This window comes from Rhamphochromis longiceps, linkage group LG17, assembly GCF_057381845.1.
Source record: "Rhamphochromis longiceps isolate RC_006_pf linkage group LG17, R_longiceps_female_GT1.1, whole genome shotgun sequence".
Classification (NCBI taxonomy): domain Eukaryota; kingdom Metazoa; phylum Chordata; class Actinopteri; order Cichliformes; family Cichlidae; genus Rhamphochromis; species Rhamphochromis longiceps.
This window is the reverse complement of record NC_140573.1, coordinates 9,277,132-9,413,209: the sequence shown is the minus strand read 5'-3', so window position 1 is coordinate 9,413,209 and position 136,078 is coordinate 9,277,132. Positions and strand designations below refer to the sequence as shown.

The following is a 136,078-nucleotide window of genomic DNA, read 5'->3' as shown; positions in this document are numbered from 1 at the left end:
TTTGCTAATTTCCCCTTCAATGTCATCATCTCATTCATTTCAGGATCACCTTCAGCTGCTATTTTTATATCGCTCCCTAGAAATAATGTTAGGACCACTTGGATCTTTTAAAAAATGACAAAGCTTTTATGTGAGAATATGGTCATTGGATATGACCAAGAGTTTCCAACAGATTTCAGTCCAAGAGTCCACAGTTGGACCCTCAAAGTCAAAGATGACAGTGGCCAGATGAAGGTGGCCACATTTAAACCAGGACGCCTCATAGTACCAAATTATCAAGCCTGCACCAGTGTGCGCTGTAGAGAGAATGAATCAAGCAGGGATGGACATGTGTACCACAACACAATGTTTTAAATTAATGATAAAAAATTGCAGATTTATCGCCTACATTCTTAGAAGTTTTTGAAAAAGTATTTAAAAAATGTCAGACCTAGGCAGACAGAAGCAGCTGAAGCCATTATCTTGGATTTAATTAGCAAAAATGACAAAAATAATAACTGTTGTTAGCTTATTTTATCAGTATTTAAAAGTATATGCACTATCTTTACATGACACATCATTTATATACTGTGTTCTTATGTTTTAAATAACAATTTGTTTGTATAACAAGCTGCTAATATTTGCCTATGTAGTATTATCTCATTTGTCATACTCAAGTCCTGAAAGTGGATTAAAAACAAAAAATGAAGAAAAACCCAACAATGATAAAGTAAAACTGTTTCTTTACCACATTGCAACCTTTGTATTACATAGAGAAAAGATTTTCTTCTATATGTGTATGAAAAATGCCACAATTACAATAAAAAACACAAATAATGTATTATATTCAATAAAATAATATACTGAATTTTAATATCATATATTATTTAAAACCCCCTGAATGACACGGATCTATGGTACACTTTGTGTTTGCTCTAACTCAAAATGCTATTTCAGTTGTCACTTAAAAAACATAGTGGATCTTTTATCTACATTAACACAATCATTTAGGCTGCGCATAAAATCTCAATGTGACAATGCTGGGATGGTGTTTTGTCAGATCTCTGGTATAACAAAGTGAGTGTTGTGGCACTGATGGAAGACAACAGCAGTCTTAAGTAAAGACTGAAATGAAGGGTTATAAATACTGATGTTTTTTTTCTGCTCCTGTAGCTTTTGATTTCTTTCATGAGCCTTCTGTTTGCATACTTCTTAGGATATAATATTCTTTCTGCTATTGAGCATACAGACCCCAATTACCCAGCCACAATAGATGTAAACATAGTTTATCTAAATGCTATGAATGTCATTGTGGTCCAAGTTGCCGTATCATCTGTTTTTCAGGCTTTATATTATGCTATTAGACCATGAGCTTTCAAAGGGTCTCTTCTTTCCATCGCCAGCTTTACATAAAAATCGCAAATGTCAGTTAAATTCAACTTTGAGCCAAATTGTACAACATGCCTCTGATTTTCTGTGCTGCTGTTACCGAAATTTATATATTTAAATCGTTCATGAGTTCATGGACTCTACTGCTCCACACAAACAAACATATTTTGAACACTCTTTCTTGCTATATTTTAAAAACGTGTCACATGAAAGATACATTAAATCCATAATGCAAAACTAATGAAGATTACAGTGGGGGAAATAATTATTTGATCGTTTGCTGAATTTGTAGGTTGGCTAACTCACAAAGAAATGAACAGTCTCTTAATTTTATGGAGAGAGAGCAAAAATCAACAAAAGTCATAACTGGTTGGCGTGTCATTGAGTGAAATAAGTATTTTATCCCCAAGCAAAACATGACTTAGAACTTGGTGGATAAACCCTTGTTGGTAAGCACATGGTAAAGCTGTTTGTTGTTGGTGGTCACTAGGTTTGCACATGTCTCAGGAGCCATTTTTGGCCCAAATCCTTTGGGTTTCTTGGCTGCTGCTTGGCAACTTTAAGCTTTAGCTTGGGGCGATCGTGGCTCAAGAGTTGGGAGTTCGCCTTGTAATCGTGAAGGTTGCCGGTTCGAGCCCCGGCTCGGACAGTCTCGGTCGTTGTGTCCTTGGGTAAGACACCTCACCCATTGCCTACTGGTGGTGGTCAGAGGGCCCGGTGGCGCCAGTGTCCGGCAGCCTCGCCTCTGTCAGTGCGCCCCAGGGTGGCTGTGGCTACAATGTAGCTTGCCATCACCAGTGTGTGAATGGGTGGATGACTGGATATGTAAAGCGCTTTGGGGTCCTTAGGGTAAAAGCGCTATATAAATACAGGCCATTTACCATTTAGCTTCCTCTGCAGACTTTCTATAGTACTGATGTCTGAAGACTAGCTAGGCCACTCCATGACCTTAATGTGCTTCTTCTCTAGCCACTCATTTGGTGGCTTGATGGTATGTCTTGGGTCACTGTCATGGTGGACGATCTATCCCCGACTCATGTTTAGGCTGAGGGAAAGAGGTGCTCTACCAAGATTTTACGGTACATGGCCCCAGCCACTGCCCCCTCAATATGGTACAAACTCACTTCATTATCACAAGTGAACTGTTATTATTGCTAAGCAAAGTAAAATTAAAATTTCCATTGGTAGTGAAGTACATTTAACCAATGAGAGAGCAGCAACAGAGGCAGTCTGTCTGTGGGTCAATTTGTCTGTCCAAGTAATGCAAATGACATCCAATAATGGGGATGCTTGTTACCATGGGAATAAAGAATGAGTGATTGTGAGGTCTGTTCTGGAGACAAAGGCTGTGTCAAACGTATGATTATAATTAGAGACAGAGTAGGTTAGCTCAGATACCAGCACACACAAACACAGCTGTACTGTATATTGACAGAAATGTAGCGTCCCATCTAGAGACAATGCAGTCTCACTGTAGAACTGTCCTCTCTTTTTCAATCATCTTAAATAAAATCTCCAAATACAAACAGTTCTGCAGGGTTATATTGCATTTGGCGTACTCCCCTTTCTGTATTGTGACTACTGTGGCTGTACTGTCTAAAGCATGCTGATGTTTGAGAGCTTCAATTATCAACTAAATATTTTTAAATTACTGGTGAAACTTTTCACTTTATTCTACAGATTATTTTCTCCTTCTCTGGAACTTTTTGGGAATCTTGTGTGATAGGTATAACAGACATACAATATCAACATTTCAATTTAGCCAAGTTCAGGTACCAAAGTAGTCATTCAACAAGTTCCCCTGTCAGTAGATTAAGATGGGTTCAGATGCTTAAAGCAACAAAACTAAAGGTTTCCCCAGGAAATTGGTCATTGGCAATAATAAAGCATGAATAGCCATGTACAAACTTATAAATCCATAAAAAAATAAATCAATCAATCAACTTTTGACATGAATCACACAGATATCTCCTTGCTGCTTACTGAAAAACACAAATCACATCAAATATTACATGAATGCGCACGAAGTCTTGAGCCACCCTCATTTTGCTAGGAAATGGGAAATATGTGCAGTGATTTACTGAAATGTGCAAACATATATGGAAATACCAGCTATAAAACTAGTCAACAAGTCAATATTAGGTATGATTATCTTTATTATTCAACAAAGCTTGAACTCTCTTAGGCAAGCTTTATTGTAGCAGTTTTTAGAAACAGTCCAGGATTCTTGAAGGACATTCAAAGGTCTTCTTTGGATGTTAGATTCCTTTTCGTTCCATTTTATCTTTGCTTTTTTTTCTGCTGTAGATTGCTGTAGTTTTTGAGTCCCGCCACATCTTCTTTTGACCTCCATCAGCTTCCTCAGATTTGTTTTTGTATGCACTGCATACTATGCTGAGATATGCCAAATATTAGTTTAAGAGGCTATATATACCAAAAAAAACATCTTTAAAGATTTCCAACTATCTGGTCTTTAAGTCTGATGTCATTCGCCGTTTCCGGGTCCAATATATTTAAAATCCAGGCATCCATGAAAACAGAATTTATGAAATTTAATGGCGTTAGTTAGAAAATGAGCAGGAAGTTAGCTCGCTAGTTTCCACCTAAACATAATATACCATGAGGGACTGAGGGACTTCCAACATAAATGAAAACAGAAAACTAAACAGCAGTGAGGATTACTGAAGTTGAACTAGCTGGTATATAATGATGTGCTACGTGATGTGCTAGTAATGATTTATATAGCGCTTTTCAAGGCACCCAAAGCGCTTTACAATGCCACTGTTCATTCACTCTCGCATTCACACACTGGTGGAGGCAAGCTACGGTTGTAGCCACAGCTGCAGTCAGTCTGCCCCATACTGACAACTGAAGCGAGGCTGCCATATCGCGCCATTGGCCCCTCTGGCCAACACCAGTAGGCGGCAGGGTAAAGTGTCTTGCCCAAGGACACAACGACCAGGACAGAGAGGGCTCGCCGCGGATCGAACCGGCGACCTTCCGGTTACAGATGCGCTTCCCAACCCCCTGAGCCACGGTCGGCCCTAGTGACACACCTTTGTTAGCATAATATAAACACACACACTGGAAGGTGAACACTTGCTTTTTTCCGCTTGATAAAAGTTAACGTGAGAGTTCCCGATGGTTAGGGACAAATGCAATCGCATGGCAGGATGCTGTAAACGGACCAAACTTCAGTCAGGAGAACAACTGAGATAATCCATCCGAATATGAGGTTAGTCATTAATATACTGCTGCATGTATTTACATCGTAATGTTTTAAAAACTGAGCTTTAAAATGAATAGTGGTAATAAAAAAACAGAGAGGCCGACAGTGATCACTGCATTTTTTAGGGGCTTGTTCAGATTAAACAGAACAAGATACAAAGCATTACAACATCTTAAAAGCACAACAGCCTTAATAAACTCAGAGTAGTTTGGACCCAGAAGCATGGTTCATATGTTATCACTTAAAGACTTGATAACATTGAGACTTGATTGAATTTCAAGTATACAGATCAGCCTCAACTCAAGCCTTCTTTTGGCATTTATCTAAAAGTAATGTATCACCTACAATAATGTAAACAAAGCACACACTGACATCTACATTCCCCAACAGCATTTGGTTGACCCTGTAGGACAATGTGCCCTTCGACAGCAAAAAAACTGCTCAGTAATGGCTCGAGGTACAAGTCTGCAACTTTCAAATCCTAATCTAATGGTGTATCTCCAGAATTCTCATCTCAGGGAGGCCAAATGATAACCTCAGATATCAAATGTCCATGGTCAGAGCTGTTTTGGAGCTATTATGGCAGTCTACTCAATATTTTATGATTGATTTTATCAGTCACACATTATCGGCATTCTTCATTGTGTGACTGATCAGTGTGTGATCAGTATAGTGTTGTTTTGGTTCATTTATATTACCGTGTTTATTAATGCATAATAGAAGTTCAACAGCATCACATGAGTTTAAGCACTTAGAGCTAGTTTAAAGTTCAAAGAAAGTGCACTCTGCTTTAAAATTAGAAGTGTCGTCTGCATCGGAACGCAACAAAAGTAGAAGGCAACACTTCTTACAGGTTGCATCAGATACTTTTGACTTGCAAAGAGAGTAATGCAAAATTGCATCAGCTGGTACTTTAAGCGATACATGGTCACCCAGCAAGAGCTTTGGTCATTCTTTGGCACAGAGTGGTTTTTTGTGATGAATTCAGGGGCTTGTGATAACATTTCAAGTATATATATGATGTTTGCTGAAACAGTTGCATAAAGTTTGCAAGTCCTTCACATGCAACATCTTGATGGAATCTTTAAAAAAATCAAACCTTTCAATTATTAACAAATATCATTTTTTATTTCTGCTGGTGGTAGTAGGCATTAATGTAACCATTGCGAAAAAGGAGTAGAAATGTGAAATTCTCAGATCATTCGTCTTTCTTTGAGCAGCAGTCTCCTTTTGAATGTACCACTAGTGTCAAGAATAAGCATTTTAAAGGTCATGGCAGTTTTTAATGCTGGGATTTCAGGTTGGATATCAATGCAATCGATCAATTTTTGTGTTTTCTGGCATTCTTTTATGCCACTTCCATGTTGCAACAAGCATGGGCTAGCCCTTGTCTTGTCTTGATTTTTTTAAAAACTTTTTTTTAATTGGTTTTTATTCCACAGTGATATCCATTCAGCCCATTCTTAATGCAAGGATTATATGATTGCTTTCCAACTGTGTCTTACAATGCCGACTTTACATTAAGGAGGCTTTGATATAAATAATGTTTTGTGATGTCAACAAATCTCATCTCCTAAATGACTTATCCCATTCAGGGTCATGTGGAGAATGGACCTATCTCGGCTGACATTGGGCTGAGAGGTGAGGTACACTCTGGACAGGGTGCCAGCCAACTGCAGGGCTAACACAAAGAGACAGGTTGTGGCTCGTTAGTAACTGATTTCCCGAACAAACCACAAGCTTTGCCTGGCTATCAAACAAAACAAAGAATGTACAACTGGCTCCAGTGGGCCAAGCTTTTTCTTTGGATGAGAACTTTAATTCAGCAGTCTATGGCAGCATTTGCAAAACTGTCATCAACCTCTGGAGTGGAGATTTTACACTGAACAAATGGGTGCACAGACAAAAAAAATGGAAGGAAACTATTCAGTGGTTTTCACCATCAGTACTGAAAAGCTCATACAGTCTTTTTCTTTCCAGTGCTGACTCCCCTGCCCACCCACAGTCTGTTGGCTGCTTCACCCTGTTCTTATCTGTGGAATGAAAAAAAAGAAAACAAATCCACTGCCTCCTGTTGGACAAAGACCTGCAGTTTTCCAAGGATTTGTGTAACGATTGTTGATGGTGAAAATGGGTTGCTTTTAAAAGAACGAAAATGTTCAGCGTCATATTTTCAGAAGCAAAGTACAACTTGCATTAATGTTTTTATCTCTACTAAAAATACAAGTGCCAGGGAACCGAATAAGCGAGTGTTTACTGTCTGTCTCGGCTCTGCTTTGAACTTGTTCTGTTTGTCCTGCCTTTTTCTCTTACGCCCTCCTTCTCTCTCTCTCTCCCTCCACGCCGTCCAGCCTGGCAAACAAGAGTGAGAGCGAAGGGTGAATTAATAAAGGAGGGAAAGTGGAGCATAACTCCCCGAGGTCGGTCTTTTCTGGGACGCTCACACAGAGAAAGGGATCCACGCGCACGAATGACAACACGATCTACATAAAGACCCTGACACACATAAATGTGAGGCCTGTGTGGCTTTAGTGTGCTGATAAAATGAGACGAGGAGACACAGAGGGGCAACAATCCTTACATGCCATCATCTGCATGCATGTGGGAGCTGGGGGAAGAGGTGGAGTGAAGAAAGGCGGAGACATGAGGAAGACAAAAGGAGGAGGAAGAGGGTAGGCAAAGAGGCACGTGAGGAGGGATGCATGGAGAGTTTTGCCCGAGGCGGTGAAACTCACAATGTTCCCATATTCCCTGTGATTCCTCCACTCTCATATCTTTTCTTCCCATTTCTTCCATGTTGCTCTTTTTCTTCTTTACGTATTTGTATTTTCATTTCCTTTCATGTCCTATTTCTTCTTCTCCTGTTCACTTTTCTCTCCCTCATCACTTTGTCTTTTCCTTTCATGTCTTTATTTCCTGAAACTTCTCTCCTCTGCATGTGCCTTTCCGCCTTTCCTTCTCTCACCTGCCATTTCCTTTCCTCACTTCCCACCTCCCCCACTTTCTTCTTTCTTCTAGTCTTCTTTCATCTCTCCTTTTGTTCTGCTCTCATCCCATATTTTTTTTTGTTTGACTTCTTTGCGGCACCTCCTGTCTCCTTAACTACCTTTCCTCTTCATCTTCACCCTTTTACTTCTTTTCTTTGCTCTTTTTTCACATCACCCTCAGTTGTACCTTTCATCTCTGAAGTTGAACCTGGTATCTTTTATTGTCAGCTTCTGGCATTACTGACCATCTAATGCACACACACACACACACACACACACACACACACACACACACACACACACACACACACACACACACACACACATATGTGTAAGTATCCTGGTTCATCTGCAAATATACAGTAAACAATGTGACGAGTTGCTTTATAGCCGGGGGGTGGGAGTATTGTTTATCAATGGCCTACAACAATAAAAGCTGGTACCAATTAAGCCTCCTTTAGCCAGAGAAAAAAGTCCCTGAAGACTTTCATTGCAATTCAAAGTGTTATAGTGGGCACAGTCAAACACTGGGGACCAAGCCAGCAAGACTTCAACTACTCTCTGGATTTCCATAACAGATTTGCCAGCCCCCCCTTTTTTCCTCCTTTCTCCCTTTTCCATCTTTCCTCTCTCTCAGGCCATCACTTTGTTTTCTTCTCTCATTTTTTTCAAGCAATATGTTAATTAAAACAAAGAAAGAAAAGGGCCAAATGACTGAAATTAAGTGACTGAACCAAGAGGCGAAGTGCAATTTGTAAATGTACGGATGATTCAATGTTTACAACAGGATTATTTAAGGTGCAAAGTTAACTATGTTTTCTTTTGTTTCTGAATGCTGTGCTACCAGGAAGTGACAGGTGGGATTTATGTCCCTTTAATAAGTTCCTGCTAAATGTTGATATATGCCGACACATGCTAATGGTGGTGAAGGCAAATAAAGTTGAATAACAGAATCATCACTCGACTTTAATTAGGCAAAACATCTTTCCTGTCTAAGTTTCTAAGAACCAAAAGCGTGCCCAAACTCATTTCATTAGTCACAGAAATTACTTTAAAAACACCCATCTAAAAACAGAGATCATCATCATCATCGCAAATACAACAGATCAAGGTCATTTTAGGAAGGAAATAGAGACAGATTTTAAAGATAAGACTCAGAGTGAATCTTTATTAAGATGCACAGAAACAAGCAAAACACGCACTAAATTATGAAAAGCCATCAGGTCATAATACACCTCAGTGAACACAGCAACAAACAGCAGTCAGCATTTATGACTAAAACCTGCTTCGATCCTTGAGCTACCAGGAAATATCTGAAATGCCTCAAATAAGAGGCATCCGTTGCTACATTACACACCTATGGCTGCCTGTGGCTGGTGGCAGGAACTTATATTGTTTGGTACACCGAGAGTATTACCATAACGATATCACGGGCAAAGCATGTAATACACACGCCCGTCCACCGTGTTCATTTCACATTTGCCTCTCCAAAGCGTCAAAACGGACACGCATGCAGAGGTTGCAGTACCAGTTGGGGGAGATAACATATTTAAAGCAAAGAAATTTGTAGTGACCAAGGAAAGCCTGAAGTACATTCCAGGGTCCTTCTATGCGAGCAGCAATTAACCCTTGTGTGGTGTTCGTATTTTTGTTACTCAGCCAGTGTTCATGGGTCTGGTGGACCTGCTAGAGTTTTGGCTTTCCAAATTAACACTATCAAACAATTTTATGTTAAATTACTCAACAGATGTTTACTTCATCCCAATTACAAGACATATGAACAGCAAACATGGTTAATTTTTTCCCTTTACCTTTGTTAGATCACATTTATGAATTAATGTGCTTCTCGTTTTTCTTTTATATAAAATGTTATAAATAAATCAGTTATAATCAAGTGGAGTGAGTGGAAAGACACAACACATTTACACGTGAAAAAATAATTAATTGTTTAATTTTTCTTTTGAAAAAAACTGAACACGGGTCTCACAGACCCGAACACCATACAAGGGTTAAGCTAGGTGGCTAATATGTATTTACATATAAACGTGTTAATAATAATGTCTCTTAAAACGCTTTCTTGTGGTTATTTTCATGTCGCTTGAAATAAAATATCTCTGCTGTTACTGCAACTTCTGCATGCGTGTCCATATCATGCTTTGGGGAGGCAAAGTGTGAAATAGACACAGTGGACGTACTGTGTGTTACATGTTTTGCGTAATACTGCGTTGTCTTGAGACTGTCCATGGAGGACCCTCATCTTCAGTATTCTTGTACAGACCTAGCCAGCAGTGCCAAGTGTGAAACTGCAGCATACCCTTTAATTCGTATTTTTAAAAAGGGGAACAAACAACCCAGCCTGCCAAATCAAAGTTGCGCTCAGCAACCGCAACACCAACAGCACTCCCCTTCCTCAGTCTTCTTGAGTGTTTGCCAAAATCTCTTTGAGGCTGATCCAAAGCCTTGTTTTACAGCCTCACCAAACTCCTACTATACCCAGGTTTTTTGTTCAACATTTGCCAAATCAGCACTTTCCTTGGCTTGCTGGTACATGTCAGCTGCCTTCAGAGTCCCACAAGCTAAATAAGAAAAGATTCCTTGTTAGCTTGACAGCTCACTTTACCGTCATTTTTTACCATCTGGTGTGGAAACTGCTGTTGAAGATCTCCAGGACTCTGCCAGACACACTAACTACCGCTCAAACTCACTGTAGTTTTGGGTGTGCCAGGCCTTTCAGCCATCCGATCCAACTCACCACCACGTAGTGATCAGATGACAGTTCGGCTCTCCTTGTTCCCGAGTATCCAAAGAAAGGGTCAGAAAATTAGCCCTTTATAATAGAAGTTTATATGTGGAAATCAGCTTTTAACAATCAACTTTGATTTATGTGCCAACCTTGTTCTTTTCTTCATGACTTGTATTCAAGCATTTGGTCAGAATAACTGTATTGTGCTGCAGTTCTAAGATTAATTGTCTTGCATTGTCCATTACACACTAATTACCAAAAACGTTGGTGTCCATATATAAAAAAGAGCCTAAACAGTTTTAACAGTTTTAGTTGCTCGTTTTTTGACCTGTTAACACCCTCACTGCTTCCAAAACTAGTAAATTATGACTACTTCTACAAACATCTTCAGCAATTTGATTTTTTGGAACGACCTTGTCAGCTTAACAAGGTTTGCAAATTAGATTTTCACAATCATACTTCTAAGAAATGAGGCCCAGTCTTGTGTACCCTGCCATCTTGTGTAGATCCTTCTATTTAAAAAAAAATAACTCAAAATTAGAAAGTAGCAAACTTTGTTTTTAGGAAGTTCCCAATCATGAAATATTAGAGTTTCAACACTTATGTGTGCATCGGCTTTGTACCTTCCATCACACAGAGCGATATGTTTGTCTCGACTCCGAGTAGTGGTCGAAAGTGGAACACTAATCTCACTATAATACAGTCATAGAAATAATAGCCAATCAAAAATGTAATAAAAATACCTGATAAAATATATTTATTCAACTCAGTACATCTGTTTTTACTTCTGTCATTAAGATATGTTCATCTCACACTCGTGCATACACGCACAACTTCATGAAGACAGACAAAAGCAAGTCAAACAGCAGAAACACAAAGAAATGAGGTGAATGAGAAGTAAGACCGCAAAAGAGAAGAAATAGAGCAAGAAGTAAAACATGTGGGAGAAAAAGGAAAGGAAAGAACAGAGAGTCAGTCAGAGCTAGAAGCAGTAAGAAGGAGAAAGAAAGAGAGCCTCTTGCAGAAGCCCAGGGGGTATCCTGCTATCCCAGAATGCTTTGCTCTAACCTACTTTGGTATTTCTGTTTCTGTCTTTGTCTCTGCAGCGCTCTGAGTGGGCTAGCTAACTGATACACAGTACACCAGCACAAGTTTTGTATATGTGAGCGTTCTTGGATTCCTTTTCTTTTGAAGATCATATTAATTGGAATATGTATGTGTCTGAGTGCATGTTGGGGACCTGCATACCTGCAAGCATTTGATTACTGAAGATCTACTATTTGTGTTCTTAGTATGAATGTAACACAGTGTTTGTTCTTCTATATGTAACTGTGTCACTGACATATATATATATATATATGTGTGTGTCATGTGTGTGTGTATTTGAAAGCCGTGCGGGCTGAGTGGGCAGCCTGACGACCAGCTCAGCAACACTCCGTTACCATGGAAACTAATGAGGAGAGCACAGAAAAGATGATTATAATGGAGAGAGAGTGGAGAGGAAGTTTGATCTATCTCCGATCTGTCTACCTATTGTCGCATATTAACATGAATAACTTGAGTAATTTTCGCTTGTTAGTTTTACATATTGCCATAATTGCTTTAGATCTCAGTAATTAAATAGAGTTAATTAAACAGTATAACTTCGCAGCAAGAAATGTGTGGCAATATATGCAAATGCTTGCATTTCCTAAACTCTGGCCTGAACTAAAAGAAAGGATGGTTTCCAAATTCTGTTCAGAAACATAGCAACAGGACACAGAACCCTGATCTCGACATCATGCGGTCAGTGTGGATAACACGAAGACCCGTTTGACACTGACATGGCCACAGAACAAGAGCAGGGGTTCAGTGGCTAGCACTTTTTCCTCACAGCAAGAGGTAACATTGCAGCTCCATGTGTGGAGGTTGCATGTTCTCTCTGTGCTTGCAAGGCTTTCTCCAGGAGCTCCAGTTTCTCCAACTAATGAAAAAGCATGTCACATTAATATTTTGTCGTTTCAGGACTCTCTTGCAAATTTCAGGTTTAAACCTCCAGGTGAGTCTTTTCTCATAAAATGTTGAGAAAACAGTTTGTTTTGCTGAAGTCTGTGTAATTGAGAAACAGGTAAGTTCCTCAGTGCCTCCCTCCTACACACAAGCACAATTGTTTTGTAACATGTTAGGTCAGTTGTGTTGTTTTAACCAACACACGTGTCCTCTTTACCCAAAAAACGGATTTTACTTCATTGAGGGTAAATTCTCTTAGTGTGTTCACTCAAAGAGATGCAGGCTTACGTGTGACATCCAGCACTGGAACCAGAGCTCCACCTGCTGCATACGACGGAGCACACAAACACACACATATATTTGTATATTTCTATCACTGTGAGGACCTTGACTGGCACAATGCATTCCTGAGCCCCTTACGAGCCCCGTTATGAACTTGAATAGTCAATCAATCAATTTCCTGATTGCGACTCTAACCTACACCTGATTCTAAGCTGAACCCTAAAACGCCAACAAACCTTTATTGAAATTCCCAAAAGTGAGGGTGAGTCAAGCTGTCTCCGCTCCCAAGCTCTAAAACTCCGACTGGTCCTCAAAGAGAAGAGCCATCCAAAAGTGCACACACACAGCTGTCAGTACTCCCCCCTCCCCCCTGCTTGCTCACAAAACAGGAAGTGTGGATTCTGACAGGAGGACAGATCAGTGTAAACCCCATGGTAACAGGCAATGCACACGCACACAAAATCCTCCTCCTTTAAAATAATCAAACATTATATGCACCTCTGCAGTCAGTTGCTTGTGGCTTGTGAACATACACATTTGCAACAATGAACTTCTCCAACCTGTTTCCAGCATCAATCGATTTGTTACTTTCCACACAGACATGCAGGTGGTCCGCTCAACTGCAGGTGGGATGTTTTTTGCCATGTGTCAACTCTATCATGAGTGCATGCCTGCATGCACGAAACTTTTAACACTTGAGGTGATCCTTCTGGCAGAGGATGACACCCCTCCCCAAAACACCAAAAAGATCTAAACGACTTTGGTAATAGCGTGATAGCATGTACGGTTTCTATACATGCATCAGTCCAAGATGTGCCACCGGAACCTAAACACACTCTGTTCTGTTATATTTATATAGCACAGAACACCACTATGGTACTAGCGAAAGAGACAGAAATGAGTGATCCGGTGATCCTAAGATGACTAAGAAATGACTAAGAAGACTAGGAAGAACCCCCATTAAACCTCTGGCAGTACCAGGGTCAGAGGGGGGCAGTTATCTGCTGGGACTAGCAGTGGGATGAGAGAGGAAATTAGAAGAGAAAATATAAAAGAGAGGCAGAGACAGATCATGAACAACAATGTGAATAAAGCGCAAACCATGCAAGGGAGAAGCAATAAAGTTTATGACGTGCAGTAGAGGAGAGTGAAAAAGAGGTGAGTGGAGGAGAAGTGCTCACTACAACATGAGCACTTCTCCTGAACAACAGTTAATTATCTGAACAATGGAAAAACACAACATGGCCGCTCACAATGAGATGAAATAAAATGAGCGTGCATAAATTAGGTAGGTAACTGCTTTTGTTGGCGGTGGTTTTTAAAGGTAAAGGTAACAAAGTGGCAGCAAGGCTAAAAACTGCAGTCTCTTGAACAGCCACTCGAGTCTGAACATCAGCTAGATTTGCATGATAAAATGCCCAGAGAGGAAATTAGCATGTCTACATGATTTTACAACCTGCTAACCAAAGCTTGCTGACATTAACAGATAAGTTAGCACCTGACATAAATATGGGTCCATACAACCAGCAGGGTGACAATCATAAACTTAAAGGGGAGGCTTCAACAAGCCAATAAGTGACACTACAATGACAACATTCATCATCTAAATACAGTCTATAGGTTGAAATGCACGCATAAATCTTTCTTTGTAGGATCTCTGCAGTATACCTACGTAACTGGCCAAATTCCACAATTCCCATATTCATTAGCACTTGGGACAATCCTGATGATCATCCGGCCACATGGATTATTTAATACAGTTAATACTGGATAGAGCAGACAACAGATGGCATTTTCCAGTTAAGGGGCTCCCAGAGCAAACTGGTCCCTCCTTTTTTCCCTCTTTTTCTTCAACTCTGAAATATCTTGAACACTTCTGTTATGTTTGGGAGTTTTTCTTGCACACCTTTACAAGCATATATAGTCGTCCAAGCTGGCAATCCCAAATTGTTCAATTTATCTGAGCAATAACTGTGAAAAGTCCCAGATGACTCACTCTGTCAACAGCATCAAATGCACGCAAACACCAACTCAGACTATGATTCACACAAATTTCCAGCAAATGTTAGCATCGTACAGAAGCAGCACAGCAACACTTGACTAGTGACAGAACGAAAAAAAATACGAGAGAAGACACAAGTTAGTGGCCTGTGCTGTCCCTGCTACTGCCAACAATTCTGGAGTCTGGAGAGCCTCAGTGAGAGCCCACTCTTCCCCCCGTGGAGCTCTGCGAATGTGTATGTGTCCATGGGCATCCTGTGTGTGTGGGTGGACAGTGAAGCTGAGTTGTCACGTTGGGCAGAACATATCTGCATATTCATAACTGAGCATCTACAGCATACAAACCTGCACGCAAATACCCAGGTAATGCCGAATTTACCGTTAGAGTAGAGCAAATAGTATTTAAAAAAACAACTACAAATCCAACAAAATGATGGTCTTGAGATCAGAACAGCGGGAGGCAGGTAGGACTGTGAGAGAGAAACATGTGGTAGAGTGAAGGAGCAAACTGAAAGACACAATGGTGCACTAGGATGAGAGCGAAAGAGAGAAAGAGAGAGATAGCGGAAGAGAATGAGTGGTAGGAGACTCTGTGTGGGTTGACTTTTTCTCTCCCGGGTGCTATGGTAACCTACAGAGCTGAGGAGAGGAGAGGAGAGGAGAGGAGAGGAGAGGAGAGGAGAGGAGACATATTCCTCCCAAAGTGACCTTGGTTAACCTTCCGAGTTTTCTTCTTCTCAAGACAAGACATCATTAGACAAAACCAAATATCTCAACAACTACTAGAGGAAGTTTAGTGATCTGACCATTTTTCGGGTCAAAAGTTTGACTGTCCACTGAGTTGCTCATCCATCCAGATGCTAAGTAGCTAATGTCAGAATGCAAAACCATGCAGTGATCATGTCAAATCATTATATTTGCTTCACATTAGCTTGTCACAGGAGTGCTCCTCTTGTTCAGTCCTGCAAGAACTCTTGCGCGATACTGCTCAGCAAAGGAAAACGATCACAATGGAAGATAAAGCAAAAGCAGTTTGAAAAAACATAGTAAGGCGGTGTTTTACCATGTTTGACCCGGTTTGAATCACACTGTGTGTCTAAACCTGCAGTCGCTGTAAGTGGGTTTGTTTTTTTGTTGGCAGGTGATATTAGATGCAGAGGCACACGCATACATCATGCATCAGGTGGATTTCCACCCCTGCAGCGATATTTTTAGATTGTCAGTGAAGCATTTTGATGGCACGTCTTTATCTAAAATGCTTTGGCTCTGAGTGGTTGTCTCCATTGTCTAAACAGTTCAGTGATCATAATCAGAGAGTAAAAAAAACCCAAACCTGTAGCTTTGCAGTCTTCTTAGCTACATCGCATAAATGTTGCATTTCACTTAAAACAAGGAGAAATTTCGATTTTGTGTACTAAGTATCTAATTGTTGGTGATAATTAAATGTATTTAGATGCAAGACTTTTATTGTTACATACTCTACAGCTGCAAATATACACCTTTATGTTTTGCACTGTGACTTTCCTTTAGAGTTTTGTCAAACTTTGGATATTGTAAAAGAATACATAGTAAAGGAAGAAGAGGCAACCTTGCTCGCACCAAATCTTATCATAGCAGTCTGGCAGAAACAGTTTCCCCCTCCTATTTCTGTAATCAACCACCAAAAAACTGTTTGTGGGCGGACTTCTGCTTTGTTTGCTGTTGTGACAGCTGAGGCCATAAACAAAGGAACTGCAAGGCTGTAAACATAACAGTTCTTTGTTCCAAATTCTCTTCGTATAATGTCTGCCCTGGAGCGCAATGCAGCAAATTAATCACAACATGGTATGGTCCTATGTCAGTATGGAGCAGGGATGGGATCTGAGCCCTCTGAATAGGAGTGGGACACTGTTTTATTGTATAATTTAAAAAGGGGACAATAATAATAAACTGAATAAACTAAAAGATACATTTAGAGCCCGAGTGATATAGCGACTGATGTCAGCTATTAGCTGATATATCAGTATCACATTTATAAAAACTGAAAACTGAAATGAAAAAGTAAAGTAGAGACCGAAGAAACACCCTTCAACCACATTAAGAGTGTGGATGTTGCTCAGTTTGTTCACCAGAGGGCACTCTCCAATGCGCCTGTTGCCAAATGGGTTTGTGACACTACAAACAACAACAAACAGCTGATCCAAGCATAGTCAGGCAAAGGAGTAATCGATGACTTGGCAGCAACATAACAAAACTAAATATGTAACATAAACAGTGTTGGGACTAATGTGTTATTAAGTAACGCGTTACAGTAACTACGTTATTATTGTGGTAACGAGCACGGTAACTAGTTATTATGCCAAAATCAGGAACGCGTTAGTCGTTACTGGGATTTAGATAGGGTCGTTACTCGTTACTTCGTGTGGTGGCTATCGCGGAGCTTCCACAGATTCAGTAACATTAGCAAGTGGTGGAGGCAGCAGGTGGATGAAGGAAAAGGGAGGCAGAAGGAAAAGAGACCCGAGGCGGCCGACGGTCCAAGTGTGAACTGAACTTCAGGTAAGAAGTTATGACCTGCAGTCTCTCTGGGTCAGATATGAACCAAGTTTAGGTGGAGTTTATTTTCGTTATTCTGACTTTTTCCGTACTGCGTACTAGCTAGCATGACGGAGTTTCTATACAGCTGGGTGGGTGCTATGAAGTTAATGATGTTGAACTTTATTTTGTTCATAAGTTATTAGAGTTGCCAACCGTCCCGTCTGGTATTCAGAGAAAATATTAAGCGTTTCTTATTGAGGTGAAAAGGAACAGTTTGTCCCGTAATTCAGCTACAATGAAAAAGACACAAAGCTGGAGGTATTCTGTGTTTACGCTGCACAGCTGCCTCTTCTTCTTTCATTCTCCCCCCTCCCTCTCCCGTTTCTACTTCAATCATGAAAACTGATCAATGATCAGCTGATCGGCTCTCTTGTTTGTTTATCGCTCACTTTGCGCCGAAAGAGGAAACCAGCGGATGTCGCGCTAAACAACAGCAGCACGTTTAAGCTTGATCAGCTATTGTTAGAGTTTATTTAATATTAATTTCTAGTATCAGCTGATGTTTGCTGGAGCCACAGCTGTAAACCTGCTGGTCATGATATGGTTTGGTTATCTGGTGAGAGGGAAACATGAAGATGAAACCAGGAGATGTCCTTACTGAATCATCAGAGATGAACAGGTGATGGAGAAACAGGTTTACCTTTTAGGTGACATGAATGAGTTGAAGGGAAGTTATGAACTGTTTCTGAGAGACAAATAACCCCAGGATCCTTTTTTAGGTAGCTGACAGCTGGTAACTGTGCAGGTGCGGGTCTAGCAAAGTGTTGCCAGGGGTGCATGTAGGGCATTAACAGGGAGAGGGGGGCACAAAGAAATACTTTTCTTTCTTATTCTCATTTAAAATGTCTAGCTTTTAAAAAATAATTATCTGAATCTTACAACAAACGATTGATAGATTGATGCATATATACCATCAAAACAGTGTACATCACTGTCACAACAGTGTTTATTTTCATTCAAGGGCTTTATGATTTTTCCTATAATGGTGGGCCGGTCTCTAGTCAAAACGCCCGGGCCAATTTTCTGTCCCAGTCCAGCCCTGTATGCAGCTCATCTGCAGTCTGGTGTTACCTACATCTTCCTATTCAGAAGGCAGAATTTCTGAGTTCTGTGTACAATCGAAAGCACCACGACTGCAGTTTTTGTGTTGGATGTAAAAGGCGCGCATGATGCTGTGACGTAGGCTAGAATCATGGCAGCAGTCAATGACGGTCCAGGCGTGGGATTTCTCTCGTGGAAATATGCACATTATCTTTTCCTTTCTATTGGTCGGTGGCACAGTGCACTTGTGGCAAGTAAGCAAGCTAGAAGACTGGCAAAGTTATGGAAGAAACACATTAACAAGAGAATTCTGTGTAAAACCAAAGTTATTTTCCCTAGTAACTAGTTACTTTGAAAGTAACGAGTAACTTGAAGTAACTGAGTTACTTTTGAGAGAAGTAACTAGTAATGTAACTAAGTTACTATTTTAAAGTAACTTACCCAACACTGAACATACAGAAAATATTTTTAAATCCCTAAATATCAGTATTGGTCTTAGAAAAAAAGGAATATTGCTGAAACGAGTCTAAACGTATTAGTATTGTGTGGATGTTTGGGGTTGAGGGTGGAGCCTTTCCAAAAGGTCAAGAGCTGGGGCACATCCTGAGTAGATCTGCACCTAAAGCAAGTTCAGAATCAAATATGAAAGTATTGAGAACCTGTTTTTGAAGTGTGGGAGGAAAAACACACACAGGCACATGGAGAATCTGTGTGAACTCTGAACATTTGGTGCCAATCGCCATACACTGGGCCTCCCTCATGTCTTTGTATTTTAGCTTAATTGAATTTCAATCTGGGGCTCCTCACCTTGAACGCTCTAGGTTTCTTTTTAGTGATCCACACATGTCTGTGAACTGTTATTATCTTCACCTCTGGTCGGGGTGAGGCATTTTTTTGTAACAGGCATGGAAGTAAATATCCTCCCTGCACCTGTGAATGTTAACCAGTCCATTTTGACTGTGGATAACACATTTCCACAAGGAGACTAGTGCAGAGATAACAGTGGCAATTGGTCTCAATATAGCAGAGGACACGCAAGAAGACATGTTCTCAAAAGAGAGTGAGAAAAAGAATCTGTGTAAGCCTAAGGGATGACTGCAGTTAAGCAGGGTTTTCATACTCATGAAACTGTCACTGTTATTCTCTTATTCAATCAAAAAAATGGATCTGGGGGATTTTGTTTCTGAAATTGCAAAAGAAACACGTCATAAGATTAAAAAGGCTGTCTGATTGTCTGTCGTATGATTGTGTTGAATCCTTAATCTGCGCAGTAATGACACCTGACAGATGCTGTTTATCTGAAGCTGCAGGATAATCAGAAACATCGATTATGGGCTGTTTTTTGCTGACCGCAGATTAACGCGCTTACATGTTTTTCAGCAACGGGAACTGTTGAAAGCTCATCACTTGAATGAGTCATCCTCTCCGAGGCTCCTTAAACTGTGCCAGCGTTTTCTTTCTGCTGTTTTTATAACTTGTGACAGAAAAATTAAATATCGTTTTTTTATGTTTAATATTGTGGAAACCTGACAAGCTTTGCTTCTCTCATCTGTCGCCTCCTTTGTCTCTCGCTCTCTTTCTTCCCAGTCTCTGCTCATTTCTCACTGTTTCGTAATCCAGCTGAGAATGATGCAACTATACAGTAACTGTACAGACAGACGAGCGCAAACACACACATAATCTTTCTAAACCAGACTACTTAGGAAGCAATTCATCTGCACTTAGCCTGAATTTTATGGACAGATGAAAAACCTTCTTTCTAGCACCATTTCTCTTTTTCTGGATTGCACGTCTGTCTTCATATATGTGGGTCAGAATGCTTCACTTGTAGCCGGGCCTACTTTAAGTAGATTGGTTTGCAGAGTTTTTCATATTACGCTGATTAGACTTGTGTACCTACACTGAATGCTTACCGATTTTTCCAGTCCTCACAAACTAAAAACAAGCACATATGCCTGCTCTAATAGATGCAGGAGCAGAATCAGTTACGCTAAAGCCTCTGCTTATTACTTTCAAATGAAGGAGCTGTTTTTATTTCGTCTAACAGCACTAAGTGATGTTTTGAAGGATTTCAAAAATAAATCTAAGTGGTTTTCCAAGTTGCAACTGTACCTTATATTCCAAGCAAAGGACTGCATGACCAACATATGGCACAGGGCCACACAGAGTTTTTTTTTTTTCTTATTTAATAAACTAGAAATTAATTAGCTTTAAAGAGCACGATGGGTTCTGAATTTATATGCGATTTTGGTCCTCGGATAAAAAAGGAATTTTTAAAATCCAGTTTATTACTATCCATTATGTCTGTGAAGGTTCTCAGTCATCCAGGTCATCGTAGTCTAAGTCTTCACCTCTCACCCAACAAGCTTCTTCAGTTCTAAGAGCAACTGGTGGTTGAGTCCCAGATTTAAAGCCCTATGGGAGTGTCCCCAAGATGGTCATCTTGGCTCATCACACGAGCCAAGATGGTCGTTCACAGTGGACATCGATGGCTTCTTTCACTACTCTTTCTAACCATCTGTGTTAGATGGATGAACAGAGGCGGTGGCTTACGACACCAACTGTCTGTCATCTATAATACAGTTTTGAGATCCCTTCCCAGACGCCTTAACTCCCACTCACATCCTGGGCCATTTGACCTCAGGAAATCACATGATAGGGTGGGGCTAGGCTTCACAATGGGTTCACCCAAAACCTCGGCTGATTGTGACCCACACCCACTTTCACACCTTGGCTCGTGTGATTAGGTAGAAAATCCATAGGGGGGTTCATGACCCTCTTGGGGGCACTGCACTCCCATAGGGCTTGAAATCTGGTTATCTCCACCAGTTGCTCTTAAAACTTAAGAAGCTTCTTGGATGAAACGTCTTCAAGGAAACTTAAAGAAGTCCAGATGCTTTTCTTTCCAAGCTCCTTAGACTACTATCCACTATGTTTACATTTCACTCAAAAAGCACATTTATACTTTCTTTTAAACAACAACAACAAAAAAGAAGTAAAATCCAGGGTAGGATTACTAGAGCCAATAAGCTTAATGACAAGTGTGAGGCATCTATGTGGTACGTACAGTGCATGATGCACAGAGTATGACGGGTGCAACATTAGGATTGAGTTATGGTCTCACACGGACTACTTTCTGTCAAGACATGGCAGCAAGAAAATTAGTTCCTTTGAGTAAAAAGAGGCATCGAGGGGACAGGGGCTGGTGTTGTATCGTTTAAAAATTGGATAACAATGTACATTTCACTTCATGGACACATTTACTGTGGTGCATTGGGACGCTCACGACATCAGATATCGTGCCCCAAAAGAGTTCACAGTGACAAGATTATTGTCATTCAGTGAGTCAAAATGAACCACAACGGTTGTTATGTGCTGAAAATTAGACTCAAAGTGCAATGAGGTAGCCAGAGTCTGGAACTAAACTCGTGCTATAGTAACATACATAAAGAACAACTGCCCGATTATCCTTGACATATTATTGACACATTATATTTCAAATGTGGTCATCATCAATACACCCTGAGGTGGATCAATCAAAGAAAAGGGAAAAATATGAAATACAGTATTATAACCAAGAAATGACAGTTCCCTAATTGTTAACTCTTTTACAATACAAAGAAAAATGCTGTTGTATTGCAGCACAGGCCATTTAGCGTTTATTCTGCCAATCCTGTTGGAAACTACAAACTACAAGTTATTTGACAAATCTTTGAATGATTTCTATAAAATGCAACTTCTTTTTCTGACTCAAACATAGATAGCAGCCTAACAAAACAGGCATTTTCCACAGCAGTCATGTTGACTTGTCAGAGTAGCATAAGCACAGATGTTCCCAATCACATTAACAATACATCTGTCCCGTTTAAGTTACCCATGAAGTCATAACAGTGTCACACTGACCTGAAACCAAAGCAGCTCAGTGAAATAGAATCAGCCATTATCCTGTGATGAATACGTGTCTTCTGTGAGCGAGAATGATCATGCTCTGTATCACCACAGTTGAGATGATTTAATCTACGTTTTGCTCTAAAAAAACCCATTTCAGGTTTTCACGGAATATGTTCCCATGATCCGGTTTCTCTAAGCAGTCACACGATGGGGGGTATCAGAATGTGGCTGCAGCCACGTTCATGCCAAAGGCTTGGTGCTGGCACCAGAAGATCAGAAACATGCGCAATTCTAGTGCTCCCATCTCACCAAAAATAACAAACAAACAAACAAACGAACGAACAAACAAACAAACAAAAAGAAATATATGGAATTTAGAAGTAAAATACAGACTACAAGCCACACAACTGCTACATTCCAGGGCTCTGAGACTGAGTTAGTATCTGAATATAAACACGCAGGCATTATAACTGATGCCTTTTTCTCTTTTTCACTGTATTCAAGCAACTGGTGGAGAAGCGTCCCCCGCTGTCCTTTGAGGCAAGAAAGAGACTTGTAGCTTCCACTTAAATGTCAGTTTTAGATTAAGGTAATCTCATTTATATGCATCCCTCTCCACAATGCTTAGAAACACTGGATACTACCTTTAGTACAAACCTGAAACCTCTCACCTTAAAGCTCTCACTCTTGTATATTGCATGCTTAGGCTGGATGGTCAGCTCTGACATTTCATAAACTCAGCCACTGGTGCATTGTTATTTATATTGTTACTGTTGCTTTGCTCACACCTTACTTGCATTCATTACAAAAAACTGTGAAAAGGCAGCCCAAAACGGAGACTATATGAATGTGCAAATTCCTTCAGCTTCAACCCAAGTGGCATTAAATGGGAGAAGTTAAAAGACGACTATAAAAACAGATAAAAGCTTGTAAGGAAGATTAACATCCTGGATAGGTGTCCGGATGAGGTTTAGGTGCCTCTGTTTTAGGTTTGTGTTGTTTACAAATTGCAGTTCCTTCTTTAGAGAATCTGAATCTGTCAAATTGATGTTTATCAGACAAAGGGAAAAAAAGGGTTTGCTGGCCTGCTCCTGTGCACAGTGTATTGCTGCAACACCATTGGAGTGAAAACTTCATAGTGCAGTTCCTTTGGTAACATGTCTGTGTGTCCAGACCTAATAAATCTTAGTGGCAGAATATCCTACATCTCCCAGATCCCTACACCTCAGAAGAACTAGTCCACAATCTTTCCAATCTTTCAATCTGCATCAAACCTTCCCACATTCCCTGGAAGTCTTAATTAGCAGGTTTATGAGCAACAGTACACATCTTCCCCGAGAAACACAGATAAAATCAAACACCGCACAGTTCAGTACAGCTGTTCAAATGTGGAAAAACACCTTCAGAGAATACGGACACAGCTGAGCAGGTTACGTACAATGTAAACCTGAGATAACCAGTTATACTGCTGAAGCTTCAAACATCTGCTGTCGCAGCTTTGACATTGCCATCGGACTGTGGGATGTAAAAAGAATATCCCACAATGGAGGTTGGACCACAGGGGTGTCATCATGACCAGATCGCCTTTAGAAAGTCTCTGTGACCTTGAAACCAGACAGGATAATCATCTGGATATAAATACATACATACAGTAACAACAAGGGCCGGTTCTAGAAGGCAGGTTTGACTTCATTTAGTTCATGGGCTCAGAAAATAGTTTATCTAAAAGTTCAGTTGAGTGTGTGTGTGCATGGTGAAGGGAAATTTTAAAAGGAAAGGCATCATGATGCTCACATGCTATGAATCACCATGGCAATAATAAGCACAGCCTCCATTTTAACCCACTGGAGGAAAATATTAATACGTAGCGGTACACATCCATCTTTAAAACACGGCATCAACGGTGAAGCAGCCTGAGTTAGAGAAAAGTAAGTTTGGCAGAAGTACACTAGTCCTGAAGTCCTGCTGCCTGGTTTCAAATTCACGTGTAACCTCACAAGGACAAGGTGCCAATAGCAGCAAAAGATCAACGCTCTCCCATATGATATCAGCTGTATAAATAAGGGAATTAAATGGTGTGTCAGATGGCACCTTCATGCTCGGCAGGAGGAGAGGAGGCAAAAAGGAACTTGTGGTTTGTTTAGGGAAATATGCCGCAAAGCAGATAGGGCTCACAGAGTGAAAACGCAGTATAACTTGTGCAGAGTTAAAAGGATGCCTGTTCCTAGAACTGAAAACTTTCCCTTACCTCGAAGCTGACAACCTGGATGCAGAAAAGACGATCTGTCAGATGAAGCAGGTTGCATGTATGCCAATGTAGCAACTATGGAACAAATACTGAAGGGAAGCCGCAACATTCTGACTATAATTTTCCATCTTCTGCCTAAATCAGTTTGAGTTGACATTTATTCTTATTGGCTGCATTAATCCATCAAATCCATCTAATTTTACTTATATAGCACTAAATCACAATACCAGTCACCTCAAGGCACTTTATATTGGAAGGAAAAGTCTTACAATCAGACGACCCGCTTTGAGCAAGCACTTGGCAAGGGTGGGGAGGAAAAACTCTGTTTTAACAGGAAGAAACCTGCAGAAGAGCAGGCTCAGGGACGAGCAGGCATCTGGTGCGACTGGTCCGGGGTAAGTGGAGGAGGACAGGCCAAAAGCTGAAAGTGGAAGAGAGCCACTGTATCAAATCCAAATATTACAAGGTTGTAAAGAGCTGCACAAGAAACTGCCCCTCCTCTCATTTTTCACACATCAATGTTAGTATCATCGAAGCTATGTGATATGAATGCAAAGCTGGTTCAATTTTCAGACTTGTTTTCTTATATAAAAGCTTTTTCTTTAGCTTTCAACAACTGAGTTTGACATTAATTAGAGTTTTGCACCTCCTGTTGCCACTTACGCAGTGTCACTGACACACAGTCATCCTGTTATCCAACAGGCATGCTAAAACACGACTGCCATGCTTTTACCAGTCAGGACTGATCAGGTGATATTCTGAGGTTAGCCTTTAGGCTGCAATCGCAGGACTATGCCGATGTTACTTTACAGTTCGCTAGAAGAATTCCACAGCTGAGGGACATCCCAGTGAATCTGTGGGTTAAGGTGAATATCTCAGTACTTGTGAATTTGTGGGCTGAAATTTGGCTCGCGGTCTCCCCTATCCCCTCGCTTTTTCTCCCTGTCATCTTTCCCTGCAGTGCTCTAAAAACAAGCAGAAAGCAAAAACGAATCCCAAAGCTTTATATCTGCGGTAGACAGAGCTGTGAAGAAGAGATGGTTCCTCCTACGCAGGCAGGCAGACAGGCAGTAGCTCTAGAGACCCAAACACCTCCAACTGTAGCTACTCTCATGCTATGGAATATCTGATTAGGCCTCAGTGATGGCACACAGAAAGCAGCCTCCGTACGAGCTGCCGTCCCGTAGATTTATTCTTTAGATTTGTATCTGCAACAAGCATCTGAATTCAACGAGCGGACCGATACCAGACCTGCAGTCACAAAGATAACAGATTACAGTGTTGTAAGAACTATCAGGTCCAAACTGTAAAGGGTATCGTTAAAGGTTGCCTACGTCAAACCTCAAAAATCTGTTAGGCTGCAACATTAGCGAGGAGACAAGATGGAGTTTTATGAGTGGCGTGAGTCATCTCACATCAAGATGGTTGGCATAGAAAATATCGTCATTCATCCATTCATCTATTCATCACGTACATCTGTAAGATTTGTTTAAATTGTTAAGACTTTTTTTTGTGCTATACCACTAGATAAAACTGTTTTAGCATGTGTATCTTTGTGACTCACATGCCAAAGCATAGACGAAATACTTTGATTTCACCATGCAGATATCAGCATTATCACCACAGTGATAACAAGATTCAGAATTTTGTATGTTAAAATCATGTTTTTGAATAACATCAATTGTACCTTGCAGAAAACTCCAGATATTTAACATTTTTGGATCTAAATTGAAGGTTTTGGTTATTTTACTTCAGGAAAAAAGCCCCCCAAAGCAGACAATTAAGAAAATAAATAAATAAAGACTTCCTCCTGCTGAAAGTTTTCACACCTGATCCAAAACAGCATTCAAGCCTTTGAGGTGTCCTCAGGTGGTCGGGAAGAGGACTCGCAACGTTAGAGCAGCCGAGCAGAAAGCCAAGTCCCTGATGGTGCAGAGCTGAGTCCTGGGGGCAAGGGGGGAGAGCCAGCTGTCGCCTGGCCCGAGGTTCCTAATGGAGGTTTTAGGAAGTCCTGGTGGCACAGACCCCAGGTGCTAAGAGCAATGCAGACCTCGCGCATGACCCGTCTCTCTTTATGATCTTTAAATTGCATCGAGAGGATCAAACATTCGCCTGCGCACAGCAGTGAAGCGCAGCTGAAGCACAGCAAAGCTTTAAACTGAAAACAGGGTGATGCAGTCATACATATAGATAAAGAGGTATGGATAATTCGGTGTAAGTGTCCTTTGAAGATCAGCCTATCCCATTAGAAACTGCCTTTGTGTCTTTCTAGGTTACAGTAGAAAGGAAGGGAGCAGTGAGGTTTCTCTGGACTGATGGGACAGCATGGTGCTGCACAGCTCTGATACAAGAGTATAGATGAAGTGTTATGTAATGAATACTCCTCCTCCTATGCAGATACAGTAGACAAGCCTTAAATTCCTGGCCTCAGCTGTAACTGTACTCCTGATAGAGCTCACATATACAGAATCTTTGGAATCACCCTGCCTCAGACCCAGCGGCTCTTACTCAGCTAAAACATTTGCATACCTGAGACTGTAGAACGGGCTTAATGTGTGATGTAGGTTTCATACAGTAACACCAAACAGCCTTGTACAGCCACGCAGGATGCAGGAAAATCTGCCTCAAGCGCACACAATCCAGAGACCTCCCCCCTCCACTTTACCTGCTATCCCATATTTCACAGTGCTGGCAAGGACAGGTGACTGACTAAAGCCAAGACACAGAAAAGTAGCATGCGGCTTCTCTTACCAACAAATCTCCCCCTTGTTGAAGAATCCTTCCTTTCCTCTCCCTTCAGCCGGCTTCTTCCAGAGCTCCAGCTTTCATCTTTCCAGCAAAGCGAGCAGGAGGGAAAGAGTGAAGGACTTCAGATAATTATCATTTCTCTTGCTCTGTTTTCTTTCCTTCTCTCCTCTCTTCCAGATTTCTCCACAGGCTCCGGGGGGAAGCAGGAGCATCAGTGATACACTGCCGCGCGCTCCGCTGCAGGAGGCTGGACGTCAATCACACGGGTAACCCAGGGAACTGCTGAGCCCGCCCCCTGGCCAACCCTGATTGGTCGTCAGTCAGAGAACCAGAAGTCACAAGTCCTCCTCGCAGATCTACAGATGGGTGCTGAGAGCTGTGGTGGGATCATGTACACAGCCAAAGAAAACAGTAGTGGATTGCAGTACTTGTGAACTCTCTTTCTCTCCTATCTCTCCGTGTCTCTCTCTCTCTCTCTATGACTTCAGAGCTGACTGCTTTATTTTACAGTTGCCTAGCAACCCACTGGCATGCGTGAGTATGTGGTGCAGAGCAGGAGGAGAGATGTGGGAGAGAGAAAAGGAGTTCAAGTCCTCAGCCCTCTCTCTCTCTGTCAGAGGTGTGGATGGGTGTTGAATATTTCAGCTTTCAGCAGCCACAGCATCCCTTCTTTGTTTTATGGAGGTTGTTGTTGTTGTTATTGTAGCTGGGCAGATGACTGCATGTGCAGCCCTGCAAAGTACTTGATGTTTGAGGAGTCATTTTTATTCACTTTAACTCAACACCAAAACTTTTGGGGCTAAAAAAACAAAACTGCGATATATCCTATGCTGGTGTTCATTACTTCTATGAAAAACTCAGATCTTTTTAAAGGTTTGGGAATTTGAAATTGGTATAGGTGTATATGTGTTATTATGATGGCAAGTCACACATGGTAAGCTCCACACCTCACCACCAGTTGATTCACTTTCGTTTACTTTGCAGTCACCACTTTAAATATATTCTACTTATTGTCCAATATTGTTTCTTTATTAAATGTATTTTTTTTTCATTACACCTGCCAATGTGGCGTGCACACATATTAACACTGCAAGGTCAAAGTTCTGTTTTATTTTATATTAATACATCTATCTGGGGTTACCTGGGAAAAAAAGAAGATACCCACCTTGTGTCAAAATTTGATTGATGACCTTAAGGTTGACCTTTTGACCTTACCGGAAGTACTCCGGAAGTGGCGCACATAGGCTTTCACATGAAAACAGTCACACAGCGATAAAAAGAAACACAAAGAATGGTGAGAAGCTGTTATATATATATATATTTAATATATTCAATTTTAAATCCATGTAGACATTGAGGGTTCTCGGGAGGGGCCGTGCTAACACCTGCTGCTCTCTGGCAGCAGCACCATGCTCTCCCTTGTTTTAAATGCACTTTAGAGCAACACGCAGCAACACTACACATGAGCGGGAGGAGGGAGGTATGGGGTCTTCACACACCCCTGTTCTCTACTAGCCATCGGGGCGGGGGGGCTGGGAGGAGATGTTGGCTGTCCGATTGGCCTCCCTGCTGCTGCGGAGCCTGGGACGGTCTGCTTGCCTCCACCCCGAGGGGAAGGGTAACATCTCTTGAGTCTGGGTGCCGTTTCCCCCTCTGGGGGCGAGGGTACCTGGACCCGGGGTATAGAGTATGTTTGGGGAGTGTGTACATGTCCGTTTATGTCAATCCTTACGTTGGGTGAGTGCTGAGTGTTTGTATATGTGCGCATGAGGGTGGGAATGCATGTTTGTGTCTGTGTGTGCCTGTTTGTCTGTGTCTATATGTCAGGTCGGGTCTTAGACTCCACCTCTCTGGGAACTCCCAGGCCCTCCAAAGTGTGGAGGCCTATCTCCCCTCACCACACTCCCTGCCGGTGACTGATGCCCTCAGGGGTCGGAGCATTGGTGGTTCTTGGTGTCCGGGGCTGGGCGCTCAGGTATGTACCAGCTCACTCCCGGTGGCTACTTGGCAGGGCCTGGCGCCTGTTGCTCGGTCAGGCCTCTTCCGGGGCGTGGGGGGCCCTCGGGCCTCCGGCCTCTGGGCCTGCAGCTCGGTCCACTTGGGCACAGCTGGCTGCAGAGCCGGCGGGCATGCCGGTGCAGGCCCCTCTAGCTTCTGCTCGGTGGCTACTGGGGGACCCCTCGTCTGGGGATCCTCAGCCCTTCCCATGAGGGTGGCACGGATGCCCCTCCGGTGGTCCTCCTTGGGCTCTCGCACTCTGGGGCCTCTGGATGTCTGGGGCCTGGATCTCCTCCATACCTGCTTCATGCCCTGGGGGACAGGGCTATGGCTCTCTACATCCTCTTGCAGACCATTACATGTGGAAACCATTTGAATACAAGCGCGCTGATCCACACAGGTGTGCACACGGGTGTTCACTGTTCTTGGACTTAAATCACACCTTTCTTGGCTGCTACTTCAAAGCACATTGTGCGCTGTCTGTCCTGCGTGCTGCACAACAACATTCAATATTTAGTATTTACTGCTGTTTACACTTAGCTAGATTAATGCGATGGTGTTGTGTTTAGTATGTTGCTTTGTTTTTTTTTGCTTGTTTTCTATTCTTTTTCTCTCAACAGGTGATCCAGGAGATTTTTTTTCCCCCTTTCTCACTGTCCCTCTCCCCTTCTGTTTTTCTTTTCCTTCCTCTTTCTTTCTCCCTTTCCTATCCCTCACTCATGTCTGTCCCGTCTGTAACAATTGAAAATAAAATAAAATAAATAATAAAAACAAAGGTCGATCAAATGGACCAATACGGCAATGCCATGATGATCCATTATAAATCCATTGGGTATCCTTGTTGGTCTTCAGACAACAATTCTGACGGCTAAAGAACCAAATGGGACAGGCAAAAAAAAAAAAAAGAAGCTGTTATATTATTAACTGCAATAGCCGGTCGCATGAAAGCCACGGGAAGCCAACGCGTAACGGTTTTTATCAGATTACGTTGTGGAAGAGAAATTGTTTAAGCCATGTTTCCGAAGTAACAAAGAGCTGACGGATGGCCTGGATTGCAGCCATTTGAAGACCAAATATAACGTTCCAGCACACTCCAGCTCACATGTCAGTCTGCTCCAAGCATTTCCACAATCCGCATTTCTGTTGTAGTCATTACGTAATTTATCATAACATAATTGTTGATGTAGGTTACAAATAAGTCTTATATTGATTTGAATTAAATTCGTTGCGCTATGCTGCTTTGTTCACTGTGGCTTTGCGGGCTAATGTTTGTTGTGTTTTGTAGGAAAACCAGCCTACAAAATGCTGGAATGCGATTCTATCAACCTGGGTCATACCGAGTTTAAAGCTGCTACCACAGCCAGATTTGATCGGTTAAGAGAGAGAGCGAGATCAAAACAGCCACGAAAAGTCCTACATATATGTGCCCAAGTGTTGTATTGAAGCAATCAAGTGATTAATAACTGTTTTCCAGTATGTTGTTTTGCAATGTTTTTTTTTTGTTGTTGTTGCATTGTTAATTTGTTTTTCACCAAAGCAGCTAATAAAGCACAATGGAATACAATTTTGCCTCTTTCTTGTAAGATTCTATAATAGAAGGAAATAATAATGCCAGTTTTAAATAAAGACAATAAATTGAATGAATTACAAAACACTTATTTTATTTCTATTGGATCTGAAAATGTTGCCTAATACTACAACCTGAAAAGACAAATAGATTGCATTGGCCTGTGCAGGAGGTAAAGAATCACAGCTGCCTGATCAGTGTTTTTCATTAGCAATTTAGCAAAGTTGATGGTGGTGGTGTGCGTATCTGTGTGAGTGAAAGACAGAGAAGGAGATAATTTAGGTTTTTAATGAGTTTTAGTCGAGAACGCAGCTGTAATGTTAGCATGCTAAGTTAGCCTGGTCGCTAGCGGCAGGTGAACGGAGTCGCTGCAGTTTTTAACAACGTGCACCTTTTTTCAGGTCAGACTTTTACTTCTATGTTGCAGATGTGCAGTAAAGAGCCAAAGACCCAGTGCTGTCTGCTGCTTCTTACTTTCACGCCAGAACACAACACATAGGCAGGCGTAACACATGCCTAACACATCTCTCTCCACTTACTTAAGTCAAAGCTGTGAAATAACTGCCTGAATTTATTCCAAAATGGCTGCTGAGCTCACAGAGATTACGTCTACTTATGCTGACATCCGTATTTGAGGCTTTGTGACATGCTCTGTTTTCTTTGCCTTTAAATTTCTGGCTTTTGTTTGCAGTCCAACCATTACTTTTTTATGTAATAACCTGCTGACACTTGAAGAAGACATGCTAGTGTGTGACACAGAGTAATAGACTTGAATGAAATTTGCCAAGGAGGAACATATTAGAGTTAAACCCAAACACTTTTTTTATCAGCCATTACTCTAGAATTCATACACTAATTATGTCTACCAAAGCATTCCCCAATTTAGGGTTTTATTAGTTTATCTCAATTTCCCTTCGCCCTTTGTTTTGTAGTGTTTTGTGCAGCCCAAAATAAAAGCTTGATTCCTGCATTTGTGTCCACACTTTCTCATCTCCACACCATCTGCCTCAGCTGACGTGACAATGTTTTAGATTGTTGTTACTCTGTCTCTTTCTTCTTTCTCTTTAAAACCAGAACATCCCAGACAGACTTCATGAGGAGGCTGGGGTAGATTTTTTTGAAGAACAGCTTGATCTTCCCAGCCAACATGGAGGCAAACTCTGCCTTTTTGACCAGTGTGGGAAAAGGTTCAGGAGTTTATCACATTTGAAGCGTCATCAGCGTATCCACACTGTGGAAAAATCCTACTCTTGCAATGAGTGTGACAAGCGCTTCAGTCAGTCATCAGATCTGAAAGTTCATCAGCATACCCACACTGAAGAAAAGCCCCACTCCTGTAATCAGTGTGGAAAGGGTTTCAGTGTGTCATCACATCTGAAGAGGCATAAGCGTATCCACACAGGAGAGAAGCAATACTATTGTGATGAGTGTGACAAGGAATTCAGTCAGTCATCACATCGGCAGCATCATCAGCGAATCCACACTGGAGAGAAACATCTGTCAAAAGTGTAGGAGGCGTTTCAGGCACTCGTCCACTTTCAAACGTCACAAGAATACATGTAGACGCATCCCTCGAACCTAAATGAGCATTTCTACGAATGTATGTAAAACTATTTCATGAAATTATTAAAGTCTTATCCAAGCATATTAAAATGTTGTAATTCAAATTTCATTTTCAAATAAAAGCCAATGACAGAGAAACGTTTCAGTTCTTAGAGAGGGTTTTAACCAAATCTGGTTTGTTCAAAGAATTTAAACCAGTTGCTCAAACAGCATACAAAATACGTCGTAACTGCCGAAAGCTAGATTTCCAAACTATTAACAACAAACTTCAATGACCTCAAATAATGGGTAAAATTTTGGTGGCTGTTCTCTGTGTCTCATGCTGAGTTTTGTGCATGTTGTATGAATCTTTCTTTAATAAGTTGTCAGAGTAAGAAGTATTGTTACCTCTGAAGTGGCTCTCATCATGCAACCTTGATGATGATAAGTTCAGAGTCAGCTCAGAGCGTTGTTGTCTGCTTTGTTTTAGGTGATAAGGTAGAAAAATGTAAAATTAGTTTCTTGTCTAGTGTAGCAAAACCAAAAAAGAAGGAAAGTCTGAGACTTTGGCTAAATGAAACAATGCTATTTCTCTATATTTAAATATATATGAATAGAATAGAACACCCCTTTAATTATCCGAAAAGGGGAAATTAGGTTGTAACAGCAGCAGAAGAAAAGCACATATGCAAACAGCACTGAAACACGCAATTTTTGCAGGAACAAAAAACAACAACAACAAAACATTTACATCATGGACAGTAGGCAAGGCAAGTTTATTTATATAGCACAGTGGTCCCCAAACTACGGCCCGCGGGCCCTCCACATTTGACCCGGCCCCCTGAACAATATTAGAGATGCATTATTATTTTTTCAGTCTGGCCACGCGATCAACACTAATGCACCCATAGAACACTGGGGTGTAGTGGGCCTGCCCGACTGAATCTCTGGAAATGTTTCCTCATGTTAATAAAGCTCATTTGATTTGAATTGTGAACCACGCTAAAAAAATTTTTTGCTACTACGACCTCACTTTGCCCAGAACGTGAACGTGACACCCCCCCCAGAACGGAATAATGGCACAAAGGTTAGGTAAGAGAAAAATTGACTCAGAATGCAGGGTATTTAACCTGCAGTGGACACGCGATTATTTTTTTGTTCAATGCAAAGAAAAGGCTGTTTGTCTCATCTGTCAAGAGACGGTGTGTCATGATTCGTTGTGTGGCAGGCAGGAGGAGGACCCAAAATGCAAAACTCACAGACACGGGGATGAACTCAAAAATTACAGCTTTAATGCTGGAGAGGCAGAACGTAGGAAATACAAAACTAAACTGGGAAAACTAAATACAAAGCTCGCCAAGAAACACAGGGAGGAACACACACAACATGAGGGAGAACGCGACGCCGAACGGAGGGAGACTCAGACAGAAATACACAGAGGGTAAACGAGGAAAGTGGGCACACACGGGGAACACAGGTGATACTGATAATCATAACGAGACAGGGCGGGGTGAACTGAACATGACATGTACAGGCACAGAGGTTCAGACAGGAGGAGAGAGAGCACGGGGAAAACACAGACATAACGGGCTGGGGAAACATGAAACAACCACAAAGGGAGACGAGGGCTCATAAATACATAGAGGGCACACAGGGGGAAGAGAGAGCACGGGGAGAACTTAGACATAATGGGCAGGGGAAACATGGAATAAAACATAAGGAGAGACGAGGGCTCACAGATACACAGAGGGGCACACAGGGGGTAAAAGCCATGAAGGGAAAACACTTAGGGAACAACACAACAGGGCAACTCAGAAAACATGGCCTAAGCAAGGAACAAAATACAAAAATACAAGGAACTAAGAATACTGGGCCCACATGGCCCAGGACCATGACATCACCCCCCCCCCTAAAGGGCTGGCTCCCGACAGCCCAAACCCGAGAAACAAAAACAAAAACAGAAAACAACCCACCCAGGGCGGGAGGCGGGGGACCAGGACGGAGGGACCAGAATGGGAAACAAAACAAACAACAGAAAACACAGGAGCACATGACCATAGTCAAAATAAGGTTCAGGGGGCCGACCCAGAACCCACAGGCACAAGAGTTCACGGGTCACACGGTCGGGGGGCCGACCAGGCGGGTGGCACAGGTGGCAGAGCTGGTCCGGAGGCCGGCCGTGCGGAAGGCAATGGCGGCGGCGACGAAGGAGACGACGGAGCAGTTCAGGAGGCCGGCCGCGCGGAAGGCAGCGGCGGCGGCGACGAAGGAGACGACGGAGCAGTTCAGGAGGCCGGCCGCGCGGAAGGCAGCGGCGGCGGCGAGGGAGACGACGGAGCAGTTCAGGAGGCCGGCCGCGCGGAAGGCAGCGGCGGCGGCGAGGGAGACGACGGAGCAGTTCAGGGGGCCGGCCGCGCGGAAGGCAGCGGCGGCTCTCCAGTGTCAGGCGTGCTGGCCATGGCCCGGTGGGCACAGGACCAGACGAAGCACAGGCTGAGGCTGGACCAGACAAAGCACAGGCTGAAGACTCAGAGGCTGGACCAGACGAAGCACAGGCTGAAGACTCAGAGGCTGGACCAGACGAAGCACAGGCTGAAGACTCAGAGGCGGGGCCAGACGAGGGCGAAGACTCTGAGGCTGGGCCAGACGAGGACGAAGACTCTGAGGCTGGGCCAGACGAGGACGAAGACTCTGAGGCTGGGCCAGACGAAGCACAGGCTGAGGCTGGGCCAGACGAAGCACAGGCTGGAGCTGCAGCAGACGAAGCACAGGCTGGAGCTGCAGCAGACGAAGCACAGGCTGGAGCTGCAGCAGACGAAGCACAGGCTGGAGCCGCAGCAGGCGAGGCTGAAGACTCTGAGGCTGCGGCAGGCGAGGCTGCCGCAGGCGAGGCTGAAGACTCTGAGGCTGCGGCAGGCGAGGCTGAAGACTCGGAGGCTGGACCAGGCGAGGCTGAAGCCGGGCCAGGCGAAGATGAAGACGCTAGAGCTGCAGCGAACGTGGACGAGGCTGCCGGTGGAGCAGCTGGTGGCTGAACGGGCCCCTCGGACCCTCCAGCGGAGACAGGAGGCTGAACGGGCCCCTCGGACCCTCCAGCGGAAACAGGAGGCTGAACGGGCCCCTCGGACCCTCCAGCGGATGAGGTAGATGGCGGCGTGGGAGCCGCGGAGTCCTGGATGAGCTCATCCGAGCTCCCAGCAGGAGCTGATGCAGAGCCAGGGAGATTTGGGACCCCTGGCTGAATGTTAAGCTGACCAGCGGACCATACTGCTATCGGGGACTGGGCTACAGGAGCTACTGGGGCCTGCGCTACAGGCGGCACTGGAGCTACTGGGGCCTGCGCTACAGGCGGCACTGGAGCTACTGGGGCCTGCGCTACAGGCGGCACTGGAGCTACTGGAGACTGAACTGGGGGTGACACTGGAGACTGAACTGAGGGTGGCTGCGAGGGAGCTAACTGAACTGAGGGTGGCTGCGAGGGAGCTAACTGAACTGAGGGTGGCTGCGAGGGAGCTAACTGAACTGAGGGTGGCTGCGAGGGAGCTAACTGAACTGAGGGTGGCTGCGAGGGAGCTAACTGAACTGGGAGTAGCTGCGGGGGAGCTAACTGAGCCGGGAGTAGCTGCGGGGGAGCTGACTGAGCCGGGAGTAGCTGCGGGGGAGCTGACTGAGCCGGGAGTAGCTGCGGGGGAGCTGACTGAGCCGGGAGTAGCTGCGGGGGAGCTGACTGAGCTGAGTGTGTCTGCGGGGCGGCTAACTGGGCTGCTGGTAGCTGCACAGGCGATAAGCAGCTCGCGTTGACATCCGCCACACAAAACACAGCCCCTAAGCGAACAGTCACAATGTCTGGAAAAGACACAGAGTCCTCACTCACCACAGCAGGTAAATTAGAAGTCCGAGTGTCCGGCTGTGGGGTGGTGCGTCGGTGGCGTGAACGCCGTTTTCTCCGGGATGGTGGAGGAGACGAGCCGGGCCGCGAATCCGTCAGCGGGCCGGGCTGAACATCCTCCGGCTCTTCGTACAGGAGCGACCGCTCCGGGAGGACGCCTACAGTGGAGACGAGGAAGTCCTGGATGTGGGGGCGGAGCGCGCCGAATAGCCACGGGAGTCCGGACACCATCCGCTGTAGACGGACGGCTACGGTCTCCCGGTATTCATCCTCTGGCAGCGCCACCCACTCCTGACAGTGGTACTCCACTGTATAAATCAGATCCTCCCGGAGGTCAGCGGAGGGGTTGTGAATCGCTGGGTCCATGTCGAGGTCGCGTTCTTCTGTCATGATTCGTTGTGTGGCAGGCAGGAGGAGGACCCAAAATGCAAAACTCACAGACACGGGGATGAACTCAAAAATTACAGCTTTAATGCTGGAGAGGCAGAACGTAGGAAATACAAAACTAAACTGGGAAAACTAAATACAAAGCTCGCCAAGAAACACAGGGAGGAACACACACAACATGAGGGAGAACGCGACGCCGAACGGAGGGAGACTCAGACAGAAATACACAGAGGGTAAACGAGGAAAGTGGGCACACACGGGGAACACAGGTGATACTGATAATCATAACGAGACAGGGCGGGGTGAACTGAACATGACATGTACAGGCACAGAGGTTCAGACAGGAGGAGAGAGAGCACGGGGAAAACACAGACATAACGGGCTGGGGAAACATGAAACAACCACAAAGGGAGACGAGGGCTCATAAATACATAGAGGGCACACAGGGGGAAGAGAGAGCATGGGGAGAACTTAGACATAATGGGCAGGGGAAACATGGAATAAAACATAAGGAGAGACGAGGGCTCACAGATACACAGAGGGGCACACAGGGGGTAAAAGCCATGAAGGGAAAACACTTAGGGAACAACACAACAGGGCAACTCAGAAAACATGGCCTAAGCAAGGAACAAAATACAAAAATACAAGGAACTAAGAATACTGGGCCCACATGGCCCAGGACCATGACACGGTGGCGGTATTCAAAGAATACAATCTGCGCCGACATTATAAATGCCGTCACAAAGACAAGTATGATAGCTTGCAAGGCCAAATGCGAACAGACAAAATCTCAAAGCTAAAAAGTGGACTGTTAGCTCAGCAGACTGCATTTGTACGCCAAACTCAGCTGAACCAGTCATCAGTTCGGGCCAGTTTTCGTGTTGCTCAACTGATAGCAAGCTACGATAAACCTTTCACTGAGGGAGAGTTTGTCAAGAAACGTTTGAATGTTGTCGTGGAGGAGGTGTGTCCCGATAAGAAAGATGTCTTTAATGCTGTGAGTCTATCGGCGAGCACAATCACCAGACGCGTGGAAGAAATAGGGGGTAATGTATATGCCCAGCTGCAGCAAAAGACGAAAGAATTTGACTTTTTTTCATTAGCACTGGATGAGAGCACGGACGTGCAGGACACAGCGCAGCTTCTTATTTTTATTCGTGGAGTTAGCGCAAACTTTGAGATGTGTGAGGAGCTGGCAGCCCTCCAAAGTCTGAAAGGCACTACGACGGGGAGGATATTTTCGACAAAGTATGTCAAACAATGGAAGAGTTGGATCTGGACTGGGCAAAGCTTGCTAGCATCACGACTAGGGATGGGTATCGTTTAGGTTTTATCCGATACCGGTGCCAAATCGGTACTTTAGAAACGGTGCCGGTGCTCAAACGGTGCTCAAACCGGTGCTTAAAGAATGGAGAACACAAAATTGGTCCAAAAACCTCTGATGTTCAGCTGTTTTTTTTGTAAAAAGATAACAATGTTAGCCTTTTCTGCAGCTATGGGGCATATATGGTATCACTCTTGGCTGGAAGCAGTGCTTAAACAATGGAAAAAACACAAACTTTGTCCAAAAACCTCTCATGTTTAGCTGTTTCCCTCTTTTTCTTTGGTCATTTTAGCCTTTTTGGCCAGGGTGCAGGGAGTATCTGCCATCAAACAAGAAGACAGCCGCATGTAGCTATGATGATGTTTGCTAGTTCACCTTACATGCATTAATGTAATAACGTGGTTAGTCTACTCAACATAAATTACACACGAACAACATTAAGCTACTCACGCAGAGAAGAACGGCTGCTGCTGCCATCATCATCCTCATCATTTCTGCTACACTGGCAGGGCTAGGGGCCAGGACTCTCCTCTTCGGGTTTTTGGGGGATGTTGCTAAATCTGGGTCCGATAACAGGCACCACACCCGCAGTAGATGTGCTCGGTGTGAGGTCTCACAGCAAGCTATCAAATACAGCGCATTTCTCGGCTTTTAAAAAAAAAACGCTGGCGCGTCGCCAGGTGTTTCATCAGATTTGAGGTGTTACCTCCTTTGACAATATCACAGTATCAGCTTAAAGCACTTGTTGCAGGCTGCTGAGTTTGCATATTTTGCTGTGAAGTACAGCCAGACTTTTGACCGCTTTGCCTTGGGCATTTTTAATCTGTAGTTCTGCTCTAAAAGAAGGTACGTACCTGGACCCGCCTACTATCCTCGGAAACGTAAAATGATTGGCTAGAAGTGTATCACAGCTCAGGAAAAAAAAGCACCAAAATAAAGCACCGAAAGGTGCGCTGCTTTTCGGTCTGGTTACTACCGTTTATGTCAGAACCGGTGCCATCATGGCACCGGACACCGGTACCCATCCCTAATCACGACTGATGGGGCTCCTTGTATGGTGGGCGCATCTCGGGGCCTAATAGGACGCATGAACCGCGAGATGGAAGAACGGGGTCTCACCGCCCCTCTACAAGTCCACTGCATAATTCACCAGCAAGCGCTTTGCTGCAAAGTGTTGAAGTGGGATTCTGTCATGAAGGCTGTGGTATCATGCATAAACTTCATCAGAGCAAATGGACTTAAACACAGGCAGTTCCAACAATTCCTGTCTGAACTGGAATCTGCGTAGGGAGATGTGCTGTACTACACAGAGGTCCGATGGTTGAACCGCGGCAGTTTTGAGGCGTTTTTACGAGCTGCTACCCGAAATTAACGCATTTCTTCATTCAAAAGGCAAAACGGTCCCAGAGCTGATCGACCCAGAATGGAAGTGGCACCTCGCATTTTTAACAGACGTGACAGAAATGCTGAACGGCCTTAACTTGCAGCTACAAGGCCAGGGGAAACTCACTTGCGACATGTATTCCCACAAAAAAGCATTTGAGTTGAAACTAGCGCTGCTTTTGGAATAAGTGAAAAAGCACAACTTCACCCATCTCCCTGCTACCCAAAACGTTTCTGCAGAGAACCCAGTGGTCCTGTTCCCAGCTGAAAAGTGTGTGGAAGCACTGGAAATGCTGAAGGCGGTGTTCAGTGTGCGATTCCGTCAACTACATGTTCATGCAAAAGAAATCCGTCTTTTCCAAAACCCCTTTGTTGCCGACATCGATGAAGCCCAGCCTTTTTATCAGTTTGAGATGGCCGAGTTACAGAACTCCGATGTTCTGAAAGACGCATTCAAGCCCAACAGTCTCGTTGACTTCTATGCCGTAGTGATGGGCCGGTCACGAACGAAATGGCTCTTAGAGCCGGGTCTTTGACGTGAACGACGCTCCTTATCGCAAGCCCTAGGGTTTTTTTCTTTCTCTCACCCTCTCTCTCGCACTTTTTCCCGCTTCACTCCGCACGCGAGCCTTGTGCTTTATGCTGGGAAGAGGGAGGAGGGGCGGTAGTTACACTCAGACACACAGGAGAGCAGGAGGGAGAGAAAGAGCCAGGGACAACAACGTCACATTAGAAAGGTATAGTAATCATCCACAACTATTTTCAGTTGCAGATGATAAAGGATTCAGAAAGTTTATTCATGCAGGTCCATATGACAGAGAATATGCATGTTCTTTTTGTTTTCATATTTTAATTTATATTTAATTGTGTTGTGGCTTGCAGTGTTTTGTGTTGTTTCACTTTAAATTTGTAAAAGGAAAAAGCTGAAAATTTAAATAGTTAAAAGTTGAAATGTAAATAGTTGATTTTTGTATTATATGATTTATTTATTTGTCACGGGTTGCTCTGAGGATCCACTCGCAGGACTCCGGAGTTGTGTTTTAACAGAGATGGTTTATTTACAAGATCGTCACCAAGTGTATTAACAGACAGTGCAAGGATAGTGCTATATACAAGATGTGAGAGGCAGGGTTCCAGGGCTCCAGGGAAAACAAGGGAATCACACACGCGCTCACTCCAACCTCTCTCTCTCCGCTAGTGACCAGTCACTCCTTCCACACTACACACAGGGAAACATGGGGACAGGTCCGGGGGATCTAGAACACAGAGACACACGTTAACTTTCTGAGACGGAAGCATGCGAAACTTGGGCTTGACGTGTACTGACTAGAGTCTTCACAACAATCCAGCGTTGAACAGCTGATCTCCTCCTTCTAATATACCAGCTGGTCTGATGAGGCCCAGGTGTGCACGATCCGGGAAGGCGTGGACCGAGGGCGTGAACCCGCCATGAGTTCCGCCCCGGCAAAACAGGGGAGAGGGAGAGGAAAAAGAGAAGAGAAGGGGGGCTAGGAGTGAAGAGATGCTGATCAGCGCCTTGCCGATCCCGCAGGTCGTGACAGTACCCCCCACCCCCCACCCCCAACGGGAGCCTCCCGGCGACCCAGGGTGAGCCTCATGGAACCGCCGAACCATGGCCCAGTCCAGCAGAGCCACCCGCGGGACCCAGGAACGCTCCTCGATGCCATAGCCCTCCCAGTCCACAAGATACTGCAGGCCACGGCCCCGGCGCCTGACGTCCATAATCCGGGGCACGGAGAAAGCCGGACGGCCAGCGATGACCCGGGCGGGTGGAGGGGGTCCGGAAGGAGGGCGCAGAGGACTGGAACAGTGGGGTTTGAGTTGGGAAACATGAAACACATTGTGGATACGCATGGTCCTGGGAAGCTTGAGACGCACAGAAACGGGGTTAACAACGGAGTCCACTTCGAACGGTCCAATGAAGGTGGGGGAGAGCTTTTGCGATTCTGTTCTGAGAGGCACATACCGGGTCGAGAGCCAAACCTTCTGTCCAGGTGAGTAGGCCGGGGCCGGAGTCCTGTGGCGATCTGCCTGCCGTTTGTTCCGGTCCGCCGTGCGAAGAAGGGCAGCTCTAGTGGCCCGCCATGCGCGCCGACACCGCCGCAGGTGCTGCTGAACAGAGGGCACAAAGTGCTCACCTTTGATTGCAGGGAACAGGGGAGGTTGGTACCCCAGGGAGGCCTCGAACGGAGAGACGCCTGTGGCCGACGAGGTAAGGCTATTGTGAGCGTACTCCACCCACGTCAGTTGCTCGCTCCAGGTGGTCTGATTAGTGGATGTCAAGCAACGGAGAGCTGCTTTGAGTTCTTGGTTGGCCCGTTCCGCTTGACCTTTGGTCTGTGGATGAAAACCTGACGAGAGACTGACCTGGGCCCCTAAGGAGGTGCAGAACTCCCTCCAAACACGTGACGTGAACTGTGGGCCTCGGTCCGAGACCACTTCAGCGGGGATCCCGTGGAGGCGAAACACATGAGTTGACAGAAGCCGGGCGGTCTCCAGGGCAGTGGGGAGCTTGGGGAGAGCAACAAAGTGGGCAGCTTTAGAAAAACGGTCAACAATGGTGAGGATGACTGTGTTACCTGATGACGGCGGAAGACCAGTGACAAAGTCAACCGCAATGTGGGACCAGGGGCGGCTTGGCATAGGTAAGGGATGAAGTAGGCCGGCAGCGGGCCGGTTGACAGGTTTATTCTGGGCACAGGTTGGACAGGCGGCGATGAATTCTTGGACATCCTTGGCCAGTGTAGGCCACCAGGCGAACCGCTTGATGAAGGTGATGGTGCGATGAATGCCCGGATGACAGGTGAGTTTTCCGCCGTGGGCCCATTGTAGCACTCGTGAGCGAACGGACGTGGGAACAAAGAGCAATCCCGGGGGACCAGTCCCCGGATCCGGTTCTGCCCGCTGGGCCCCCCGTATGACGGACTCGATCTCCCACGACAGGGCTCCGATAACGCATGTGGGAGGGAGAATGGGAGCCTCACAGTTGGGGTCCTCTGAGGTAGTGAATAGGTGGGAAAGGGCATCGGGTTTCACGTTCCGAGAGCCGGGCCTGTAGGTGATGGTGAAGCAGAATCTGGTAAAGAACAGAGCCCACCTGGCTTGTCGGGCATTTAGTCGTTTAGCCGACCGGATGTATTCGAGGTTCTTGTGATCAGTCCATACCACAAAGGGTTCTGTTGCGCCCTCTAGCCAGTGGCGCCACTCCTCCAGGGCGAGTTTGACTGCCAACAGCTCCCTGTCCCCGATGTCGTAGTTCTGCTCTGCAGGAGAGAGACGACGTGAGAAGTAAGCACAAGGGTGGAGCTTACCCTCTAGTTGCTGGGAGAGAACGGCTCCGAACCCTACATCCGAGGCATCCACTTCCACGATAAACTGCCGCTTGAGATCCGGTTGCCGGAGGATGGGCGCCGACGCGAAGCGTTTCTTTAGCCGGGAGAAAGCCTCCTGAGCCTGATCATCCCAGCAGAAAGGTACCTTAGGGGAAGTTAAACGGGTTAGTGGCAAGGCAATCTTGCTGTAATCACGAATGAACCTCCGATAAAAGTTTGCAAAACCGAGGAACCATTGAAGCTGCTTACGGTTAGGTGGAGTGGGCCAGTCCAAGACTGCTTGTACCTTAGCTGGATCGGTTCTTAAATCGCCCTGTTCGATGATGTAGCCCAAAAATGACACAGTACTCACATGAAACTCGCACTTCTCCCCTTTAACAAACAGGCGGTTCTCCAGGAGACGTTGCAGGACTTGTCTGACGTGGCGTACATGATCAGAGAGAGAGTGGGAGAAGATGAGGATGTCATCAAGGTACACAAACACAAAACGATTGATGAAATCTTGGAGAACATCGTTGACTAGACCCCTAGACCCCACAGCTGGAGCATTAGTCAGTCCAAACGGCATGACCAAGTATTCAAAATGGCCCAAGTGCGTGTTGAAGGTCGTTTTCCACTCGTCTCCCTCTCTCATCCTGACTAAGTGGTAGGCATTCCGCAGATCGAGCTTAGTGAAAATGGTCGCCCCCTGCAGGAGTTCAAAGGCGGAGGATAAGAGTGGCAGAGGGTATTTATTCTTAATGGTAATGTTATTGAGGCCCCGGAAATCAATACATGGCCGAAGGCTTTTATCCTTCTTAGTGACGAAAAAGAACCCGGCAGCCACGGGAGATGAAGAGGAGCGAATCAGTCCATCAGCCAAGGATTCATTAATATACTTCTCCATGCATTCATGTTCAGGTTAAGAGAGACTGTATAAGCGACTAGTGGGAAGAGGTGCACCTGGGAGCAAATCAATACTGCAGTCGTACGGGCGGTGAGGAGGAAGAGAGCGGGCTCGGTCCTTACAAAATACTTGCTTGAGATCATGATACTCTGACGGGATGGCTGAAAGGTCAGGGGGCTCGTGTGGTAGTGGGTTAGATGCTTTTACGGGAGTAGCTGCTTTTAAACAGGTCATGTGACACTCCTCCCCCCACCCCAGAACCCTCTCCATCTTCCAGTCGAGTACGGGGTTACTGTATGCTGGCGTAACCACGGAAATCCTAGCACTAGGGGCGTGAGAGGAGCTTCAAAGACATAAAACTGCAACAGTTCAGTGTGATTCCCAGACAGAGTTAGGGACACGGGTTCTGTAACGTGGGTTATGTCGGGGAGACGCTGACCATTTAAAGCGGTGACCTGCAACGAGTGGGGCAATGCTTGTGTGTAAATCTTATGTTTAAGAGCCAGGGAAGCATCCATGAAGCTCTGCTCTGCCCCAGAGTCAATCAGCGCCTGAAGGGAGTGAGAGGCAGAGTGGACAGTCACTTTAGCGGCTAGCATGAAGCGTGGAGGAGAATGTGAAAAGGAGACCTCGCCCACCCGTATCCTCCTTTCTACCGGCGGGCGAGGTCTTTTGGCCGTGCAGGACAGAGCTTGGCGAGATGGCCCTTGCGGCTGCAGTAAAAGCACTCACCAGACCTCCATCTGCGTGCTCTCTCCTCTGGGGAAATTTGGGAGCGTCCGATCTGCATGGGTTGCTCATGCTCGTCGCCGCGGTCCACTTCCACAACCATTGAAAAAAGCTTGTGAAAATGTTTTGTGCTGTGTAGGTGCTGTGTCACTTAGTTCGGTTTCTCAGCCTGCTTGCTTTGTGGTTTTCAGAGAGAAGTTGGTGAGAAAGAGCAAACAGTGGTGTCTACTAGGCTACCCTACTGGAACCTACAAAACTGGATTATAAGGAAAGAACACAAGAAGTTTGAGAGACTGCTCATATGAGTCATTTAAGAGATTCTGCTCTGACAACTGAAGCGTAAGATTGTGCACGGCACAACAGAAACTTTCTTTCTGTGAAGAACCCAGAGAGGGTTATTTGATTATTTATTGATGTCATAAATAGTATTATTAAGTATTTCCTAATGTAACTGTTGCTATTGTAATGCAGTGAATCACCACATGGCGGCGCCTCCTGTCTCACGACTGGTGTCACCCCCTTTTTGTTCTTCTTCGCACTCCTCCTGTAATGGATGCTCCCGTGTGTACGCGGACTAGTGTGCTCTTTAGTAATGTGTGGTAGAGGTAGCACTTTTATTTTTGATATTGTAAATAAATGAGTACTTTTTGGAAAGTCAGAAGCTGTTGCTCATTCGCTATCCACCTGCACACCTCCGCGGCTGGCTTCATCTCCACCGCACGTTACAACTGGCGCCCGAACTTTTTCCCCTTGGACTTCAGACGATTTTTGCATCCCGCCGAGGATTCTTCTCTTCTAGCACGTGAACTGTCTTGGAAATCCCCCCAGTTTTGCGGACGCTCGGACGTTTTCTCCAGCCATAGCCGCAGCCTCAGCTCAGGTGGGACCCGACTAATTTCTGGATACCGTGGTGTGCCGCTGCTCCGCTTGGGAGAAAGAAAAAGAGAGAAGCTGACTCCGCGACGCGAATGGACTCCGTGGATTTGTTATTTGGACGTGCTGTTGGTTTCGTCTTCTAAGGATTAATTCTTCCGTGGAGAGCCTGAACATGAACATTTCTGCTGGCTTTTCATTCCCCTTTCCCTCTGCTGAGACTGACTGTAGCACATGTAAGTGAGAACTTGGCCGACTACAACCGTTGGTGCTGGTCTTCGGCTCAGTATAACGAAACGATTTAAAATTAATCTTGCATTGAGCTCTAGTGTTGCAGACATGCTATTGTAATAACATGGTTCTGATCACTCCAGTCTAATTTCAGTTGTTGGGCGAAATTTTATTTGTGGTTTTTCTAAATTTAATCTTGAACGCATTTTTGCATTTTTGTCTTTCTAGTCTGATCTGACTCTTTTACTGCTATATCAAAAACTGCACTGTGCCCTGGAGCGGCTTAATTTTTTTTTGAAATCACAATGGCACACTGCCCAGGCGACTCTGACTCAGACATAGAACTTACCTCGTTACCTATGTGCCAGATAGTTGAAAATGTGACTCCTAGCCTTAGCCAACAAGTGGTGGAGTTAAGAACTGAGGTGAATAAGCTTAGTGATTGTTTACGTGACTCACTGAACATACAGCAGAGTTTACTAAGGCAGTGGGTCCAACTCACAACGGGGAACTCTCCCCCTCCTGCAGTCCCACAGTCTCCTGTTTTCCCAATGGCCACATCAACACCTCATGTTCCTGCGAGGGACAAAACTGAACCCACCAACAGTACCAATCCGTTCCTGCCCAGCAACCCATTTCAACCTACAAATCCTTTCCTCCCATCTCACTCACTTGAGCTCAGCAGCACTTCCAGAGTGATTGCGGCAGCTTTACATCACGCAAAACTGGAGCCTCCTGTGTATGCTGGGGATGGCAAAGTGCAACCTGAGGACTGGTTAAATGCAGTTGGCACATACAAAGCCTCATTGAACCTAACCGATGGGCAATTGCTAAACGAACTGCCACACTTTCTTGCAAAAGAGCCCGGGAAATGGTTCAAGGCATTGAGCTCCCAAATCACATCATGGGCTCAATTCTGTCAACTGTTTAAGACAGTTTTTCTGCCCTCCGACAACCAAGAACGCATCCTGAGAGGAATTTTGGATCATGTTCAGGCTCAGGATGAACCACTCCCAACCTTTGTTGCCCACATGTTGAGTGAGTTTGACAAACTGAAGAGTCCTCCACCTGAAAAAGACAGAATCGACCTAATTAGTAAACATGCTCTTGAAAAATACAGAGTTGCCCTGTATGGCGCTAATGTCACTTCTGTAATGGACCTGCTGCTACGTGCTCATGAGCTTCACTCAGTGCTTGGACCACAAAGACCACAGCCTGCTTTATGTAGCAAAGACAACTATAAGCCTGAACCTTACTGCTTCAAATGCTCTCAGCCAGGGTTCACTACACGCACCTGCCCAAACTGTAACACCCAACCTCATTTGCCACAACGAGCCTCGAACACCGCTAGGCATGGCCCAGTCCAGCCATTGGTCCCGGCACCTGGTCCCTCTGACCCTGGCCATGAAAAGGTGGAATTAAGCAGCACCACATCCAAGCCACAATACAGGCAGTCGGGAAACTACAGGGGGGGAGGACATTTCACAGAGGCCAACCTTCCCCCAGTTACTAACGGAGCCTCACACGCCCGATTCACTACAGGGTGGACACAGTCTTGGACACTTGGAAGACAATTTTTCACAAGTCCACTAGCATACCCCACTAAGAACGAAAGTGAACTTCAATGCTTCATCTGTGGATGCTACCCTCGACACGGGTGCTTCCCTCTCGGCTGTACGAACAGATCTCATTCAAGTAAATGACTCTTACCCTAGAAACACAAGTGAGTGGAATGGTCCTGCAGTTAACTTCGCCAATAATGCTCCCTGTATCCCTGAGGGTGTTATTTGGCTCAATATTGGATTCATGAACAAGAACTTTTACCAGCGTTTTGCAATAATACCAGATTTGTCCTCTCCTTTCATTCTGGGAATGGATTTTATGGCAAGAGCTTCTGTTTCTATTCACATTCCCACTAGAACCGTCTACATTGAGGACATCCCCTGCCCACTCGCAGACGATGAAGAGGACCTTCAAAATGATTACTCACATTCACCTGGAACACTGATGTCTTTGGACTTGATTCGCTCAGACTTAACAGCCAAACTGTCTGAAGCAAGTCTCTCAGAGAACAACAAGAATTTAGTTTAGCTCCTTGTTTGATGGTCAACTTGGTCGAACGGCTCTCACTGAGCACGCCATAGAGACTGGCAATGCAACACCCATCAATCTCCCACCCTACCGCACGTCACCTGCTAAGAAGCGTGTGATTGAAGAACAAGTGCAACAAATGTTGAAGGACAACATCATTGAACCTTCCACAACCCCTTGGGCAGCTCCTGTAGTCATTGTAAATAGAGCGTCCGCGGAACCAAGGTTTTGTGTGGACTTTCGAGGGCTCAACCAAGTTACCCGAAAAGACTCTTATCCCCTGCCTCGTGTAGATGAGTCTTTGGACTTTCTGGCACGGGGAAAGTTTGTCTTGACATTGGACTTAGCGCGAGGCTATTGGCAGGTTGCTGTAGCAGAGGACTTGAAGCCTAAAACTGCCTTCATCTCTCACTGCGGTCTCTTCCAGTTTCGGGTGCTGCCCTTTGGGCTCTGCAACGCACCTACAACTTTTCAGAGACTCATGAACTCTGTGCTTGCTGGCCTCATTTACAAAACGTGCGCAGTCTACCTGGATGACATTGTTATTGCCTCACCTACCTTTGAACAGCACTTAGTGGATCTTGAGGAGGTGCTGGGCAGACTCCAGGCTGCTGGCTTGTCATTGAAGCTCAAAAAGTGCCAATTCTGCCTCGATGAATTCACCTTTCTCGGGTACCGCATCACATCATCAGGTGTTAAGCCCGATCCAGACAAAGTAAAGGCGGTTAAGGAGTTTGATACCCCAACCTCGGTGAAACACGTCCGTCAGTTCCTTGGCTTGACTGGCTATTATCGGCGCTTCATTCAGAATTATGCCCGCCATGCCGAACCTCTTCACGCCATCACCAAAAAGGACAATGCTTTCCACTGGGGCGACAGCTGTTGAAGGGCCATGGACACTTTGAAGGATCATGTCACATCAGCCCCGATCCTGTCATTTCCAGACTTCAACCGTCCCTTTTCCATTCACACCGATGCATGTGACATTGGTCTTGGGGCAGTGTTGATGCAAAAGGATGACAAGGGTCGTGAGTATGTTGTGGCTTTTGCTAGTCGCTCCCTTCACAAAGCTGAACTCCCCTACTGCACTTCAGAGAAGGAGTGCCTTGCTGTGATATGGGCTCTGGAACACTTCCGCCCATATGTTGAAGGTGTTCATGTTACTATCTTCACTGACCACAACAGTCTCAGGTGGCTCATGTCTCGTCAAAACCCAACGGGCCGACTCGCCCGCTGGTCACTTCGTTTGCAGGACTTGGTCTTTTGTATCACAGAGAACCCAAGTCCACATGTGCTTTGCACCCTTTGAAAGAGCTGAAACTGTTTGCCCCTACTTCCATGAGAGGCACCTTGCTGGACTATTACCACGACCACCCCACAGCAGGTCACTTGGGTGTTTCTAAGACATTGGCTAGACTGCGTTTTAGGTTTTTCTGGCCCAAAATGGCAGCTGATGTGAAACGCTATGTGATTTCATGCTCAGTGTGCCAACTCACCAAGCCAAGTCAGAAAAAAGCAGCCGGTCTTATGGTTCCCATTGTCCCCCAGAAACCCTGGGAGTATGTGGGTGTGGATTTTGTTGGGCCACTTCCCCGCACCCCCACTGGTAATGCTTATTTGATCGTGTTTATTGACTATTTGACTAAATGGGTTGAAGCCAGTGCTGTCAAAGAAGCTACATCTCAGGTAGCAGCTGGTAAATTCGTCACTGACATTTTTGCTAGACATGGTACACCCACTTACCTGATTTCTGACAGAGGGTCTCCTTTTGTGAGTGAGCTTTTTGAACATGTTGTTTCTGCCTTAGGCTCGGTGCACAGACTCACTACGGCATATCACCCTCAGACAAATGCTACTGAACGCGTCAACTGGACTCTGAAAACTGCAATCCGCGCTTATGTAGGTGATAAGCACACATCATGGCACAAGTTTCTCCCTCAGATTTGCTTTGCTCTGCGTACCGCCCCCCATGACAGTACAGGTATGACTCCTGCCATGATGCTTTATGGTCGTGAGCTAGACACCCCGCTTGACCTTATCACTCAGCCTTCTACAGCAGGTGTTGATGAACTGGGTGTGCCTTACCCTGAGACTCTGAGAGCCTCCCTGCAGGAAGCTCACGACCACGCCAAAGCAGCTTTGGACTATAGCCATGACAGACAAAAACATTACTATGACTTGAGACATCGACATGCCACGTTTCGTGTTGGTGAACTTGTGAGAGTTAAGACGCACCCCAGGTCAGACGCTTAGTCTAACTTTACTGCTAAACTTGCACCACTGTTTCAGGGACCATTGTGTGTATCTCAGAGACTCAACAATGTTAATTACAGGCTCACTTGGGTGGACTCCGGTGTGGATGCAGGTGTTTATCATCTTGTGAATATGCAACCGTTCCATACCTGGGACTCTCTCACTTCCAAAGAACATTCTGTTTCATCGCCTGCTGAGAGAGAGACCGCAGAGGGTCTGAACTCTGACTCTCAGGCCCACCCTGGCCCCCCTGCAGACACTGACATTGACTCTGAGCCATTCCCCTTTGACTCTTCTTCTGGTGTGGGCACTGTTCCAGAGAGTGTTTCACCCAGATCTGTCCAGCACCCAGCTGCTGGTAAACATTACAATCTCAGGCCCAGACGTTGCCCCAGAGTTACGTCTGGCTGGAGCAACAAAAGATGGACTAATGATTTTCACACAACCAGGCTTGATCTGAAGTGAAATGTTTTGGTTAAACCTGTTTGATGCTGTCTTGTTGCATTGCTACTTTGAGTCATGATATGTAGATGTTTCGGTTTACTTTACTTAATCCAGTTTTATGGCTCTTTAGTGTGTTAAGGTTCATTCTTGGCATTTACTTAAAAAAAAAAAAAGTGAAAAAACTAAGAAAACTGATTTTCCACTGTACATATTCGTCTTATTTTCACCAATTTCATTTTTAAATGGTCTTTTGCCCTGTGTGTGTGCACCATTCTTAGCTGTAACCTTTATGTATAGGGTACTGTTAGGTGTGGTGTGTGCTTTTTCAGCTGTGTACGGCTGAGGACAGCCTTTTTCTCACCAGAGGGGACTATGTAACAGTTGCTATTGTAATGCAGTGTATCACCACATGGCGGCGCCTCCTGTCTCACGACTGGTGTCACCCCCTTTTTGTTCTTCTTCGCACTCCTCCTGTAATGGATGCTCCCGTGTGTACGCGGACTAGTGTGCTCTTTAGTAATGTGTGGTAGAGGTAGCACTTTTATTTTTGATATTGTAAATAAATGAGTACTTTTTGGAAAGTCAGAAGCTGTTGCTCATTCACTATCCACCTGCACACCTCCGCGGCTGGCTTCATCTCCACCGCACGTTACACTAAGTTAATTTTTTCTGTTAAGAACCCAGAGAGGGTTATTTGATCTCGGAAAGGGTTATTAATATTTGGTTATGTGTGGCTTTCTGGAAAACAATAAATGTTTACATTTTTGGCAAACCTGCGATCGTCACACTTTTTCTGTTACAAACTGACCATGGCCCCCCATCAGAGAAGGAAAAAGTTATGTGGCCCTCACTGGAAAAAGTTTGGGGACCCCTGATATAGCACAATTCAACAACAAGGTGATTCAAAGTGCTTTACAGAGACATTAAAAACAAATATAAAGCATGATTTAAAATTGATTAAAAAAAACAGTAGATAAAATCAGAACAGTAGATAAAATCAGTAGTAAAAATGTAAGTTTTGAAATTTAAGCTTAAAAGTGTGGATTTGGTGTTTTACTCAAATGCAGAGGTATTACAGGTGAGTCTTCAACTGGATTTAAATAAACTGAGTGTTTCAGCTGATCTGAGGCTTTCTGGGAGTTTGTTCTAGATATAAGGAGCATAAAAGCTGAATGCAGCTTCTCCGTGTCTGGTTCTGACTCTGGAAACTGATAAAAAACCGGATCCAGATGACCTGAGGGATCTGGAAGGTTCATACTGGGTCAGGAGGTCACTGATGTATTTTGGTCCTAAAACATTCAGAGCTTTATAGACCAGCATCAGAACTTTAAAGTCTATCCTCTGACGGACAGGCAGCCAGTGTAAAGACCTCAGAGCTGGACTGATGTGGTCCACTTTTTTGGTCTTAGTGAGGACTCGAGCAGCAGAGTTCTGAATGAGCTGTAGTTGTCTGACTGATTTTTTAGGTAGACCTGTAAAGATGCTGTTACAGTAATCAAGCCTGCTAAAGATGAATGCATGGACTAGTTTTTCCAGGTCCTGTTGAGACATCAGATCTTTTATTCTTGATATATTTTTGAGGTGATAGTAAGCTGATTTTGTTATTGTCTGTGTTTTTCTAAGTTTAGGTCTGCATCCATCACTACACCCAAATTTCTCACCTGGTTGGAGGTTTTTAGGTGTATAGATTAGAGATGGCACGATACCACTTTTTTATGTCCGATACCGATACCGATATCATAAATTTGGATATCTGCCGATACCGATATGAATCCGATATAGTGTTTTTTAATCAACAAAACTGTTTTTTAAAATATCTTGCTGCATTTTGCAAGTCTGCAAGTTCATACTCAAGTTTAAAACAACAACTACACTAAAGCTATTCTGTTATACCTGTATACAAAAAAAATATTTCATAGTTCAGCAATACTGATCAATCTAATAAACTTAGACCTACACCATCCTCCCTATTCTGGTATTTTAAAGAGTACTTAGTGTAAATATTAAGCAACCTAACTAATAGGGTTCCAACTCCCAGCAACAACAAAAATAAATAAATAAAAAATAGGGAACCACCCCTCACGCGCCACCTCATGATGCTTAATCGACATAATCAACCTTAATTTGATGCAGTGTGAAAAAAAATGCACAGAAATCAATTATTTTTCAAGAAATATTAAATAGATTCAACATGTCATGAATCGCTGTGTGGCAGGCAAGCAGGAGTGGTGGACCCAAAATGCAGAACTCAGACACGGAAGTGAAACTTAAGGCGCAGCTTTATTGCTGGGAAAAACCTCGTACAAACTAAACTCACCAAAAGAAAACCAAAAGTCAGAACAGAGGAACCAAGGACTGAAACACTGGAAAGAAACACTAAACTGGAGCAGGAGACCAAACACTAGGAACATAGAAGCAGAACACACAGCTAGTTGAGGGTACGACGCGACACCGAGTAGGGGAAGACACAGACACTAAATACAAGAGGTGAACGGAGCAAAGAGGAAACAGCTGGGAGACACGGCTGACGTTGATTACACTGACGAGACAGGGAGAGCACAAAGCTGAACGCACTGACAAAGGACACAGACCTACAAAATAAGACAGGAAGCACACGCCAGACAGAGACAGACTCGTAAACAGGCATAATGACGTCATGGACAAACAGAGGGACATACGGGCAGAGAAGACCAAGCACAGGCAACCTAAACCAAACATAATCATCATCGTCATCAACTAAAGAATCAGAATATAATTGTAATCAAAACAGTATCACCAGAGAATAACCAATCCATAATGCAAAAATAAACCAAAACATAAGAAACTCAAAATGCTGGGTCGACCCGACCCAGGACCGTGACACAACATCTTTCTTCAACAAAATTGCAGACTGCACAGATGGTACCTTCCCAAAGGAAAAAGTACTATAGCTTACTAGGGTATATATATTAGACTTAATAGTCACTATATACAGTAATTGACTTCTATTCATTTTAGATCAAATTAAAACTTTGTGTGTCAGATAATTATTTATTAAAAGCTAGACATTTTAAATGAGAATAAGAAAGAAAAGTATGATCCAGTCATTTAGGTCAGTATCGGACCGATACCGATACGTAATATCGGATCGGTCCATCTCTAGTATAGATTTAAGTTCTCTGGTGACAAGTAATCGTTTTTCTTTGGCACCAAAGACTATTACTTCAGTTTTGTTTTTGTTTAGCTGGAGAAAACTGTGGCACAACCAGTCATTAATTTCCTTAATGCATTTACCAAGAGCCTGTATAGCCTGTATAGTTACAAAAACAGAGTACTGTCCAGTTATTAAGATTAAAGTACAGTTTTTTGTTTATGTATTTATATATACATATATAAATTGAAAAATAAAGTTATAACAATTGTTTGGTTTATTAGTGCAAATTACAGCACTGATTTATGGGTAATTCAGCTTTTTCATATCTATTACCAATTTCATTTAAACCATGTTTAAGTTTTTGGTCACATTTTTATGATTTTTCAGAAAATACATCAAAATGTAGGTATTTTTGCTGGCTTTCAGAAAATGTCGCTTTTATTGTTGTGGGAGTTACAGATTTTTATCAAATCTCAGAGCAACACAAAGTCTACAGCTGCTTCTCTAATGAGACACATTTTCAAATCGTCATATCTCCTTAACGAAGCAAAGTTAAGACATAAGACTATTACCGTTTGGCCATGAATTACGTTTGTTTGAGAGTAGGAAATTTGTCCCTTGCTCAGGTTTCTTCAGATTTCAAACTCTGGAAATGAGGCACTTTTTTCTCTCGTCATATCTTTTTGATGGATTTAAACAGAGACCTGAAAATTTCCATGACAGTTCACCAAAGCCTGCTGTCTCTTACGGTGAAATAATGATATCGATGCTCCATATAGATTCAGAGTTACAAGACGTTTGAGGGCAAGTCGAGGCAGTTTTCGCTTCTCTTGACTGACCTAGAAACATGCTGCCAACACTATCCGATCGTTCAGTGATGACGTGACGAATCCTACTTCCGGGCCTAAAGTAGTCTGCGTTTAATATGGCTTTTGTGTTGTTAATATGTTTAATGTTTTGTATTTTCTTCTATTTAATCTCAAAAAGTTCCTAAAACAGTCAGTGATCACTGTTGACCTCCCTCGGCTTTTATTACTGCTAATCATTTATTTAAGCTCAGTTTCTAAAACCTTAGGATGTAACTACAGCCCAGCCCATGCAGCAGTATATGAATTACTAACCTTGTATTGTGGATGGATTATCTGAGTTGTTCTCCTGGCTGAAGTTTGGTCCTTTTACAGCATCCTGCCATGCGATTACATTTGTTCCTGACCACCGAGAACACCCAGGTTAACTTTTATCGAGTGGAAAAAAAGTTAGCTTGTTTATATTATGCTAACATAGCTGTGTCGCTAGCGGTCACATAGCACATCATTATATACCAGCTAGCCAAACTTCAGTAACCCTACAAACATCACTGCTGTTTAGTTTTCTGTCTTCATTTATGTTGGAAGTGATAACAGAGCTGTACGTTTTAATTTGTTTCCAAAACCCGCAATCAGGACATGCTATATTGTATTTAGATATAAGCTAGCGAGCTAACTTCCTGCTAACTTCTAACTCCGTTAAATGTCATAAATTCCGTTTTCATGGATGCCTGGATGTTAAACTCAATTGTTACACCTGGTAGAGCAGAACGCTGATCATTTTATTAAAGATGAAAGACTTTAGACAGTTTTTCAACTCTCAGTATTGCCATAGTGATCGTTTGATATATGGACCTGCAGCGGAGTTTGAGCCCAGACACTGCTAGTGACGTCAGACTTTACAACTGGATTAACAGCCCCTGTTCACTTCCTGCTGTGTGTGTGTGAGAGTGACAGAGAGAGAGAGACCCGTTTTTGGTAGCATCTCATTGTAGGATTCAAATTGAATATATTCAGACTAGTTGACTGGCATAGATCCTGTGTGTGTGTGTCCCTCTGTGCATGTGTGTGATTAGTCACTTCCGGAGTACTTCCGGTAAGGTCAAAAGGTCAAGGCTAGGGTTGCAAATGTATACATTAGAACTCTACATTTACATGTAGATTTTTTTTCTGTTTAAAATGGAATGCAATAAGTAAATATGCCCCCATTTTAAAGAAAATGATGATTTGTGTGCTTGATTCATTCATAAATGATACAAGGCTAAAGCAGAGGTCAGAGTTCACCATCCTGAAGGCTAAAGAGAAGAAGCTTTTATTTCACACGTCATCTGCATGTTAGGCAGTGCTAAGACTGAGGTCAGGAGTTCACAGTTAGTACCCCACCACTGGACTGAAAATAAAATAGTATCTAAGTGTTACTTTCTACTCATTCATTTACTACTTGTTTGACAGATCAGTCAGTCTAGCGGTGTGTCATTAGAACTAAAAGTACTGCATGAATAAACTCCATTACATACGCAGGTATGACCAGGCAAGTGCACCTAAATATTAAAGGCTAAAGAACACAGTGCATAAAAATAGTCCCACTGACTCATGCACAATGGTTTTACTCCAGAGGTATTACTGAATTTTTAATGAGTTATCAGAATTTTGAGCAACATTTTTTTAAATGTATAAAATGTTGATTATTTGGTTGGTAAAATAGTTACAAAGATAACACCATCACACTAACTGCTTTTCAAACCAGATCAATTGTCAACAAATCAATAAAGGTACTGACTCTTTTTTGACTAGTCTGTAAAGTGGTTTAAATTTTATAAAATACATATATTTTATAAGCACTAAATGTAAGAGTGGAGTAAAAAGTGCAATACTTCCTTAAAATGTAGGGAAGTAGAAGGATGGTAACTCATACTCAAGCACTTTAAAATTAATACTCTGCTTGACACAAGATCACCGACGGAAGTACATTTTAAACTGAGCTGAGTTTGGCTGAGATAGAAAGAGGAAAAAATTTGTGTGCAGCTGGTATGTGACTGAGCCGAAGCACACAGAGGTTTGTCCTCTAAAGCTGAACATTTTCAGAGGGGTTTCTGTGAAGACGTTAGCTGTGAAAATCTCTCAAAGGAGCTGACCTGATAGAAACTGCCCTTGTAGAGTCGTGTACTAAAAACCAGACCTTTTATTCTGTTTTTTCTTTTTTTTGTAAAGCAGTGCACTACACTGCAGTTTACAAATTATAAGTTGGGTGAATACTTAAGGGCGTTTCTGAACACTTTAATGTAGTCAAGATCATGCATTATCTGGTAAGTCATTAATGTTACATCTATGCACAGTAATTAGTTGCGGAGGTCAAGGCCTTTTTGTTAATGCAATGGAGCCAGATTCCAAGGGTGACGTAACAGCAGCCAGTCTGACAATTAAAATAAAAGTCATGATTATTCAAATGGACAGAAAACAGTTATTGTGTTAGTTCAACAGTGATAGAGAAGAAGAGTTTGGGGTTTGTTTCAAATGCAAGCCTATAGTGTAGCTATTTCTCTCTAGATTTCTTGTGAAGGATAGGCTACAAGAGAAAACACAGCGAGGCTGAACTAAAAGTACTTTTACACGTTCAGCTACAATAGAAAATGACATTATTTATGAATAATTAATTTGAAAGCAATTCACTAGACCCTTAAAACACAATCATGTGATGTTTAAAGTGCCAACAAATATAAAAATCTGCAACTCAGTTTATTTATATTACCATAGAGCACCAGTTCACAACAACAGTCATCTCGAACTGCTTTATATGGTAAAGACCCCACAATAATACTGAGAAAACCCCAGCAATCAGATGACTCCCTATGAGCGAGCACTTGGCAACAGTGGGAAGGAAAAACTCCCTTTTGACAGGAAAAATCCTCCGGCAGAAGCGGCTGCGACAAGTTTGTGGTGCAGGAAGGAAGATAGGACAAAAGAAAAAAATTGGAAGAGAACCAGAGTTTAATAATAGCAGAGAGTGAAAAGAGGTGAGTGAAGAACAAATACTCAGTGCAACATGGGAAGCCCCCAGCAGCCTAGGCCTATTGCAGCGTAACTAAGGGAGGGTTCAGGGTTGCTTGATCCAGTCCTAACTCTAAACTTTATCAAAAAAGGAAAGTTTTAAGCCTAATCTTAAAAGTAGAGAGGGTCTTATGGCTTAACCTCTGCCACCCAGTCTACTTTTAAATACGCTAGTAACCACTAGTAACCCTGGAGTCTGACAACAAAGTTCTTCATTGAAGTGATCTATTGAATTGATGTGCTATATACTATGAGGTTTTTACGATAGGTAGGGCATCTTTGACACAAAGGACAAAGCACAAAGTGTGGATCCAAAACAGACAAGGAGCCCTGACTTTGTGCAGGTATGCCTGTCAACAAGGTAAGTAAGTCAAACTGAAAATACCTTCTGGGACACCAGATAAGAAGGAAAATTCCATTTACTGCAATCTATAAAATAGTTATTATTTACTGTTTAATATTTTTTTAAAAATGCATTCATTTGGCATTTAGTAAAAGCTGAGATAATAATGGATCCCTGTGCAACTCTACCACTAATTATAGCCTCAGAGCTGAGTTGGTGCATCTCTAGATTTACTACAAAGCCAAACAGTGTAAGCTCCAAAGACACTGAAGGGCTGGTTGGACTGCATTAGTTTTACAGACGTAGCTGATAAACTGAGCACTACAGCTGAATATTTATCAACTATGTCACTACTCAAGATAAGGATGACAACAGCGAGTTTTGTCTAAGGCTGGATCTTTTTACCACTCTATTAAAATGATTTTAGGTGTCATTGGTAGAAACTGATGCCGTGGGAGACGCTGCTTGTGTATCTTTGTGTCTGCAGCTGAGAGTTCGGCAAAGGAAAAACAACAGGTGAAGAAATGCTGATGCTGAGCCAAAGTCATCGAGAGCAGAAGGCAAACCAGTGTCCGGTCAGACAGATGGTGCTGCTCCACAAAACCCCACCAATCAGGTGACCGAACTGCAGCCCAAGCAAACCTATTATGCCATCAGCTATCAACATCTAAGAGATTTTTTTAAAAAAGAAAAAAGATTCAAAGGATGATCCGTCAGACTCCATCAGGGGGAAAAGACATCACAGCAGTATTTTGTGTGCATAAGAGCATTTTTATTGTGTCATTTTATCCAGCACTGCAGGCGCTTTATGGGCTTTGATTAAATATTCATGCTGGAATATCATTATGTCAATCAAGACGCACTGAGAGAGCTGCTTCTGATGGGAGTCAGACAAATTCACACTGGGGTAAATGAGTAAAGCTAATATGTACGTGAAGTTTTATACTATATTACAAAACGATTTCCCTCCTCTCACTCTCTGTTGCACAAACCGAGGATGCTGACTGAAGAAAAACTGCCAAAGTGGTCAAAAAGGAGCAGTGGTTTCCTGCAGCACTCCTCTTTCTAATACTACACACCTTTTTTCCTTTTAACGTGCTAATACACACACACTTTGAAGTATGTGTTGATACTATCAGTGCTGGTGTTTCTTATAGTTTGTTAAGGCTCTTTAAAAATGAAGCCATGGGCCTTTGGTGTCAGACAAGTAAAAGGTCACTTTGGATGAAGATGGCACGAGACATGAGTGCATCTTAATGATGGTGACAAATGAGATTAATCAGTCTGCTCAGAGATGCTGAAGAATTAATGCTGTGCATAAATCCATCTGTTTCTAAACATGTTCTTAGGCGAGCGAGCGTCAGCTGGGTCACAGTGAGCGACTGAAGGAGATGAGGGAAATGGCGACAGTCCATGAGCGCCAACTGGCCGTGATACGTGCTCATAACCAGCAGTTGGAGCAGTATAGAGATGGTGTGGAGGAATAAAATACCAGAAGTTGCTCGAGACTGGTTATATCGTTACATTATCAACATACAGAAAGTAACATGCAAAGATTTAAAGTATCATGTCACATTTGACCTCTGACCTCTCTGTCAAGGTCAATAAATTGATCTGAAAATCAAAGTTATAAAAACTATAGAGCTATTTAAAACTAAAATTAGCACAAAAAGAAAGGAAATTTGTGTTTGATGGATTGTTTCTTGTAACAATGTTTATTGGCTATGAGTCGTTTGCTGTTGGAAAGCCTGTTTATTTCCCCTTAAATGGAGCCACATTTGTAACGTGGGTTGAGCAGCAGAGTTGAATATGGGGGTTGCGTCCATGAAAAACGTGCCAGATCCTCTCTGGCAATGTCAGACAGCTTATTCTTTGTTGTGTTGTTTATTAAATTGTATCATTAAAGAAATATAGCGATATTGGCCATTGAAGTACTGTATATATTTAGTTAACAAGCACAGGCCTCAGTAGCATGTGGAAGAACCACACAGAGCCACAGCAACCGGGCACCTGCTCCTCATGCTGGTCATCAGCTCAGTCGCATACTGGTGTCATCCCATTCTTCGACCAGCAATTGTCGCCAGGTCAGCCAGTGTGGCTCTGGCAAAAACGGATGATCTGATATCCTCGTGTTGGTGTTGTCCCCAGACCATCATGAAAATGTTGTTCCAGGTTCAACATTGCAAGTGACCAATCACATTGTTGTGACGTTATTCTTTTGCGCGCCAAGCCATTCGTGCATTTATGAAATTCCAATGTTGCAAGGACAATATCAATTCTGCTTACTGTTTATTAAAGGGTTAGGGTTAGGGTCAGGGTCCGTTGATCGACGGACAGAGGCGGTTTCTCGCAGTTTAAGTACAGTTTTTTGTTTTACGCCGGTTTTTCCCGAAGTCGCAAAAGTATGACGTCACAACATTCTGATTGGTCACTTGCAATGTTGATCCTGGAACAACATTTTCATGATGATCTGGGAACAACACCAACACGAGGATATCAGATCGAGCGGCAAAAACGGCACATCCAAACTGATCCCACAAAGGTTCAAAGGGGTTGAGGGCAGAACTGCAGACTGGCCACTCTGTCCTCTCACTCCCAAAAACTGGCGGTAGTCTCTGATAAATCCCACTCATGGAGAACAGCATTTGGTTCCAGGTTGTGGAGATATGGGATTGCCGTTGGTTGCAGAGTCCCCAATGATGACAAGCCTTGTTTTTTACAGTAAAGCTGCCTCATGCCAGAAGCTGCGGCAATCAGCATAGCAGTCTCTGCGTCTTCTCCACACTGTGACCCTAACATCCAACTAGCATAGACAGAATGTGGACTCATCACTGAAGATAACGTTGCTCCATATGGGACCAGAGATTGGCTGTGTGAAGTTGGTTCCAGATCGCAACTCCAACTTGGTTTTGCAGAACACCAGCTTGAAGTTGGTTTATGACATGAACCTTATCCAGATCAGTCAAATGTTACATGCTTGGAGCACTCACCTACTGATCGCTGTAGCAGGGTCGATGCTCACAGGTGGTGCTAATCAAGCACCTGACTGTCAGCACTTGGGGTAACAGGGTATCTTTCCAGCAACTTATTTAATCGTTTTTTCTTTAAAATACTGAAAGAAAAACAAAACAAAAAATTTAAATGTATTTAATTATTTCACATTGATGATAAATGATAGATAATATAGATGTTAATAAGGTGATAGATAACACAAAGTGATGCACTGGGATGAAATCTACAGCATTTCAGCTGGTAACAAAATTTACTTGATATGTGTTAGTCTGAGCAGGGACATATTCACGGTATTCAAACATAACTCACTGCTCATATTGTATTTTTCACACAAGAGGCATATTCTTTGTAGCTAGAATATTTTTTCTAGCTACTGGATGAGTCAAAGCATCAATTATGTATTTCATTAGGGGGTAGTCCCTCATTGTGGTGTCTGTGGTAGTCTAAATTAAATTTAGTAGGGTGGATTCTGGCTGGGAAACCTTTGATAAATGGCACAGCATTGTCTAATTTCAATGATCTGTTACAGTGCTTTTGTTCTTGTTTTGTTTTTTGAGTGTGCAAGAGGACTCTGCATCTGCCAATCGACCAATTACCCTCCAGCATAAAAACATGCATCATGACACCTAAAATTCTTCTGTGGAAACCATTTTCCTCCATTTCTCTTGCTTTAAAAACAAAACAAAACGTGTGAATATGAATTAGCTTTCTTTTTATGAGGTTAAACCATGTTTGTGCTGCAGAGCCCCGCAGCAGGCAGGTCAGATCCAGCCACTGTGGTACAGATGATTGATCTGCAGGCAAACACCCAAAGCCTGGAGAGAAATCAACCACCACCAGCAAGCAGCTGCCACCGCCATGGCCAGAAAGAAGACTAAGAATCAGAGTGATCACGAAGAGAAAATATGTAGTGCTCATCACTGTGTAACCCTCTGTCAACACAGCTGTGCTCAGTGAAGCCTCAATGAAGTTTACTCAGCTTGATTTTTCCACTCTAAAAAGTGATTTACTCTTTGAAGTTTATGGAGATCAGATTCTGGTCCAACATTTGTTTCCTGTGATTAGTTCTAACACCCCAAAAACAGGGATAAATTAGAGTTGTGTATAGAGGCAACAAAGAATATAACTGAGATATTGGTTTAGGTTGTGGGATCCAGTGAGCCAAAAAGAAAAAGCATTGCCATGGAGGTGGAGCGGTTTTTGCAATACAATTCTGCAAAATCTGTTCTTGGGTAGTTCTTTGAGGTACAGAGCAAAATACATGCACTTTCCTTAATATTTACTGCAGTGTTATGTGCCAGTTTTTGGAAGGGAATTACCAAGTACCAGGTGTTAGCATGATTATATCAACTCGAGGGAATGTTTTGAAACTACAGGACTGGACAAAGAGCCACACTGTTAAGATATTTTAGTGCTACAGGGACATGATTAGAGTGATAAAAGTGCTGCTGAAATTAGTCACAGAAATACATATCTTGCTTAGTTACAGCCACCTTGTGTCCGTGTGTTCTACAGCTCCAATGACTGAGATAGAGCTTGTGTTGATTTAAAGGGTCAAGCTTCATCAGGTTGCCAGTTTGCAGGCCAAGACCGAGAGAAGGAAAAAAAAGGAAAGAAACTCGCAAGCCCAGGATGCCACCTCCTCTATCTCCGCTTCAGCAAAAAGAACTCCATTTATACACCCGTTTCAGTTAAGATTTCTAAAAGATCCAAAAGACAAAGATGTGTCATTCAGGACAGTTTTAAGTACTAAACTTCACTTTATTGCTGGTGATTTTCTGTGACGAGAATTCATAAACTCTGTTTGGTACCCAAAGAGCATATTATATGTTGCCATCATAAGCCATCACAAATCATGATTTGTTGTTTTTGTAATGCTCTGAGACTTGTAGTTTTTTTTAATGACTGAATATAACCTGTAGAGCACTTCAGCAGGCTTCAGATGAGCCAAGAACAATCGGGCCGTTGGTGTTTATCTAAAAAGAAATATGATTAAAACAGTAACTCGTCCTGAGTTTAATTCATGTGTAAAGATAAAATGTTAAGACTTGCACACCTGCAGGGGTACTCAAATTTCAGGAAACTGCATCCAGCACCTGGCACAGATTGCTATTAATGGGTGCTGATTATACATGTCCCAAATTAATCTTGAAAATAGCATGTTTCTTTTACTCGTAAGAACAGTTTCACTCCAATTTGGAATCATTAATAAACACTCCTGTCTGTCCTCAAAGCTCCACAGCAGCCACTAGAGTGTGCCAGTGCACAGTTTGTGCCAATAAGTATTGCCCAGCTAAAAAGCAGTAGCATATATTCATTAAGTGTTCAGTCCTCAGTTTCAAGTTGCAGACTCTTTGTTTAGGTACATGGTGAAGCAAGTAATACTTCAACTCATCATTTGTCTCCTTATAAACTTAAGGTGAAAAACAAAAACATGGAGCACATTTGGTCAATAGCAGAGACATGCAGTGTGGAAATGCCTAATAATTGCAGCAGTGGCAAAATATAAATATGCAGTTTTTATAGGTTAGGATGGCTCTTCATGTTTGAATTTGATGCCACAGTCCTTCACCTAACATACCAGGCCAGTCAGGAGCTGAAAGACATGGCCATACAGAAAGCACCCCTTCTTATCTGCATTGATTCAACTTCTGTCTCTTACTTTACTCTCATAGGGAGGCCTTCCAATAATATGTAGGGTGGTGAAAGATTCTGTGAAAATGGTTCTTTACATAATTTATACAGTCCAAAAGTTGTTTTGGACATCTGCTCATAAGTGCATAGATGGTTTCATGTGAAATAATTGGAAGGGACTACAGGTGTGACATCAATGGACTGAAGAAATCAATATTGCATAGTTACATCTGCAGATTCTTTATTTTTACTACAAGTATACAAAAACTTGACAGACAAATCTATGAAAATGGATCTTATTTACAGAAACAAGAGTGCTGAAAGGTGTATAGGGGCTGGACAGGCATGACGTGCTGGTTTCTGAGCTCAGTAAAGAGGTGAAGACTGTCACGCCGGGGACTCGACAGATGCAGACTGGGTGGCAGACTAGAAGGAAAAAAACCAAACAAAACAAAAACAAAACAAACCAAACACTGCAATTAGTGAATGTTAACATAAGAGGCGACAAATGAGTGAAGAATTTTAAACCTGCAGGTTTGTCAGATATTCACTTGTTCCATTTGGTAAACTTTCACAGAAAGCATGAATTTTACTTTTTCAAAATTGCCTTCAGCTACAGCAAGATTGATGCTGTGTAGTTTAAGTGGATAAATCATTCAAAGACCGAGAAAACCTCCTTCACTACAACTCAAGGACCCACTCCAAGTTCTCGCATGCGTCCAGTTTTAACCTTTATGAAACTAAGGAGTCTTCTTGTTCCACCAGAAACCACATTTAGGTATGGACTCCTGGCCACCAGCCAGCTACAGCAGTAGTATCACAGGGCAATCCTGCTTCAGAAGGTAAGAGATAAGCCTATCACTCGCCTCCTGCGATTTCCCCTCCTGGACTCCATTGCCGTTGCTGGCACTAGAGTCACCGCTGCCATTAACTGTGGCTTCCTGTTTCGCTTGTTTAGCATCAGTGTCCTTTACTGGGCTCTCGTCCTCTGGTTTCCTCTGTGCAGAAACAAAACCAGGACAGGGAGGAAGAGAAGACTGAAGGCTTCTGTACACAAACCGAAATTGAAGTGATCCATTACCAGTCATTAGGAAAATAATAACTTAATGAACCATGCACACAAGCCACACCAAATCAAAGCTTAATTTCAAGCATAAAGTCCCATCTACATGCGCACACAGCTCTGGTTAGGAGCCACACCACACAGGCTTGCCACTGATCTGCAGAAAAATCTAAAAATGAATTTTACAACTGCAACCAGCAAAGACAGACCTCACAACAAAGACAAGCAGCACATGCCACAGCTTCAATGCACTGATTGAACCCAGTACAATTCCACGCTGAAGGTTTATTCCTTCACAGATTAAATGATTGGCATGAGAAAAAGCAAAGTCCATTTTTCCTCTTCACTGAGAAGAAGCCAAAGGGGGGTGGGAGACATATTAGAGAGCCTCACCTTTTTCCTGACGAGGTGAGAGATGTCAGAGACCGCTTTGGAAGATGAGGAACTCTCAGTTTTAACTGGAACCTAGAATACACAAGTTTGAATCCCACCAAATAAGTAACACAGGTGGCAAAATGCTTTATTTAGCATGTGGCACCATACAGTACCCTTACCTGACTGGTTGTTGCAAAAGCTGCCGATGAAGTGCTGCCATTTTCACAAAGGAATGCTGATGAAGTTGATGCACCACCCTGAAAGAGGAGAGCCAAATACAATTCAAGACTACTGAACTAGTAAACCCAGGTGCAAATTTCACCATCCTGTGTACCCACTAGTGTCTGCTGGATGGCCTGTGAGGCAGCACTGGCTGTTTTCTGGCTTTCCTTGGCATCCTCCACTTTTTCCCGGATGTCAGGCAAAAGCAGCTTTAGCTCATCCAGCTCAGTTTTCTCCTCTGCTGCTCCATCTGCGCCTTCGGCTGCATCGATCACCTCCTGCAGCATGGCTGTACCAACAACCAGATCAGAAAGTCACAACATGGAAGACAACACAATTACAGCCTTCTGGGACCGTTTATGTTTTGGTGTTCAGTGGGTGTTGTGTCCTCTCCCAAAGAGATGCAGTGCTATTCATACCTACAAATCACAATCATTATTTGGATTTCATATATTAAGTGCAAAAAATAAAATATTCAGTTGAGGGGAGGAGTAAATTCTTACCCAAACGGGTCTCAATGACCTTTATGGAGCTGTTGTAGTGCTGGATGGCCTGGCTGTACTGATCCATATAGCAGAGCGTAGTAGCAACATGGTAGTGGGTCTCAGCCAACAGACGAATGTGGGGAGGCAAGTATTTCAGCTGCAGGGCAAGACACTCCTGGAAGTCATCAAGTGCCTGAGGATAGTTACCTATGGGTGGGAGTGACAAGCAGTGAGATTTGGGCATTGGAGACTGTAAGGGCAGTAAGTCTACATCTTGCAGGAGCAGCAGCATACCTGATTCAGCACTGACTTCTCCAAGTTTCAGATATGCCTGGGCTGCCATTAGCTGATCCTCTGTGCTTTCCTTTCTGTGCAGAAGTAGCTTTAAAATTGTAAGCTGGCCTCAGGCTGTCACATAACAGTCAATGCAGTCTAACCACCCATTTAACCATGCAAGCGCAAATGTTCATACACATTTAACCAAATCATTCCATACCTTTTGTAGATGACTTTAGCTACTTCTAGCATTTCCCATGCCAACTGCAAATTCCCAACTTCCTCTTCTTCCTGAAAGGAGGGCGGGAGCTGTGTTGGTCAATAGCCACTAACACCCAATCATGACTATTCAGCAGACATTTACAGTACAAACTACTTCAGGCACCTGATATCTGCATTTGTAGGAAAATGTTTTTCAATTCTTAAGTTAAAATCCAGAAGAATTAAGATCTTTGTGATCATAATGTCATAGTAAAGAAACACGTAGCTACACTGCTTGCAAATTATTTACTTCATTGCACAGTTCTATAGGAACTCGCCTTATCTTGTCCATTTTTCTCTCCATCATCATCGTCGTCATCATCATCATCATCATCGTCGTCATCATCATCTGTTGAAGCAAAATTATACAAGTTCTAAACATCGCCTCATGTATTAAAGTCAGAAACGTGCACCACAGATTTGTGCCTGCATTTCCACCCTTCACCACTGCGACACCTGCTGAAGTGGACCGTTTAAATATCAACTGTGCACCCATCCACACACCAGAAGGTGCTCTTTGACTCAAGCTCTACTACCCTCCGTTTCCTCTTTGTCCTCATCACATCCTCTCACTGGTTTCACCCCAGTCCCATTGCCAGTCTGCTCTTCTGAACTGTCAGCCTTCTGTTCAATCTCAGTTTCTTTTCCAAGTGATCCTTCCCGCACACTTTTCACAGAAGAAACTCCATCCATCTCAGTTTCCTGAGATAAGCTCTTCTCATCCCCAGTCACAGGAGAATGTGGATCCTCAGCCTTTTCCTTCTCTGCCATTGCATCATATACCTGCTGTCGCAGCTCATCTCTTGTTTTTTCTGCACCAGAGTGGCACATATAACTTGATCTTTCAGATAATGATTTATAAATAACCAAGCTGATTCTACTGACGATTTCGCCAGAGCGCTTTTCTGGCAGAAGGGATTGTAGTAAGACACTGATATGTAAAATAAAGTCTAAAAAAATTTAAAAAGCCCAGTAACTGGAAATCTAGTACTAAATGTAAACAAAGGCAGTTTTAGGTCCCATCTTTCATTACATATAATCTTACTACACATGCTAAAATTATCTGTGCGCTTAAAAAAAAAAATCTGCAGCACCTAAATACTGACCATCAAGGTTGTCTGGACTCTCAACATTTGAGCTGCTGGGCTGCTCCTTTTCCTCTGATTCTTCTGGGACTCCCTCCAGGGCATTGCCAAGGACACTGTTCTCCATCCTATTTATATGAAAAACAAAACAACCCAACATAGACAATATTGCTGAAGTCAAAAATAGGTGCAGTTCATGAAGGAACCAATAGAATTCGTGTCCAAAAGCTGTCACTATGAACAGTTCTTGTAGGCTAAGAAGCAAACATTATTCCTTTGAAATAATGCTGTGTCAACAACAACAAAAAAAAGTTTTAAATAATTTTTTTTTTTTAAGTATTATTTTCACAGGTGCAGCTTTTAGGGAGTATGTTTAAGATAAGAAATTTGACAAACCTAGCAAGTTCCAACAGAGATTTCCCACAAAGGAAGAAGGCCTCGCCACACTCATCTGCAGTGTCCCCATATTTTTCAGCCCTAGATGGAGAAATGTATTTGTTGTTTTGTTTGTTTTTTTATTAAATAAAATTGTAATCCAATGTAGTGAGGTAGTTATGAAGCTAAAGTAAAATTTAATCCTTTGAAATAATACATTAAAATACTTTACTCCATTTGGAAAAATATATTACAGAAATCTATCCATTTCAGCGGGAAAAGAAAAATCCATAATCAAGTTTCAATTTCTAACTGTACAGTGACAGCACTAGTGTTTCACATCAAGTCTTACTCACAGCATGCTACAGGCCTCCTGGAAAACATTGACAGCAGAAACAACATCCCCCATCACCAGATGCCTTTTCCCTGTGCCAATCAGTTTCTTTGCCTCCTCCAGAACTTCAACTGAGCTACAAAAGGAACAGAAAACTCGCGTTAGTTATACTGACTAACTGTTAGACTAAGTGACTAACAGTTGCGGAACAATTTGCCATTAAACTGGATACTCACCTGCCTGCTGCAGCAGCTGTCGATGAGCATGGCTTCTCCTCTGCACTGCAATAGTTTAAACTTAAGTTCAGTCAATGCTTATGCAAGTTACCTGATTCTGAAGTACAGAGTCCACGCTCCAAACTTTCACTACTCAGTAAATGCCCGAAGATAGCTACGCCTCATTGCTGTTAGCATCGTGCAGTTGTTAGCCAACTAGCTTAACAGTATGAGGGCAGAGTTATGTTATCAACGTGTGCAGCTGCCGTGAAGTACTGCTAAGCACGCAGTTTTTGTAGAGTATCACTTTCTGGAGATATCGTTAAAATAGCTTATATCCAACACCTATCATCAAGGTTTGCCTACGTTCTCCGCGTAATTCAGCTAAGGGCTAGCAAGCTGTGTTTTCCCTGCATACGTTATTGTGGACCTGAGTGAAAAATGACAAACGACTCTTACCTCTCAGAGCTCGACGCGACGGACGTTTCCTCTGGCATATCTTCAGAAAGGCAGTAAAGACGCCGGAAAAGGACAATAAACAACGGTCTGTTATTCCGCGAATAAAGTACAGACAGACCCTATAGGACAGCCTTTGTTGGCGCGCTTAAATAGAGAAAAGAAGGATTTCTATTTCCGCTTAACTTGGAACGCGGGAGATTGGATTTAAAGGGGCCGTAGCAACTATCGTGATGCGTTTAGGGTCCATAGGAAAGACAATTGTTAAGGTTAAAATGAGCGTACGAAACACTACGACACGTTGGCATTAGAAATAATAGTAGTACTGCTATTACAGTTAATAATAAGGGACTGGGCGAGGGTGGTAACATTTTAAAGTTATAATTAGAAATTGTAATGGCTGTACAATTAATTACATGTCATGAATAAAAATGTCCTTATCAGATACATTAAGAGACTTTAGCCATATACAGTTACAAGTTGGCTCGCTAACACAGCCACAACCTACATTTGTCAAAATAAATGTAGGACAATGCAAGGTTACTTCTAATACGACATGTAGTACTGGTTATCCTTTACCGTAGACGTGTGTATACATCTACTCGAATCTCAACCTTTTAAATAAATTGTGAAACTAGGGCTGATTGTGATTCTTTTGTATGTTTTGGTATCGAAGCTTCTCGTGTGGCCTCGTTGGCGCAGTAGGCAGCGCGTCAGTCTCATAATCTGAAGGTCGTGAGTTCGAGCCTCACACGGGGCACTGTTTTTTCGTCGTTTTTGAATGCTTTTTCCCTTCTTGCCGTTTGTTTCTTAAAAGATTAGTCGTCACACTAGTAAAACGGAAAGAAACAATAACAAGAATTTAACATATATTCAGGAAACTTAAGATTAAAGGTTTCCCTCTTCATTTAGTCAAAATACAAATTAAAACTGTTAAAAGCAGTAATGTTAGCCTCTTCAGAGTCGACGGTTGATTTTTCCTAGTAAAATTAGCAGTAACACGTGTGAAGTGTACAGCGAGTTTTTTTTAGACCATTTTTTTCACCGATCAAGATATGGAGCTGAATGACAGAAAAAAATGAGACATCTGAATGGCATTGCTTAATACCAAGTCCTGTATTACAGAGAATGTAAGCTGACGGGATACAGTATATATTTTCTATGTATAGTTTATGCAATTGTCAGATAGCTCAATATCTGCTTTAATCAGAGCCTTTTTCGGCTGTTAGACCCAAAGTTCTCAGCAGGTGGCGCCCATGCTCTACTTTTAAATCCCATTTTCTTCTTCACTTCATTCGACTGCTCTCAGAAATTCATTGAATTGAATGCATCTTATTTATAGAAACGCCAGCTGTGCAATGTGCCACATATAACCACAATAAAAAATAAATAAATTTTTAAAAAGTAATAAAAAAAGCAAGTGGACCCTGGAAATGAGCAAAATGTGAGAAAACTTTTTAAAAACCAATTATTCCGTTAAAGCACGCCAAGTTAAAGTGGCTTTTTCCTTAAGTGCTTTATGGCAACCACAGAAACAATGTTTGGAAGCATTGGGCCGCTCATGCCAGTAATTAAGTAATTGAAGTAAAGCGAGAGAGGGAGTCGACGAGCGGGAGGAGGGCGCTGAGCCTGACACTGGGCTGCAGACAGACTTAGTGGCTGCAGATGAAGTTTCTGGTCACACTGCACGGTGCGACTTTCAGGAATTCATAATAACCGTCCAGATTTTCTAACTTCCCTCTGACATGTTGCGATGTTCCGTGCAGCCTTTCAAAACGTGGACTTGTTTTGGGTAATTTTGCTGTGTTTTGTTCTTCTACCGGAGGCTGGCGGTAGATCAGCCGATGCAGACAGCTGTCATGAGGTGAAGACAGCCTACATGATGCGCCAAATAGGCCCGGTGGAGCTGGTGCCAGACAGACCGGGACCAGGTCAGTCAGTCAATCCCTTTGGAACTATTATATTTAGCAAACTTTACTTGGATTTATTAAAATATTATACTTTAATTTAGAAAGACATGATATATAAAAACTTTTCCAGCTTTTTATAAATGAGGCCAGAGCAGAGCTTTGTTTGCCTGCATGCATCAGTGGAAAGAACCTAATAATTAAGTAATCTGTCTTGATACAGCCTAACATTGATTAGCTGTTTTATTGCTGTTAGACTTATGATTGAACACGTGAATACAGCGTGAATAAAACTTAGCCAAAATGGTTATGACCACTATGAGGGGCCGCATTTTAAATAGGGAGGATCATCTCTGTAGACAACCCTTTAATGTGAGAGAGAAATGAAAGTTTGCTGAGAAATGAATAAATGAATAAAGTCCTCTCGGGAGGACTTGCATCACCTATTTGTTTTCTAAATATAAATTCCCTTTTAAATCCTTGTGTGTGTGTGTGTGTGTGTGTGTGTGTGTGTGTGTGTGTGTGTGTGTGTGTGTGTGTGTCCGTCCGCGCACGCGTATTATACCATTCACATTTTATGACATTCCCATGTGTGCTATCTTCGTCACTAAGATTTCTCCAAGAAAACGCAAAGTGTGATCTGGCAATCAACATTGTTATAGACATATTAACTTATGCTTTGACCATTTATAAGCCTCACCTAAAAGCTGTACTTGTCTTTACTATGAAAGTGTTACTTGCTGGTTACCACTGGTTAATAACACAGTAATTACTATTTATAGGTATTTTGCAGAAAATGTCTGTGCAAAGGTGCTTCTTCTTCTTGTTCAGTGATCTGGTGTGACCCTGAATAGATTAGCTTGAGGAAGATGTCAGTCACATGTGCCAGCATGAAGGCACAACCGACCAGGCTTGTCAGTGATCTTTGCTTCCACATCCTAAACTTCAAATTTCAGCTGAACTGTCCACTAAAAGTATTTGCCCTTAAACGCCCATAGTTCAATTTGAAAATAATGCATTTTAAAAAGAGCTTAAAACAGCATAAAGATCCACTTACTGCAAATTTGTGAAGGTTCCACCTTTTGATCTGTGTGACACTAAACTGCATCTACAGGTGAGTGCAGTGCAGCTCAAAGCGCTGAAAATTTATCAACAAGCAGACCTTGTATTACGACTAGAACATAAGTCAGCACGGTTTGCTGAATCATGCCTGCTCAGTCCGTTCTGGTGTGGTTATTTGTTGGGGCAGTTTCAAATCTTGTTGCAAAGGTGAAAGAGATCAATACTGGATGCATGCAGCTTCAAACTTACCTGCTGTTCAAAAAGCAAACCCTGAATGCAACACTACCAAAATTCTTCTATTATCAGCCTGTGAATGACCCAAGGTTTGGCACTGTTTTGTTATTTGTGTGTGAGCGTGTTTGTGCGCTGCATACAGTCCATTCCCCTCATCTCTCTCTACCCCTTGATCTCAGTCAGCTGCTTGACAGCTTGGTTTACAGTAGTCTGTCAAAGTTAGACTGCTCCTAGTCACACACACACGCACATGCATACACACACTCACACACACACACACACACACACAAATGCACAAACATTGGTGTGAGTGGTGAAGTTTCACTCGCTGCTCATGTCATCATGTCACCTCCCACCAGGCCCGTTGTGCAAAGCATTTTTGAGGTCACAAAGTTCTGTGCACCACATGCTTTTAAATTCTAAATAACCGATTGGATTTACTAATCGACTGGCTAATAAAGTTTGTTGATGATAAAATGTGGACAAAATATAGACCTTTAGTTAGTAGCAGAAAGTTCCTGAGCTAAGCCCCAAATCATTCTCTGTCTTTCACATATGTTCATATTTATATGAACAATAAGAAATTTGCAAACTGCTGAAGTAGTATAGTAGGTCGAGTGTTGAACGATTTTCTGTGACCTAATAAGCCCTGGACCTGGTATCCAGGCCTTTTTTTTTAAGGTATATAATTCCTTTGTCTTTCAGATGAGTCTCTCCGAGTGTGTGTCCACCCTGGGCCCAGCTGCTGTACCAGTAAGATGGAGGACAGCTACATGGCAGCTGTTCGCAGTGAAACACAGCAGAAGATGCGATCTTACAGTTTCGAACTCAAGTACCTGATTGCTGGACACATCAAGGCGTACCAAGGTGAGGGAGGGATATTGAATTGAGTTCATACAATTAAAATAATTCTTAAACTATACTGATTTCTCCTTTTTAACTCAATTTCAATTACATTTTATTGAAATAGCTCCAAATCACAAAAACTGTTGCCTTGCAACACTTGCATTAGTGAAGACAAAACTAGTGTTGGAGAACGGTGTAGCTGGAGGATCTGTACGGTCATGAAAAAGAACGTTTTTACAGGACTCTACGCAGTCCTGACAAACTGTGAAAAACAAAGCACACTCTTACTGCTTCCATAGAAATTAAGAGTGCAAGTAGCAGCCAGGTCCTGCTAATCAAATGCACTTTAACTGATCAGCAGCAAGTGTGGGCACCTCAATAAAAGCAGAAGTTCGTTGGTCTTGAGCATTCAAGCGTGTATAAATAAAATGCCACGGTCTTGTGGATGTCTCAGCAAATTCACCCCTTGTTTAAGGAAGCTCCAAAAATGCAAGAGCTACATCTCAGTTGGCATTTAAAATTTTAAAGTTTATGACAGTAAAATCAGAAAAAAACTGAGCAAGTGTGGCTTGTCTGGAAGGTTTGCCAGGAGAAAGCATTTTATCTCCAAAAAAGAGCATGGCAGCACAGTTTAACTTCACAAAATTGCATCTGAACAAACCACAAGACTTCTGGGATAAGACCAAAGTGATGGAAAACAAAAACATATGAACACAAACGCCTCATACCAACCAAACACAGTGGTGGAGGGGTAATTATTTGGGTTTGTTTTTCAGCAACAGGACCTTCTCTGTATACAAACCTATCCTGGAGTCAAATGTGAGGCCATCTGTTCAACAGCTTAGGTTTGGCGGCCTAAATGAGGTCATGCAAAAGGACAATGATCCCAAACAACAGAACGACTAAAAAAGAAAAGATTTCAGGTGTTGTAATGGCCTTGTCAAAATCCAGACCTCAACCTGATAGAAACACCGTGGTACCTTGAGAGAGCTGCGCACGAATGAATGCCCAATCCTCAATGAACTGAAGCAACCTTGTAAACAAAGAGAGACCAAACCTCATCCACAATAATGTGAGAGACTGATAAAGTCGTACTGGAGTGATTACTTTAAGTTATTGCTGCTGAAAGTGGTTTTATAGCTATTGGATCATGGGGTGCACTTAGTTTCACAGGAATGCATAGAGTCCTGAGAAAACTTTATTATTGGATTAGATTAGATTAGATAGAACTTTATTAATCCCTCGGGTGGGTTCCTCTGGGAAATTCGATTTCCAAAAAAGCACAGCACCGACAGAAGTTACAGAGTTACAGAATATTATATATATATATATATATAATACACACACACACACACACACACACACACACACACACACACACACACACACACACACACACACATATATATAAATACAGAGACAATATAAATAAAATATACGAAGGGGATAAATAGAATAAATAGGAATAAAAATAAAAATACAAGTGAATTGCACATTTCAAGTATTGAGTCTATTGCACCGTTGACTATTTACAAAAGTATTGCACAAAAGGTATTGTACAGTGAGGTGAAGAGGCACTACAGCTTAGTTGTTCCCCCCTCCTTTGTCCTCCTGTTTCCCCTCCCTCTCCCCTCCAGGGAGGAGTTAAACAGTCTGATGGCGTGTGGGACAAAGGAGTTTTTAAGTCTGTTAGTTCTTGTCTTTGGGAGAAGCAACCTGTCACTGAACAGACTCTTCTGATTGTTTATGGCCGTGTGCAGAGGATGTCTGGCATTGTCCATGATGTCCATCAGTTTCTTTAATGTCCTTTTCTCTGCCACTGTCACCAGAGTGTCCAGCTTCATGCCGACCACAGAGCTAGCCCTCCTGATCAGTTTCTCCAGCCTGGATGAGTCCTTCTTTGCTGTGCTGCTCCCCCAGCACACCACAGCATAGAAAAGTACTCCAGCAACCACCGACTGGTAAAACATCCTCAGGAGCTTCCTGCAGATGTTAAAAGACCTCAGCCTCCTGAGGAAGTACAGTCGGCTTTGGGCTTTTTTATACAGGTGCTCTGTGTTGCATGACCAGTCCAGTTTATTGTCCACCCACAGCCCGAGGTACTTGTACTTGTTGACCACCTCCACCTCCTCCCCCTCTATCTGAACCGGCAGTGGACCTGCTCTAGACCTCCCGAAGTCCACAACCAGTTCCTTAGTCTTTGAGGTGTTGAGTTGCAGGTGGTTTGTGTGACTCCATGCGACAAAGTTCCTCACCAGACTTCTGTACTCCTCTTCCTGATCATCCCAGATACACCCCATGATGGCCGTGTCGTCTGCAAACTTCTGAATGTGGCATAATTCAGAGTTGTAGCAGAAGTCAGAGGTGTACAGGGTGAAGAGAAGAGGGGACAGCACAGTTCCCTGTGATGACTGTACATATCCAACTTATTTTAAGACTAAACCTAAGGACTAAAACTCCCCTCACATGTGAATTAAATTATCAGCTTCCCATTGCTTTGTAGCTGACAGTCGATCTCTAGTGCTTATTGCAATCACACTGATTGCACATGAATCCATCATGTGTTTTCTTTGCTCCTTCTGGTAGTTGCCTCAACTGCTCGCCTCAAACTTGAGAGTAGTTATATTCACAACTTTCCATTGCTTGTGGTTATTTGCCTGTCATCGCTACAAAGTATAAATGTCCACAATAAAAATCTGAAAAATATTTCCACATTAAGGATAATACATCTTGCAGTATTTAGCTACACCCCTCCTTCAGCATGAAGCCCAGGTTCATTCATTCTCTCCTCGATTCATGACTGACAAGCACAAATAAAGGGCCTCCACCAAAGCGACTTTAATAGCAGTCGTGATTTTGATGTTTTAACAAGTCTGTCGAGAGCCCGTACCCCCCTCTGCCATTCTCACTTTGTGCGTTCATCACAAAATAGCTAGTCTGTGTCAGGGTGGTGGTGTGAGGCCAGTTTATTTTGTGAGGCGCCGCAGTGGCTAGCCAAACAAACAACTGATGTTCGATTGAGTCTTTGAGAGAGCAAACTCTCAGAGGGAGCAGCGGAAAACTTTGTTACAACTCTCTGCTCTCTTTCTCCGTCTGTCTGTCTCTGTCGCTGCAATAATCAGGTTTTGTTCTTGGCCAATGAGAGAGCGAGAGACGAAGAATGTTTACATTCAGTACGTATCCGCGGCAAAGTGTTGTTGCTGTGGGCAACAGCCGGTCTCTAACGGCCTGCTCTGAATAGGAGGAAGAATACTCTGCTTGTCCACTTGTCTCTCACTGCTATTCACCGTTTTGTGTAAGCATGTGTGTGCATGTGTGCGTGTGTGTGTGTGTGCAGGAGGGACCGTGTAGCTTCTATGTGTATGCGCTCATGCATTGTGGTGATAAAGGAGAATGGTAGAACTGATGAAACCCAGCAGACAGACGAGCAAACACCTACCTGTTTTCTTTTTGCTCCATCTCTATCCCCACACCCCAACCCCCTCTACATTTGAATACACCCAGCCTCAGTTTCAACTGGATGGCTGAACCATCCATGGGTAAAATGAATGCCAAACACCAAGAGACAAAGTATGCTGCAACTAGAGCAAATAAGAGAAGACAAGTTTAGTTTGCTGCACAAACCGTCTTCTCATTAATGCCAGGACTTCAGTAGCCCCACAGACCTATCATGTTCTGGAATCACTGTAGTTATCCCAGCACAGTTGGAAATAAATAAGATTCAGAAACATGGAAAAACTGTGGAAAGCAGGCATTCTTTGACAGGGTGGTGAGAAGCGTAGGCTTTATTTAGCCATTCATTGATCTAACTTGGGCTTTATTGGGGTTGTGATTATTAGGATCATTAGACCTGGTGCTTTAATGTGTATATGTCCCATGTGTTTATTTTAAGTGTCAAATGATCTTTTCAGCCACTCTTTTTTGGGGGGTTAACCACAAAATTGGAAAACAGTGTCATGGATGCTTAGGTGTCTGTTGTTTGACAACCTGTTATTCTAAAACTTGTGCAGATACACCCAAACATCTTTATGGACCAATGAGGGATTTTTGTGGTATGTTTTTGGTTAACCAACCCTTTAATTCATTAAGTTTATTTTGCAGGACAGCAGTGTCCCTCAACAGCTGAGCAGAGTCTCAAAGGACCCCCTCTCTTAAGTGCAGTGATTATAGCCCACTGGAGAAACTGAGACATGCCCAGAGCAGTTGTAGTCAGGCTCTATTTACACACTCTGGATTACTTTGGTGTGTGTGTGTCTGTGTGTGTGCATGTGGATATGTGTCTGCATGCTTGCGTGTGTTTCTCCTGGCACTGTAAGACCCTCGTGTCCTGCCATTCACATCGCAGCTGTTGTCCAATCACAGGGGCTAAAAAGCTAATCACATGACCCCACGTGAGCACACTTTGCCATGTCACTTGATGCCCTCTGTATTTGAGTGGCTTTTGCACGCACACACATGCAAGTGAAATGTTCTCACTCAGTGCTTTTGACTAAATAGGCCTGCCACTGCCGCTACGCTGCCTCCAGGCCGTTCAAATGTGTTCATCGCCTTAACTGACCACAGCATATATTGCCGTCACTTGAGGAGTTGGCTGGCTGCGGCTGTGATTGCAAATGACAAAGCTGTTACGATGTGAACTCACGCACACGCACAGAGAGCGACATACACAGTGGCTGAAAGAGTGACTTGTGAAAGTGCGACATAAAAAGGTTTCCCTTATATTCTCTTTCATCCAGTCTCTTTCCTCTCCCTCTCTCTCCGTCTTTATCCGGATGCCTTCACACTGACATCACCCTTTTTACTAGGCAAGTTTCAAAAGTAAAGACACCGTCACACACCGCAGGCGTACGGCCCCTGTAAAAGGAGCAGGGTGGTGTCCTCTTTATTAGCCCATGCCTGACATGGGAAACACAGTGGATCATGAGATTGGGCCCCTCATTATCACCTGACTATAGATAACAGGGTAGTGAAAACGAGCTCAGGGATGAATTAAGTTTGAGCTATTTTTGATGAAGTCAGTTCAAGGACAGTTAGACATGTTCTTTGCAGTTAGAGAAACCTATACCTGCAACATCGTATATTTTGAAATGATGTGAATTTATTTTAGTGTTAAGCCCCCAGAGGCATCCAGTATGGAGGAGTCCAGCCGCAAGAAGACCTAAATAATCGAAGAAGCCAGTGGCAAGTGGAAGATCAGTCTGTAAGCTAAAATAACCCTATAAGGATGTTCCTGTTGGGCCCATGATAAACACAGAATCATGGGCCCAACAGAAACATCTTTATAGAGTTATTTTAGCTTAACTGTTCTGCATATGATTAAAACAAACACTTGACTTTTTTCTTCCCTGATGAGAATGATCACAATAACAACAACTAATTGCTGTATATGAAAAAGCCATCTTACAGAAATGCTGCTGCTTGAATCTTTCTTGGGACAGCAACATGAAGGGTCCTGAAACAGACCACTCGCATATCTAGACAGCTTTGCTAACCCTTATCTTTGATAGCTCCATAGATGTTTGGCTCAGGTGCACACGGCTAATAAATTTAACAAAACAAAAATCTTTCCATCTTTTCTCTCTCTCGTTCCAGAACACTTTGAGATGCTACTTTCTTTTACATCCAATCTGACCAGCACTCTGTTTGACAGTGCCTACTCCGCGCTGGCGTCGGACTGTCGCCCTCTTGTGTTTCAGCTGTTCACTGACATCAAACGGCACCTTTCTGGAGACTCTAATTCCTCCTTGGAGAGTGTTGTGCGTCGATTCTACAATGACCTCTTCCCACTGGTCTATCGCCGCCTGCTCAACCCTGGTATAGGCCAAATGTCAGTCCGTACCTATAACTCCCTTTCAACCAGTCACGATGACTGCTTGCGCATGACACGGCGGGACGTCAGCCCATTTGGACCTCATCCTCGCCTACTCGTCAGCAGCCTGTCACGAGCACTCGGGCCGGGTCGAGCGCTGAGCCGACTGTTGAGACTGGCTGGAGAGGTTGTGAACGCGACCGAGAAGGCGACATTATCCAGAGACTGTTTGCGAGGGTTAGTGAGGATGCAGTATTGTTCCCACTGCAGAGGACTCACACTGATACGGCCCTGTACTGGACTGTGTATCAACATCATGAGAGGATGTCTGGTAAGTTTTTGGAAGTTGACTATTTTAGAAAACCCATCCTTCGCCTATTATTTAGAGCCCCAGTTCGAAAAAAGTTGGTACGCTGCTGGAATGTAAGTAAAACTAAATACCAATGATGCCATATTTTATTCACAACAGAACATCGAGAACATGTCAAGCATGGAAAGTGTGACATTTTACTTTTTCATATTAGCTCAATTTGGTCACACATCTCAAACAATATTGGGCAACAAAAGGCTGTAAAAGTAATTAAACTTAAAGAGAAAACAGCAGGAGGAACTTTTTTTTTGGTAGCTTTTTTCTTTTTGTTGAAAACTTTTTCTCGGATCCAAAAATGTACGTGGTGTTTCATAACTCCACAATCCAGCTTCACATTATATTTTTTATTTTCTTTTATGGCAAATGTGGATTTAACCTCTGTACTTCTAAGTAATGAAGATCCCAAAAGCTTGAGTAGCTCACCAACTATGGAGTGGAAATGATTATCTGATAATCTCAAATGATTATCAGATTACATAAAAACTGATCCAAATGATGATGCATAGTCAATCCAAGATTCCCAATAGTTTACAAACCTAGTGTAAGCCTAATCTTAAACTTAGCAAGGGGGGGTCTGTATATTCTAGATTTAACAGGCAGCCAATGAAGAGAAACTAGTACGGAAAAAAATGGTCTCGCATTCAGTTTAGCTGCTGTTAAACTGAAGGCTTTTCAGGAAGCTTTCAGAAGAGCCTGATAATGATGAGTTATAACAGTCAAGCTTAGAAATAATAAATGCATGAGTTAGTTTTCCAGCATCACCCTGAGGCAGGGTATTTCTATTTTTACAGAAATTGTGCAACTGCAGGAAAGCGTTTGGATTGTTGTAATAAAAGGCAGCTGTCGTTAGTATAATTTATCATAAACTTTTAGTATAACCATTGCACTTTGGGGAATGTGGTGCTCTCTGCTGTGTGTCACCTGGGCATCATGTGCATAGCAATGAAAATTAATGGTGTGCCTTTTAATAATAACACTTAAGGGATGAATGTATAATGTAAATAGAACTAGTCCCAGCACATAACCTTGAAGAACTTTATAATTAACCTTCCACTGTTTCTTTTCCTGTTTCCAATTGTAACATAAAATCCCCATTTTTCCTGTTTTCCATTATGTATCCCCTTTAACTCTTGCAATCCGATGTATAGTTTAGAAATGTGTTTGCCACTGGGACTGATTTATAAGCCATTAAGATCATCAGAACCTGAATTAGCCTCAGTACTTTTTCATGTATTGCGTTATTGGTATTGTCCGCCTAATATTGTGTTACACCTATATTTGTCTTATAAATCCTGTTTGATCTGGTGGAATGATATGCGGAAGTATTGTTTCTAAACTTCTGGCTGTAATTGAAGTAAAAAGATTAGAGTCCTGATTCAAAACTGACATGTTTATAATTAAAGCATTCCCATCCTTTGCTATAACTGCGATTGCCATGAGAGTTTCACTGGTCTGAAGGACACAATTAAATGTTTTCAGCGAGAGAGGAGTTAGTGGTTGTTTAAATGAAAATCTATTATTGTTGTTTTGAATTCCCCAAATCCAAATAAACTGGAGTGTGAGGGAGATCCGTTCCCCCAGTTCAGCACAACCCAATTCTCTCAATATCCTTAATCATTTAACATTAAAAAGACATTCAGTCTTAGTGTAGGATAAGTGAGATGTTGAGAAGAAAATATAATCCCTACTTTTAGGATTGAATTCATGCCACACATCACAGATTATTCTGGTGATAAGAAATACCTGATGCATCCTCATATGGGTTCAACCTTGAGTTAAAGTCACTGACACTTATGACTTTGGTATGGTCTGAGTCTCATAAGTGAGTTTCTTGTATGAAAACTGTCACAGTCTGGCGAGGGCAGACTGTAGGTGTTGGTAAACGGACCCAAACGCAACTCCATAAACTGAACGTGGCGTAGAGTTAACAGAAAATCAGCCGTTTATTGAGGCCAGCAAAAAGGGAGTACAAACAGCAGGACACAGGTGAACACTAAACCATAGCCTAAACTGGGTGAACTAAAGCTAAACATGAAAAACCTTAAACGTGGTGAACTGACATAGAATGCTGAAGTGAGGGTATGGACGAGCAGACGACCTGACAAATGACATGCAAAAACAGAGGACTTAAATACACACGAGGTGATCAGGGGAAGTGGAGACACATGAGGAAACAGCTGACTAACATGAACCTAATGACAGGAGCAGTGAAGCTAAATACACAGAACCAAGAACACACGACTCCTTCCAAAATAAAACAGGAAACATAATGAAACGCAGACATGACAACCAGAACTTGACAACGTAAGACACAGACATGAAACACATGAAGAGCAGGGGAGACTTAACATGGGTTGGAAACACGAGGGGGGAATTAATAAGAACTAAAATCACCTAGGCATGGTAACAAATGAACTTAGAAAACCTGGAGGGCTTAAACATAAACTATAAACATCAAAATGAACTAAAACTCAAAACACTGGGTCATAAGACCCAGGACCGTGACAGAGCCCCCCCTTCAAGGGCGGATTCCAGACGCCCTAAACCACAAAAAACAAAACAAAAACCAAAAACAACCCACCAAGGGCGGGCGGCGGGGGTCCAGGACGGAGGGCCAGAAACAAGGCCACAAAAACAAAATGTCCAGTCCACAACCCCTCAGGGGGCTGACCCGGAGGGTGACAGCACAGGAGTTCACGGTCAAACAGTTCCGGGGGCCGTCCGTGCGGACGGCAACGGTGGCGACATGGAAACGGTTCAGGGGCCGGCCGTGTGGAAAGCAGCGGCGGCGGCGAAGGCGACGACGGAGCAGTTCAGGGGGCCAGCCGCGCGGAAGGCAGCGGCGGCGGCGAAGGCGACGACGGAGCAGTTCAGGGGGCCGGCGGAAGGCGGCTCTCTAGTGTCGGGTGCACTGGCCGAGGCCCGGTGGGCAAAGGACCAGTCGAGGCAGGACCAGATGAACCAGACGAGGCGGGACCAGACGGTGGCGTGGCAGCCACAGGCGACGGAGCCGGACCAGGCGTAGCAGATGCAGAGGCTGGACCAGGCGTAGCAGAAGCTGGAGCTCGACCAGGCGAAGCAGAAGCTGGAGCTCGACCAGGCGAAGGCAGGACCAGACGAGGACGAAGACTCGGATGAAGCTGGACCAGGCGAGGCGGAGGCTGGACCAGACGAGGATGAGGACTCGGATGAAGCTGGACCAGGCGAAGCACAGGCAGAAGCTGGACCAGGCGTGGCAGAGGCGGAGGCTGGACCAGACGAGGATGAAGACTCGGATGAAGCTGGACCAGGCGAGGCGGAGGCTGGACCAGACGACGACGAGGCGGCCGCAGGTGGCGGCTGGACAGGCTCTTCGGGCCCTCCAGCTGACGCGGCGTGAGGCTGAACGGACCCCTCGGACCCTCCAGCGGAGACAGGTGGCTGAACGGGCCCCTCGGACCCTCCAGCGGAGACAGGTGGCTGAACGGGCCCCTCGGACCCTCCAGCTGACGTGGCAACAGGCCGGCTGCGTTCACATGACATCTTATAGGTATCAGTCCAGAAACAAACAGGTGTGAGATGTCTTTTTTTTTTTTTTTTTTTTTTTCTAAATGACATCAGAAACAGCAGTATGCGACATTACGTGATGGCAGAGCTTCAGTTCATCCTTTGTCATTTTTTTTTTTTTTTTTTTTTTTTTTTTAATAAATAGGACAGGGGGAATGAATGAGAGAAAGAGGGGGAGAGAAAGAAAGAAAACCAAAGGGGAGAAGAGACGGTGAGAAGGGGGGGAAGAGAGAGAGAAAAAAAAAAAACTCCTGGGTCACCTGTATGGAGAAAAAAAAACAAACAAACAAAAAAAACAAACAGAGGAGACAGCAAACAACAAAGAGTAACATAATAATAGAGAAAACAAAGCACCATCACAATAAACTAGCTAGTCATAGATATCAATATTTACTAAATAATAAACGATATTGTGCAGCACGCAAGATAGACAGCGCACAGTGTGCTTTGAGGCAGCAGCCAAGAAAGCTTTAGTCCGCGTCTGTGAATACCCATGTGTGCATACCTGTGTGGATCAGCATGCTTGCATTCCAAAGGTTTCTCCATGTAATGGTCTGCTAGGGAGTGTGGGGGGGCCACAGCCCCGTCCTCCAGGGTGTGAAGCGGGTATGGAGGAGATCAAAACTCCAGACATCCAGAGGCCCCCAGAACACAAGAGACCATGGAAGACCAACAGAGGGGCAGCCGCGCCACTGTTCCAGCAAGAGCTGAGGAGAGTCCCAGATGAGGGCTCGCCCAGCAGCCGCGGAGCAGAAGTCAGGGGGAGTTGCAGTGACGCGCCCGTGAGCTCCGCCGGCCCCCAGCTGTGCCTGAGTGACCGAGCCCCCGGCCTCTCGGCCTGGGGCACCCCACCTCCAAAGGGGCCCGAGCGAGCCCCAGGCCCCAGGCCCCGACAAGCGGCCGCCAAGGAGTGAGCCGGTGTGTACCCGGACGCCCACCCCCAGACACAAAGAACCACCAACACACCGACACCTGAGGGAGTCCGCCACCGGCAGGGGAAGTGGTGGTGGGTGGAGATAGGCCTCCAAACCTTGGAGGGCCTGAGGTGTCCCCAGAGAGGTGGCGTCTGATACCCAACCTGACATATAGACACAGACATACAGGCACACACAGACACAAACATCCATTCCCACCCTCATGCTCTCATATGCACTCACTCCACACTCAACCAACGTGGAGACAGACATAAAGAGACGCTGTACACACAATCACACTCCCCAAGCGTACTCTACAAACCGGGTCTAGGTACCCTTGCCCCTGGAGGGGGGAATTGCACCCAGACCCAGGTGGTGTTACCCTTTTCCCTGCGGTGGGGAGAGGCAGACCACCCCGACTCCGCAGCAGCAGGGAGGCCCCACACCCCAGACCGCAGTCGGACGGCCAACTCCTCCTACTAGCCCTCCCGCTCCAGCAGGCCGCAGAGAATGGGGGTGGGAGAAGACTCCAAACCTCCCTCCACCCGCTCATTGTAGTGTTGATGCATATGTGTTCTAAGGTGCAATTAAAACCCAGGAGGGCATGGAGCTACCTGCCAAGGAGCAGCAGGTAAGCGCATAGTCCCTCCTGCTAGCCCTCAATGACTAAGTGTATTTAAAATTGAGAGGTGGGCAACGACGTCAGGGGTGAGGTGTACACCCTGATGGTAATTTGGACTCCGTGATTGTGCCCACCCCCAAGATCCTATATGTATGTGTAATGAGAGTGTGAATAATGTGAACGTCTAAGTTGTGGGATAAAATTGAGGCAGAGGCAGCCAGAAGGGGACAGGGGGGGGGTGTGAGATGTCTTGAGGCAGAGACCAGCCCAGTCACTGCAAGACCCATGTTAGTTGACATAATAGGTTCAGAAACAGAAAGCCCTGTGTCTACATTCCGCCCTTCAGACTCAATCAATGACATAACGTTATGGCACAGGTAAGCTGGGTCAGCCACAGGGAAAACAAGGATTACTATATTACCCACAAAAACATGACTTAAACCTCCAGGGGGAAGTCCCTGGGTGAACATGAGATATTCAGATATGGATCTGGGTGATGAGAATTGACCAGTCTGATAGCGGTAAGTGGTACATTGACTTGGGACCACGCTAGAGGTGGACTGTAACTCAAGGGGGTTATGTAGAGTGTATGGTGAAATGGGTACGGATAATGCTGTGCTAGCAACCATAGCCGAGACGGGTGACATTTCCGGCTGTGTGCTGGTGTTAACACTAACCTTGGGACTCAAAACCCTGTCCGATAATGTGCTCACAGAAACCTCGGAGAACTGTGTCAAAGTAACTCCGTGAGGGGACGCTACATGGTCATTAATAGTGGAATCGTATCCCCTGGTCTCAGACTCAATCCTCTGAGTAGAGGCGGCAGGGATGGAGGTAAACAGTCCAAAAACACCCTGCTCACGACTGTGGGGAAAACAGAATTTAGGTGGGGACATTTCACAGTTCGTGTTACCCTGATTAGAATCCCTGTTGTCACCTTTAAGTCCCAACATGAGGTCATGACCAGCATTCTTATTTTTAAGTTCATTGGACACAGGAGCAGCAGGCAAAACATGATCACACCTCGTCTCACCCTCCGTTCTTATATGCTCTGCGACATGACCCTCCTCTAAAAAATCCTCATTCGCTGTGAAAGCACAAGTGTCTACTTTAAGCACCTCGTAGGTGAGCAGAGCAGACTCAGGAAGGGAGGCGTTAGCCACAGGCAACTCAGCTTTAGATGGAACCCCAGGCGAAGTAACGGACAATGGAGGAAATTCCTCCCCCCCTCTTGTCACACAATTAGCTTTTAGGTCTGTGGAGGTCTCCCTCCCTCTAAGTATTACACCAGAGGTCCCTGCCAAATCACTGTCTACGGGTGTCTTCGGGGCAAAATCTCTGGGCGGCGGCCCGGTTAGCGTGCCGACTCGTATGCTTACAGCAGGCGGAGGGGAGGCTGCGCGGCCACGGGGCTGTGGTGACGCAGTCCGCACACCGGACCGCTGATGCTGCCGAGGGCAGGCTGGGAGGATGGTGCGGAAGAAGTCCGAGATCAGAGGGGGTAGCGCCTCCCATAACCAGGGGAAAACCGTGACGCTTGTCCCCAACGAGTAAAGTAACTCCTCCCTCTCCTCCTCACTAGAGCTTCGGCTCCACTGGTAGCATAACGACTCCACTGCTTGGATTACGTCTCTACCAGGGGTCGCTGGGTCCGACATGGTCAGGTCGTACTGTCACAGTCTGGCGAGGGCAGACTGTAGGTGTTGGCAAACGGACCCAAACGCAACTCCATAAACTGAACGTGGCGTAGAGTTAACAGAAAATCAGCCGTTTATTGAGGCCAGCAAAAAGGGAGTACAAACAGCAGGACACAGGTGAACACTAAACCATAGCCTAAACTGGGTGAACTAAAGCTAAACATGAAAAACCTTAAACGTGGTGAACTGACATAGAATGCTGAAGTGAGGGTATGGACGAGCAGACGACCTGACAAATGACATGCAAAAACAGAGGACTTAAATACACATGAGATGATCAGGGGAAGTGGAGACACATGAGGAAACAGCTGACTAACATGAACCTAATGACAGGAGCAGTGAAGCTAAATACACAGAACCAAGAACACACGACTCCTTCCAAAATAAAACAGGAAACATAATGAAACGCAGACATGACAACCAGAACTTGACAACGTAAGACACAGACATGAAACACACGAAGAGCAGGGGAGACTTAACATGGGTTGGAAACACGAGGGGGGAATTAATAAGAACTAAAATCACCTAGGCATGGTAACAAATGAACTTAGAAAACCTGGAGGGCTTAAACATAAACTATAAACATCAAAATGAACTAAAACTCAAAACACTGGGTCATAAGACCCAGGACCGTGACAGAAAACTATGCAGCTTTGTCCTTTCTCCTTTTATTTCTCTTTACTGGGAATCACCAGATTCTCTGCATTCATCACTTAAACCTTTAATAACCTCACTGCGAGCGATTGCTGTCAGTCCCAGTCAGATTGCAACTGTTTGCAGAAATTGTCTTAAGATCAAAAGTGGTGGTGAATGTGTGATACCCTCAAGCTGTGGGCAGCTACTTAGTCACCACAAGTTCGAATCAGTCACAGAATTCAGTGCCATCACCAAGAAGCCACCAGTTTTGTTGTAAATTAAAGGAGGATGCCGTCCTATTTGTTTTTTGACTGAGCCATTTGCTTGCTCTGAATTATAAGATAGATTTGGTAATCTAAATGTGGCCAGTGTTGGATGGTTTCCATTTGAGTCGATTTAATGTAACGTTGTTCGGCTAATGTTATCTTAGGATTTTGGTGATTAGCCCTGTGGTGATGGTATTTGGTGATGAGTATTTTAATTTATTTTATAAAATCTGTATTTGGTGTCAGTGTATTGACAGAGACAATAATGCTTTGCAAACTATAACAATGCTATGCTGGACCGATTTTTTTCCCCTAGTTAGTAATAGCCTTCACATCGTATGATACTAGACTAACTGAAGCTGTCTGTTTCTCCATTATATAATTACAACGAAGGACATGTTTGCAAAAAACCTTCCCCTCAGCTAATCAAATATAAAAAATTACATGTAGAAGATAGAACAGATCAATATCAGAAGGTCTTCTTGTTCTGAGGTCTCTGTTTGCTGCTTCTGAGGGCAGTTTCTAATACTGCATTGCTCACGAAGGGGCCTCGTTTACACGTATAAATTGGTCCATGCAGTCATTAGCACATTCATAGTCCAGTGTGTGTAAAACAAGAATACTTATGTCTTAGCATTAAAGAGTCTTCTAAGTAGCACTGTGTGATCACTATTGTCCAGCAGTCACAGATGCACAGTAATGCGATTGTTGCCTCATCTCTGTTTTGTGTCTCTGTTTAAGACATCAGCACAAAGAGTCATTTGTATACTTGTCTCCACTGTGTGTTCTGAATCTGTCCTATAGTCACTGATCTTGTCTCTATAAGGGATCAGAGGACATAACGTAATGTTAAGAAAAGAGAAGCTTTTGTAATGTTGTTACCTCACGGTACGATGGGACGTTTGGTCTACATAGTGAGCATCTCTTTGTTCTTGCTTTCTGAAAGTGACCAGTTTTGCTTTTCATCCCTGCTGATGGGTTTCTGCTGGTTGGCCCGTCGATTTCAAAGCTCATGGTGTGAGCCACATTGAGTCATTCATTTTATTGTGTACCATCACAGGGAGCCCAACGGGAGCCGTATCCTTGGTGACTTCTTCTGCTGAGCTTTAAGACACTCCCGTGTAGAAAACTCTCAGCCTCACAGGAAAGGGAGTTTGGAAGTGTAGTTTTCCTCTCGCTTAATGCTTTCTTTGCTTCTGTATTTTCCCAACAAGGCTTCCTGAGTCATCTCGCTTAGTCATGTTTCCTGGTATAAGGAACATCTTCTTGGGCTCTAAAGCTGGTGAACTTGACCACTATGAATAACAGACGGGCCCATGCTGGTAACTTTAAAAACAAAGTTCAAAGTGCCTTTTCTATGTTCAGGTCAACTGTCTGACAAATTTCCAGCTTCTCTTTTGATATGCTTTCCACACATGCAGCTGTGGTCTTCTGTGATACCTTGGATTCTTACGTTATTCCATCTTGATCTTCCCTCCTGGTCACTTAGCCTAGCTTCCAGCTTACTCCAAAATTTGATTAAATTAATTTAATCTAAAATCACAAATAGCAAATAAATATAAATTAAATACAAAACACTGAGTCTCACCCAGGACCGTGACAGAGGGGGCTGTTTCTGACTTTCAGACAGCCACCAAAGATCCTGAAAGCAAAACAGAGTTACAAAAATCTTCTTGAAAGCAAATTTGCTGCAAAAGATTTTGGGTCTGCCTGGACAAAAGTATAGCAAGGCTGCAAATTCCCCAGAGCAGCAGTCAGATCATTTTTGACGGTTTTAATTCAGACAGAGATTTCGCAATCGCCTTGAATGTGCTATATGCTGGTTTTAGTTCTTCTGATTTTAGCGAGGATATTTTGGAACTGAAAGGTACTCAGCACTGAGCTCAGGCCTTTCATACAGTTAATGTTAACAAGAGCCAGGGTCCTGATAACATTCATGGCCGCCTAATTAAATATTGTGCTTAAGAACATCATCCTATATTTCATGTTATTTTTAATAAATCCTTGCAAATACATAATGTGCACTCTCTTTTTGGAAAAGACGCTGTCGTGGTTACACTCACTAAATCTAGTCGTCCAAAAGTTCTAAACGACTTCAGGCCTGTTGCCCTTACCTCAGTCGTGATTAAGGTTTTTGAAAAAAATCACCAGAAAAGTGATTATGGAAGCGATTGAACATCAGCTGTCACGATCAGGATCCAATGCAATTTGCATATATGCCCAATAGAGGAGTGCAGGACTCTACTTAATCTGAGTCTTAAACATGTAGAGAGTAAAGGGACTCACAGCAAAATCTCCAGTGTTAAATTAACACTGGAGAGTGTCTATATGGGTCCACACCTCTGAGTGTTAAATACAACACTGTTGAGTGTTAAATTAACACTTTTGACAGTGTTATATGTTTAAAAGTAACCTAGTCAGTTTTGAAGATTAACAATGGCTAACACTGAGCAGTGCTGATTTTCTAACACTGGAATATTTCTAACATTTTGAGTTATTTTCCAGTGTCTGCCACATGCTATCATTTTTCTGTAAAGCAAATGTACCTACGGGTATGAATAAAGTAACCTTGAATCTTGAAGCTTGTATCATTAGAAGCCATAGCATACATTTTTAGTGTTATGAGGATTATAACCAACTGTATCTTTCCATGAAGCTAAATAAATAAAATAATAATATGAAAACAAATAAGATAAAACTGAGGTCATTGTACTGGGATATAAAAAATTTAGAACTATTGTATCTAACCAGATTGTTACTCTTTTGTCTTTCAATGTAAAATAAATACTGTATGTAAGACTGCTTTTTTCCATTTGTGGAATATCTCTAAAATTAGAAACATCCTGTCTCAGAGTGATGCTGAAACAATAGTTCATGCATTTATTATTTCTTAGCTGGACTACTGTAATTTATTATTATAAAGTTTTTCCAAAAACTCCCTGAAAAGCCTTCAGTTGATCCAGAATTGCTGCAGCAAGAGTCCTGACAGGGACTAGAAAGAGAGGGCAGATTTCTCCTGTATTGGCTTCCTTCATTGGCTCCATGTTAAATCCAGAACTAAATTAAAAATCCTGCTCCTCACATACAAGGTCTTAAATAAGCAGTTCCCATCTTATCATAATGACCTTATGGTGCCATATCCCCCTATAAGAGCACTTTGCACAGGCACTGCAGGCTTACGTGTTGTTCTTAGAGCATTTAAAAGTAGAATGGGAGGGCGCTGTGTAAATACAACTGAATTGAATTGAATTGAACTGAACTGAAAGGCACTTCCTCCCACTCTTGCTGATTTGACCCGCACACCTAGCCATCACAGTTTGGGCCATATAAAGCTAATCCTTTACGCCTAACTATTTTTTCCTTCTTCGAACACATCAACTATGATGACAAAACGTTGACTTGCTCCCTAATACACTGTATCCCACCCACTAACAGGTACTGTGATGAAGAGATAATCAGTGTTATTCACATTTCAGTGGGTATAATGTTATGGCTGGTCAGTGTAATTATTTGATCCCCTGCTGAACTTGTAAGTTGGCTCAGTTACAAAAACATTAACAGCCTCAATTTTTAATGTAGTTGAATTTTAATGGAGAGAGACAGAATATCAGCCAAAATAACCAAAATAATTATATATCGATTTATCGATTTAAATCGTTATGGAGTGATATAAGTGTTTGATCTCCAAGCAAAACATGACTTAGTACTTGGTGCAGAAAGTGAGCGAGGTTACAAATTTAACAGGGGATTTTCCCCACTGTACAGTCTATGCTCCAGAGGTTCTGGTACATATATTTTTTAACTGGTTAAAGTCAGGCTAGCTTACACTTTTTATGCTAATCTTAGATAATCACCCGATTGCTCTTTGTGCTCAGTGAATAAACCCAGCAAGAAAAGTGAGTTTCGTCCTGTTTAGATCAGCTTTAGAAAGAAAACATTTTACATATATTGTTGCAGTGACACTTTTGCTCTTCTAAATCTTCTCATTTGTAATCTCTGCAGAACCTACTGGACTCCCTTTTGGGTTCAGTGTGCGATTTGAAGAAGACAGTGTTTTAGATGCGTGGGAGGCACCAGAGAATTTGTATCCCGCTGTCAAGGGGCGAGACAGTTACCAAATTCGCACTAATGCAGCCATCTCTCATTCTGCTGAATCATTCAGAGAATTTTACCACCAACAGATCATTCCCACATTACATTTTGACTGACAGATAACAAGAGCATTGCCAAGAGAATTGGCAGTCTCTTCCGTGCTTCTTACTAGTCTGCTTTGAAATTTGCTGGACAGCTGTACCAGCGCCCAGGGGGAATTCTTTATAGCACAAAACTAGAAGATGGCACTGTTCGTCTCACTTGAGAGTTTCTTGGATGCAAGGAAAGTGTGATTAAAAAAAACAACAACTCTGAACATGTTTATCCTCCTCAGTAATGAGAAGGAAAGAAAAACCCACGCAGAGCAAAGAGAGAGGCGGAGGAAACAATGTATTTAAAGAGAAATTCAGTTATTAAGTTAAATTGAATTATATCTAAAAAGCACAAAATCACAGTGAAATGTTAGACAGATAGAAATCATAGACAACAAAGACAGAAATCCAACAATAAATTCAAATTCATATTGAGTAAAGACTTAAAGAGAATATATATAGATATATAGATATAGATAGTCTTCTCTGATTCAGAGGAAGCACTGTATGTGATCTGCATTTTCTCATTCTTCGTCTTTTCTCCTCTCTTTTTTTTCTAGGTGGGTGTATCTGAGCTGGGTGGCCCCTGGGGGAGTCTGGTGGTATTGCTTCAACGCCTAGCTGCTACTTTAGCAACCAGCAGCAACCACAACAGCATGGAGTTAGCTCTCTTAGCTGTGAGACACCATGTAAATGATGCCATACTACATGCGCAGCTGCATGGGCCACGCATCACAGCCACAGTAAGCAAAAGAGATAATTTGATGTTGGGGATGATGTTTGGTTTGCTTTATACTGGCTACACTTATAATTGTTTAGAATATGACATGTAGTCATGTGGATGCAAATCAACTGGGGGAAAAAAAGTTTAAATATGTAATGTTAAAGTGCTTCAAACTCAAAAAAAAAAAGAAAAAAAGATGAGCATCCGGTCCCTAAGCATCGTTACACATATGCCTCAATAATAAAGTCATTTGAATTTTGGACACAGAGGAAGGAAGGCCATGGGTTTCTTTCAGCCTGGCAGTTGGAGCTTCTTAGAAAAGCCTTGTACCTAGATGGGCTAAAAACAGCCTCATTCTCTTTAGAGAATCTGGGGTTCCTTTCAGTCTGTGTGTGTGCGTGAGCATGTATGTGAGTGTGAATACAGATCCAGTGCCAGACAAAGACTGTGGTTGGCGGGACAACCGATACCCAGAATGCAGCTTGGTTCAGAGTGATGAGAAAGTTTCTGTGGCTAATCTGTAGACAAACAGACGACACACAAACACATGCATGCATGCACACACTGTTGGAGGAAGCAATAGAGTAGTCGTCCAACTTTGAGAGAACATTGTGGACTTAGAGTAGATTCCTGAGAGGTAAACAAACATACACAGACATAATTGCACTGCTAATTGTGGCTGATAAGAAAATGCCCCTTCATTAAATATTTGATCAAAGTTCTTCATCCATGTGACGCATGACAGTTGGTTAAATGAAATATTGGCTACACTTAATGCTAAGGTTAAGACAACACTGATTTCTGTTCTCTTAGAGAACCTGACAACCAGTGTTAGAAAATTAAACACTAATGCAGGTGTGGGAAATGAATTTTCCCAGGGACCACATGAGTAGATGGGACAGTCGTGGAAGCTTACAACGTTAAATCTATAAGGAAATGAAATTAATATCGGCGCTTCCAAAAACGGTCCCATTTCCTCATGTAGCCCCTTGGGAAAAATTAATTGCCCATCCCCATTCTATAACTGAATAATTGGTATGAAGCTAATCTTTTGTGTATTTATTGCAATAATAACCAAAAAACTACCAGCTATTAAATTTACTGGGCACTCGGCATGCCTCCTAATGACATGAGTCAGTGGTCACAGGCTTCAACATCCTTGGTGCAATAAAGACTTAGCTGAGCACTTAGTCAAATAAGTCAAAGTTAGCTTCTCCAACTGGTAATGCCAGTTTGACTGAGCATATTGACAAGTAGTCTAATCTCTAATCTACTGCAAGGAAGAAAAAACTAGCATTGTCTCTCAGTTCATCCATTTACCAATACTAATGAACACATCTTAAACATGACACGTGGTCTAGATAAACGTGCATAATAGTCCATGTACATCATTCAGCATTCCTCTGAAAAGCAGCCCAAAGTTATCATCCAGTGTTTCCTCAGGTAGAGAAAGTGTGCGGCAGCCAGGCAGCTGGTCCTGTGATGATAGGTCCACAGTCAACTACCGTGCACACTACAACATCAGCAAACTTGGAGAGGTCGCCTGCGACTTTGCCTCCTTCAGTTGGTCCACCAGTTCATCGACGATTGCGGCTGCAATCCCGGAGGTGAGTAACATACTGGATCTGCTGATATGCATTGCTTATTGTTAGAGAAGATGGAAATATTTGGGGCCTGTAAAGGAGGATGGAGTAGTGTTATTTTTTTTATATTTGTCATTCACGTATTGCAGGGGAAGTATGGGCATAAGCAGAACAGAAAGCTCAGCCCTCAATCAGCTGAGAGCAGCTCTTACCAGCTGATGGCTCAGCTATTATCCTACACACATGAGGCGTTAGGTTGACAAATTTCACATATGACATGTTATTTAAGCTGCTTTGTAACTAACTTCAAGTCCAACGCCTTCTTTTCACATTGTGTCTTACTTCATAAATGTTCTGACTTTTGTCACTGTTGCCTGTATTCTTTTGAATGCGTTACCATTCCTCTCTCAAACTCAGGCTTCTATATGGCACATATGCCTTGTGCTTTCTACATATGTGTGTAAAAAGGCGAGGATGTCCCAGAACATCTTTGATTATTATGTTGCTGATGGAAATCAAGTGAAAAGAATTGTTCATTTCTTTGTGTTTGCACTAGGTCATTCCCTCTTAAAGGTAGCAGAGGGGAGAAGAGTGGAAACCTGAAAAAAATATCAAGGTAATTGTTGTATTTATGAACTATTAAATCACCCTAAAATCAAGAAGTCAGAGGATAACCATTCGTGATTTTTATCTAGCCTTAGTTGTGTCTGTTGCCATTAAAAGTAGTCATATTCCAAGAAATTCATGTGAAATGATTCTCTATGGCTGTATTATTACATTACACTATCATGGTAAAATCACGTAATTCATGTAATTGTTCCACATAAATGATACAGTATTTTCCTAAACTTGGAACTCTAAGAAAACGTAGTAAATGAACCCAAATATCGGATTTTTATTACACAGTCATTATCTAAAGGGAGTCTGTGTGGCTTCCTTTTGTTGCCTTCGGTCTATCAGAAGGGATTTTGCAGCGAATTGGACTTGACAGTCTAAATTGAGACAAATAAAGGCATATGGTACACCGCCTCAACTCTTATTAACAACAACCCGAGCATTCAGCTGTGCACAACTCCTACTCTTTTTCAGAGAGTTTGAGGGCTCTATCCAGCGGTACCAGTGGTTTTTCACCGAGTTGCCAGAGATGCTTTGTGAAAGTGAGATGGAAGTGGAGCAGCACACATGCTGGAGCGGCCAAGATGTCGTAGAGAGGTCTGTGTGCATTGCGATATGTTTTATTCTGTGACAAATGTTTTTTTACAACTATGATGTACCAAAAAACAGGCAGAATTTGTCTACTTGCTTTCAGGTTACCCTGTAAAATGACCTGAGACACATTACCAGTTAACAATATAATCCTTAGGCTACAGTTCCACACAGTAACACAAATCCCTATCCTCATGAGGACACATAAGATCTTTCTCTTTGTGTTTCCATACGTACCTGCGCACAAAGCTAAGTTGAAAACCAGACCAAACAGACTCAAAAGCAATCGCCAAAATGATTCTACTCTAGAAACACGAAAAGGTAGAAATGAAGGCTACAACGCTGCAACTCTGCCCATAACTGCTTATGTTACCTGTTGAAGTTCAGGCTCGGGCCACTGAACTGGGGTCTGCAGATACTCACCTTTAACATCACTGGGTTCTTTGCTAGCTTTGCGTTAGCATGCTGTATGTGGATGCTTGCAAAGAGCTGATGTTGTGTTAGCAGTGTAATGCATTTGTGTCTCTCCTTTTGAATTTCACCATTTATTCACCATTTTTACTTTATCAGTGTTGGATAAACCCAGTGACAGCTACCTCCATAGCTAGAGCCTGATTTATTGGCTGGCTGTTATTGTTGGCTGGCATGAGCATTTATAATGAAAATAAAAATCTAAGAAGAGATGGCAGAAACACCCTTCAGCCATGTTATGAGTGTTGATGTTGTATCTGTTAAAATTGAATCTGTAACTTTCCTCTTGGCAGTACACATTTGAACGGCACAAAAACAAATTGATCTGTGCAGAGTCTGGAAGAGTATAAATGAGTAAATAAATAGCTGGACATAACAAATATTAGAGAAAACTGTTGCTTCTGAAAGAAAAAAAATGTTGACTAATATATTTAAATATTGGATTTTATCCTATAACTGGCTCTACTCATAGTTCTATATTCAGTTAAGATCTAGTGTGCATACTTATATATATATCAACTACACAAAACATGAATTAACTGATACAGAAATGTACTGAATGTAAGGTCAGAGATGAGATGAAAAAACAAGAGTAGATTCTGTTAATGGGACAAATTTATGTTTCTAGATGTTTGCATCGCTTGAGCCTGAGTGAGGCATGGACTGCATGGACAATTCAAGGCCAATTTCTTGTTCATTTCTCCCTCCAGCAGCTGAAGTATTGCTCCTGCTGTCTGTACTGTTGCTATGGTTCAGAAGCTACAGCAACCCATGTTGCATGAATACTGAGGAGACAGAGATACTGTATTGGTTTCAGTTTATTCTAGCATTTACCCACCATTCAATGTAAATTCCAGCCCAGTATGTTATCCTATCCTGTTGTATTTCACATGCAATGAGCTGAATTCTGTCATTGTTTTTGCTACCTAAAACTGACCCTTTTATGCTTCTTTCTAGCTCCACGCTTTGTTTTGTTTTTTTAATTCTTTAACTCTATTCGTTATTAATAATTACATTCTATTTATCTTACACTGGAACTTGATGCTGTCTCATTTCATCCACTGTTCGAAACGAGATGTTTTAGCTCCTTTCCCTAAAAAGCTCCTTTTAAGACAGAATTCTTCTGATTCGTTGTCACTGACAAACAGAAGGTTTTAAGCAGTAGGTACAGTAGACAAGTTGTACAAGTACAAGCACAATAGCATGCCTGAGATGACCATATTAAGCCTGTCATGTCACTATAATGCCATACAGAGCATAGATATTTTTATTTGCAACTTTGGTCATGTTAAAAAAAAAACCCATCCACATTCAGAGCATAATATCTATTTAAAATGTGTCTGTGTGTGTGTGTGTGTGTGTGTGTGTGTGTGTGTGTGTGTGTGTGTGTGTGTGTGTGTGTGTGTGTGTGGCTCCTATAGTTGCCAGGGCAGGGGTTGTGAAGGTTAGAGAGTTCGTTTCCAGAGTCTTTCTCATGGTGATTACTTTGGCAGCTTAAACTAGTAACAAGACAAATGGACCCACACACGCACACATGTACCAAGCACACACACGCTTAGACAAATGTGCTCCGAGACGCATTCTTCCACACATACCGAGCAGCAAACATACCAACATGCACCCGGCAATACACACACTCCTCTGGAGCACACTCACTTAGATGTGAGCCCGTTCTATCCGTCTCAGCAGGGAATCTGTTCCTGTGATAGAGAAGGTTTATTTATTGAAGGTCTACCAACCATACGAAACAGGCCGTGTTGCCTTGAAGGACATCCTACACACGCTACGCTCTTTCTTTCTTCACCGTTGATGCTGCTGAAGTCAGTGATCCTCATATATATTTATCGGCTTTGCTTTTTCTTTTTCACTGGATATTTAAAGAAAACTGGAGCAGGAAACACTTTAAAAGGATAATAACGCTAAAAATTGCATTGTTACATGTTGAGAAATCCACAAATTAGCAAGCTATTGGTGGCCTGATGTACCAGACAAAGAAAAACCATGCAAAAGCAAGTCTGCTCTCATCACTGGTGTCGCTTAAGTTTTATGCTGGGGATCTTATTGATCTTATTTATTATAATGCCCATGATTTCAGATGCTGAATGAACATATCGAGTAAAATACCTGTCCTTACTCTGTCCTTTCTTTAACATTTTAACCTGTTGGGACATTTCCCACATCTACATTCTTTACCGGTCCATTCCAAACTAGATATCCCTGCATTCCCTCCAATTTTGTGTAAAAGGTCTTGAATTAAATATTAAAAAATCCGCCACCATCATTCCAGCCTGATGTTTTACTCACTCTCATAACAGGTTTAGAAGAGATGTCGCCCTTGGCCTGTGCTGGAGCGCAGCCAGTCTGTGCTTCTCTGACCTCTTTACATCTTCTTCTCTCATTCATCCATCAATCCATCCACCCATTCTCCCATTAATTCAGCCATCCATTCATCTCTCCATCCTGCTATTCAGACCTCCATTCATCTCCTCCGCCCTCTGACCCACTTCACTTACAAATGTCTGGTGTTGGTGAAAGTGTGTGTTTGTGCATGTGTGAAAAAGATAAATGATGAGAAAGTCTGAGAGTGGATGATGGAGGAGCAGAGGGCAGATTATAGGCCCCCTTTTTTTTCATGGTTACAAGTTGGCATGACAATGAAGATGGTTACACCTACATTGTAGGGAGACTAGACTGGAGCACAAGAGTAGGTGTCGTCTGTTTTCCGGTATCCAAATCCAACTTATTTAAATATTGCAGTTAAAATATCTGTTCCTAAGTGCATCTTAAATAACTACTAAAGAAGAAGAAAAACAACTTTATTTAGCTGATTTTTTTTTTTTGTTTCAGCAGTGGAAGTCATGTAGCTTCTCCAGCTGTCTCCTAATCTGGTCAGAAGGCACAGCCAGGTTTATCAGATGTGGGGCGTGGGGTCTGATGCGCTGAGAATAAATGAGAGAGCATCAATTTACAAATAGTCTGAAAGTCGGACACAAGTGAGAAAACAGTACCATCAGAGAAGGCCCGACGCCAAATTCTTTATAAACTAAGCATACAGGTGACAGGACCCAGCTGGCAGCACATAATCCTCCAGTGGCTCTGGGCCATCCTAATATATCCACTTACACACACTCCCCCAAAGGTGCGCCGCTCACAAGTGAGACTCTAGAACAACTAGAGTTGAATAAGAGCTGTATTCAGAATAGTGATCTAAACCGATTTTTTTAACTTTTATTTTCATATTTCAAAAGCATTTATGGCGTTCCACATTCATAATCAAGTCGCACAAGTATTTTCACAAGTTTTGCCAGATTCAACTCAGGACAGGGCCGAATCACTGTCATTTAGGGTCATCTTACTGAATGCATTTCATGGCGAATGTTTTAATTGTCTAAGATGGAAAAGCAAAAACTCATTTTGACACAGAGTTTGTTAATGCTGGCTCGCACTGCATTCACACACTCCCCAAATAGTCTGAGGTTGGGAATGCACTCCCTCAACTTTGTGTTGGTCATTGTCACTTTAAGTGAAAGGCAACCCACAGCTAATAGCATACTCCACATTAAAAGTTTGCAGTGAAATGTTTGCACGCGTGCAGTACAAGCAAATGTATTTCTTTCACTCAGGCCTAATTATCTAGAATGAGTAGAAACATCGCTGTGGGCACATGTGTGATGAATGTGGACCTTCTGATTGCAGTTAGATCTGTAATGGCTGATTGCCTCCAGAAGAGGGAAGCAACAGATCAACATCTTTAGCGACCGCGCATTAACTCTGTCCTTTTCACTAAAAACCTACCATACCCGGTCTATTTATGCGTCCTGTGTTTGTGTGTGTGTTCAAATGTCCACCTCTGATTTACATCACCCCTTAATGTTTTATGAAGACATGTAACAGTCCAAGACAGAAATGTCCTGAACCCTGAGGTAGAAAGTAGAGAACTGCTTTTTTCCCCCAGACCAGTCTAAACCACACTGTACTTTCATCTGGCACAAGAAATACAGGTTTATCCCTCAGGTGTGGGTACAGTGTGTTACTTTGTGTAGCCTATGTATGCATATTATAAGTGTGTGTGTGTGTGTGTGGAGTGGGGTTGAATGGGCTAATTAAATGTCTCCACAGGAATGCAGCTAGATTTACAACTGAGGTTGCGACGCCTATAATTGCACTCCTCCCTCAGATCAGATCACCATTTCAGGTGTTATAATTTTGTGTGTGTGTGTGTGCGATCCTTTAACGCTGCAGGGAGGCACCTTAAAAAATGAGCGCTATGCGTGTCACTGTTAGCAACCTCGCAGTAACTAAGGGCAGCGGCAGAGGAGCGTTGTCATCGTGCTGCTGGTGATTTATGTGTGTCGTTCTCCAGATCTCATTAAGTGTCACTCACAGTCACACCTCTATGTGTTGTCTACATGCCACAGTTCCTGCAATACTATCATCAGGCGCCGAATAAGCAGCACAGCTGGGACATCTGTAATCTGGGCCAATAGCAATGACAGCTTCCAATACATTCAGCAGGACAGCTGGTATTAGACATGAGAAAATGTTTCAGATGTGCAGATGCTGTGGACACTTTCATCTCCAGTTGAAAAGGATGTGTATGATTGCCAGATGGTAAATCTTTGCTGTGATTTCAGTAACCTTTGCACAGTTGCATGTGTAATCTCCTCAGAAAAACAGGGAAAGATGCAGTACTGCCAACAAAAATGAGTTTTTAAAGGTAGAATAGGTCATTTTTATTGTTATTTAATAGGAAATTATTGTATTAATAAAGATATATTGATTTGTGCGTAATTATATCTCCCAACAAACTGATGGGTTCTCATAAGTGTAGAAATACACTGGAGTGGGCACTGGTTTGCGGAGGCGGCCATGTTCCCTCGCCACCATGAAAACAGTGGCCTAGTGGACATTCAGCTTTTCTCATTATGTGTTTCTCCTCCTTCTCCTCCCTCATTTCCGCCTCATCTTCTGCTTCTTCACCCCAAGCCTCATCTCCTGAACTACAGTCAGACCTCAAACAGTTTCACTACATTCTCACATTGTATCGTCACAGTCCATATAATGTTAGATCGACTTCAACGTGGCTAACACCAGCTAACAACGGCAAACACAGCAGTGTTTAGGGCCAGAGGGGTTCAGGATATCCTCAATAGCTGACCCCAGTATCACAATCATCAGACAGAAGCGAGCTTCACTGACTCATCAACTCATACTGAAGCTTCAAGGTTTAAACCCCAGTGCGTTGAGAGATGCTCTTTTGCATAGCTTGATTGTCATGATGGGTTATTTGAGCTGCTGTTGCCTTCCTGTTAGCTCAAAGCAGTATCAAATTTGTTTTGTTTTTTATCAAGAAACTGCGGCTCATTGTATATCTTTTCATCTTCCGACCAAGCTCTGTAAACCCCTGAGATGGTTATGTGGGAAAATTCCAGTAGCTCAGCAGTTTCTAAAATACTCAAATCAGCCTGTCTGCAACCAACAATCACGCCATATCCAAATCCCTCCTCTTCCCCATTTATTTGCTTAGTTTGAACTTCAGTAAGTCGTATTAACCATGTTTATATGTCTAAATACACTGAACGTTTGTGTTAACTAGCAGTTGAACAGGTGTACCTAATAAAGTGGTCAGTGAGAGCATATTTTTGTGTGTTTGTGCTTTTTGCAGGCTGTAGTAATTTTACTAAAAGCTATGCATATAAACACGGCAAAATCCATCACGGTCTCAGTGTCCACATAGAGATATATTACATTTATTTGCATATTAATATGGAGAAGGTCACAGAATGTAAAACCTCTAATATCTGACTCTCTGAGAAATTTACATTTAAATATCCAATAGAAACACTCGTCTGCAACAAAAGTATGTCTGTCTACACCGAAACACTTCTTCTGTGACTTGGAGGAAAAGTACTGTTGTTCATTATCTGGATACAATTTACAGACATGTAAATCTTTTTATCCCCTGGAGGAAACGCCTGTCTTATAGTTAGTGTACTCGTGCACTGATACCTAGTAATGTTCATATCCACGCCTGCTTGGTCCTTTTGTGCTTGTTCCATTTATATTAATTTACTTGTTTTTCGTGGCGGTAAAAGAAAGTATAGATTCAGTCAGCCTTGTATATATAAAGGTCAAATCAGCTGTCTGTCAGTCTTGGCTGCATTGTTTCAAATGATGTCAGGTATGTTCCCAGCTTAGATCAAGATAAAAGGAAACATGAAATATGCCAGCAGTATGTGTGAGGTGTTGACACTAACAAATTCACTGGATGTGCGCTGTTGACACTGATCCCTAAACTCTTTGCTGGAGTCTGTGGAATCTTGGGATTTTCCCCTTAAGGGAAGGTCTGTGGTTTTTAATTGAGCTTTTATTTCTCATTTTGCTTTCTTGTTCATCACCCTTTTTCATTATTGCCCTTCGCTTCTTGCTCTTTCATGCTGTTTTTTGCTGCCTTTGATTTTGTTGCCTTTTATTACACATCTTCATGTAGATGTACGTCAATATCCTGTTCATATTACATGTAGTCCATTATCTTGTTTTTATTACTTCATTCTGTTGTGGGCACAGTACATGTGCTCTCATATCCTGCTTGTGTTAGCAACACACTCTCATACCAGTCATGCAGCTAAAAAACTACAGAATCAAATGCTTTGAATGTACAGAGGATTAGGCAGCATGCATCTTATGATCTCTTGTTGTTCATTGGCAATCAATGTTCCCAGTTCCCATGGTGACGGTGTTTGAAATGTTTCTTTTGTTTATGTAGCAATACAGAAAAAGATATGGTCCGTATCATGTGATGAGATTAATGGATAAGCCACCTAATTTAAGTATAACCCAAACTGTCTTCATTTATAAAGCTTGACCATTTTGTTTTATCCTGCAGAGATCATCGGATTTGGGAACATTTTTCGTTAAAGGTACAGTCAGTTGAGTTTGAGTTTATTTTGTCGACAAAAATAATATTGCACTCATTTATTATAATTAATTAATTATTTGTTCCAAGAAACAGATACATTCTCAAATTACACAGGAGTAGGCACCAATTTGCAGAAGCTGCCATGTTTATGTTTCCTTTGTATCTTAAACACAGTGGTCAAGATTGACAACATCGTTGTGCCTAATGGCATTTTATTTATGTGGCTAGAGAGCAGCGTACATAGCAGAAGAGAAGGGGTGTTTGTACGTCGTGGAGGCAAATTTTAAGTTGTGCCTGCACTTTCAGACTGGAGATATGAAGCATCATAGCTATATTTTGCCATCTGATTATAGGTTCCTTTTCACTAGAGAAATGAAAACACAGAAGAAAGCAACAACATGACTGGCATTTGAATATAATCTCATCCTCTTCCTTCTCACCTCAAGCCTCAACTCCTGAACTGAGGTCAGAGCTCTAAAATATGAAGTTTGCATAAACATGCTCATTTATTCCCAGTATTGTTGCAGATTAGATATGCGACCCTCCGCTTCCAGACGGCTAACAACAAGCCGGCTAAATGAAAGCAGTGACTGGTTAGCTAACACTATGCTAGCTAATGTTAGACTCGAGTGTTTGTTTCATCTGATAAACAGTTTGATTGTCTTGCATTTTATCAGACTTTATTCACTAAGTGTTTGAATAACATTAGATGCAATTCACAGAAAGTTTCCCTAACACCTGCTAGCAGCTAACAGTAGCAAAAACAACACTGATAACTGACTTAAAAGTTCAGGATGTCCTCAGCAGCTCAAATTAGTAACTCGTATCTGACTCTTTATGCAAAGTTTTACAGCTACCTCCAGAGTAAATAGACATGGGCACATATTGACAGCTGAGGTAAACAGCGGACTGACAGAAAACAGAACTGCAATCTACTGACATCTAGTGGTGACATTTAACATGCTGTACCTTCATTGCAGCAGTAGTCATGCACAAACAGCTTCAGGCCAGTCAGCTAAGATTCTGTTGCAATAATTTCATCAGCGATTATTTTAGTGCAACACATTTAACAACACATAAGCATGAGATATGAAAGACTCAATAATATAGAAAGTTTACAAGTGCAGAGCCATGAAGCAGTTAATAAGAGTCGCACATGAAAAAATAAGTCCCTCCAATATGTTTACTAAATGCTGCACATTTTTCTTTTCCTGTAGCAACTCTGCTTGCTTTTACAGTGCTGTTTTTCCCCTGACACTTTTATAATGCATCCTATGAAACATAAAAGCAAAACCTGTAATAGCTCTGTTCTAGGATGCCCTCTGGACCCAGTGGAGGTGGTGAGTGACAGGAGAATGGCGGCTAAGCTGTCATCCCTGTTGGACAACGTCTCCCACCCCATGCAGCAGACTGTGACAGCACTGAGCAGCTCCTTCAGTGGGAGACTGCGGCACCCATGGTGTGGGACGGAGAAATTTCGCAGGTCTTTCCTCCCCACTGCTGTCAGACTCCACAACAAAGACTTTAACTGAACAAACACACACATCCACACATGTGCAATAACACTAAGTGCAATAATCTTTTCTGGCATCGTTGTATTTTTACTCAGTTGTATATAGCATTCGTATTCTATTTTTATCTTATTGTATATTTTTATTCTATTTTATTCTACTGTATATAGTATATTATTTTATTCTATTCTGTACAGCTGTGTACTGTATTTATTCTTATTGTATTCTAATTTTTGCGTCATAACTTTTGCACTGTCCACTTCCTGCTGTGACAAAACAAATTTCCCACGTGTGGGACTAATAAAGGTTATCTTATCTTATCTTATCTTAATATTTTTTAACCATACCAGTTTAAAGCTAATGAAAACATCAGCAGTATAATATTTAATTAATTCTCTTTGCTTCGGTTTCTATTGATGCTGTATTCTTTTCCCCTACTTCACAGGAAGTTTGCCTCTCCGTTGACCTGATTTTCCCGTGGGGATCTGTAGTCTCACGCTTTATTAGCAAAGCATGCAGTTTGATCTTTTGATGTGATATGTGTTTGGCTGCCTATTTAATGTGAACTTGCATGAAGATGGTTTGGAACGGCTTCTCTCACAGGGACAGTTGATAAGCATTTTTGTGACATCAGTTACTGTAGCTAGTTCAAGTCAGGTGTAATGAATCCAGGCACAGATTTAGAACTCACTTAGTAAGGCCTCAGGACATGAACACTTACGAGCATCAAAACTTGATCTGTGTGAGAACACAACAACAATCTGAGAAACTTAATTAAAGGCCACACTGTGTTAAGTTTCACATGGGATTTTATCCCAGACCAGCAGAGTAAGCATGGCTCCAGAAGAAGAGGTCTTCACCACCGCACCATCTCTTGGCATCACTCAAATCAATTCAGATTCATCCACCATGTCTCTGCTCCTTGGTTCCCACAATCCTGTTCCCTCGTTGCCATTGCCAGAGTGTGTTTGTGCTTTTGAGGGTGTGGACTCGGTGGTTACTGAGTTGGTGGTTGATTGTATTAGCTAGCAAAGCTGGTTTGGAACATGGAAAAATGTGACTCATGAACTTTTGTTTCTTCTTTTTTGCTCTTCTCCCACTTCATCTCCGTTTTGATCCACCCACCAGACAAAATGATGTGATCCTTGCTTACAGCCTGTTATTGAAAAAAGCTATCAGTATGCAAGATGATCAAAGATGGCACTCGTTGCATGGAATAAATTGTAATACTAAATTTACTTTGATTGCATCATTTAAAAACATGCAGAGTTACTCAGCTCTAAAGTAAAGTAATATCCTTTCAAATGATTTTAACACTTGATTCTTGTGTCCTAATTCAGCGCGTCTATAGTGGGTACCTCTGTAATATATTGATATGTAAATGTATGATGCATATATATATCTATATATATATATAGATAGATATAGATATATATATACAGACACAATTATCAAAGAACTAAAATATCTTAAACGTATATTAAATTATACAAAAAACATCTTTGTAAATTGAATTTCAGTTTCCTGTGTGTGGGAAAATGTGATTTCTAAAGATGAATCATTTTACAACCTTGCTGAAAACCACTAATAGCAATTACTGTAAGCAGTCCATCTGTTTTCAATGAAATATCCCTGGGAAAAAAAGTAAAGAAATAAGATTAATCTGCATAAAGATGAGCTCATATCACAAGTTAGTCCATTACTGTGGAGTAAATGGTGACTTTTCTTTTTGCAAAGGGTATGTATGTGTCTGTGTACTTGTAATACTTCTTGTCTTTACTGTTGTTGGTAGCTGCTTACTGTCAGAGGTGCAAAAGACAGATTATTAACATATAAGTTCAAAACTTGGTTTAATGTTAAGGCTAGGGTTAGATCTGGATTATGGGCAAGTAGTGATTATGGAGGGGTCAGGATAAGACTCGACAAAACCAGCGTGAGTAAATGTAATATCCTCTGAATAGGGGTGCAACGATACACAAAATTCACGGTTCGGTTCGGTTCGATGCTTTGGTGTCACGGTTCGATATTTTTTCGATACAAAAAAAATGTTCATGCCTTTTTAATTTGTCATTTATTAAAATTATAAATATATATTTTAACTCAAAAGTACAGTTTTTAAATTTAACCCTAACCCTTGTGCGTGTTTTTTATTTTGACAGCGAATGCGCACCTGCGGACCACTTATGTGCAGCCCTGGTTATTTAGCTCGTCATATTGCAGCCACAGAAATTCTTTTGTCCATGAAACCATAAAGCTGCACTTTCTTTTTGCCTTATAGTCTGATTTGTCATAACTTCTCAGTTTTGTGGTAAGCTTTTCTTTGGCTGTCACTTCTTCACCCTGACCTGTCTTATTTGGCTCAGCAGAACTAAAATATATATCTGTCTGTGAAGGTCATCGTAGTCAAATATAAATCCTGCTGCTTTTACACACGCACTCACATAAGCTCAGCGATTCTCTGCGCGATCAACCTCTCACATGTTTAAGCTTGCTGCGGGAGATTTCACTTGTCATGTTTGCATAGTAAGCTAACAATTAATAAGACTATGTCAGAGGAATTGGTGCACAAATTATCATCACTCACAGATCAGTGCTGTCATTGCAAAGTGAAAGCAAAAAAACAAGCGCAAATTCAAACGCGATTTCAATATGTCACATATTGACAGTGGCTCACCGATGCCAATGACATAATTACCCAGCTACATTTCTGAAAGAATGCAAAAGCATTGACATATATTTTTCCTTCCTGCAATAGCCCGACGGGCAGGGCAGAGATAGATTTTGGTAGCCCGACTGAAAAGATCGCTAGCCCCGGGACGTCGGGCTAGCGATATTGCGAGCCCTGTATCTGATTGAGGAATCACTCATCTTTGGAAAAAGAGAGTTTATTACAGAGAAATGGCTCTTTCCAAAATAAAAGCTATACTATCCGCTTCTTCTGGGCTATATTCTCAGCAGCATATTAAACATATAAGGAGAATCATGTGCTAACAGCTGTCTAAATGACTCGGCTAAAGTTTGTAGCATGCATGCTTGTTGTTTTTGTCTTTGCACTAGGATGATGTCGGCGTAAATGTGCAGTCATATTCATTGTGTTCCCACTAGTGCTTTCAGGTTAATCTCGTTGAAATGACCTTAACGCCACAACACGGCAAATCTCCGTTAACGAGCTACCGCCGATCGCCCCGTGCATGGGGCTAGACGGCCAACACGTTAACGAGCTAACTGCGCTAACACACTAGCTCCCACCCATGTAATTGAGCATTGCATGGCACATCCAACATACTGTTTTACTTTAGTGCATGACTCGCTTACCTTCAGGGTCATACGTCACATGAAAACCAAAATAATTCCAAACGCCAGATCTGAATGAGGGTGCGGGAGGTCCATGTTGTAAGGAGAGCTTAACTTCTGTCTCGCTAGCTTGCCCTGCGCTCTTCCTTCTGATGATGCTGTCTGTGTTGAGCGCTCAGTGAATCTGCGTTCGACTACTCCGCCTAGGCTGCACTGTCGAGCCTAGGCGGAGTAGTCGAACGCAGATTCACTGAGCGCTCAACACAGACAGCATTGTCAGAAGGAAAGTTGATAAAATAAATTAAAAATTTTGTATTGTTCGATACATATGCGTACCGAACCGAAAGCACTGTATCGAACGGTTCAATATCGATACGAATATCGTTGCACCCCTACCTCTGAAGTAATGGAAATATGACCGTGTGCATGTGTGTCTATGAATCCAGTGCACTCTGACTAAACACACGAGTATAGTGAATGGAGAGAACTGGGACAGGAGAACAACACTCACACAGAGACAAACTGGGACAGGAAGTACTGCATATCTTTCTCATGTTCTGCCTTTCTGTAGTTATGCAGGTCGTGTGGTTGGCAACACTTTAAAAGCCCAGAGGGAGAATCCCGAGCTGACTGTGCGCAATACGGATCCTGTCCTGAAGGGCGCAAAACAGAGGCTGGAACAGCTAACACAGGTAAATGCTCAACCCAGTGTTCTCCCAGTTTGTTACTCCCAACAAAGGCTGTCTTATAAAGTGTTACCCAAATTCTTATGTTAAGATGGATGATACTGAGATTTTTCCCACCCTAACAACAACTGTTGTCCAAACCGTCTTGTAATTATAGAATAAGCTATAGTCCCAATGTTGATATATTATGAGTTGGTGGCCTTTCTTCTAGTGCTGCAATCAATATTCACTCTGAAATATGCAATCGAGAGAAGAAGAAACCTTAGATTTGGGGGCTTTCCTTCATCTTTTAAGGACACTATGATGAAACAAACTTTCATACTTCAAAAGGATTTTTTGAAGTATGAAAGTATTTGCTTATGAGTGGTTTTCTTGTTTTCTTGGATGATTTCACATCTACTGAACATTAATATACCCTGCGCTAACCTTGGCAGTGACACCCTATGGTTGCCATTCTGCGGGAGTGATGATGATGATGGCTCCATTTTTTTTTATATGTGTGTGTCTGTGTTTGTGTGTGTGTTGCGGGGTTGGAGGGGCGCCCTTAAGTTCATCTGGCCTTCAATTATGCGCTACCACCTCCTGTGTGAAGTGCTGCTTAATCCAATAAAGTTAAATGTCAGCACTTGAAACACAGGTAGATAATAACACTCAATAATAAATTAATTAATTCAACAATTAAACTGGAATTTATGCAGGACTTTCAAGGCTGTACTCAGTAAGGTAATATGGAGATATGATTTGTGTGAATGATTCATAAAATCATACGATTCCGTAGAATGATATATGAAATGTATTCATTATCATGATTCATTATTATATGTGTGGACGATGTGGCTTTGGACCCTTCTGGATTGAGGGAGACAGCCTGATACATCATACAACTCATACTGGCAACATAATTTGGTTTGCTGGTCATTCACTCATCAATTCAAATCAGTTTTATTCATATAGCGCCAAATAGTCACCTCACTGTGCTTTATAATGTAAGTTAGAAACCCTGCAATAGTAGAGGAAAAAACAAACAATCAGAAAACCCTTTATGAGCAAGATCCTGGTACAGTGGGAAGGAAAAACTCGCTTTTAACAGGAAGAAAGAAGTAGAAGCAAGAACTGTATAACAACCTAATCTTTTGTTCTTTAGATCTCGAGTAAATCTAAAAAAGGATACACACGCACTTTAATAAAGTAAAATAAAAACAGGGCTATGTAATATAACGAAACTGTAAGTTTAGGGTTTTTTTAAACTTAGTAAATGTTACTCAGACAGGTGGAAACAGCTGATTTCTTTTAAATTGGTAAATCTATTTTTAGTGCTGAGTTTTGTCCAGCAGCAACAATTTGGAGTCAAAATAAACAGTATCCGTCCTCACAGGCGTCACGTTGTTTGAAATTCTTAGTCAAGAACTTTTATGGTGTTTGTTCAACTTTATTGTTTAGTCTAGTTGAATCTGAGTTTTGCAATCCTGCGCTTGGGTTTAACTCTTGAGTTTTCTTAATGCCAGTTTTTAGTTCCCCTGCTGCCACCCTGTTTGTTCCTCCTTCTCTCTCATTTCTCTGTTGATGTCATCATCACCCTTTGTTCACTAGCTTGACATCGTGCTAAGTGTTAGTATTAGGTCTCTCACTCATTTCCTATTTTCCTTTGAGTGTTGGTTTTCCTTCATGAATAGTTCGCTTTACTTCCTGCTTTGCCTGTGTTGATAATCTGTACCCGTGTCTCATTTCCTCTCCGCTCTCTAACCCTAAATTAGCCTTCTGTGCTCACCTGTGCACATTCATGCTCTTTAGACCTGATTGGACTTCATGTTCTTTGGATTACAATTTCTATTGGCCTATTTGTATTTTTCTTTGATCAGTCACAATAAAGTCTCTCATTTTGTTTAGTATTCAGTCTGCACTTCCCTGCAGTGTCCTCCCCTCTACAATCCACACATCACTGGTAAACAGTAATGACTGGAGATGTCACCCCGCCCAGCAGTGTGGCCCACTGATTTGTTTTTAATCATTTTTAAAGGAAGCTGGTTATCCAGTGGTGGCTGCTCAAGTTAAATATGGCCCCAGTTTTACACAGTTACTTCTTCTTGTAGCTGTTTACAGACAGCACATGTGGACCACAGAGATTATGAAGTTTGTTTGTGTTTTTAGATGGGTGTGGAGGCTATTGAAAAGAACTATCCTGTCGGCAACACACATGTATAAAATATATTACAGAAACTAAACAGTACCCCCTAGAACTGTCATAAAAACAGAAGTTATGTCTTCCTAGCAACAGCCACTCCTTTTAAAGAAAGCCTGTTAACCTCTGGTTTATGTAATGTTGGTGAGGGTAAAGGAAAATTAATCGGATGGGACATGCTAAGGCCTAGTTTTCTTTTCTTTCCTTTTTTTTGCTGTTCTGCTGTTCTGTGCTTTGTCTAATTTCACTGGTGACTCCATTAATCATGCTGCATTTACATGGAGAAAATGCCAAGTCAGCACCGCCCCGTACTCCCCCCACACACACGTACACAAACATGCACTACACATGCACCATGTATTCATTTATGGATGCGAGTTCCTTCTTACGCTCATTAATTCAGTCTAACTTGTATACTCTTGGTCATCTGTGATTTAAAGACTATTCGAGCTTTTTGCCGATCTTCAGATGTAATTCAGACGAACACGCGGTTAGATCAATGTGTTTGGATACGCGGCCTCTGGATCGATCGTAGTAATGCTATACAGGTCACGACATGAACCAAAGGGAAAGGTCTGATATTTTCCATTCTGAGGTGCGGTGTGGTCTTTCCATCTTTCTGATAAATTGCAGGATGCAAGCCTCTGCACACATACAAATAAACTAAGTGTAATTTGAACCTGTTGAGAGTCGCCTTTGCAAACCCACATCCTGGGCTTTGTTTCTTTGAAACTAGGTGCTCCGGTGGCTTCTCTGTGGGTGAAGCCATTCATCTGAGGCACAGCCGTTAATGCATACCATTTATTAATTATTATTCATGCCTGTCATGTGTGCCATTTACACGCTCTGACCACAAGGATGAAAGCAGAGGGAAAATATGAGACAGGACACAGAAGCGTCCCTGGAATTTTAATCATTTCTCCGACCGGGTTTTGAAGGTCTGTCTTTCTTTATGCGTTTTCGTTGGTGTCTTCTTATCTGTCACTGTCCCAATTTGTATTGCGTGCTAAGCAGACCTTTGGTGCAGTAGCTTGTTTTTCACATAAGCTTTGCTGTCTAATGGGATTTTATTAACGCAACCACGTGTTTATACTCACAATTAAAACTTGTAGGTACATGCACAGCCAGTCAAGATGACATGAATCAACCCTTTGTGTTAAAAAGGGGAAGGGCTCTCATCTTTTGATTACATGGCAGCTGAAGATGGGCAAGGAAGGAGTTCTTCTCTTGTAAAATGATCATTTGTCAGCATGTGATAGGATCATTTACACCCAGTAAGAGCTTTAAATTATACCAATTTTATTGTGGAGACTAGACTTTGTGTCTCAACGCAACAGTCTTGTAAATCGTAGTTTCACTTTCCTGTATTTAGCTGACAGGAGTGTCTGCTGCTGCTGTTCTGTTTCAAGGTTTGACATGTTGTGCACTGAGAGCTGCTCTTCTGCATACCTTGGTTGTAATGAGTGGTCATTTGCTTTACTGTTGCTTTCAGTTCAAAGGAGTCTGCCCATTCTCCTCTGACCTCTGGCATCAACGAGCCATTTTCTCCCAGAGAACTGCTGCTCACTGGATATTTTCTCTTTTTTAAGACCATTTTAATCCCAGCAAATCAACAGTTTCTGAAAAACTCCACACAGCCTGGCACTAACAACGATGCCACCTTTAAAGTCACTTAAATTACCCATCTTCCTTACTCACTTTGAACTCAGCAGGCCATCTTGACCATGTTGACATGCCTAAATTATTTGAGTTTGGCTGATTACATATTTGCATTAACGAGCAGTTGAACATGTATAATTGTTTAAACATTTTATAAAGGCAGTGTCTTATTATCCATCATTATTAAAATCTGATGTATTATTGAGAACAAAGCAAAAAATATTTCTATTTTTACAGTATACAAAAGTTCATCACCTCAGCCACTACCAGTTTAAGTTTGTCTCCAGTCATTAATTACACTGGACAGACCGTTCTGGAGTTACCACACTTGAATAATTTTATTTGTTGGCTCTGTTGGTTTCACAGAGGAGTTTCAGTGCCACATGGCCCAAATCCTGTTTAAATTTCAGACTTTCCACATGACTAAGAAAACAGTCCTGGTGGAAACAGTGCTGTAATGTATTTTTGTCCTCCCTCAGCACTCATTTGCAGTCCAGTGACATGATGGTGAATCACCGTACAGAGCCTAGTCTGTTTCTGTGTCCCCTCGGACATGCTGTCATATAATAACCTTGCTTCCCCTTGGTTCCGTGGCTGCTACACGCCTACTCTATGGTGGAGGCCAGATGTCCCTCCGTTTGCATCCCACATTCTTCTGCCCCACAAGGAAACTCCACAAGGACTAACAGGCACCCTTGCTTGTTAATCAAATAAAGTGATCGATGATGCCTGCTTATTTTAAACATGTTTCCTTGATCCATACACAAGGATAGGTGCACTGTTTTCATTGTTATACTTATATAGTGCGTTTCTACTCTCCCGGAGTACTCAAGGCGCTGTATACAACATGCTGCATTCACCCATTCACTTCTAAACACAAGTGCAAACTAATAAACATTCACACTCCAATAAACACATCAGAGAGCAACCTTGGCATTAGTATCTTGCCCAAGGATATTTGGTGTGCAGCCTGGGGAAGCCAAGGATCGAACCACCAACCTTCCAATCAGTAGATGATTTGCTCTACCACCTGAGCCACAGCCACCCCACAATGCTGTTTGCCTACTTAATATCTTCCCCTTGTGAATCAAAACAGACACCTTATGCTTATGTGCTAAAGGGATTATATTTGGTAGGCAGAGTTAAGTCATCTTTAAATACGAGAGAGTCAGACAGATTTTGTCTGTGTATAAACAAGCAGCTGAGACAGGGAAAATCAGTTACAGCTCTCACTCTGCAGGATAGCAAATTTAAAATTATCATAAAATTTCAGACAACTGACTGTCCATTTAGTTGTTCAGACAGTTTTCAATGTAATACAATAATATAAATCATTCAACTTAATTCTTTTTTAATAGCACCCGATAGCAACAACAGTCGCCTCAAGGAGCTTTATATTGCAGCGTAAAGACTCTACAATAATACAAAGAAAACAGCAACAATCAAAGAACCCCCTGTTAGCAAGCACTTGGTGACAGTGGGAAGGAAAAACAGACTTGTGTTGTGATTGGCTGGTGGTGAGGGAGACAGGATAAAAGGCACACTGTGGAAGACAGACAGAAATAAATAATAACTGAATTATTTAATAACAGATTAGATGCAAATTTGAATATAAACACATAGTGAGTAAAAAAAAAAGGTGAGTGAAGAAGAAATAGTTAATGCACCATGTGAAGCCCCCAGCAGTATAGGCCTATTGATGTGTAACTAAGGGAGGTCACCTGATCCAGCCTTAACTGAAGGTTTTAAGGCTAATCTTAAAAGTAAGGGGAGGGTCTGCCTCAAATCCTAACTGGGAGCTGGTTCCAGTTTGGAGAGGGGCCTGAAAGCTGAAGACTTTTCTTCTCATTTTACTTTTAACAACCATAGAAACCACTGGTAACATGATGAACTCTCTCCTCTTCACCGCTTGGAGGTGTGGTATGGATATGATCCTGAAGCTTGAGTGCTCTACCAGAGGTTCTGCACAGTATCTTAGCTGGTGCTTGGACTGTGCTCTTCTGGACCAATTCTGCTGATGTTGTGCCTGCAATCTGCTGGAGCCACAATTTTAGTTTTGGCCCCTTGTACTTCTCTGTTTTCTTGTGCTCCTTCTTCCTGATGTAGCTGTCTGCTGAGATTGCAATATATATCACAACTGTGGTCTTCTGTTCCTTGTCAACCACCACAATGTCTAGTTGGTTGGCCAGCAGCTTTATATTGGATATTGTAGTGGCAACACTACAACACTGCTGGCTTTGGAACAGTGGTCAGGGAACCAAATCAAGTAAAGGTCTCAAAGCCAGGACCACCATGCTACCTAATCAGTTCCAGCTAAGGACAGAAATAAGGCAAAGGAAAAAAGATATATTTTACTGACATTTTATTTTTCACCATGGTACCATATATACATATATATTTAATGTCTTCTTATGTCTTTTTCCTTGATAAAAATGCTGTATGTTTGCCTTGTCTCTGTCCTTAGCTGGACCCCATCTATATGACCCACCTTGGCTCTTTACAGTACTCATTTATCAAACTATGAACCAATTACATGATCCTGTCATAGTGTATGGGTGAAAACCGTATGACTTTCAATTTGATGACTTGTATGTTTTATTTTTTCCTTTGTTTTAACAAAATGTGAACTGTTATTTATAAATCTGGTAATCATATTTTACTTTACTTTACTTTATTCATGTAGCACTCTTTACAGGGTAACAACCCCAAATGCTTCACAATAATATAAAACAGATATACATAAAACAGCACAATCAAGCATACAGCACAAATCTAGGTAAAAGCCAGTCTAAATAAATGAGTCTTAAGCTCCTGTTTAAAAGAATAAATGCAATCAAGGCAACATAATGATGGAGGCAAAGCATTCCACAACCTGTGGGCCACTGCTCTAAAAGATCTATCTCCTCTGGTCTTAAAATGTGTTCGTGGGACAAATTTTAAGACCAAAGCAGATAGATCTTACCACCACTGAAGCTAAATCCAGTATTGTATTTAAAAAGTAATCAAATAGCAGGCGTGAAGACATGAATAGAGGCATGAAGCTTTTATCTGGCATCACAATTATGCCACGGCATCGGCACTGATCTAAATAAGCAGTGGAGAGTGGGATTCTTGTTGTCATACCATGACTTGAATAAAGTTTTCATGTGTACTTTGACCTGTGTTTTTGTCTACATGTTCCTTGTTTTCTAGTCTTTCTTTCGATGTGTGTTTATACATACATGTCATTCCATTATAAAAATCAGTCACTGCCTTCCATGTGACCCCCTGAAAATTGGATTATTCTCGATTATAGTATACATTACAAACTGCTACCCCTCAATTCTTCAGACTTTGCTTTCAAGGAAGGTTTTTCAAAGACTTTCTTGTATCATTAGGTACTTTGTTACTAGCAGCCTGTCACAAAACACATAATTTGTTCCAATTTCTTTAGCTTAAGTTATGAAAAAAGACAACATAGTTTGAAAGACATAAAAAATGTTTTTCTACCAGTAAGGTTATCAAATAAAATCAGAAAAAAATCTTGTCACAATACAGAACAAAATTTGAATCAATCCAAGTGTCTTGCAAATGTATGTGTAATATCTGTGGACATATGTGTGTGTGCGCTTCATTTAGGAGCTATTAGTGGAGCTGGGCTGGGCGAGCAAAGTGAGAGGAAGGGTTGAGGAAGAGGAGGGAGGGAGCGCCCACACGGAGGGAGGCAGCGGAGACGACTGTGATGATGAAGATGGCTGTGAAGCATCTGGTGAGGAGAGCGGTGAGTCACACACAAACACATAGGCGAGCTCGCAGAAAGAGAGGAACAAACATTAGCAAACATACACCCACACATATACGCAAATGAGTTGGTGCACGCTTGCAATCTTGTCTTTAGCCTCTGTAGCTCTGGGGTTTCCGGCACACATGCTTGCACACATGCACGCATGCACACACACACACACACACACACACAAATAATAAATAAAAGACAATGTGCTCATGGTTCATTGGTATTAGTATGGTAGAGATTTAAAATACTGCAGCCTCCACATATCGTGTGCCAGCCGGGAAATGCCCAGAGGGAGGGATAGTACTGAGAGATGGATTCAACTGTCCTCCCTCCTCTCTTGCTCTCTCTGCTCTTCTCTCACTTTTTCCATCTCACTTTCTGCTGGTCTCTGCAGTTTACTTGCTCCTCTGCCGTGATAAAGGATGCACTAACAACCGGGTCATGCCAAAAACAGAAATGGGGGGCGGAAAAGAAATGTAATTTTCGTCATTTATCTCTTGACTTATTCATCGTGCATATGCTTATACATAATACATGGGTGTCACAGGGAGAACTGGGACCCGTAGGAACGTTGAGACAATTCCACAGAGTGGATGAAGTTCAAATTTACTTTCATTTTAATTGCTAATTTCAGAAAGGATGCTCTGGGTTGAGGGTACTGGCCAAATGTAATGTTTTCTGTCCTTGGCCTGAAAAACATCTAAAGGCCCTGTGTTTCTCATAGCATGAAATGTGTTGACGAGTAAAGAGAAGATTCAGCTAAAAAACTGGGTCCACTGTTTTAAGTAGAGTGAAAGCAAAAGGAAGTGGTGCTCAGAAAAATATGGCTTTGGGCTGCTTGACAACTAGATGTGGAATTTTCTTTTATCTAATAAAGCAACAATCATGGCAAAAAGGTTAATTAAAAGTAATTTAATATGCTCTAAAGATAACGGACTACTGTGATCTGTGTTAGCTGAGAGAAAATCTTAGAATGACTGGTGGAAATACAATATCAAAGCTTTTCACAGGATTTCAGAAAGGTTTTGATCCTTTCTGAGCCATTATGTCTTTCTTAGCGGCTTAATACCACCTGAACAGCTGTGGCTCAGGTGGTAGAGCATGGTAGACTGGGTCATCTACCGATCGATTGGGCCCTGACTTCTCCAGTCTCTGTGCAGAAGTATCCTCGGGCAAGATGCTGAACCCCAGTTCATCCACATGAGTGTGTGTGTGTAAATGTTAGATGTTAGATAAAAGTGATATGTGAATGGGTGAATGACACTTTCAGTAGAAAATGCTGTGAGAGCTCAACTGAATACCGAGGTGCTATAAAAATAGCAGTCCATTTATCAAAATGGGGAAAACTGTAAACACCAAATCTAAAAATCTAAAGAATGTCATCAGCCTTCGAAAAACCCCACTGCACATATCTTAATATATTAAACTAAGTTAAATATAGACTGGATATCTCTTCATTCTGGTAACAAAGTTTATTCAGTCTCATTTAAGTAAAAGTTTAATTAAAGGATTAGAAATCTCTTTTTTAAATGTGGCCTGGCCATGAGTTGTTTCAAACAACATGTGCGCGCTACAAACACGTAAATAGTTCTTATGCAATAACAGATTGAATTCAAAACAAGTAAAATTGCAAAACACTTTTAGTGCAAAGTTAAGAGCAGTCACGCTGACTTAGAGTATCGTCTTTATCCTTTAAAATTGACCTAAATTTCCGCAGAGTAGCCTGCAAGGTGTTATAACACCCAACATCACTGACAAGAGTAAGAAGTGGTCTCTTTGGCAACGCTGAATCATCGTGTTTGAAAAACACTTGTAGCTAAATCACTGTATAAAGGTGGGAAGTTCAACCACTAGAGTAAAAATCTGAATTCCTGTGAGTGTTAAGTTACTCCTTATATTAATGAGGAGGTAAATAACACTGCGAAGGATGCAGGACACGATGCTGACATCTTAAATGGGATTCATCTGCTATGCTTATGACCTTTTTTCCTTCCCAAAAAAGAAAAACGCACTAATAGCCATCTTCTGTGTACATTTTTCAATGCCACTGCTGCAGTGTTTTTATGTAGAAAACAAAAAGCAGCTGGATTGAATTCACTTGCTAAGTGATAATGTAAAGGCAACATGGCTGTTTCTAAGGCTCTTGTCGTTTCTGTGTGCCCTTGTTCTTTGAATAGAGATGAGCCTTAGCAAACTATTCAGTTGTACACTTGTAACTGTATCAGTACTATTTATTCATAGCCGGCCTTCAAGTTAAGGCATGCTTCACTGAGTATCCAGGATGCTGTGAGCCTCTCAGCAGTATTTTAATGCTTTAGAAAAGGACCATGTTTTGTTTTTTTGTTTAATCTCTTTTGTCACCCAATGGGGACTCAGATTGTGTACCTCACTGAACAACACTGAACATGCACTTTTATTGAGAAGACTTTATCTCTCACCTAAAAGATCTAGCAAACTAGCTGAACTTCAATAACCTCCAAAGCTTTGTGGGTTGGCTAAATGTTTTTATTCTTATCTTTAGATTTCAAAGCTACTTTACTGCTAACACCTTCCCCCACTCACCCTGGTAAATCCTTTTTTCGTGGATGCCTGGACACTATCCTTCATTTCGACACACAGCCTACGGGAATAACAACTTTCTGACTTGACCTTTGTAAACACTTTTAGTTTACAGTGTGGGCTCAGTCACTCATTTCCGGTCATACTAAAAAAAAGTATCTATTGTATAAATTTCAGTCATGCTATGTTTCAAAAAGGACCACATCTGTATTATTTTCACTGCTAATGACTTGTTAATCTCAAACAATTAGCCAATAAGCAAGTGGTTTATAGTCAGACCTGCCACTTCTCTTCACACCTGGTTTGTTTAAACTGAGATGGTGATGGTGAAAATGGTAAAATCTTTGAAATGGGCCAGTGCAAAACCTGGTTCTGCTGGAGCTTTCTTCCTTTTAAAGGGGAGTTTTTCCTTCCCACTGTCACCAAGTGCTTGCCCATGGGGGTCCTTTGATTGTTGGGCTTTTCTCTCAGTTATTGTAGGAGCTTTACCTGACAAAGTGACTTGAGGTGACTGCTGTTTTGATTTGGTGCTATATAAATAAAATAAAATTGAATTGAATTGAAAACTCATGCTGAATGTGAAGAAACCTAAACACGTTCATTGCGACGCAACTTCCCATAACACATACAAGCAACTGGAGTCTCTGAGTTTGTATTGTTGCTTTCCCAGATCAAATCACTGAAGTCACATTTTTAGTGTGTTATGTAGTTTCAGTAGGATGAAAACTGAGACTGGGAAACAGATTCAGGTAAACTGGTCAGGTCACATATATAATCTCATTGAAAAAAAAGGTAGGAAACCATTGTTGGTTTGTGTTTTGTTTAAAAAAAGGATAAAATAAAAACAGCTCTCTTTTCATCTCTTAAATTTATAAAAAGTGATAGTTCAGTGACAGGTGACAGAAGATTTTAATTGATAGTTTGTTCACGCACATCATTCACATTCCGTGTTTTGGAAAATATGCACATCATGATTATTTTTCAAGCATTCAGATAACTTCGACAAGGTAGCGTGTTCACTTCACCATGAGCCCTCTCTGAGGAGCGCTTCTGTTTGTTTTCTTATACTGCATGACCTGCTTATTTAAGAACACTAAAAGTAATGCATTTGTCACTACATTTATCATACCCTTTCCGCTAACCTTGATGTGCCACTTCTGAGGAAAGTCAAACCTCCCGCCGGGCCTGAAGCTGGTACGTTGGTTATTTGCAGAGAAAATTGCTGGTTATGATTAAGCGAGCCGGTGGCAGCGTGTTGGGATCTTGTCTCTCAAGCCTGGAGAAAGAATCACAATATAGAGTGACAGACGGGGATTTTCTGCATTTCTTCCTGCTTGTCACCCTTTCTATGCATATAAACAAGGCTAACATGCACTGGAGCTGAAAGAGTGATGCTGGATCAGCTAGACCCCACAAATCACATCAAGGCTCACACAAGCCATTTCTTAATTTTTCTCTGCTTGTACTTTGCATGTCTGTACAGCAGACTATATCAGTGATTCTGAGGTAAAGCATAAATAAAATACTATTGCATGAATAAATTTAGGCTGCTGTGTTGTTTTTAAAGATGCGGCTGCCACTAAATCTAGGCTCTCCAGCTTTATCTCTTTAAAATTCTGCCTACAAACCACTTCTCTAAATCCGAATCACTGAAATGTGGAGCTTATTATTTCACAGGAGAGGAATAGCACAGAATCCAGACTCTGCTTGCATTAGAAAGAGAGAGTGTGTGTGTGTGTGTGCGTGCAAATGAATCTTTATGACCTCTTGTTTGTGTGCCCAACACTCGTTTCATCTGCGATGTCTGAGATTGAAGCGTCTTTGTGTGTAACCCAGCATGTTTTATGTGTATCTGCTCTCTGCCGCTCTGACTGACAGAAACAAATCTAGTACTGTGTTGCTTCTTGACTTACAATGTCTGTATGTGCGTCCTTGAACACACACACACACACACACACACACACACACACACACACTCAAATACCATTGTGTTTTCCTTCTCCCTCCCTAAACCCAGATCTATCAGATATGAGAAAGATTAAGAATTTCTTTTGCAAATATTTTGACATAATTATTTCTCGGCTTTGTTGAGAGCTGAGGCGGGACGAGGGCAGCGCGTGTGGGCAGAGAGGGAGGCGCGGTGCCAGGCCATATCGGCGGGTGGCAGAAGTCAAGCTCCAAAACGGATGTGTTTTATTTATGTGGGCAACGTGAAGTTGCTTCAGTTGTGCCGAGACAGCACGCGGTCTATTATTATTTGATTTAAGTCCATTTTCCACATCAAGGCGAGTTGATCTCAGCCGGGAGGAGGAGAATCAGTTGGCAAACAATGCTCGCCGATCAAAAACAAAAGGAAAAAAACAGGCATCCGAGCACATGAGCAGTTAAAAGCAGGCAGCTTAAGTTCAAGCTATCTGTGCCATTAGACGGAGACGGTGAACTCCAGCCAAACTCATGCTGGAGTTCATTCTCACACAGTGTTGTCATACGTTTCGAAAACGTTGTTATGGTGAAGATTCAGGCGCAGCATTTGTTTCACTGTCACCAGTGGAAAAGCGATATGATAAACGCCTATAAATGCAAAGGCTGAAGCTAATGGATTCTGATCTATGGACTTCTGCATCAGCAGTCAGATATAGCTTTCCTCTTTGTAGGTTATTTAATAGTATCACTTATTTATTACATTGCAGCAGAGTCTTTTTATTCTCTTGATCTTTACTGTGCTTCTTATGTCGTTTAGTCATTTCAAACTCTCTCTTTTTCTGGAATTCACCAAGATTAAACTGATTGATTTTCCTTCCTTAAACGAGCACAATCCCTTCTTCAACTGGCCCATCTCCGATCGCTCTGTCTCCCTAGACATCCAGGTCCCATAACGTCAATAATGTAAATGTAATCACCTCTCCTCTCCTCTCCTCTCCTCTTCTCTTCTCTTCTCTTCTCTTCTCTTCTCTTCTCTTCTCTTCTCTTCTCTTCTCTTCTCTTCTCTTCTCTTCTCTTCCAAATGAAATGCCACATCACCATAGCTGCTGTACTATACTGTGGGGGGTTGAATGCTGAGATAGGGAAACTATAACCTCCAGGTATCCACGAGTCACTTTACAACCAGTAATACCACTCTGGAAAGCACCAAGACCACAGGCTGGTTTATATTCTGCTGCATACTCGTTGGTAATATATTCAGGAACTCTTTAAGCACAAGAGGCATTTGTGTGTGTGTGTCTGTAAGAGAATGTGTGAATGCACTACTCGCAATGGGGTGCTCAATCCCTGTAGCTATGGTTACCAGGTGGTCTGTCCTCCCATGGGTCCTTATTTGATGACAATGAAGGAAGAGGAAGAGAGAAAGGGAGTAACACACGGAGCGATAAGGATAGTAAGGACGTGGTGGTGGGGTATACGTGCCATTTCTCATGGCCAAGTAGCAGTGAGTCTGTGCATTGTGCTTCCTCTTTGTTCCTGAAGCACACTGGAATCTGCAAACGCACAGTTTAAGTCACAGTTAAATTGCTGACAGTGTTTGGTTCTTAACATAAACCTGAAATAAATAATAGACATACAAACAGGATAGTGTACACATTGTTCCACCTATCTTCCCTCCATAATGTCTGCGTTGCTCTGTTGGCCTCTCCCCCACTTCCCTTGAGCCAGCTTTGCAAAGCCTTCAGAAGCTATTTCATTTTAAAAGGAAAGGCCAGTTTTTCTACTGATTAAAAATGTTGCCCCTCCGCCTGAGTACAGTTTAATCTGCATTCATAAGCATTCAGTGCTGTCTAAAGGGAGCCAGGAAGAACAATAAAAAGTCTGGCAAGGCCTCCAATCGGCACTGGTGACTATAAAAGTTCCCAGAGCGAGCCTCATGAACGAATTGATCAGTGCTATAAGATAAAACTGCTTTCTTTGTACATGCATACGCTGGAGAACGTCAGGGTGTAAAACATCTAGTAAATGCAAACAATATCCCACTGTTCCACTGCTGCTTCACACCGGCAGTCCAAACCCGTCATATCGTCTTTCTATCTTCTTATACTTGCTTGTAGTTACTTATAAAAACAAAAAGGGAAATTTATTAGATTACCTGTTATAAAGACAAGAAAACACAAATGTTTTATATAATTATATATGTAATATATTTATATAAATCTGTCAGCAGTCTGTTTAAAAAAAAAAGACAGTTTTTTTAAGCAAAAAAGAAAAAAAAATGAATTCATGCTATCCAGCAAAACATTCAAGCACTAAAGCGGTTCTTTTTTTGTTCAAGAATACAAGTAAAAAAACTGTAATTTGGCATCTCACTCAAAATATAATAAAGTGTTTTTACCATTTTCTGCTTTTTTATAAAACAGTACACTTTGACATCCAGTAATGACAACAATAATTATATATTTTAGCTTTAAACTATCATTTTGATTAAAGAGTTTGTAAATTCTGGCGGATTAACCATGACGGAAGCAGAAACACTGATTTTGATAATTACCAGTACTGTTAATTCAGGGCTGCTGCTCTCATTAAATGGTGATAATAAATTCGTTAAGCACTATGTAAGTTATAGAAAACATAATGATTACCTGATTTGTTTTGTTTTGCTTGCTGTGTGTTAAACAGATCTGTTCCTGATATGATCTCTGTGCTGATTTCGAAGATGAAGCTCATTTACAGTTTTTAAGATTTTGTTAAAATGGCTTTATTGTTCTTTGTGCTGCTTTGTTGGAGGTATTTTCTTTCCTTGTGTGTATTTGGTTGTTTTTTTATTGTTTCTATCGGCCATAGCTTTAGGTAAATTGAATAATAATAATAATAATGTAACTACAGTGCAGTGTTTTTCCTGTGATTATTTTATAATATAATAATGCAATAATGCAGCCAAGTTAGATCCAAAACTGTATAAATTCATACACTTTTCAGTTTCACTGCCCTGTCATGAAGGCATGGGAAGATTAAGTACAACTTTTATGTCATTGAATTCATATACTGCTTATGGTGCTTATGACCACTTAGGTAGCTGACTTGCAAATTTCATGTCAGGTCAAAAAGTACAATACTCAAGAGGCAAGTAAAATCCCGTCTGCTGAGAGTCTGTCTTTCCCTAATTAGCCTCCCTAAAAGAAGAATGGAATTTTCCACAGAATTGATTGGTCAGCTTATGCACCTCCACCTTAAAGAGCACTGAATAACCGTGGCAATGTTACTGGCTAGGAAGTGGCCTTTCCTAAGGTTGCATTAACTGGCTAAGCCACTTATTCTGCTTCATAGTATACCTCTGCCATGTCGCTTTGACCACCAAGCTCAACACTGCTGGGAAAGGGGGAAAAAAGTAGTTAATGTATATTGCAGAGATGCCAAACATAACGGCCAGAATCTGACCGGTGAAAAGTTGAATCTGGCCTGCTGGATCTTTTAACTATATTTTCATTAGTTTTGCAGCTTTTTCTATTGATAAGGATTCCCCACTACTATTGCCAATCATTTTACACTGAAGTAAGTAAACCAACAGATAAACAACTAAATAACAAGAAAGTTCTTGTTTTTTCCACTATTTGTGAGCCAGACACTACATTTATCAGAACTGCCATATTTTCCGCACTATAAGGCGCACTTAAAATCCTTTAATTTTCTCAAAGATCAACAGTGCGCCTTATGTATGAATTCTGGTTGTGCTTACTGACCTTGAACGGATTATATGTGGTACACGGCGCTCAAAATATGTCAAAAAAATGTTTTAGTATTTTGGTGAGACTTTGGGAAGCTACGAAGCCACACCGCTTGATGGATTGTTGGAGCATTACAGCTACCGTAGGCAGGAGCCTCACGGATTCGGAGTAATCTGGGTCCAAAACTCCGTCTACTTCACGTTCCAAAGTCAAATGAACACTGAGGCATCACTGAGAGTTAAAAACTGTCTAAATTCTTTCATCTGTAATAACATGATCAGCGTTGCTGCTTTACCAGGTATAACAATTAAGTTTAACATCCAGGCATCCATGAAAACAAAATTTATTAAATTTAACAGAGTTAGAAGTTAGCAGGAAGTTAGCTCGCTAGTTTCCACCTAAACATGACATTGCATGTTCTGACTGAGAGATTTGTGAAAAAATTCAAACGTACAGCTCTGCTATCACTTCAGACATAAATGAAGAAGAAAACTAAACAGCAGTGACGTTTGTAGGGTTACTGAAGTTGGGCTAGCTGGTATATAATGATGTGCTACGTGATCACTAGCGACACAGCTATGTTAGCATAACATAAACACAGTGAAGCTGGAGGATGAATGATGAATGAATCACTTTTTTTTCCACTCGATAAAAGTTAACGTGGGGGTTCCCGATGGTTAGGGACAAATGCAATCGCATGGCAGGATGCTTTAAACGGACCAAATTTCAATCATGAGAACAACTGAGATCCACAATACGAGGTTAGTCATAATATACTGCAACAACACAGGAATAGAGCAGCTGCGAGGGAATTCAACATTAATCAATGGTACAGAAGTAGAGGAAGCAAAGAGAATGAGCTCATCTGTTTTGTTTCGCTTAATGCGCTTTATAATCCGGTGTGCCTTATGGTCTGAAAAATACGGCATTTAACTTTATTTATTTTTGGCTCCTGATACTTTTTGTGGTGAAATCACTTGGGCTGGGCATTTTTCTTTAAACAGATGCTTTCTTTTATCATTTTGTTGCTTGGAACTCACAGCTTGCGGTGCATTGATGCTAACTGCTTCACACACCAATTAATGGGGGCAACAGTGGGGCCAAAAAGACTGAGAATCAATGATGTACGTGTGCAGTCGCGTATCTCGCTTTTGCTAATATCTGTCAGATCCTCAGGTTAGGAGATGCAGCTCACTAAAGAATTATACATTCGCTTTGCTCTTGTCTTTTATGCAAAGCTCTCTGTGCTGCTCAACACGGAAGAGATAAAAGTAGCAAAACTTTATGCGAGATGCTGCAAATCACAGAACATCTACTGAAAAGGTCGGCAGCATGGTTGGGTTCACTTATGCTGCCACACCCATAACCTCTATCAAACAGACCGTTCATTGCCTGTCTCCTCGTCTATCAACCCATCTATTTCCTTATTTTCAGTCCGCCCCTCTTTACCTCTGACTTTCTGGTCATGTCGGCACTTGAGGGAGATTGTTCATGCAAATCTGATTCGACATCATCTGTATATTAGTCCTCCTCTCTGCAGGGATGCTATTATTCTCATACTTGACCTTTTGGAGAAGCATGCTGCCCTTGCTTTGTCTAGCTGTGCCTCCCACAACACCCTCTCCGGCTTGCTGTTGATGTGTAGCCTTCAAAGAGCCACTCTGCTCGCTTCATTCTTTCATCCACCTTCACCCACCAATCTTCCTGTTCTGCACAGCAGTGCTTTGAACAGGCACACACATGCTCAGCTATCCTCATTTTAAAACACTAACTTAATGATTGCCTGGATGCGTGGTACTTAAGGGACGTCTATAAACTGTAACTATGGTGTTACAATGTATCGTTCTTAAAATCTTACTAAAGTGCTTGGAAATCTTCTTCTTCTTCCACCTGTTCCTTTCAGGTTTCGCCCAGTGGATCATTTGCCTCCATCTCACCCCATCCCTAGCATCCTCCTCTGTCACATAAACCCTCTGCATGTCCTCCTTTACTACATCCATGAACCTTCTCTGTGTTCTTCCTTTTTTCCTCCGTTTCCCTTGGAAATGTAATGCTAAATTACCCAGAGGGGTTAGAGAGGATGCGTTTCGTTTCTATAGATACTCATAACATAAAGGACAAGCATATCGTTTTCCATTATGCTCTTATATGTATTTATTTGTAGATTTCTTTAGCCTTCATAAAGATAGGACAATGAGAGAAGGCAGGAAACAGAGATACACAGTAAATGACCTCGGTGTGGATTCAAACGCAGGCCTCTGTGATAGCTTTATGGCATGTGGGTCACCTATTCAACCCAGTGAGCTATACTGGGACCCATACTCTCTTTTTTATAGTCAGTAAATAACAAGATGACTGCAGTGAATAATACTGCAGTACAGTGCCCTCGAAGGTTTCAACAGGATATCAGAATCACGCTGCTTTCATTGCAAGATTGCATAGAAAGTAGTCATTCATGTCAGGATGTACTGAAGTTGGAAGTCGGCTCCTTTCTTTCTTTGCTTTTAAAGAAAATGTCACTATCATAATATAATTTAATTCTAATAAGCACTTGCTGAGGGAATAATCTACAGCTACCTTGTACCATGCTCTTTCTGCTCTGCGTGTGTGTGTGTTTCCTCCCTGGGGAACTGAGGCTGAAGTAATGAAATGCTCATTACTGATTCAGCTGGAAATGCTTGGGATACATTTACACGCCCACACACACACACGAGCTATCCAGACGCTTTTCAAGGTCACCTCGCATCATTAGCTTGTGTGTGTCTGTGTGTGTGAGCGAATGCTCCGTGTATATAAACTGAGGAACAACAAGACTGCCCCTAATTGGGGCCTAAATTGACAGTTCTGTACAGTACACCACAAGTATTTGATATCGCATGCGATCGATCATTAATGCACTTTCTATTTCACACACACACACATGCTTAGCGCATATACATCTTCACCTCTGCTGTCAGTTCATCGTTAACTTTGGCTCCTCAGATCATGCTTCTCCTGACAACTGTTCCACGGGCACAAGCAAACACACACACACACACACACACACACACACACACACACACACACACACACACACACACACACACACACACACACACACACACATGCAGCACATACACTGTGGCGTCTGCTGCCATTAGGAAGAAGCTGTGCTGTCAGTAGGGTTTTTTTTAGATGGCCAAATGGAGGAATCAGACACAGCTATGCTGATGTTTGGGTAGCGGCTTTCCCGGAATAGTTGTTGCAGGAATGCTAAAGTGTAATATTACAAACAGAGCTCCAGATGCAAATTATGATTGTGGCTACAGTTTGAATGCTTTGTGTCTAAAATAGGAAAACATGAAAACACGAAATATATGATTTATGTGTCACAAAGACGAGAATGAATTTCTCCACCCCAGTGGCACACATTGTGTTTTGCTTGCCATTTATTGCCAATGTTTCATACAGTCCTCACAAAAAATTATTTATTTATTTTTTAGTTTATTTAAAAAACTTTCCCAGACTGTTGAACGTTTACCAGGAGAGCAAAAAGGGCATGGATGAATATATTTATGTTGCATTAAAAAACATAAATATATCTGACATTAAAAATTTAATTAGGTCTTGTTATTGATCAAGATCCACAGCCGATGAGAAATGCCAAACAAGAAGCATTTAATTGTTCCTGCACAAAACGAGAAAAGAATACCAAGGAAAGGATTTGGAGGCCGCAAATTAGAAGAATCTTAGCTTTCAAAGGGTTGCAAAGCTGTAAGGTCACTGAGCCACACGTTGCAGTGTGCAGGACCTCTCTCAAGAAAATGTGTTGTTGGCGGTGCAGAGAGAGAAGACACTTCTTCTCCCAAGAGAGATGGCTAAAGCTGGGCACCTTTAACTCGCAGCCTGACTCAGCAAGAGGTGCACACATCATGTAACACTGGATGCCATACTGTGCTTCTGGAAAGCAGAAGTTTGTGTTTTACCAATGAGGCTCTGTGTTTCCCTCTCAACAGAACACACATTTTAGCAGTGTGGAGAGATGCTGGTCAATGAGGCAAACGTGTCAGACGTTAAAGTGAAGATTAAACTGCTCAGATTGTGTTATTTTAGGAAAGTGAAGCAACTCTTATGGTTCGAGTTAGTCTGCAGTACATTAATGTCAGCCGAGGTCCTCTGAAGTTATATGTAAGGAGAAACAAAGAGCGAGGGACTCCACGCTGGGCATACAGTCTCCTGTCTATGGGTCACTACAGCTCTCATTTATGGCAATTCTCCGCCTGCTTTGGACTCTTACTGTCACCTCTGGGTGAGTTCTTCAGCTAAATCCAATTTCCTCCAATCCTGTTGTTTTGGAAAAGTGTCTAAATTACAACTCAGAGGTGACAGGGACATATTTATTGTTTTGGAAAGGAGGAGTTAGTGAATCTGTTCCCATTTTTATCCAGTTGCCCTCTACAGCCATTACAGTTGCAGTTTATCGCAGGACATAGTGACCACTGGTGTCCTGCCTTGTAAAGTGTCAGCTCAGCTCCTTTGGGGATGCAAACCGTGCATGAATGGAGCTGCTCGCTGTTTGTATGGAACAACACTGAAGCTTTTGGCTGATGTGCGATAGCAGATACACGGAAACTGCAGTGTATTACTGTAGTTCACTGACTGTCCCTCAGTATGTCATTAATTTGCCCAAATAGACACACACACACACACACACACACACACACACACACACACACACACACACACACACACACACACACACACACACACAAAACGATAACCCCATCCTTGCAGGTGGCAATAAAGGTTAAACTACACCATGAGTAGGTCCAGAAGCAATTAATCACCTGTAGCTGTGTGTGTCCGTACACATATTTCTAGACAATCTGCTATACGTGATGTGTTCTGGATTGTTGCTAAGAAACAAACATGCCAAAGGGCATGTAGGAGGAGACTGTGTGTTGTGACACACACATGCACACACACATACAAGCTGAAGTGACACGGGCTCAAGCAAGTAAATCCAAGTGGAAATATCAGTGAAGGTTTACAATTAAATTTCTTGCCTTTTTTTACAAGACAAATTGCACAAAAAAAGTCCAAATTTTAAAATTGCATTTAGCTAAAAGGACAATGCTGAAGTATTCAAGTGTTAAAGTGTTAAAATGCTAATATAGTTTCATATACTGAGAAGAAAACTCAAAAAAATATTTATGACTGAATGCTGCTCTCTGATCTAATCTAGAGTTGCTCTTAGTGAGAAGCAGCAGGCTGTGGATGTTGCACTTGCATCCTTTTTGCTTGCTTACTGTTGTTCGCAGTTATCTGATCAGTGCACCCCGCCTTCTTGGAGTCGCTGGGTGGGCTGCATGAGGGTGCTTAATCCAGTGACTTCAATGGTCACATGGGCAATGGAGGGGTGTGATTGGGAGGAACGGCCTGACTGATCTGAACCCGAGTGGCGTTCTGTAAATGGACTTATGTATAAACCACAGTTTCTCCATAATCTACACTATGTTTGAACATAAGGACACCCTAGGTCACAGATTGGTGATCAGTTGTGTAATTGTTGCATCGGATCTCTTTAATCCCTCTGACACAACTTCTGTTAAGGAAGCAGAGTCTGGGCACGAGGTCACTGAGGTAGGTAAGCAACTGTGTTGTTGCCACTACAACATATATATATATACATATATATATGTGAACTCTCTGCATGTATTTTGCTCAGGTTTTAATAGTTTTCCTTCAGTCATCATTTTGTTTCCTATAATTGATTGGGGAAAATGCCGCTAATGCACTGGGCATGCTTACATCTGCATGCGCGTACTCAGGGGAAACATTAAGCTCTGATGTTTCAAAGTTAATGTTGTCTAACAAAGTGGACAATGCGCCTGCCTCCCTCCCACATTTTTCATCAAACTAAGCTCAGTGCAAAGGAAAGAGAGGCTCGGTTAATATTGTGCTAAAAATGAAACATGAATTCGTCTCGCTGCACTTGTTATTGTGGCAAATCAATAATGACACGACCCAATTCTGTCTCCTAAACAGGTTCAAACCAGATGTGACTCGAGGTTTTCGATTCTGATGGGAACAGATGGTCACAGAGCAAGACCACACACAAACAAACACAGGCGTGAATGCAATGTTTGTTCAGATAGGAACCCAGGGTCCCATATTGCTCCATGCTGCTATTTGTCAACGGTGCACACAATAAAGGACAGATGCCTAATTGGTAAACATTCTGCTGCGAGTAAATCACCTCTATCATCGGCACAGACGCGGTGGAAAACAAAAACACATCAGGCGTCTCGCACGCTGATATTTTGAAGGAGGTTGTCCGTGTTTCTGTTTTAAATTTCTCATATTTTCTGTCTGTAATACTGAGATATAATATCTGTGTGAGTGTTTCAACATTAACAAACTCGCCTCATTCCTCAGCGACTGAAAGAAGCTCTTTGTCTATTGTACTGCATGACAATATGTATTGTAAGAGACGGAATCAGATTTCTTCCCAAGCAGGTGTGTGTATGACTCTGTGTGTGTGTGTTAGCGTGTTTGTGCCAAGATATTACAGAGAGCGCGAGCTCGTTATGAACGAGTTTTCTTGCGACAGTGCAGGTGTGTATGACAATGTCTCAGACTGAAATATGCGTGTGTGCAACTGTGTTTAGCCACCGGCAAAGTCTGTTTCCCTCCTGTCCTAATCCACTCACTTACCTGAGTTTCTCCTGCGATAAGTCTGGAGTCCTTCCAACACACACACACACACACACACACCTATATGAAAGTGCGGCCGCATACCCATTAGACGAAGCAACATTTTGCACATCTGTGTGAGTTTATGCCTTGTAAGGTAACGGTATTCACACTGTGCGAAGCTGTGGGTGGGTGCGGCGAAGTCCATAAATCTTTTAGTTCTAATCAACAAAACACTCATAAATAATGCAAGATTGTGTGCAACCATGAGAGTAAAAACAGAACCAAAATAACTTCCACAAGTATTCTCTCTTAATTTAATGGGGATTTTAATGCCAGATTTTCATCAGTGAGCATGTTCTGGGATCTTAACTTGATCTTGATCTAATCTTATATACTGTCATGCTAAAATCATCTTATTTTTTGCTTTTGTTCAGGGGACGAGCCAGGTGATGCACCCAGCGGTCGTAGTCCAGAGGGAAAGGACAGGACCCCACCTCGTCGTCGCCCAGTCCTTCCTCATCTCCTTCCACCTACACAGGTAAGTAAAAAGAACTCAGAACAATAAGTAAACATGACAGGTTAGCAGACATGGCAATAATTGTCTGCCCATTTCAAAGACAAAGAAAGGGGCGGGAATGGTTCGAACAGGTTATGTGACTGAGAACGTATCAGCCAAACAGAAGTGAAACAAATCCCGTGCATCAACACTTATACAAGTGCAGACAGACTCGAGAGTTATTTGGAACGATTCTTTTTTTTGACAACCGAATCGATTTTTGCCGACTTTCATGGAGCATTAGGGACGGATCTGTAGTTGTGCATCAGTATCGACGATTCTGAGGCCTGAAATCCTCTGACCGTTTTCCAATACTTTTTGGGTTATTTCACACCCACCCACACCTCCTTCAAACCACTGCTATGAGCTCCTCTGATTAATTACTGAGAAGCAAATGCAGAGTGATCGATCAGCCTGTCACATGCAGAGCTCTGTCAGAGAGAGCCTGATGCAACTTGATATCAATGTTGTTCCTGGATGACGCACTTTTCATTGAATAGTGTCTGCTGTGTGATGTAACACCACTGCTTGCTCTCCCTGAAGTTCAATAAACATACAGATGGAATCGTAGATTTCGTTTTTGTTTCTATTTTTTTAGTTGAGCAACTACAGCAAACCTAGTTTTATTTCTAAAGATGTACACATACTTACAAATTTAAGTACAGCGAAAAGTCTTGAGTCGCCCCTCGTTTCTTTATATAGTGGTCCCTGGTTTATTGCGGGAGTTACGTTCTAAAAATAACCCGCGATAGGTGAAATCTGCGAAGTAGCTAACTTTATGTTTTACAATTATTATAGATGTTTTAAGGCTGTAAAACCACTCACTACACACTTTATACACTTTCCGAGGACAGGCATGAACATTTTCCCACTTTTCTCTTTTGTTTAAACACTCAAAGTTCAAACCTTCGTAGAATAATAAGTCCAGTATTATAGAATGAAACCAAAGGCACCCACAACATACAGTACAGCACTTCAGAGTCACACTGGTAACGATCGAAGATTCATGTAAATTTGACAAGCTGAACTCATCCTATACTGTACAGGAGACATGACACGAGATTGATTGACAATGGTCTACAGCCAATCAGGACGCAGAACACAATGCGCTGTTAAAAAAAAAAATCAGCAAAGCATCTGCGAAAGGTGAACTGCGTTATAGCGAGGGACCACTATATTGTACCACTGCTTTGAAGGTGTTTTTATTTGTATCTGTTATCAGATCGATCTATCTATCTATCTATCTATCTATCTATCTATCTATCTATCTATCTATCTATCTATCTATCTATCTATCTATCTATCTATCTATCTCTCTCGATATATATCTCGATATATATATATCTATATATATCTATATATAGATATATCTGTATATATATTTATATTTTCTTGTTAACTCTATTTTCTGTAATGTTGTATCTTATTGCCTATCCTCCGTCAGGTGCCTGTTAAAGGCTCCGCCCACACGATGACTTTTGAGCCTTTGACCCTGCTCTCTCTGCTGCTCTTTCTGCTGTCACCATGGGAACCACGCTGATGAGGAGGAGAAAGATTTGGGGCTGTACAGTGACAGGAAGTGTTGAAAGACTGTATTTTTGTGTGTGCGCGTGTGACGCTGAGTACTTTCTGTAAGCACAGCTCAACCGAAATGATTGTTATGTTGTTCTGGGTCACCTAGCTGTTGGTTTAACACAGCTACAGGTGTGCAGTATGCAATTTTTTGTATTACCTGTACTTACCTCTACATGTGTTCATTTGTATTTAACTTTTATAGAATAGACCACACAGCACTACTGACTTTTTTTGAAGTGATATGTAAATACAAATATATATATTATATATATTTATATAAAGAATTTCTAAGGATAACAAAGGATTGAGTGTAAATTGAGGTTATTCTAGATCAGAGCAGGACATTAAGGGATGTTTGGTTTAGTATTATCTTTAAAAGATGTACAGTATCTTCCACAGACACTAAGACCTGTAGCAAGTATAGTTCATGCTGAGGACCTCCCTCATTAGCGAAGCAGTTTGGTTGGAGGGAACGAAAACTTGTGAAGCCTCATTAATGAAGAAGATACAGGCTGTAAAAGTTCATCTAGGCACTTTCTTAAAAAAGCAAAACAACCAGCTATGTGTTACTTCAGACTATTAACAGATGGTCTTGCAGTTTAGTGAAGATCTTCACAGTTTGCTCAGTAATTGTGCAAACTGAAGCTTATAGGTTGTGGAGAAATTTGTTATGTTTCTTCTTCAGATGCACAGTCTCCAAAACTGTAAAAGCACCGTACTAATGAATATAACAGATGTAAGTAAAACTTGAAATTCAATTATTCAACAGAAGGCTCTGTCAAAACATAAGAATATGAAAAAGCACCCAGGAAAAGAGACAACCATCTGCCTGAACAATAAATAATGCGATGTCTCATTTTCATATGCAAACATGAACTGTCATGTGCTTTCAAAGGCTGGCTTCTCATCCAATTTGTATTAATTGAATTTGCTTTCTCCTTCAGTGAGGTAATGTTTAAGACATTTAACAGTACTGTAGGCTTGTCTTTACTATTCAAGCTTTTTCTACATCTGATTTTTGTGATATCAGATTGTCTCCAGTGAGGGGAAATGATGGAATACAGAGATAGTGATCAGGGCACAGCTCAGCCGAGATCCAAACGTGATGTAATTAATAATTCATATTACAATTATGACTGAAGATTGCCGAACCAGTCCGCATGCATTTTGTGGAGTTTCCCTCTGAGTGTTATGTGGGTGGTACTTCCGGAGTATGGGGTGTCTGGCCTGTTGCTACGAGCCATTCGATCCTTATACAACCATTGCAAGAACTTGGTCCCCATAGCCAGGAATGAGTCGAACTTGTTGCCGATGGTGTTGGACTCCACCAGGGCTGCCCTTTGTCACCGATTCAGTTCATATCATTTGCAGATGATGTGGTTCTGTTTGCTTCATCAGCTGGTGGCCTCCTTCTTAAAATGAGAATAGTCCTCGGCTGTAAAAGGTTGAAGTGCCCACCCCATGTCACGAGCGAGAGGAGAGGGGAGCGAGAGATGGACAGACACACTGGTGCTGCGGCTGCAGTGATGCAGACGTTGCATCTGTCCGTGGTGGTGACGAGAGAGCTGAGCGTCCCTACATCCCTACCCTCACCTATGGTCATGAACTTTGGGTAGTGACCGAAAGAACGAGATTGCGGATGATGGCTGGCCTCTCCCTTAGAGATAGGAGTTTGACCAGAAGGGGCTCAGGGTAGAGCACCTCCTGCTCAAATGATGATCCACATGATCCACATCGAAAGGAGCCAGTTGAGGTTGTTTGGGCATCAGACAAGAATACTTCCTGGGTGAGGTGTTCCGGGCATGTCCCACTGGAAGGAGGCCCCACGACAGACCCAGGACACGGTGGGGAGATTAAATCTCTTGGCTGGCCTGGGAACACGTTCGTGTTCCCTCACACAAGCTGGAGGAGGTGGCTGGGAAGAGGGAAGTCTGGGATTCTCTGCTTAGGCTGCTGACCCTGTGACCCACCCCGGATAAGCAGAAGAGGATGGATGGATGGATATTACAATTATCAAATCCTTTTGGCTCTCTGTTGAAGCTCAAATATGCACCCAACAGCTGGACAGCCAACTGGGAGACTGGTTAAAGATATTCAATAGGGTACAAATGAGTCATTTAACAGACTTCTAATCTATTTATGTCTGTGGATGGTTGGCCTTGTTTGTCTCGGTTATATCACACTGTGCTGGTTACATAACTGCCTCAGAAATATACCCTCTTAAAAACCTCTTTTCTTGAGGTTTCACCTCGTAGAGAGCGAATGATTGAGGGTAGTATTTGTCTTTTACTAAGTACAGTGAAATTTTTAAAAAATGTGTCTGCTTTCATGGTCCGAGTCTTTTTATTTATGAGGGAGAGACAGATGATTGACAGCTTAAGAAATACCATTATGAGCTTAAGTGTGTGAAATATCTGGGCAGTGAGCCCAAAACCTATGTTACACAGCAGGATGCTTTTACAACATAACCTTCAAACAAATGTGCTATCATTTGATTACTGTTTAAACGCTATACCTAAATGGGATGAGTTTTTGGATTCAGTCCAAACTCTACCATCTTTCACAGCTCCTTCTGGGCCTACAACACACCGACTGATATACAGTACACGAGTATAGGACTTTTTTGGTTTTTCTGAAGCCTACCTTTGGCCAATCACATGCTTTGAAGGAAATTAAAAAAATTTAAAAATGTCATATATTGTTTAGGTTGTTAAATTGTTATTTTTTTCTCATAATAAGAACTCAGTTTTATTAATAGTTATTCTGTCGAGATAATCTATCGAGATAATCGGAAGAACTAAATTATTTAGGAACTGCAGATCAAACAGATTAAACTTGGTGTTCTCAACTTTGTGGTCTCTGCTGTAAAGTTGAGATGAGAAATTGACATTGAGAAACCAATAGCGAAAAAATGATGTCATTATGAATCTGTGTGTGATTTTGAGTATAACACTTTGGTGCATCAAAGTGCTAAGTAGCATGTCAAAGCATACTGGTGTACGGCGAATAAACTTTGTCATCGTTGGATAAAAGTCATTATGTTTTCTTGATCAAAGTTTAACAGCTCTCTTAGTTTAGGAATCCTAATTTTTGTTGTTGTTTAGCAGGATGCAGAGGAACCAGAATACAATAAGAACAACTTGTTAGCTACAGCCGTGTAGCTCAAGCCACTGCGCTAATGTTAATGTTAATGCGCTAATGCTAACATCAGTGACTGATGTGAAACTCACCCCTGTAATGTACTGTGTCCTGCTACTGTTGTGTCATTAATCACCATCAGTTGGATATTTTTAATAATAAACTGTGTTTTTAAATATGTAGTGTAGTTTTTGATATATCTAAAAAAACGTTTTTTTAAATTAAGGTTAGAAGATCTGAATAAAATCTACAAACAGAACTGAAACTGAAGTCTAAAATAAAAAGAACAAAATCTGCATCTTAAACCAGCCAGCATAGCCGCACTGTTGCACGAATTCTCCCATTAAGGAGGAGTCACCCTCTCATTAATGTGACATTAATGCTTCTAGTATGGCTGTAATCGTCGGGTTAACTTCAACTTCACACCTCTATAGAGGAGAAATTACAGATGAGTGATTTGAAGCTATCAAGAGAAAAACACTTTTATCATTTTATATGTTTGGTTTTGATTATTTCTTTGATTATTTCCACTTTACTAACTCCGATGTGGGGCAGCTTGCCAGACAACCTAATCACCAACATATTCTTCCACACATGGTGCTTTGTTTACACAAGCCTGACGGTAACTCTACTTTTACTGTCTTCTGAAGACATCAGACAGCAAAAATACAACTATAGAGTACACTGGAGTCCATTACATGGACATGAGTCATTGCAGCAGTGTAACCAAAATGTAGATTGCGTTTCAACTCCCCAAAATTAACTAAAAAGAGACTAGCCAGACTGAGCACTACACTCTACAGTAAGACATGTGATGCATCTCTGCCACTGCCATTTCACTCATTGGGTTCTGACCAGTTCCTGTATAAAATATCAGGCCTATTGATGTTCAGTGAAAGAAATGATACCTCATGATTGAGAAGCTCAGACTAGCTTAGTGTTTAGCAACTGTCCTGAAACGAAATTAAGCTTTTGTTTTATGTATAGATTCTTAATAGATAAAGACATGCAGCAGTGAGGAGGAGAGACTTTGAGCCAAATGTCTCTCCTGCAGTGCCCATTTCAAGGCAAACTGATTAACCAAGTACAAACTCTTCATATAGTTCCACTGCATTAAGAGACTTAGTGGGCCCTGAGCAGTATGGCAGCTGCATTTATATAATTCCAATGAATAGCAGGAATCAACAGGCATCTGCATATATGCATTCACTGTACATGTTATTAGCTATACCTGTTCAATACTCATAACCAAAATATCTAATGGGCCAATCACTTGGCAGCGATCCATTGCATTCATTCATGTGGACATGGTCAAGACAGCCAACTGGAGTTCAAACAGAGCATCAGAAGAAAAGAAAGGTGATTTATGAGACTTTGAATGTGGCGTGGTTGTTGGCAAGACAGGCTGGTGTTCTGAATGCACAGAAAAAGAGAAAAGGATGATGGTCAGACCACTTCAAGTCAAATATGCACTCATTACAACCAAGGTATGCAGAAGAGCATCTTTCAATGCACCTCACATTAAACCTTGAAGCAGATGATCTACAGCAGTCACAAAGCTCAAATCATCTCAAACTGGTTTGTTGAACATAAAAATGAGCTCAGTGTACTCGAATGGCCTTCACACTCACCAGATCTCAAGCCAAC

The 136,078-nt window shown here is 42.3% G+C and overlaps 3 protein-coding genes and 1 non-coding gene across 5 annotated transcripts; 3 read left to right on the top strand and 1 right to left on the bottom strand.

Moving 5' to 3' along the window:
- The first annotated feature begins 45,571 nt into the window (after nt 1–45,571).
- Nucleotides 45,572–48,243, top strand: LOC146649280 (uncharacterized). Its single transcript, XM_085387571.1, has 3 exons — nt 45,572–46,809; nt 47,186–47,325; nt 47,651–48,243. The coding sequence occupies exons 1-3, from the start codon at nt 45,572–45,574 to the stop codon at nt 48,241–48,243; spliced, it is 1,971 nt and encodes a 656-aa protein (XP_085243697.1).
- Nucleotides 48,244–63,254: 15,011 nt separating this feature from the next.
- On the bottom strand, nt 63,255–68,356 carry LOC146649279 (histone-binding protein N1/N2-like). Of its 2 annotated transcripts, XM_085387247.1 has the most exons (14): nt 68,181–68,355; nt 67,743–67,787; nt 67,529–67,642; nt 67,194–67,274; nt 66,819–66,925; nt 65,987–66,061; nt 65,672–65,738; nt 65,470–65,543; nt 65,194–65,382; nt 64,807–64,979; nt 64,648–64,725; nt 64,487–64,558; nt 63,897–64,028; nt 63,255–63,456 (listed from the first exon to the last, which is right to left on the bottom strand). In XM_085387247.1, the coding sequence occupies exons 1-14, from the start codon at nt 68,216–68,218 to the stop codon at nt 63,418–63,420; spliced, it is 1,284 nt and encodes a 427-aa protein (XP_085243373.1). In that variant the 5' UTR covers nt 68,219–68,355; the 3' UTR covers nt 63,255–63,417. The 2 variants fall into 2 exon arrangements, with proteins under 2 accessions (XP_085243373.1, XP_085243374.1); XM_085387248.1 differs by lacking the exon at nt 63,897–64,028 and having other exon boundaries at nt 68,181–68,356.
- A 508-nt stretch (nt 68,357–68,864) lies between these two features.
- trnam-cau (transfer RNA methionine (anticodon CAU)) lies at nt 68,865–68,937 on the top strand. Its single transcript has one exon. It is a non-coding gene; the product is annotated as a tRNA-Met (tRNA).
- Nucleotides 68,938–69,176: 239 nt separating this feature from the next.
- On the top strand, nt 69,177–134,412 carry LOC146649277 (glypican-5-like). The gene is made up of 11 exons (XM_085387111.1): nt 69,177–70,108; nt 72,086–72,247; nt 77,819–78,366; nt 90,831–91,013; nt 92,438–92,601; nt 93,134–93,193; nt 93,667–93,789; nt 106,550–106,670; nt 114,121–114,262; nt 129,597–129,700; nt 131,163–134,412. The coding sequence occupies exons 1-11, from the start codon at nt 69,931–69,933 to the stop codon at nt 131,256–131,258; spliced, it is 1,881 nt and encodes a 626-aa protein (XP_085243237.1). The 5' UTR covers nt 69,177–69,930; the 3' UTR covers nt 131,259–134,412.
- Nucleotides 134,413–136,078: the final 1,666 nt, after the last annotated feature.

Bases quoted from the DNA above. Each gene is read 5' to 3' on its own strand.
- LOC146649280 (XM_085387571.1), top strand. From the start codon at position 45,572: ATGGCACACTGCCCAGGCGACTCTGACTCAGACATAGAACTTACCTCG. The intron at 46,810-47,185 runs GTGGACACAGTC...CATTCCCACTAG, and splicing joins CACGCCCGATTCACTACAGG to AACCGTCTACATTGAGGACA. The intron at 47,326-47,650 runs GTCTCTCAGAGA...TGCCTCGTGTAG, and splicing joins AGCCAAACTGTCTGAAGCAA to ATGAGTCTTTGGACTTTCTG.
- LOC146649279 (XM_085387247.1), bottom strand. From the start codon at position 68,218: ATGCCAGAGGAAACGTCCGTCGCGTCGAGCTCTGAGAG. The intron at 66,926-67,193 runs GTTTGTCAAATT...TCATATAAATAG, and splicing joins TCTCTGTTGGAACTTGCTAG to GATGGAGAACAGTGTCCTTG. The intron at 64,559-64,647 runs GTAAGGGTACTG...TGTGTATTCTAG, and splicing joins CTTTTGCAACAACCAGTCAG to GTTCCAGTTAAAACTGAGAG.
- LOC146649277 (XM_085387111.1), top strand. From the start codon at position 69,931: ATGTTCCGTGCAGCCTTTCAAAACGTGGACTTGTTTTGGGTAATTTTG. The intron at 93,194-93,666 runs GTAATTGTTGTA...ACTCTTTTTCAG, and splicing joins AACCTGAAAAAAATATCAAG to AGAGTTTGAGGGCTCTATCC. The intron at 114,263-129,596 runs GTGAGTCACACA...GCTTTTGTTCAG, and splicing joins AGCATCTGGTGAGGAGAGCG to GGGACGAGCCAGGTGATGCA.